Source organism: Hirsutella rhossiliensis, assembly GCF_020360975.1.
Source record: "Hirsutella rhossiliensis strain HR02 chromosome Unknown scaffold00010, whole genome shotgun sequence".
In the NCBI taxonomy this organism is placed as follows: Eukaryota; Fungi; Ascomycota; class Sordariomycetes; order Hypocreales; family Ophiocordycipitaceae; genus Hirsutella; species Hirsutella rhossiliensis.
The window spans coordinates 1689931-1812796 of NW_025408676.1; the positions used below are offsets into that span (position 1 = coordinate 1689931).

The window sequence follows — 122866 nt, forward strand, 5'->3', positions numbered from 1 at the left end:
AATATTTAGTTACCGGGCTAGGCGCTAATATAGGTTGCTCTTAGGTAGGGCTAGCTAATTAAAATTCGGTTAGCTAGCTCTACTAATTAAAAATCGGTTCTTATCTAGCTACGCGACTTCCTAATTAAGGGCGCGGCGGCCTATATTTATAATTTATTTTATAGTTACTAATTACGCGCGCTTAGCTCGCGTATATATATATATCCGCCTATATAAAAAAGAAGCTTACTTTAATATAAGTTATAATTAATAACTCCTTACTTATCGCTACTCTTATAGATAAGGGCTATTAATACTATATTATAGTTAATAAAGCGCTTATATAAGAGATATAAGTACTAGTAAAGAAGATTACTTTAAGGTAAGTAAAGGGCGCCTTAAGCGTAATAGAAAGTATAGTAATTAAGGGTATTATATAGCTAGCTATAGAGGTTAATAGTTATTATAAGCTTATTATAGCTTATATAATCCCTTAACTAAAGTTTCCCTTAATCTTTAAGAAACCTTAGTTATTATATATAAAGTTATAATTAGTTTTATATTAAAAGAAGCTATAGCTTAGGCCTATATAATAGTAAGTATATTATAATAATAGTTTTATAAGTATTAAACTAAGTATATAAGCTTTATACTTAGCTTAAGAAGTCCTTACCTTTATCTTTATAAGAACTATATAATAAGTAAAGTAAAAAGAAGGCTAGGTAGCGGCTAATATAGCGGTTTATATAATTAGCCTAGCGGATATTAATAAGGCCTTTTAAATAAAGAAGCTAAAGTTACCCTTTAAGCTATAATAATAGATACTAAAGCGCTTTTATAACCTCTTACTACTATTTAAGTCCTAAAAAGTAAATAAGCTTAACTTATATAAGCTAAAGGTAGACTATAAGATCGTACTTTATATTAATAAAAAGGGGTAAGAACTACCTATATTATTTAGACTACTATATAATATATTATACGTAGAGCTATTAATATTAAAGAAGATACTAAGGGACCTCTTAAATAAGGGTTTTATTTAAGTAAGTAGCTTTAAGGTAAGAGCGCTAGTTTTATTTATATATAAACTAAAGGGTAGGATATAGTTTTATTATAACTATAAGGCTTTAAATATAATTATAAGGCTAAACTACTACCTCTTACTTTTAATCTTAAATATACTTTATAACCTCTTAAAAGTAAAGTAGTTTATAAAGCTAGATATAAAATAAGCGTTTTATAAGGTATATATCTTAGAAGGTAATAAGTAAAAGATAGCGTTCTATATATACTATAGCTTATTTAAGTAGCTTATAACGCCTTTTAGCCTCTTAAGAGCGCCTACTACCTTCTAGTATTATATTAATAATATACTTTAAGACTTCCTTAATAAGTTCGCCTTTATATATATAGATAATATCCTTATTTATATAAGCGGCTTTTATAAGGACTATGAAAAGAAAGTATAAAGGGTCTTAAAGTGCCTTTAACTTTATAAGCTTTACCTTAACTTAGATAAGTATAAATTTAAGGTTAAGAGGGTTAAGTACTTAGGCTTTATTATCTATATAAGTATAGGTATATAAGCGGATATTATAAAAATCTAAGCGATTTAAGACTAAGCGGCCTTAACTATATAAATAAGTATATAGAGCTTCTTAAAGTTTATAAACTATTATAAGACATTTATTAAGGGCTTCTCTTATATTATAATACCCTTAAACGAGATTACTAAAAAGTAAACTACTTTTTATTAAGGGCCTATATAAGAAGGAGCGTTTTATACGCTTAAGGACTTATTCTTATAAGCTTTAATACTACTTTAGTAAGACTTTAACTAGTTTATATTAGTTAAAGTAAATTATAATAGCTAGGTACTTAAAGGAATACTCTTTTAAAAGGTAAATAAGTAAAAGTAACTAATAGTATTTTACTCTTATAAGCTAACCTTAGTAAAGCGGAATTATACTATTTACGATAAGGAGATACTAGCGATTATTAGCTACTTTAAGTAATAGTAAGTAAAGCTTTAAAGCTATAAGAGCTTTAAGGTTCTTATAGACTATAAGAACCTTAAGTACTTTATAACCTATTAATACTTCTTAGAGTAGTAAACCCGCTAAGTAAAGTATCTCTTATACTTTAACTTCTTAATTAAGTACTAGCTAAGGTAAGACTTTATAGTCCTAAATATACTTTCTTAAAAAGATTAAGACTAGCTAATAAGAGCGGATATTAAGGCCTAGGATCTATAGCTTATCCTATAAAACGCGCTATAGACTTATATAAGAGCTTCCTTAGTAAAGGAAGGCGTAGTACTAATAAATAAGCTTTCTTTTATACCTTTACCTTAGCTTAGTAAGGAGGGATAAACTAGCTTAAGACCGTATATAGTATAGGTATTCTAAGATAAGGTCCTTTAACGCTTATAGGATAGGATATTATCTTTAAACTATACTTATAAGAGCGTATACTATACTATTAAGTCTAGCGCTTAATACCTTAATTTAAAGCTAAAGCTAAAAGTATAAGTAGCTAACTATTATATTAACTTATAAGAGTATTTACATTAGTAAGGGAGATTATAGGTACTAGGCGCGCTATATACTATAAAAGCTAAGGAGAAGGATAGACTACTAAAGCTAAATAAATAAAATAAGCTCTAAGAGAAGCTAGTTTAGCTCGTTTATAACTCTAGTATTATAAGCTACCTAAGTTAATAAGGTATAATAATAGGCCTTATAAGGGATTTTTACTAGCCCTACTTATAGTACTATATTTACTACTTTCTTTATAACTATAATATCTATAGCTATACTAAGATTTAAAAGGTATAGCTTAAAGGGCTACTTAAGTAGCTTTTAGTACCTAACTAGTTCTATATATATATATAGATAGACTTTATAATAGACCTTTTACTTATAAAAGGTAGTAACTACTATATATAAGTAATTAAGGACTAGCTTAGTAAATTAATAATATTAAAGCTAATACTATTTATAAATATAAAAGCTTATATAAAGCGCTTCTTATAATACTAAGCCCGCTTATATAGCTAGCTAACCTTTATTATAAGTAATAAAGGATTAAACTAAACTAGCTACTTTTAATAATACCCATACTAGCTACTTTAAATTATATAGCTACTTAGTATAGCTTATTACCTATAAACTAATAAAGGACCTAAGAGGGTTAACTAAGAAGTATAGGTATATTTATAGGTAGTAGTAGCTTATAACTATAAGGAACGGTGTTCCTACTATAAATAAAGCAGCTATAATATACTCTCCCGATTATATAAGCTAATAAGTAGTATATTAATTCTAGATAAAATCTTATCCTATAGAGTAAGAATCGCTCGTTATTTTATATATTATTATATATTAAATAGGTTGCCGGTTATTATATAATCGGGAATCGAAGGAATAGAGCTAGCTTAGAATGCTAGCTAAGACCTCTTAAAAATACCGGCACGACTAACCTCCTTTAAACACGAATATTAGTAAAACTAAGACACTTCTAGATTTACTTAAGGTATCACGGAATTCCCTAGTCTTAGGGCTATACGGCAGCCTAAATCTAGTCCTAAAAGGTTCTTCCGTTTAGCTATAATTATCTATATAAGATAGTATGTCTACTAGTAGATAGATAGAGAATAATTAACTTTAATACCTCTTTTATATACTAATATACTACTAATAAATTCCGTTAAAAATCCTACCTTATACTCCTTCTTCCCTTCTATTACGTAGTCTTACGTTATTCCTTAATTTCCTAAAATTCCGCTTTTACTTATATACCTTTAAAATAACTAAGTAAACTAAGACCGCTAGCTCCTTATAGCTTAGCTTACGTTAAATAGTAAACTATAAGCCTTTATTAAGATAGCCCCCTTCTTTACTATATATAGCTTTAAGCCGCCCTTCTTAATCTTATTTATTATAGATATAATAGTAAAGTAATATAGTAGTTTATCCTTAGAAAGCCGCGCCTTTATATTTATATAAAAGCTATAAGAAACTATAAAATACTATTAATCCGCGATAGCTACCTTAGTATAAGATTAAGAGCGGTATATTAATAAGACTAAGGCCTTAATAAATAGGTTTATAGTAAGAGATAAGGTATAGCTTAACCTCTATAACTATAAGTTAGCGTAGCCGAAGAAAAAGCTAGATTAACTATATATAAGTTTAAAATATAAAGGGTTATTAGCCTATAAGTAGTAGAGCTTAATAATCTTTTAATAAGGGTCTATAATAAGATTAATATTAACTTCCTTTACTAAGCTTCCTTTAACTTACTACTTAAATAGGAAGTAGTAAACGCTTAACTACTTACTATTAAAGTAGAGGGGGATAATAAATTTAAGGTTAAAGAGATATAAGCTATATATTAAAAGAAGGTTAGCTAAGAAAAACGCTAAGAAGTTCTTATAAAGTAGCATAGGTACCTTAACTTAATATAAGAACCTATATATAAGTTTATAAGAGCTATAGCCTTTAATAAGTTTAAGGCCCTATATAGACTAATAAATAAGAATAATAAACTAATAAACTATTAATAGTAGCTTAAGCTAAGACTATAAAGTAAGTAAAGTAAAAGAGGTAGTTATAGTAATATAAGTATAATAATATAAGTAGAGATAAAAATAGAATTTATTATAAGGTAAAGCCCTTATACTACCTAAGCTTATTCCTTATTATTATTATTACCCTTATTATTATTATCGTTATCTTTATCCTTATTAGCTTCCTCTTTTTTATTAATAGTAGCGGCCCTTTTTAAGGCGCTAAAGCAGCCCTCTAAGCTTATAAGCTAGTTAGTAGCGGTAGCGGCTTTAAGGGTAAAAGGGTAGCGGCTAGTATTAATAGCGGCGGTAAGGGTAGTAGTAGTAGTAAAGGCGGGCACGGCTAAAAGGACCGCTAATAAGGCAATAAAGGTAGTATCTCTAGTACTAAGTATATTAAAGGCGGAAGTAAGAGAGTAAAGGAGTAAGGACTTACTTAAGTATAAGGCCCTATCGTATAAGGGCGCAAAGGTTATAGTATATAATAGCGGCGGCGGTAAGGCGCTTCTTAGTAGCCCCCTATGCCTACCTATATAAGCTAGCCTTCTAAGCTAACGCCGTAGTAAGTAAGATAGGAGGCGCCGCCTTATAGGCGCGGCCGGCGCGCGCGTACTAATAATAGCTACCGCCGCGGCGGCACCTAACTTAATTAAAGTAATTAAGCTCCTATAACGTATAATATATATAAAGGGCTAAGTAAGTAGCGCTAGCTTATACTTAGCGCTTATACTATAAGAGGTTAGCGGAAAACGCTTATTATATATACTTAACTATAGACTTATAAAGGTAGTAGAGATAGAGGTAAGGGCTAAAGGGCTAAGCGTTATAGGTAGTAGTAGGGATAGCGTTATTACCTTAAAGGGTAATATAAAGGTAGCTAGTATAGCGGAGGTAGTAGCGGCGGCGGTAGGCGCGGTAGTAAGGGTATAGATAGAAGTAGCGGTAGTAGCGGAGCTATTATTAGCTAGCTATACTTAGTATAGTATTAATAAATAACTTTATACGCTTTAAGAAAAAAGAAGTAAAAGAGAAGGAGGTAAATATATTTAGTATAAAAGTTAATATTATAGATTATAGCTTCCTACTCTATAAAGTAAAGAACTTACTAATTAAAGTTATTATTATTATTAAGGCTATTATTACTATTATAGCTATTACTATAAGTATATATTAATAGAGCGGCCTATATAGCTAGGAATAAACTAATACCTTAGGTAGAGTAAAACTTACTTATTATTACTATTATTATAGTTAAAGAAGGAAGAAAAGAAAAGGAAGAAGGAAGGGGGGATACTAGTTTATATACCCCTTAGTAAAGGAGGCTACTTAAGGCTAAGGGGATAGGTAACCTAAGGCTTATATAAGTCTAGGCCGGTCGCTAGCTACTTAAGGGCGTATATAATAAGTTATACCCTTATTTAAATAGCTAGCTAGCTAATAAGTATAAAGCTAGGTTATAGCTACTTAGGCTATAAGTATAAGGATAATAAAGCTAGTAGGGCTAGTATAATCTAAAGGTATATAAGTAAAAGCGGAATTTTAGGAAATTAAGGAATTATATAAGACTATATAATAAAGGGGAAGAAGGAGTATAAGGTAGGATTTTTAATAGAATTTATTAGTAATATATTAGTATATAAAAGAGGTGTTAAAGTTAATAATTCTCCCTTTATCTATTAGTAGACATACTATCTTATATAGATAATTATAGCTAAATAGAAGAACCTTTTAGGACTAGATTTAGGCTACTATATAGCCTTAAGACTAAGGAATTCCGTAATACCTTACGTAAATCTAGAAGTATCTTAGTTCTACTAATATTTATATTTAAAGGAGGTTAGTCGTACTAGTATTCTTAAGAGGTCTTAGCTAGTATTCTAAGCTAGCTCTATTCCTTCGATTCCTAATTATATAATAACCGGTAATCCGTTTAATATATAATAATATATAAAATAATAAGCGATTCTTACTTTATAAGATAGGATTTTATCTATAATTAATATACTACTTATTAGCTTATATAATCGGGAGAGTATATTATAGCTACTTTATTTATAGTAGGAATACTATTCCTTATAGTCTCCCTTAAAAAGTAGATTTATATACTCTTTACTAATTTATTTATAGTAGTATATATATAAGGTAAAAACCTAATTTAGGAAAACTATTCTTATACCTTAATAGGATATATAAAAACCTATTCTTTCTTAGGAAAAAAATCCTTAGGTATATACTAATAGAAAAACCTATAGTAGGAAAAATCTATAGTTATAATAATTATTTATAGGATAACCTTATATAAGGTAAAACCTATTATTACTAGGAAAATCTTAATAGATAAAAACCTAGTAAAAATTTCTCTAAGAAACCTAAAAAGGAAAAACCTAGTAAGGGAAAGATATAAAAAGTATAAGAAATATCTAAAAACCCCTTTTAATTGCTTAGGAACTTATACTAAGGATAGACTATCTTTAAATTTATAGAGTAATCTAGGTCTTAATTCTTTTATAAAAATATTAGCTATATTATCTTTTAATTTAATAAAAAAAACTTTAATTTCCCTTTCTCTTATATTAGTTTTAGTATAGTAATAAGCTAATCTTATATACTTAGACCTTTTATAAAATTCTAGATTTTCTACTAATTTAATAGTAATAGTATTATCTATTAAAATAAGAGGTATAGTATTAAAAATCTTAATAAATAGATCCTTAGTAATATTTTTAAAAAGTATATTTAAATAAATAGCTTCTTTATTTACCTCCTTAAGGCTAATATTATTACGAAAAAGATATAGCCGCCTATTAGATATAAGCGATAGCGTTAATTAATATATATAGTATACGCGATATACCCCCTTAGGGATATCGGGTTAATTCGTCCTAGGATACCTAGATATCCTAGACTATAGCGGGAATTTTTATATAGGCAGGCCCTATACTAAAACCGCGCTTAATTACGCTAGCGGGACTCGAACTACGGGCCTTTTAGGTAGTACGCGCTAGGCTAGCTAGAAGAAGTACGTGCGTAGTTACCGGGAAGTTCCTAGAGGGGTAACCCCTCTACCCGGGCTTATAACTATTACGAAAAAGATATAGCCGCTTATTAAATATAAGCGACAGCGTTAATTAACGTATATAGTATATACGATAAATATACTCTACTTTATAAGTAGAAAGGGTAATAGCTTTCTACTTAAAGTAAGCCTAGCTTATTATATTATTATATATATAAAAATAGTAACTAGAAAAGGATTTTCCGTCTATTAAATCCGACGCTTAGCTAGAGTCGGTAAAACCCTTTATATATAGATAGGTAAAAGGGATATTATAATTATATTTAATCTTTAGGCTAGGGAATTTATTTAAATATTTTTAAATTATATTTAAAGCCTTAAAATACGTTTAGTCGGGCTTAGCAGCGAATTTAATATAGGAAATTATAGAATATAAGATATCTAGCTTAGTAAGTAAGGCTAAGTATAATAAAGATCCTATTTCTTTCTAAAATTATAATATATCTTTCTTAAAAGGTAATTCCTTTACTTTTATAAGCTTAAAGCTTACTATAGCGGGTAAATTTAAAGTTCCTAAACCTTCTTTATTAAATTCCTTTAATTTATTTAAGGTATAAATTTCTTAGGATATATATAGCTCTTTATTTTCTCGGTTTATTTTAATATTTAAACCTAAGAAGTCTTTTATATTTCTTAAGATAGTAAAATCTAGGAATTTAGATAATTCTTTAAATAATCTTTCTTTTATTATAGATTTAAAGGGCCCTACTATAAGAAAGTCGTCGACGTAAATTACTAAGGCTATACTATAGTCCTTATTTATAAATACTCCTTTATCTATTAAAAGAAGAAGAAATCTAAGATTATTTAGTATAATTTTTAAGTAATTATACTAGAGCTTAGGACTTTATTTTAAGCTATATAATGCTTTCTTTAGCTTTGCTTTAATTTAACCGGTTTTATATAGGTCTAGGAATTTAGTTAATTTAATTCCTTTAGCTCTATAAGCTAATCTATATTTTAAATAATATTCTTTAAAAGCGTATTCTTCGTAGCCTATAAGAAGATTAATATATACTTCGCTATCTATATCGGTATATATAAAGGCATTTATTATATCTATCTATAAAGCTTCGAAATTATAGATAATAGCTAAAATAAGTAGAATTCTAATAGATTTAGGTCTAGCCGTAGTTAAGAAGGTATCTAGGAAATCTAAGCTATAGATTTACTTAAATCCCTATATTACGAAATAGGCTTTATATTTTATTATATTATTTTAACTATCTTTCTTAATAGTATAGACCTAGCGGCCTCTTATAGCCTCCTTATCCTTAAGGAGGTAGGAAAATTCCAAAGTTTTATATTTAATTAGCTAGATAATTTCCTTAATTATAGCTTCTTTCTAAAATACTACTTTAGGGCTATTTATTACCTATTTATAGGTCTTTAGAATTTTTAGATCCTAATTTTTTATACTAGCTAGAATTAACTCTATAAAATTATAGTTTAAAAATAAATTAACGTTAAGGTATTTAATATAGTTAGAATTAAACCCTTCTAGCTTCTTAGGTAATTCTACTACTATTTTACTAGTAGTAGGAATAAGATTATAATTTAAAGACTCTTTTTTTATAAAGGGTAAGGGACTTTTATTTTTAAGTTCTTTAGTAGCTTACTTTATAAGGATATAGCTTTCTAGCTTATCTTTATTTAAAATAAAATTAAAATTAAAGGTATTATTACTACTAGAAATTTCTAGATTTTTATAAATTTATTTTCTAGTATAGTAATATCTTTAAAGATAGTAATCTTTCTCTTAGTAAAATCCTAGATTTTATATATATTTTCGAAATAGCCTACTATTATTCCCTTAAAAGCTCTATTATCTAGCTTATCTTTAAGGTCTTTATTCTTATAATATATAAGGCTTCTAAAGGTCTTAATTTTATTTAAGGTCTTAAAGGGTAGTATTATATTATCCCTCTTTTTTATAAGACTTTTAAATCCTATCGCTAAATATAGTAATCTATTATATAAATAGGTAGCTATAAGAATACCTTATTAAATAAAGACTTTATACGAAATTAATATACGCCCGCGGTAAGTATATATTATAACTAAAATACTAACTAATACTAAGAATTAATTTAGCGGTATTAATTACCCTTAGTAATAATACTATACTAAGGCTAAAGGGTAGGTAGACGTAGTAGCGGCTATTAATATACTAGGCTTAATTAAAGTATATAGCGCGAAGAGATACTACTTAAATTTATATACCTTAATAAGGTAAGTTAATAAACTTAAAGCAGCGATATAATACTAGCTTAAGCGCTAAGCGACCTTATAGAAAAAGCGGTATATAATAAACCTATAGGCTTTATCTTAAGTATATAGTTTAATAGGGTATAGGTAGTAGTCGAACGGCTTTCTAAGGTAAAGAGCCGCGCTAGTAGCGCGTTATCGGCGGTACTTTATATAGATAAAAGCTTTAAGATAATAATCTAAAAAGTAATTAAAAAGGTAGTTAAGGAAGAACTTTACTTATATATCGCTTTAAGCTTAGGGGGCCTTAAGTAAACCTAGGCTATAGTTATAGCTAAGACTAAAGGACTAACTTAATATAAAGCTATAGTAAAATAGGTCCTACCGCGCTATAAATATAAGATTATTATAGTTATTACTAGGGCGCCGCTTAAAATCCTAAGCCGCGAACTAAAGGATATAGTAAAGGTAGTAAATATAGCCTTAAAAGCTATAAGCGCTATAGTAGTAAAGCGCTTTTAAAGTAGAAATATTATAGTTATATTTAATACCGCGGTAAGAGCCTATTAAAAGGACTAAGGCTAGGTTAAAGCTATATTTAGACTAAAGGCTATAATTACCTACTACGCGTATATAGTAGTTACTAAGAATATCCTTTTAAGGGTAGCGATAGTAAATAAGGAGCGATTACTTTATAAGATTATAAAAGTAAATAAAGTTAAAGTCTTCTAGGCCTAAGCGCTATACTTTTAATCTAAGATATTAACGGTAACGACTATACTTATTAAGGTTAGTAGCTTAAAAAAGGTTAATAGGCTTTATAACCTAGGCTTAGTCCTTAAAGTATAAATCTTTTAATATAAACCCTATAATAAGTCGGTCTAACTATAAAGGTACTATAATTACTATAAGTATAGTTATATTACTAAACGGTATATATTAATATAACTTTATAGTTAATATAAGAGTATAGTATATAATAAAGGTAAGGATAAATATAAAGCTAAGAAAGGTAAAATCCCTTATAACTATATCTTATATTAAGGGGATTACTTATTATAGACCTAGACTTACCCTATAGTAAATAAAGCCTAGGAAAAGGTAAGGGAAAACTACTTATAACGACCTTAATAGTTTATAAATACTTAGATATACGCTAAGTAATAGGTACTCCTTACTATCGAAACTTAGGGCGTTCTTAAATTAACTATAGTTTAGAAGTAAGGACTAAGTAGACCGCGCTAAGATATAAGGTCGAGCTTAAGATACCCGCCGGCTAGTAAGGCTAAGGAGGCTAAACTAACTATAAATAATATCTATAAGTATAGTAGATAAAGAAGCGCTAAGAGATAAAGCGCCTCCCTTCTTATATAAACGACCCCTTTTACCTTAACCCTACTTATATATAACTAAAAGTATTATTTTAGAATATATAAAAGAGATATAAGTTAGCTTAGTTAGCGCTTTACTACTAAGCTAGCTTTAACTTAATAGTATTATAGGAAGTAAAAGCTATACTAAGAGGCGGCCCCCCCCCCTTTAAAGTAGCGCCTTATAGCTTAGTTTATAAAGAGAGAAGGTATACGCTATATATATATAAAAGGCTTAGGCTAAGGACTTAGTCGCCTTAGTTTAAACTAAATTAAAGTAAAGTAATTTTTAAGGATAGTATTAAACTATATATAGTTTACTTACTACTAAGGGCTATAAGGGCTAAAGTATTATATAACCTAAGTATAATTAAACTAAAGTACCTTATAGTAATAGTAAAGGACTTTAATATCTATTACTTACTTTAAGATAAATATAATAGAACCTTAGATAGTATAATATAACTTATATAAGAGGCGATAAGACTATAACTTAAACTTACTACTTTAAGAAGGAAGTATATAAGATTTTTCTATAGCTAAAGGGATAGTATTATTAACCTAGCTTAGGTAACGCTAAAGACTAAGATATAGTATACTAAGCTTAACCTAGACCTAACTAGGTTAGACTATATCCCTTAGACTATTATATTATAGGTTAATACTTAAGCCTAAGTACTTAAACTAGCCTTAAAGTAGAAAGACGTAAAGGTAAAGCTAGTTAAAGCTAAGACTATATCCTAGCTAGGACTATACTAGCTAATACTTTAAACGCCTTAAGATATCGACTAAGACCTAAACTATATCTTTACTACTTTAGCGTAGATCGCGATAGCTATAGTTTCGCGCTAAGGGTAAGTATTACTTAAGGGCAACGTATAGTTTACCTTAAAGGTAAGAAGGGTAATAAGGGAGGCTAAGAAAGTAAGAAAGAAGTATAGGTAGGAAAGAAGTAAGGTAAACTAAGTAGACTTATATAAAGCGTTTATAGCCTAAAAGTAAACTATTTATAAAGTAAGGAAGGCTTACTAGCGCGAGTTCTTAAAGGAATTTAGCGCTAATAATACTAAGCTTTAAAATATAAAGAGGTAGGCTAGACTTTATAGTAAGCTACTACTAAAACCGACCTATATCCTACTACTAGTTAAAGAAGGTAAGGACTAATTAATAGAAACCTTTAAAAGGAAGGCTTAGATATTATAAGGGCTTTTGCCTTATATAGGCCTAGACTAAGGTCTAAGCTAAGTCTATATATAAGCGGCCTCCGCGCTTATATAAGCTAGGCTTATACTTTTCTTTCTTTTTCCTTTTATAGATTATTAACCTTCTTTTAACGGACTATACCTAAGCCTATACCTTTACTTACTCTATAATAGTATAATCTACCCTTTATTTTACCCTCTTTATATCCCTATATATAGAATAGCTATTTTTAGCTGCCTTTAAAGCTAACGTTTAATTACCTAGTTTAGTTAAACCGCCCGCGCTAATATATATATACGCGAAATATCTATACTCTTATAGTTATAAAATTAAGGCGAATATAATACTTAGTTCGCCTAGGTAATTAAGAGCCTCTTATAATAGTAGGGCTTTATACGACTAAGAGTAGTACTACTATACCTTAGTAAGTTTAATAGCTCCTTTATAGAGCTTAAGCTATAGCTACTTTATATAGAAGCGAAGCTCTATACTAATAGCGCTATAATAAGGGATATCTACGCTTAATTCGACTATCTTTACGAAAGCCTATCCCTACGCTTATAAAGGTATCTCTTACTATTTATACGTACTAGTATAAACGGACTAGCCGGCCTCCTCGCGAAGCTCTATACTAATTATAGCGAACCTAACGTAGCTAAGTTAGTAGGCTAAGAGCTTATAACGCTCTATTAAAAGCAGAGTAAAGCTATTTTAGCCTACCTTATATAGTTTAAAGAGGTGCTTTATTAAGTAAACGTATATAGCTAGCCTAATATAGTAAAGTATAATTACCTTATTATAAGCTTAAATTTAGATTAGCGTACCTATTTAAGCAAAAGGTCTATATTACTAAATACGTATACCGATCTTATCCGCCTTCTTCGCGAGCTTAGTAGTAATAAGTTTCTTTTTTTATCTTCTTTTATAGTATAAGAAGAGGATAATACTAGTAATACTATAGATATCTCTATCTCCGCCTTAAGGACTAAGGATAGAAAGAGGTAGCGATAGGAGGGTCGCTATATAGGCTATAGTAGTAAATCCTACTAGTTTTTAAAGTACCCGCGCTAAGAGGCGCGGGTAAACGTACTCTAAGTAGTAAAGGGGCGTACGCGCTAAGACGGAAAGGAGGTTAGGTTTAACGATAGCGACTCTAGCGACGAGTAATCTTAGTAATGCCTTTACGGGCTTTATTAGCGTCCCCTCGCGTACGGTAGTAGCTACTATATAAACGGGACGTATGCCTATAGCAACTAAAAGGGCGGCTAAGATATAGGAAGGCCGCTAATATAATATAACTATAGTAAAAGGGAGTACTTATATAGCCCTATATAAAAGGGAGCGGAGCCTTATATACTAAAGTACCGTCCCTTACGTTATAGTACTAAGAGCTACTACCGTGCGCCGATATAAGGGGGGCGGGATACTATAAGCTTACCGAAGCTAGCTATACGCTATTCTACGTGCCTTTACTTCTTAGCTAGAAGTACTAAAGCCCGACTCCTAGGGCGCGGCCCTTACTAATAATATAGTCTATCTAGGAAGCTCGCTTAAGAGGGTATTATATATTATTTACTAATGTTTTTTCCGCGACTAGGTATATATAGTCCGCGTAAGGGTTCTATCCCCTTAGGCGTAGTATCGGGTATTATTTAGAGGCGCGCCTCTTTAAAAGCTAGGTAGGGGTATAATATAAGGGCTTTTGCCCTATATAGGCCTAGACTAGGGTCTAGGCTAAGTCTATATATAAGCGGCCTCTACGCTTATATAAGCTAGGCCTATACTTCTCTTCCTTTTCCCTTTTATAGATTATTAACCTTCTTTTAATAGACCGTACCTAAGCCTATACCTTTATATACTCTATAATAGATATTAGCCGCTAAGTTCTTTTTATTAAAGGTAAGTATAACTTAAGAGCTACCTTAGCCTATAGCTAAAGCGACCTTTATAGTTAACTAATAGATCTAGCTAGCTAATATTATAATAGCGCTAAGTAAGATAGTAAGCTAGAAAGTAATAAGCTTAGATAGCGTCCTTTTAAGGTTTATTAAAAAGTATAAACTAGCCTTAGTTTAGTAACTAGCTATAATCTTTAATACTTATACTTAACTTTTATATTTCCTAGAATAGTTTTATAGCGCGAATATAATAGTAATTTAAAAGCTAGGTAAGAGGCTAGAAGCCTACTATATAGTAAGGGGATAGAGACTAATTTCCCTCCTACTTATAGTAGGGAAAATACTTAAATAGATACTAGCTTAAAAGATCGTAGGAGTAGTAGAGGCGAACGATATCCTACTAAATAGATAAATAAGGAATAAGAAGGAGCGCTTTATAAAAGCAGCGATCTTATTAGTAATAGAACCAATATACGCGACCTAAGCTTAAAGGGGCATTATATCGTTCTTATAGCTAAATATTAAGGGCGTATTTAATATAGTTAACTATAATAAGCTTATAAGGGAACTAAGGCTTTAAGGATACCTTAGATAGCTTATAAGCTTAATATAAAGCTTTATAAGTAATAGAAGATCGACCCTTTAATTTAATAAAAGGACCTTAAAGCTAACTTAAGTACTACTAAGAGTCCTTTAAGGCTCCCCCTTATCCTTAATCTTATTTCTATACTATATAACCCCCTTATATAAGAGGCTTAGTATAATATATAGTATTTATACTATTAGCTTCGCTAATAATATAAATATAGTTAGTATTAGACTTAATAAGGTAATAATAATAGTATACTTAAAGGAGGCTTAGAAGGTATATATAAAGTAAGCGGCTAAGTTTATAGTTACTTTTAAACTATTAAAGAGTAAGTTAATATACTTTATATAAAGAAGATAAGCGATAATAATACCGGTTTACCTTAAGACTAATATAGTAATACTAGTCTAAGAGGCCCGCTTACTAAGGGTTTAGGTTATAATAACTAGTATTATTTTTAAGGGATAAACCTATTAAGGGGTTTATATTAATAGATATAATAGGGCGTGGTCTAAGTAATAATAAGTATATTATATTAGTAATAAGTTAAAGGTTATAGACTATAAACTATAACTAAGTAATTAAAATTAAAGATAGAATCGTAATAAAGATCTATATTAAAAGCTAGAGAGCTATCTATTTAAAAGAGTAAAAGTAGGTAGCTATATATACTTATAAAGACTATCCTTAGATTACGGTCCTAGCTATAATCCCCTTTATAGCTTACTATAGCTTACTTATAAGCTATACTCCTAAGTAGTAATTTATTTATATAAGGCTTACTTAGCTTATATATACTTTAGGTAAGCTAAGCTTAAGTAACTTCTTATCTTAACTATTATTCTAAGCTGCCTTATTATATAAATATAGCTAGCTCTCTTATAGCCCGCTAACTATAGTTATAATATAATATCTCCCTTCCTTTTAGTCTTATCCGTAATACCTACTACTACCTTAGCCGTTATATATAAATATACCCTTATCGCGTATATATATATTCCTTATTTCGTCCTTTCTATCCTTTAAGATATACTACTAATAGTATATCTAGTCGCGTATTAAAAGATCGTTTATATAAGACCCTTAAGCGTATTTATTTAGCTAAGTCTATTAATTATCTTAGTTGTAACGTTATACTATATTCTTTTTATTTATTATACGGCTTCTATTATAAAATACTAGAGAAATCTTTTAAGTATATTAAATATATATAGTAGGGTTATTCCTATAATACGTTAAGTATACCGATTAGCTCCTATATATAACTTTATTATCCTACTTATTATTTATAGCTAATATATTTCCTAGTATCTTAAATAAATCTAAAGTCCGATCGATTAAATAAAAAAGAAGAAATTACTAAGGAGTAAATATTAAAAGCTTAAGCTAACCTAAATAAAGCCTTAGCTCGTTTAGCACGGCTTCTCTATTAAAAGCGCTAGCTAAAGATAAAGGGTACTAAGATAGTTTATTAGGGCCTTTATTCTTTAAATAACCTTAATAAGGCTAAGCGCTAAGAATTTAAAGTAGTAGTTAATATTTAGTTTATAGGTAGATTTAATATAATTAATTAAAATACTATTAGTTTATTAAGCGATTTTACGATACTTAAGGTAGATTTTACTAGTAAAACTATTAAAGTAAAGAACTATAGTAAGTTAAGTGCTTAAGTAGTTCCTAGGTATTTTCCTTTAATTTATATCCCTTTTACTTAATAAAGTATTCTTATTACTAACCTTATTTTCTTATATTTAGTATTTATTTTACTTTATATTCTTAATTATCGTTAACTTTAATTTTTTCCTATAGTTTAGCGTTTTATAGCGCTAGTTTTAATAATAAGATATAAAATATTAGGTATGTCTATATTATTATTAGTAGCGAAAGTTTATAGTTAACTTTTAAAATAATTTTCTTAACCTTAAACGGGCTAAGTTTCTTAAAATCTAATTTATTACTTAGTTATTTTATTTTAATATTTCGTTATATAAGGTAGACTATATCCCTTTCTTAAAAGATTAGTCCCTATAATCTTTTTTAATTATAGTAAGTAGATATTTATTCTTTAATAAATTAAAGTTCTTATTATATTTCTTTATATAATTTTTATAACTAATCTACTTATAGTATTACTTATTCCGCTTATAGTCCTTATTAAGTAACCTTAAATACTTCTAGGTTATATCTATAATTAGTATATACTAATAAGAGCTTAGTTATTTCTATAACTAAGCTATTATAAGCTAGTTATATTATTAGTAGCTATTTAACTTAATCGTTTTATTTATAGCTAATATAGTATCGTAAATATTATTTAAGCGTTTAGTTAAGTCGTTTTATTTATCTATCTATTTATAGGTAATAAGCTATACTAAGCTTATATTTCGTCCTTAATTATACTATAAGAGCTTACTAAAACTTAGCTATAAACGTACTTCCTTTATTAAAGATAATCTTATTTAATAGTCTATAATTACTAATAATTATTTATAGGAATATATATACTAGCTCTTTTATATTACTTACTTCTTTATATAGTAAAAAGTATTTATACTTTATTAATCTATTAATAATAATAAATATACTATTATACTTAACGTTAATTATAGGTTCTTTAATAGTAATAGCTTTATAATATAGTTAAAAGCTATTAAATCCTATAGTTTCTCTAGTACTAGTAGCGGTTATAATTTTTTATATAGTTTATATTATTTAGCTTTACTTTATATATAAAGTTTATATTCTTTAATAACTTATTATATTATTTCTTTAAGCTATAAAAAGTTATATTATCGTTTAATCTATTTTATTATTCTTTAGATTCCCTAGTATCTATATATTAAAGATTTATATATATCTTATATAACTTTATCTTATAATTCTAGTAGTATCTAGATTTTATTTTTATATATTAAAACTTTTAAATATCCTATATTATATCTATTTAGTACTTTATATTCTTATATTTATTTTAGGATCTTTTAATAAGTTAAGTTATTAGGTTATACCTTAAATATTATATTTAGCTATTATTACTAGTAGTTTCCGTTTTCGTTAATTTCTAAGAGCTATCCTTTTATTATAGGTGCCCTTATATTATAGTTACTTTATTAACTAAGGGTATTAGCTTAACCGTTTTCTGTTCCTTTTCTATAAATTATTTTATAGTTAAATTCTAATAAGTATTTAGCTTATTAAATCTATCGTCTATTTAACTATTATATTATTATAAAGTATAAGATATTCTTATAATCTATATAGACCTTAACTTTATATTTACTTTTAAGAAAGTAGTATTAAAATTCATTAAAAGCTTAAATAATTATATAGAATTCTTTATTATAGATAAGGTAATTAAGTTCTATACTATATAGCTTCTTTAAGTAAAATATAATTAGTTATAGTCTTTCTTTATTATTTTTTTATTTAATTTATACTTTTAAAGTAAAGTTTAATATATCGGTTTTAAGTTTAATTTATTATTTTAGATTAAAGGTAGTTAAGACTAGTTCTTATATAATTATAGTTTTAATATATTTAAAAGCTTTATTAGCTTTATCGTCCTATATAAATTCTTTTTCCTTTTTTATTAAGTTATATAATAGTATTATAATCTTTTTAAAATCTTTAATAAATCGTTAGTAGTAATTTATAAATCCTAGGAAACTTTATATATCCTTAACGTTCTTTAGTATTAGCTATTCTTTAATTAAGTTAATCTTATCTTATTATATTTATATCTTTCTTAGTAAGATCGTATATCTAAGGAAGTTTACTTTTTATATATAAAACTTACTTTTCTTTAGTTTAACTAGTAACTTTATATTTTAAAGTATATAGAGTACCTTATAAATATATTCTTTATATTCTTCTAGGGTATCTAAGAAAATTAGGATATTATCTAAGTATACTACTATAAAGATATCTAAGTATTTATATAGGATATTATTAATTATCCGTTAAAAGGTAGCTAGTATATTTATAAGTTTAAATAGTATTACTAGATATTTAAATAGTTTAAATTTCGTTTTAAAGGCTATTATCTATTTATATCCCTTTTTTATATATATTAAGTTATAAGCGCCTTTAAGGTTAAGGGCTATAAACTATTTTTTACTATATAGTCGATCTTATAGTTCTAATATAAGTAGTAATAGTATTTAGTCCTTTATTATAATATTATTTAAGCGTCTATAGTTAATAATTAGTTATAGCTTACTATTTTTCTTTAAAATAAATATAATTAAGTAGCTTACTTTAAATATTAACGTTTATATATATCCCTTTTATAGATTCTTATAAAGGTAGTTATATAGCGTTTATAGTTACTTTTTATTTAAGTTATAGATCTTATAGAATATTAGCGTTATTCTATCCTTAAAATAAATTTTATAGTCTTATTAGCTATATTTAAATAGCCCTATCTTAAGTTCTTCCTTAAAGAGTTTATTATATTTTTAGTATTCTTAAGGGATATTCTTTATTCTATCTTATAAGCTTTATTCTTTCTTTTAAAAGCTAGTTTCTCTTAACTTAAGCTCTTTATTAATTTATTTAAGGTCTTTCCTTAAAGTAGTAATAACTCTTTAAATCTTTATATTATATCCTTTATTCTATTTATATTAGATACTAAGTTATATAGCTATATTAGTTAGTATATAAGTCTTATTAATCGATTTTATATCTATTAGTTTAGTTACTATTTTTATTTATATCGCTAAAGCCTATAATAATTTACTCTAATAAACTATGAGACGGCGGATTTACCACCCGTTTGGACGGTCTCTGCCACCAAAGGTGGCGGCCAATTTGCCAGGAATCCAGAGCGAGAACGGACAAATGTATCGCCGGGCTCATCCCTCCAAGTATCTCCGATGTACTTGGCATGTCACCCATCATGCTCAGCCCGCAGAGCCACGCCGGGACGCCTCCGCGGCCCGTTTAAGCTGTGTGCCTTTCCGACACCTCTTTCTAGCCTCAAAAGAAGGAGCCACAAAGCGCTCAGAACGGTGGCGTCGCATAGGTCATACTTAAGAAGCTCTTACTCCGCCTCAAATTTTGGTAGCATCTTACCTATTACACAACCAAGCATTACTGTGGAAACTCTTTCCTCTTGCCAGCTCACGGAAAGCCGCATCCCGCTGACTTATACGATCCATTGTCAACCATGACGCGCCGAGCACGCCATTCCGCCATCTCTTACGACTCGGACGCGTCTTACTCCCCCGAGAACGAATTTGACGATGGTGGTCTCTTTGACAAAGTTGAGCCCTTCACTCGGATACGTATGCGGAGGCAACGGATGTAGAGGACTTGAACTTCGATGACGCAGACGGATTCGTCGACGCTGACGTTGAAGACCAAGTCCAGCTCTTCGGTGGCAACGTTCATCCACCTGAGTACTACCGGGAAGCCGTTGAGAAATTCAACGAGACCGCCTACGAAGCTCAAGACTATAGCGACGGTAGTCTACTGCTCCTCGATGCCTGCGACGCACAATGGCGCCAGTACGTCACCAACGACATCATGTCCCTTATGACTCCCAGCCTCTAACATGTAATGGTCCTACCTCAGGTACTGCGAGGTGCTGGGTTGTGACCCCCAAAAATGTTTGGAGTCTGTCTCCGAGTCCAGCTCCCTGCGGCTTTTGTATAACTTTTTTGACTGGTCCCTCAACCAGAAGGTCGGTAAGGATGGCAGGAAAAGGCGAGGAACGAGGAAGAGCAGCTCTTTGAGCACATACTGGAAAGTCTTCCGACTCGTCTTCGAGAGAGCCACTGGAGACAAACTCGACCAGAAACTAAATCGGCGTATGCACAAGGTACAGCCCGATCCCTCCGAATAATAGGTCAAAAGGTAACCCTGCAGGTTCTCCGAGACCTCTCCAAAAAACATGACTTGAGCGACCAGAGGCGAGCGAATCGATGCATGACGATCGAAGATCTCAAGGAGCAAATCGAAACGACAATTAGCACGACAAAAAAATCGTTCAGGCTTGGGGAACTTCGGATCCTTGCTGTTCTCTTTCTCCTTCTTCTTGCACCCGCTGGAGCTCGCCCCACATCCATCCTGCGTCTCCGGTTTGGAGACATCCGGCTCGCACTGGTGAAAGACCCAGAAGGTGGACCGCATAATATTTTGATTCGCTTCACCTTAGCCTTCACGAAAACGTACCTCGGTGTCAAAGATGCGTAAGGACGCCAGAAACGCCGTGCTTCATCTGCTCGTAGGATATGGCACTGACGCGAATCTAGGAAAACATTTCCTCTTCCAGAGACCTTGGCCGACCCTTCCTTGCTACTCAATCCTCACATCTTCCTGCTAGGCATTCTTTTCCGCCATCGCGCGTTCCGAGCAACAAGTCTCAATTCACCCGCACAGCTTGCCAATCTTGATATCCACCCTGAGGAGCGGGAGCTACCTCTGCCGCTCAAGGACGATCTAAAGACACATATATATTCCGACGGGCTATGAAAACCTTTACCGGCTATGAGCTATCCCAGGACAAGCCTCTTTCTTACCAGATGATTGCACAATGGATCAGAAGGGTTGGCGAAATATTGGGGTTGGAATACCCCACCATCCCCTACAACTTGCGTTATAATGCGGCCAATGAGTTCGATCGAAGTGGTTCGTCAAGTCCTCCAATCACGATAGCCTTGTTGCTTACTCCAGCTTCAGCCGATATCAGCGAGTCGCTGCGAAATCTTGCTCTAGATCACGCCAATTCGAATCCCTTTCAGAAGCACTACCTGGGACGGGAGGTTTGCGCGGATACTTGGGGTATTCTCCGGCGACAAAAACCACAGCAGGCGCTCATAAGGCAGGCCTGCAGCGTCGGCCACTCTATCAGCAAGCGGAGACCCACGGATCTCACAGCTGAACAAATAGCATCCGTGTCTACTGATCCTATCATCAAGCGACTAGAGCAAGACCTTCGGCATCATCGCCCAGGTTCAAAGAAGCACATGGAACTCCGCCGTCGACTGAGGAACGAGAAGCAAAGATTGAAGAGGGTGCTTAAGCAGAAGATTCGAGATGAATGGACTGCCAGACAGGCGGTGGACGACATTGAGGGGCAATTGCAAGGTATTGGGTTTGTCAAACAAGCGACTGTGAACACTCCCATTTGTCCTCAGCGACCGGCTCAAAAGCGATTGGTTGAGGCCCTCGCCGCTCCACTTGGCAACACGCTCGAAGGTCAATATCGACGGAGAGACAATGCTATCGCCGCCATCGTAGCTTATTGTATGGTCGAGGAAGGGCAGACGATCCGCGGCGCTCGAGCGTCGGTCGACTCAACTAGGCCTACTCTCATGAACGAACCGCCTATCAACAGCCCTCAACACACGGCTCTGATGTCCACCTTCATTAAGACAGTCACGGACAGGCCTCGAAGATGCTTCATCTGTGTCGGCAAGGCCCTTGATTTGACATCAGATGATGGGGCCGTGGAGGTTCTCATTCGCGAGTTTTACACTCCTGGAGACCTGTCCAAGCACTTCCGACGCAAGCACTTGTCGAATTTACGCGAGGGCGATGAGATTAGATGTTCGATCTGCGATTTGCCACTGGACCATATGGAGCATCTGCGGAACCATGCTCTACGAATACACGGAACAGTGTCCTAAGCTATGCCTTTTGACCAATCGAAGTTGTTGGTCTGCAAGGTAGCAAATCGAATGTATCGCTTGGTATCTCCACGGTCAACCTGCATCGCGCGAAATCTATGTGTGTGGCTAAAGCAGTCACCTTGTTCTCAACCAGACTTCCCTAATCAGGAGAATATCTTTTCTTTTAGTATGAGACAAGGAGAACTTACGTTCCTCGAGCTTCAGCCTTCTAGTTGACGTCCATTTTCGCGCGGTGGTGATAGAGGAACTTTGCGGTGGAAGTGTTCCAATCGTTCTTACGAGGAATGTCGGAGTGTTAGGCTATTAGGTGTTATCAAGGACCACCTGAAAGATCATTATAAGGCCATGTATCAGGACCTATAGTGACCTCACGTGTATGGCTAATTTGGTGCCCATGGAAGTTACCCAACGGCATAAATAGGACCGTTGGGCCGCACCTTCTAGATCTTCATAACAACTTGTGTACTTGGCTCCTACCTCTTCCAATGTGTATTGGCGTAATCGTCGTTAAACATTAATTCTGTCTTTCGCTTGAACGGCCGTCGGGCCACCTAAAAATCCACACCTAGATAAAAGACGTGCATGATCGAGCGTCCAGCGTCCTTTGCAACAAACCAATTGTCAAGGACAACCACGTGGGCGGCATCGTATCGGCTCTCAGTCGCGGGAAGTGCATCGATCGTCAATGTGACTAGAACACAACGTAACTAAGGAACGAGCATTCTTGAAAACGTCAATTTGCTCCTCGAATGTTTGCCTGCTCATTACTTCTTACGGCATGATGGAGGTCAATTGGGCTATCGTGGTGCCTTTAACAGTTACCTAGGGGAGGCACGCAGCTATCTTACCTTTTCCCAGCAAGCTAGCGAGCAACCAGTCTGCCATGAAGGGCTGGCCGCGAGAATCCTCCCGAAGCTTCAGGATACACGCTCCTCAGATCTATTCCAGCCGCGCGACAAAGCAATCATGGTCTACCCTTGAAAGTTCACACTCTATTGTATTTCCATTAACACCACCTGATCCACCTTGAGTAAGTACGTGCCGAACCTGAGCAGGGACTGAGCTACCCTGAGCAGGGGCTGAGCTACCCTGATCTGCCCTGAGCTGCCTGAGCCGCCTGAGCCTGTCCTGAGCTGCCCTGAGCTGCCCTGGGTTGCCCGCTCCGGCGTGTGGAGCATCGAATAAGCCACTGCCAAGCGGTTGAACGAACATTGTACAGCCGCTGCATTTTTCGCTGCCGCAATACTTGTGATATCCTGGCTTACACGCGTCGCCAAGTTGTAGCGTATTTAGGAATCTGGTGTACCAGTCTACGCTTCACAGTCTTCGATGCTGCGCGAAATACATATCGTGTAATTTTTCCGGCCCTTCCATAATCTGCAGATACTCCTCTCATGCTCTTTGAACTCTTCAAATAACAAAATTCGAGATGCGAAATTACAGTATCACGCATCGAGGAGAAAATTAACTTACCAGTTGGCAGTTGCTTGCCGTAGGTACATCTCAAGGCTTTGACCGTACCGTACTTGCGTTCTGGCGAAAGGTTTCTACCGCCCTGTCAAGATCAAGACGCTCATTCACGGTGCTGCCTAAAAGGCAGCAAGCAGTTCGTAATGCCATATTAGTGATGGATTCGAACCTTCTAGGTGACATCGTCATCTATGCTGTGTGATGGGTTCTAATAGTGTAAATTACAGCTATGTAGTCCTCGTGCGTTCTACATTCGAGCTGAGGAAAGAAGAAGGAAAGGAAAATAGAAGGACAGAAATCCTCCAACAAAATAGACTAAGCCGTTACTGGAGCAACAGTGCTTAGACCGACAAGGCACTGCCTTGTCCAGCAGGGCCTAGCCTGTTACATGCTGCCTAGGTGGCGACATCGCCACTCAGCCCAAAATTCCAAGTATAAGAAGCCAACTTTTCACCATCACTTAGATAGAGAATCAAGAGTCTTTCGTTGCCCGATACACAGGGGATCTTCTTCCCGATCGTTGTTCAGTCATCCACACCAACCGTGCCCCTTGTTGTGTGACCCTGTCTCTTACGATCTGTGACTGACTGACTCACTCTGTTCCGTCCCGCAGGTCCTAACGGCCATCAGGTGCACAGCCTCTGATGCAGCTTGGCGTCACTTGACCAATCATACGCGCAGCCCAGAGTTATTGATGTTCTAAGCTCCAGTTCTCATTGGTCAAAATCGCTTCTACTAAGAGGACAAGATGACGCCATCCAGACGTGCGCCGTCTCTCGAAACATGCATGAAGTTTGTGCAAAGCCCTCCCTGCCCGGCTGAATTCTGCCTCCTCCTGGTAAAAGACCAGCTCAAACGGAAATAGTACTGTAGTGTACACTATGTTACATAGTAAGCCAGTCAGGACAATAAAGGAGCACTTCGGCGCTCATTAGCTCCACAGGAGTATGAACTACTCGCGCATGTCCACGACCGTTGCCCACCAGACTTACCTGAGCCTGCTTTTGCCCAATCTAGACGCTATATTCTTGGCTCGGCGGGCGGAGAGCCGGAAAAGCCTATGTCGCAGAAGAAACGAAAAATGTCTTAACCTTCTTCTGGGCGTAGTTCACAAGCACGTTTCAGATCAACAGACAGTGTTGGAGCCGCCAAAAGCGGCAATTCTGGAGGTTGGGGTAGGTAAATAGCCCCTTGCCGCACCTCGAACGTCATCGCGGTTTGTGCCGTAGTGTCGCTGAAATGCGCCCAAAAAGGACGCGGTTTGGTGACGCAAGTTGTGGCCCCTGACCATTCTCTCGCATACGTCTCCGAGACCCCACATCTCCCACCCTCGCCTTCACTCCTCTTCTCTCTAGCTCTACTTTAAAGTACTTCTGCACTATCCCGCTTCATCGCGCTCCAACCGAGCTGCTGCCACGAGACCCTCCACTACGCCCACCTTCGGGTTTCTCCATATGCCTCTAAACGCAGCCATCTCAAGAAGAGGGCGTAGTGCCTGGTACAACGCAAAAATCTGGCAGAAAAAGTGCTAAGAGGTGGAAGCACACTGTGGCTGCGGCATAGCAGCTCGTAGAACGAAGACGTCAGGTCATTGCTGTGTACATATTGCAACCATCTCGAGAATGTCGGGTGAAGCAGAAGCGCGATTCGGCCGGCAGTGCAATTTCATGGTTAACTAATCCTTTCTGGGCTGTGGCGGCAGCCATCCGAGAACAGGTGGTATGGAATGGTATGGATTTATTCCGCCCGGAGGGTCCCTATAGGGCCTAGACGCTCTGGCTATTGACGGTTCGATACACTGATGCATGACACCCCAAGCCCCACATATCATCTTACGCTGCGCCAACCATTCCACTGTTCGCTTCATGACAGACCTGCTTGAAGGTCAATTTCTCCAAGTGTTCAGCATCCTATTCCCAGCAACTGAAGCGCGATGTGTCGAAGTTGAAGCGTGGTTGTGTTAGTCATTGATGGTGGTTGGTACGCCGATTGTGTTCTCTCATGACGCTGTTCCCTGTTGACGGGCGGGAACCCGGGTGTACCCTGTTCGCTCAGGGGTGCCTCCAGCCGGCTTCGAACCGACCCCTCTGCGACGCAGAGGCTCCAGACGTGTCACCACTACGCCATGGAGGCAGAACAGGTGGTAGGATTGATGACCTGCAGCAAAAGATGCAGGACGCTGCTGACCAACGATCCCCATGTGCAGGGCACCCTTCTTAAACGAATCATCACCTATGCATGGCCCTAAACCAGGACCCCCTTAATCGTTCTATGCGCGATATTTATCTTCCATGTGTCTAGCCGTATTAGGCAAGGGCGCCTCACACCTAGCGGTAACTTAGCATGCGCGTTTCCCTCTGGAAATGGCGCTGTCGTAAGTCACGATTGGTGAGGCGCACTTACACTATCGACAAACATGTCTGACATAACATAGAGGTGTCGCGAAGCCAGATACTTAGTGTCATCTGAATCATTAGACAGTAGCTCCAACTTTTCGTAACATAAAGTATCCTGAGTATCCGTACCTGGGGTTGCCTCGAGCTAGTGGCGGTGTGTCACACACAATACGAGTCAGGGGTAAGCTTACAAGTGGGGGTCTAAAGACCCCCCGCCCTTGGGCTAATGATCGGCTGCAGTGAGATCGTGCTCGAACTACCCCTGCCAATTAGTTTGGGCCGCCACGACATGACGGGGGGACAAAGACGAGACAAGGCAAGACAAAATGTAAAGCGACCCACCTGCGCGCCATCGAGGTCGGCATGACGTCTGCGATGTTGTGTTGCAGCACGTCGGTGCTGTAGTGACCCAAACACCAAACCTTGTTCCCCTCTACTCCGAGCTCATGCAGACCAGGGCAACCATATGTACATACATATATACATACATAAATACAAGATATATATGCATGTACGTATGCACAAACATGCCTCGGGGCCGGCACGTTAAACCTTGCCATGGACAGCACGTGGCGATCGCGGCCCTGACCACCATCTCGCCGTGACGCCTAAGCCATGTTGTCTTGATACCTCAGGGTCTGACCTCGACTGGCCCCGGGCACGATAGGCGTACCTTACATAAGGAGGCGGTTCCTTTCCACGGGCCCCTACTGCACTTGGCAGCAAAGACAATGCCCCGTCGAATGCTGATACGAATGGCTTGTCAGAGGTGCCGCAAGAAACGAGCAAAGGTCAGTCGATAGCCCACACGAAGCCAAAGCCCAAAGAGCCCCAGTCGTCTGTCTCATCCCATATCCTGCCTAGCTGGATACTTTCACTGATTGGTTTCTCGCTCTCTAGTGTGATGATGGCCAGGCACCGTGCAAAAGATGCGACGAGGCCGGAGAAGGACGCGTATACGACCACCCGCGACGCAAGTCCAAAGACGATCTACGGGCCGAGATCGATAGTCTACGGCGGTACAACGAGGAGCATGACCGACTACTCCGCGCAATATGTTCAATCAACGACGTCGAAGTCAGCAATGCCTTTATACAATACTTGGTCGAGGGGACCAAGTCTCACCAAGCCATTCTGCAGGAGCTGGCGCACCTGAACGGTGAAAACGGGCGTGGCTCGTCAGATGGAGGTGAACAGGAATCATCGGCGGGCTCTTCCAGCTCCATTCTCGACGAAGCCGTCTGCCCGCACTGCCTGAGCCGACTGCCGTCGCCCACCATGCACCGTTCTGCCTCGGGCTCGAGCGACCTCAGCACACTGACCGAGGCTCCCAAGGCGACTTCGACACCGGCCCTGGCGGCTCCTGTTTCCCCGTCATTGCCCTTTGACGATGCATCACACGCGCAAACCGACAGGTGGACGTGCGCCGGGTGTACGGTGGCTTCGGTTCGGCAGATCCTCGACGCCCTCCTCACCTGGGACTACCTCCCTTCTGCCTCATGTGCAAGGACCCTTCTTCCGAGACTATTGCAGCGGCTCGAGCCGGTACTGCTCCTCTGCCCTGGTAAACGCGCTCATCGCGCTGGCAACCCGGGTGGTCCACGAGATCAGCGACGAAGCGGAGAGCCCGGGGCCTGGCTTCAAGTGCGGAAGCAAACCACTTTCGACAAGGCCGAGGCCATTATCCGCAGAACCGGCCCTCGGCCAACCTCCCAGATATACAGGCCATCGGGATTCTCTCGCTCTACCAGATTACCTGCGGGCGCGAGGCCGAAGCTCAAGCGCTTGCCGACTCCTTTGCCGCTAGGATAGTCAATCTTTGTCCTCAAGAGCCCCTGATGGGCTCCGAGGCCGAGAAGTATGCCAAAGTTTGGGCTACTTCGTACCGCGGCGCCGTGTCCCTGATTCGGTCTGTAAACCGCTTGCAGCCCCTGTTCCCGACTCCTCCGAAGCATAAACTGATGGGATTCCGCACACAGCATACTTCGTCTCACGACGGGCCAAGTCTTCACCATGTCTACGAGTTGCAAGCTACAAGACGACTCAATATTTCTAGACCAATCCGCCTGCAGTGCCGAGTACCTGTTTGGCGGCCAGTGCGGCAGCGGAACTACACCAGGTGAATGCATCAAGTTAGGTATACCCAGGAATTGTATCCAATCAGGAGTCGCACCGTAACACGGCTGCAGACCCTGCCCTGAAAGCACGCGGCTCGCAACTGCGCAGTCTACAGCTCATTCCAGCAAGAGTCTTCCAGCTCACGGAATGGGTGTACAAGCTCCTCTCATCAGCAACCCATACCCCAAACGGACGATTCGACACAGCCGAGGTCATGGCAGTGTATACCGAGTGTCTCGATTGGTACGAAGGATTCTTCTCCTACCCAAAACCGGCGGCAGTGACACCCTTTGTACTCTTTATCCAGTGTTGACTTGGTATGAGACATGGACCAAGACATGTTTAGGCAGCACTTACAAGTGGTGAGTCACTGGATAGTGGCACGGACGTGCCACTATGTATATATGTTGAGAGCTGTCAGACAGAATTGAATAGAAGCAAGTTCAATCGCAACAAGTATGTACACAGACACAAGAACCCGGCTCACAGGACTCGGGAGGGCCGAGAGACACAGAGGGAGAAGAGACAGCATTATCCGGCTGACTGCCCGCATGTAGCATGTACTATCAGTTCTGCCTACTCTGCCTGTTCCGCCCTCTCGCCAACCTTGTCCTGGCTGATTCCGACGTCCGACCCCGCGAAATCTGTCTCCAGGCTGCGGACTCTATCCTCACCCTGTCGCAGTCCTACAGCAGGCTCTTCACCCTTAGACGCGTCTCCCATTCGTCCCCTATTTTGTTTGTGCCTCTGCCCTTGCATGGCTTACAATTGAGTCAACATGCAACTCTGTGGCCTTGGCTGGCTCGCAACCTTTCCAACCAAGAAAGTTGTCCTTGGCGACCATCTCGGATGTTTCAAGCGTGGACGGGTTTAGCACCTATCAAGACGTGTCCCCCTCCCCGACTGCCGCCAAAGTGCCCATAATGGCCCACGCGAGCCAATTGCTGGCAGAGATGAGCTCCAACCGTCGAATGGCCTCATCCATAGAGAAGATGCTTCGAGGATATCTTACCGAGTTATGGTGATGCAGAGTAGACTCGACAGAGTCTTGTTGTAACTTAACGGGTTCTCGCATCGGCCGGGGTCTTTTGCGGGCGCGCTTCAGTACGGTACAAGTAGCAAGGCAATCGCCTCACCGGGTTCGAACGCCGTTGGACAAGGCAGCCACAGTGCTTTTGCTCTCTTGCCAAACGCCGAATCTTGATAATTACCCACCCATTGCGTAAGTCTTCAATATGCATACACATATTTTCTAGTCCTGTTTTACGCGTTTGACTGTACTATGCCATGCACTGTCCGAATCCACCCTTCTCTTCGATGAATCGACGGAAATATTATCAGGGCTCGGAGCTCAACCGCTTCCCCGTTTTCCTGTTGCCTCTGATCTGGGCTGGTGGCTTGAATGTCCAAAGAAACTGAATCGACGCTAGGAGATCGCCTTGATGTCCCAAGGCTTGATGACCCAAGCCAGTGCCTGTGACCTCGCAACCTCCTTAGCCAAGAATTTTCTTCCCCTCGCAATTGTCAGGTATCTCTGAGCATTTTTGAGCCATTCCTGCAGTTCGTCGAAGCTAGTGGTAGCAGTGAACGAGCGATCGCCATGTATCTTCAACACTCGTGGAAACCGTAGAGTATAGTACCGTGCATTTGCGGGCTTGTCGAGGCCAGATCCCACGAGTTCTACTATAAATGGATGCTGAAATAACGCCTTTGGGCGTAGTCCACGGTCGGGGTCCAAGACCACGTCAAAATTTGGCGTGGACTCAATGAAGGGTATTTGTGTGAAATATCCATGTCGGTTGAGATATTGCATATGGTCTTTCGGGATGCCATGTTTGTCGATGATGTCGATGATGCGAAGTCTTGGCTTAGAATTATAACGGCAGACCTCATCTTTATTTTCCATGCATCCGATAAAAAACGACGTCCACCAGAGCTTGCCAATTCCAATCTCTTGTTCGTCCTCCGCGCTATGGTTGCCACCGACAATAGTGAAGTCGGCAGAGTCACCGAGGCCTGGAATGTAGTCTTTCTTGAGTTTGATGGATGACTTGTCGCAATCGGAGGTGAAGTAAGGGTCGTTGCAACCTTTCAGCACCAGTCCCTCCCACCGTTGTGTAATGGCTCGTGCGAATAGTTCAGTGAGCCGCTCAGCAGCATTGGCTGAGGAGAATGCAACCACTTCGCGGAACCCGACCTCGGCAAGACCAGGGATCCGGCGAACCAGAGACCGAAGTAGTCGTCGCCGCTTAGCATGGCTTTTTCTAGCGCAGACCGTGTCGTCCAGCAACAGAAGATCGTAGAACATAATCATGAGATGTTCATTCATATTGAATGGGGGGTCTTGGGCCGCTCCAAGGAGCCGTCCTGATCGTCTGACGTGTTTACGAATTTTGTGGAAGGGCTCGATTACCCTACTGTCGTCGTTCCATACCAGCAGCTCGCCCTCCAGTATGCATTGTTTCTTGATCCTGCAGCCTGCCGTGCCAAGGTCGAGGCTTTCTCGTAACGCGCGATGAAGGCCAATGCGGTCGATGGTAGAGTCCCTCCCACTCTTGGAGAATATTTTGATGCAGGCTCCGGGTTTGCTTAAGTCAACATGAAGTTGACAGTATTCTCCATCGTATTTACGCTCCACGCTCATTAGTCTTGAGCCAGCCAAGTGGCAGCAATGCTTGATGCTCCTTGCTTTCGCATAAGCTGGCCGTTCAATCATGACTCAACCTGCGGCTGTAGGACTTTCCTCAACTCTTCCCAGGGATTTACCACGGCCTGTAGGGGTGTATTCCGGATCTCAAGTCCCCCTAGGATACTTACGGCAACTTGGATTGAATTCTGAAAACGGAGGAGATTCCACAAAAACGGATGAAATCTGCCCATCGCCAGTCTTTCTGGGACAGAGGCCGGATTGTAGTTTTGGATAGCATGCGAACCAGCCATTTGGCCTCAAAGCTGTTCAATCTTCGGAACAAACTGATGAGCAGATCGTCCGAGCTGCTGCAGGGTTGACGGTATTTCCGCTCAGTTTCTTCTCGCAGATCAGCGGACGAGAAAGGTGAGAAGGCTGCAATCCGATCGAGCACATCGTCAAGTTCTTGCAGAGTCACTTTCGGACCCATCCTTGGTTCGCAGTCCGTTATAGCCATAACGCGCTCAACACAAGTTGCGAAGTCCGGGCCGTTCCTGGTTTGCCATATCTGTAGCTCCTTCATTCGGGACGATCCAAGACATTGTGCTTGTTGGACAATCCTTTCGAGCTGAATTTTTGACAAGCCGAAAACTCGGTCCGGCCTGCGTTCGGGAAAGAGGCATGACAAGAATGCCACGGCTTCTGACCCTAGACGTGGGATGGCTGTATCATGTTTGTCGAACCAGCCAACAAGACTGCGCACATCGAAGTCCTGGGTCTTCTGAATACTGAAAGACCTCGTGTGATTTCTTTCGAGTTCACTGAGGAGTTCACATAAGAGATGCAACGGAAATGGCATATTGGCTGAATATTTGTAGTCCAGGGCTGTTCAACCAGAGGATGGCGAATGTATGACGGAATGAGTCTTAGCACAAGCTCTGGGATGAGCGGAGGGAGTCGTAATCCAACTTATAAACGATGTCCTCCCTGCTCCATTTCCACTGCATCTATGGCCCTCGAGGCGAACTCAGACTTGTAGCATGCGGGTGGGTTGCTCCGTCTAATGACGACGTCGTGAATCTCGTCGCTGCGGCTGACAGCCCTTGCGACATAAGTACCCATTCTGCCTTACCAAGTTATTTGTCGTGACTGGATTCGGCACCTCTAGTTCGAAGGTTAGGGTGGGACTACTGGCCTCGCAACGCAATAGCCATGAACGGCAAAACATGTTCACGGCTGGACGCTCGAATGCGACCTCCTTAGCATCCTGTGCCAACCCAAAACGGCTTCACGGCAACCGGCGCATGTATATTGTCACTTGATCTCTGCCCCAGCGCTATTTCCAGAAAGTAGTATCCCACTCGTATCTGCAACAAATGCTGCGTCTCGTTGCAAACCGTACAGTACGACTAGGCTCTAGCAGACTATTGTGATCCGTTGTACTCATACTTGACAAACCCGCCAATCCCTACACGCCTGATAGGGGTTGCAGAGCATCTCAAACATCTCGTCGTAACCGATGAGGATCCCTCTGGGCAAGTCTTCCGATGCCTTCCACCGCTTCGGCGACGCGCGCGTGGTTCGTCATCCAGCGCCTGCTCTGCGGGCCCATGAGGTGGCTGGTCTCGCTGCTGCTGCGGGTCCTGTTTGGCATGCCGTTTGCGATCCTTGGTGCTGTGGCACTCCTGACAGACGGGTTTGCTATTGGCAAGTTGAGCTTCTAAGGCGCCGAGACGGAGCTGATGTCGGCCAGCTGATTTCGAATTTCGCAGTGCTCGTTGTAGCAAAGGTCTCTGATCTTGCGGTCCGTCACAGCAAAGAGGCTGCCACATGTACAAGTAGTGCTCGCAGCGGCAGTTTCATTACAGCCGACATGATCGATTCCACTGTCTGCTGGCATGTGGCAGGATTTAAGTGCCTCGTTCACATAGGTAAGTTCTTCCAATTCGATGTGACCTTCGAAAACGGGATCACAACTGGAGTCGTCGACATTGTATTCGCGAATATATTTCGGCCCGGATTGACCCTCTCCACCCCGGGCTGACCAGCCGGTGAGTTTGTCGCTATTTGCTTCTTTACTTGCCATGGCGCTGTGGACGGGGAGAGAGTGGAGAAGGATGGAAATACGTGACGAGGATAGTGTAGAGGTAGGATGAGGAGACGAAGACACATGGAGTCGGAATGTATGGTCTTTATAGGCAAACCCTCGCCTAAGGACATCTCGTGATCTTCTCCTACACGGATGTCGTTCCTGTGATGTCGGCGCAATGGAACTTCGCCATGTATGTGGTTAGGGCACCTCCGCCTATTTTCGTTCTCCTGCGGGTATGCGAGTCGCTGTGGGCAGCCCGGAAATGGTGTGATACGAGACGCAAATCCAGAAGCCCAAGCCATTCTCCGTCCGGCGTATCTGGCTACCATCTAGAGGCTAGCTCTAGACCGCGCCGTCACGTCGCAATTCATCGCCGAGCAGACCTTTGAGCTGGCAGCCCTCCACCCGCCGCACTGACTGCTGTCCACGACTGGCTCGCCGCCATACCGCCGTAGGCTCCGCCTAGCAAGCCTCCGGGCCGAGAGATGTACGATGAGGTGACAATGTGCTCCAATCAGAAGCGTCTGCGGCTTTGTGAAGCGGTATCAATCTGACTGATGATGGATCAGTGGATGAAGTCGTTTCCCAGACGTGGCGGCCGGTCTATGGTCCAATGGCCTGCGTGCTCCTCTGCACCCATGCCAGTATCGAGAGATACTTGCCCCGTTAGGGCCAACAGGCGTAATGAAGAGGCGATCATTCAGTGCGAGATAGCACGTATAATGGAACTTGTAAAGGCAAATATTGCTCCCGCTGATCGGTTGGAAAGCTCTATAGCCCCGCCAGGCAGTCATTGTAACGCCTCCCATGTCTCCGCTTGTAGTGGAAACGCAGCTGGGCTCGCGCGAGGTGTCATCGTCGTTCGCCGGTGAATACAACTGCCTGACGCTTGCTGGTTTGTGCGAGGCTGTCGTCCTGTGAGAGCTTTCAAGCTTAGATGGGGCCGTGCCCTCGGGTTGTCAGCCTGAGTATCGACACCGCTTTCGAAGTCGTCGTTATTGTCGTTGTCATTGCCTCATTTTCTGGGAAGCGATACTTCTGGCAGGGGTCGGCCAGGCAGGGGGACTCTGCTCGCAGGGACTTGGCTGGCCGCGGTTGTGATTGTGCCGCCGGTATGAGCCTTTGAACATGTGCCTTTGGACATCTAGTAGCGGCTCTATCCTATGGCGGAATAATGGTGAACTCAAGTGAGTGGTTGGCGGATGATTGGTACTGTAGGACAAAATTACCAGCTGTCGCAAAAGAGAAGTTCGGGGGAGAAGGCTGGGTACAGAAAACGCGGGGTGTCGCTCCTAGACCCTTCCGCTCATCATGGGTGCCTGGATTCCCGTTACCGTACCTGCGGCCGATTCTGGCTTCACAACAGTGCAGCAAGTCCTCGTCTTGGGCGATTGACAGCATCCTAGCTTCTGGCTGCTTGGTAGTACTGAGCTGTAAGGACTGCAACCCTTCTTGGTAAGCAAAATCGACTTCACTGCAGCCAGAAAGTGAGCTGGCGCCGAGCACCAGGCAGCAGCGGAAGGGTCTAGGAGCGACACCCGAGTTTCCTCGACCAACCCGTTCCCGCCACTCGCCTCTACAACAGTTGGTGATCTAGTCATGCCAGTCCTCCGCCAACCTCTTGACTTCACCATCACTCTACCACGGCGTTGCAACAATTCTCCGCTCATAGATCAGCGTCCCGGTATAACATGGAAATATGTTCTGACGAAGATGGCGCATGGTATGACCAGTGCGTCTTTCTCCCGCCAATCCATCCGAGACTGGCCATGGACGAGCCGGTCCGCTTGGTTGGCAGTCACACCTCGACAAGATCTCTGGCCGTGTTCGCGGCCGCCCCTTAGTCTTTGGAGAACCCGCAGGTGGAAGTGGATCGTGATACTGTTGATGAGCGCTGCGGCAGTCCCTGATGTCGCCGTGATCAGCAGGCGATTCGAAAGGCTCCTCCTACTGAACAACTCGACGAATGCCTCGATGATTCGCGACTTGCCAGTCCTGCCCTCGCCACCGACGAACTGGCAGAGTTGGCCGACTTCGCCTCCGTCGTTTTGTCGCATCAAATCGAGCTGGCAGCATATGATTGGGAAAGCGATCGACTGCGTTTTGTTCAGCGTCGGCCGTGTTGCCAACTCTCTGCCCGCCAAGCCTGCATTCCCGCCTCTACGTCGTCTGCGGTCTCGTCGAAGTCGGCCATCGCCATTTCGACATCGACCTCCTCGAAGCCAGCTAAGCCGACCATGACCCTCCGCAACGCAGCACGGCAGTCGCTTTCTCGGACCACGGTTATACTTTGTATGCCTTGGATCATCCTCTCCTCTCTTTCGAGGCACTCATCTGCTGCGACTTGGTGGCCCTGACCTGATCCTACGGTGGCAGTGCGACCCCGGAAAATACCCGCCCCTACATGCTTATCCGTCTCGCCCTTGTTCGGGTACTGTACCACGGCGGCCTGCAGCTCGGCCGTCGAGGAAAGCGCTGCTGTTGCATCATCGCCATTGCTCCGGCGACGTGGCCGTCACCTGATTCGAGTCCAGTGCACCTCGGACGACGTCGATCAGCTGCGTTGCGTTTCCGATGCTGTTTGGACTGATACGTCGCTGTTGATTCTGCGCCCGCCTCGTCCGTCCCGCCCTTCCACGTGTGCGACCGTCGGATAGGCATCTCCGGATGAGGATGCCCATTGCTTAGCGTCGCGTTTTGCGTCTTCGGCTGATCGTCGAACCAGCCGCACGATATCGGCACGATGTCGTCGAGACATGATATTCTCGGAGCCAGCGCCTCTAGCGCCCGCGCCCAGATGCTGTTGATGTCGCCCATTTCTTCGCACATGAAAGACTCCCATGGTACAAATAGCACAAAGTGCTGCACGGTTGCCCTTTCAAAGGTGGAAAAAAATTAGCGTCTCCCATATCCTCCGGCGAATCGGTTTCGCGCAAACCTCCGATGACACGAGTCCTCGTCGTGGGCAAAGTCTTGCTCAGGTAGCCGTCAAGGCAAACGGTGGCCTGCTTTCCCGGCCGCCTGAGCACCTGAACCCAGCGTCTTCCTGGTGCCAGCCCATCATCGAAAGGCACCTCCCCCCTAGCCCCACAGCTCCCGTTGTTGCTGTTGCGTTTGAGTCTGACCAGCGATACGTAGTCGTACAGGCATAGGCCTCCCAGAAGATCTCCACGGTGCTGATATGCCTTGACGCGGGAGATCCTGGGGCCTGCTTCTTCGACGACGACCGACTCATCCAGGGGATCATCTGTGACCCATGCGCTACTTGTCGCAGATGCCGCAATCGTCGAAAGACGTGCCAGTACAGCTAGTACCGGTATGTGTTTAGGTACGCCTAGGCGCTGCCATTGGAAAATTCGGCTGGATATCCTAGAAGATGAGCGACGACCTCGACCTGCGACAGGGGACGCTCCGTGAACATACGGTTCGTCACCCTCATCAAGAACTGTATGGTCCGATCCGTGCTCCATGGGGTGTATATTGCATGTCACCATCTCGTCTGCCGGTTCGGTTCGGCCGACGCAAGCACTAGATCAATCGTGCTTTCCGGTCTTGGCCCTGCCACGTCTTGGTGCCTCGCGGCAGGCTGCAGAGCCCACAGTCATTCATCAGGTCGATGATCGGCTGCGCTTCCCTTGTTTTCTTGTTGCTACCTCATCGCCTCCCAGAGCAGATCGTGGCGATTAAAGTCCCCGCGACGACGTCCAGTTCCACCACGGAAGCCCACCACTAATCCATGCAGTTCTCTTACCGCTCTCGATAGCACCTCGCTCTTCTACTCTACGTATACCGACACTACCATCAGATCTCGGTCCGGTAGCCGAAGGATTACCGCCGTCAAATCCGCTGACTGCGTTACCGCTTGCTCCGCCTCGAGGTCACTCCGCACCCAGAGCATGCTCCGGATCGGCCAGCCGGTCTCGTGTATCGTCGTCAGTATCATTGTCACCCAACTGCTGTGGCTTATTGAGCTCGTAATTACCCTGTCGTTTATCCTCCTTGCGTACGGAATCCTGCGCGGCACCATGAACGGCAGTATGAGCGACAGTAACGGCAGTATGAGCGACAGTAACGGCAGTATGAGCGACAGTATGAGCGACTCTACCGCCGGTGACGGCATCTTGTGCTCGATGTCGGACCAAAAGGGATAAATATCATCAGTAAAGACGGCGGTATAGTGCTGGAGATCTTAACATTAGATCTCAACTACCGTGGCTTCAAGGTCACGCGTCATTTTCACTGGGTCTAACCAGACAGAGAAATATGGTTTTGGATGCTATACGCCAAGCTAGACCTACGAGGGAGCACGAGCCGACAACTCCACAGGCTAAAAATCTCGAAGCTAGTAGCCTCGAGAAGACTTTGAGAAAGATATCTAGAGTGTTTGAGCGCAAGGAGCAGAGTTGGTGTTGAAGGATCAGAGATTTCAGGCCTCGGCGGCTACGCTGCATCGCATGAGGCCAAGGAAGGAAAGAATGATCCCCAATCCTAATACTATGTTCATAAACCTCCGATATATATTAGGAATGTCTATATGCTTCCACAGGGCGATGAAGAGGTGCTATATGCGATTGAAGGTGCATTTGGTCAGGTTGAAGAGGAGGAGGGGGGAGGGTAAAGCCACCTGATTCGTCGCCTTCTTACACATGGGCGGAGACAGACCAGAAACCCAACAGTCCACGGCAATTAAACATTGAAAGCACTACAGAGTAGTATTTCTTTTATAATTTATTATGGGCTAAGAGCTTCAATTCAATTGATATAGTTTGTATGGTAACAGGCGATGGGTGGGGCATGGTAGGCCCGGTCGCCCTCGCTAAGCAGGCGCCGAGGGTGGGTCCGAGTACTCTTCGGCTACACGAAGAATATATATCGAGCACGAATCTGTCATTGGGAAGATGCCACGTGATCACGGCGTAACAGTCACATCCACAGTCGACGAGAGTGCGTATTCAGTAGCCTCTGTTGACGGGTCGACCGTTCATTGGTGGCTTGAACGCTTCCTAGTCGACCATGCCGGTCACAGCCCGTGACAGATGGCCAGCTTAGGATGGTAGCTTAATACTACAAAGGAACCCCAAACGAGCGGCAACACTCTGGGCACAGGGAGCAAGACGTATCAGCAGATTGAACAACTGGACGCACGTATACAGGCACGCCGCCATGAACAGCAACACTGCATGCCTGCCTAACCAACAACCGCCTGTCAAGAAGAGATAGTCCCTTGCGTGGTCCAAATCGACAATGATGCGGCTGGCCACGGCCTGCCCCCATAACCTCGTCCGCAAAAGTCAGTTTACTTTCCCGAATAAGATCCAGGAGATTTGGGTGTATCAGAAGACTTGGGCGATAGCATGAAGCCTCGCCCGTACCTTGCCCCAAATTGGGACCTGGCCTCTGTTTTGGCACCGACATCAGGTCCAGGATATGCATTGTCTTGCGATTGAGATTCCTCCTCCTTGGGCCTTTGGATATTAAGTGTGATCATGTCCCGTGATATCTGCCGGACCGTTTCATCACGAAGGTGACCCCCTACTTGCCTGCTCCTCCATCCAAGTCCCTTGTTTTGTCCGTGAATCGTCTTTCCGTCAGTCGAAACCATGAACTGCATGGCGTCGCCTGTAGCGTAGTTGTCAATAACGCTAATGTTTTCCTTTAAGCGCTTGTTTGCTTCAGAACAAATGCTCAAGCTTTGGCGCGCGTTTTCCCATTCTTCACGCAGCCTCGCAATCTCGGAAGTATCCCCCTCAGAAGCAGGCACTTTCTTTATTTTCCCCATCAAGCGATCGAACAAATCCTTCTCGTGTTGTCCCAGTTTCACGACTGTGTTGTCAAGGGTCTTCCTGCACCCATTCAGACCCTCATTGACGACCTTTTCGGGGAACGTAGCTGGCTCTTCATTTTCGGACGAGCTTCCACTGCGTTTGGTGGCCAGCTGAAATTCATCGATATGCTTCGACAGTTGGTCACAAATTTCAAGGCATCGCTGCGTGCTCAATCGCTCTTCCTGCATGGTTTGCAATTCTGGCGCGCCTGAGCCGGTCTCCGATATGGCGTCTGCGAGAAAGACACCTATTTTCTCGTCGATACTTTCGAGGTGAGCCCGGAGGTCACTGTGCGCTGTCTCGACAAGGTCTTTGTAGCTTCGAATGGTCTCGGCGGTGGCAGAGCATACGCGGCTACATTCACAGCATAAGCATTAGAGTTGTTACTGAATGGTTTATTTTATGGAGGGTGGTGGCTTGCAGACCGTGAAACGTACAGATTGGCGTCAGTGAGGGCAATAGTGATTGTCGACTTGTAGCCGGATAACAACCGCCTAAATCCGTCGATATCATCACCCATGTACTTGAGTTTAGCCCACCCCCGAAAGGTCGTCTGAGTCCCCGGACTGCGACACGCATTTCATGAGTTCCTGATTGAACTCTGCACAGGCATGGCCGCATCGCAGCAACGGTCGATCGAGCGCTGAGAGGTCGACAGTATGGACGGCACTGACCGTCTCCGTAAGTGGGCCTAAGACTCCGCTCAAAGCTTCAAGCTCGTCAATGAGATCGCGCACACGTTTGGGATGGTCTCGAAAACTCTGGACAGTGCTGTAAAGCGTAATGCTGGATTGGAAGGCGAACGTAGCCAGGGCCAATAGCCCGGAAGCCAGTCCTACCGGCTCGGCCATCGCGGTGGACGGCCTCAGGCATGAAGAGCGTGTAGGAAGATCGCAGGAAGGTGTAACAAATAGTTGTGGGGTGATCGCTCGTTTTATGATCTGCGAGGCGGTGCCTAGAGCTTCTTTGCCATACTTGATTGGTTCATCTCAGCCGAATGCCCCACGTGACCTGGCAGGTGACCTACTCCGCCCTTCCTGCTCGCGTTCCAACAACATGCTATATTACCGAGATTCTGCCTTTACGACAATAAGCGGGAACGCCAGTGCGCCAATCAGTGGAGTTCGTGCGCCAGGGGGGTACCATGATTTGCCGCTTCTTGACTGGCTCAGCACAGAACAAGGCGAATACGTGCAAAAAACAATTCTTTGACTTTCTGGCCAAATTTTCGAAACGGCCACTGAAATCCGAAACACCCATACCATGAAAATCGCCTCGACCGCCGTCCCCTGCCTACGGAAGTGCAGCCGCGCGCACGTTGTTGCGGGTGCGCTACGTGGCTGCAAAGATGGCGAGAACAGGCGGAAAATTCGCTCTGCTTGCGCTGGAGCCCCCAACGGGAACCTTGGTCGGCGGGTTGACCGGGGTAATTAGCGTCATGCGCCAACCCGACGTGACTTAATTCAGGGCTGCAGATATAATCGTAGGCTTTAACCGTGCCGTACCTTCCTCTCTCCACATTCTGCTCCACTTTCTTTCGTCCCATGCAGAAACCTGATTCCCCTATAAGTGCAAAATATGGTCAAGGACGAGGAAGGCAGCGGCAACAAAGAGTGAACCCGTGCCGCTTTGGTTATTCATGACTCGTGATTGGTGAGCACTATCGTTGTGTTGTTGGTCTGCTGTGCTGCTAATGCATCATCGCAGTTCGTTGTTGGGCTCCACTTTAACCTACTAGGATGCACCAGCGTACCACAGAGCGTAAGGAACGTCATCTGGACTACTCGGGGGTTCCCCTGCTAGTCAACCCCCCGAGTATGGAGGCTTCGTGCGATCGATAAGAGCTAGCGTAGGATTTTGAGAGTGACAGGTCAGTCTGCAGGTCCAGGCAGCATCCAAAACACATTGTCTGTAGATTAGTTGGTTCCCATCGACTGGAGTAACCCTACATACATTCGATGTGTAACACGTGAATGCGGCTCGCTGTGCGACTGCGGCAAAGTCGCCTCCTTTCCTCGCTCCACCTCTTATTGCGAAGCGGCAGTTGGGGCAGTATTACTCGTCCTCGCTTATCGATATGGAAGCCAAATAGCTCACGACTGTCGCCCGGTTCTAGTTCAAAATACGACATGCTCCCATGTAGACGCAGTCTTCGCCGAACAGGGAACCATGCGCCTCGTGTATGCGTATGACTCCGTTACAGTACTAGTTACAGGGCTACAACAAACCCAAGAACCAACAACCGACCTCTAAGGCCAATCGGAGGTGTCCCGCCCCTGTAGGGCATTCACTGCCCACCTAACTATCATCCTTCAGCACGAGCGTGCATCATGAAAAGGATGTGGGGCCTGGCTGCAGCGCAATGTCTTGCAGAACAAGTGCTATTGGAAGTGGAAGCACAATGTGGCTGCAGCGTGGCAGCTCGCAGAGCGATGACATCAAAGTTGTTACGAGCCCAATAAGCCACAGCGACGAGGTGAAAATGTTACCGCCGACGACGCACGAGACAGGCTGGCCGATCCGGAGCATGCTCTGGATGCGATGTGACCTTCAGGCGGAGCAGGTGGCAACGCATTCAGCGGATTTGACGGCGCCACTCCTGCGGCTGCCGGATCGAGACCTGATGGCAGTATCGGTGTACGCAGTGGGGAAGAGTGGGGGAGGCAATGTAGATATGATCGTATCGAGGTACTATGAAGTACAACAGGAGAGAGGAGGAGGGAAGGAAGCTGGGCGACGCGGGGTCTCGGAGTCGTTGGTGATAAAGTGACCGGGAGCCAGAATCTACATTGCCAGACAGCGTCCGCTTCGAGATGCATTTCAGCAGCTCTACTTTTGGGTACATGTACATAATCACCCATAGTTCGTGTTGCTCCTAATACTGCAGTTGGTTCTCAATGCGAGGTGGTGACCGCAAGGTGGATGTGCGTTGCTGCAAGTGGGTGCTTCTGACTGTCCCCGGCACGGGTGGTGTGAGTCATTTGGACGGCATTGCAGCTGCAGATCGTAGCCCCGTCACATCCTCTCCCTGTGCATTAGCGGATGTTTGCCTGCATCGAACTGCAGCCACCATTGCGATGGATGCCAGTCTTTCTGCATGAACCCCGGTATGTACATACAGTACAGTACGAGCCTTTTAACGTGTCAAATTACCAGCTGTCGCACAAGAGAAGTTCGGGGAGAAGGTTGGGCACAAAACGCGGGGTGTCGCTCCTAGACCCTTCGCCCATGGTGCCTGGGTTCCCGTTACGTACCTGCGGCCGATTCTGGCTTCACAACAGTCCTGCAAGTCCTCGTCTTGGGCGACTGACAGCACCTTCACTTCTCGCTGCTTGGTAGTACTGAGCTGTAAGGACTGCAACCCCTTCTTAATAAGCAATATCGTCTTCACTGCAGCCAGAAAGTGAGCTGGCGCCGAGTAGTATTGCTGCCCCCAACCAGGCAGCAGCGGAAGGGTCTAGGAGCGACACCCCGAGTCTCCTCGCTCAACCCGTTCCCCCGCAACTTGTCTCTACAACAGTTGGTAATCTGGTCATGCCAGCCCTCCACGAACGTCTTGACTTCACCATCACTCTACCGCGGGGTTGCAACGTTTCCCCGCTCACAGACCAGCGCACCGGTATGACATGGAAACACGTTCTGACGAAGATAGCGCATGGTATAACCAGCGCGTCTTTCTTCTGCCAATTCATCCGAAACTGGCCATGGACGAACCGATCCGCTTGCTTGGCAGTCGCACCTCGTCGGGATCTCTCGCCGTGTTCGCGGCCGCCCCTTGGTCTTTGGAGAACCCGCATGTGGGGTGGATCGTGATACTGTTGATCCGGACTGCGGCAATCCCTGACGTCGCCATGATCAGCGGCGATTCGAAAGGCTCCTCCTACTGAACAACTCGACGAGTGCCTCGATGATTCGCGACTTGCCGGTCCCGCCCTCGCCGCCGATGAACTGGCAGAGCTGGCCGACGTCGCCTCCGTCGTTTTGTCGTATCAAATCGAGCTGGCGGCATATGATTGAGAAAGCGATAGACTGCGTTTTGTTCAGCGTCAGCCGTGTCGCCAACTCTCTGCCCGCCGCTGAGAAAGAGGTTCCCGCCATTGTTGTTGCATTCGAGCCTGACGAGCGATACATAGTCGTACAGGCATAGGCCTCGCAGGCGCTCTCCACGGTGCTGATACGCCTCGACGTGGGAGATCCTGGGGCCTGCTTCTTCGACGACAACCGACTCACCCAGGGGATCATCTGTGACCCTACGCCACTTTCCTGTCGAAAGACGTGCCAGTACAACAGGTATGTGTTTAGGTACGCCCAGGCGCTGCTGTTGGTAAATTCGGCTGGAGATCCTAGAAGAGCGACGACCTCGGCCTGCAACAGGGACGCTCCGTCAACACACGGTTCGCCACCCTCGTCAAAAACTATATGGTCTGATCCGTGCTCCATGGGGTGTATGTTGCATATCACCATCTCGTCTGCCAGTTCGGCCAACGCAAGCACTAGATCAAGCGTGCTTTCCGAGTCTCGGCCCTGCCACGTTTTGGTGCCTCGCGGTAGCAGGCTGCAGAGCCCACAGTCATTAATCAGGTCGATGATCGACTGCGCTTCCCCTTCTCTTCTCGCCGTTACCTCGTCGCCTCCCCAGAGTAGATCGTGGCGATTAAAGTCACCAGCGACGACGAAGTCTGCTCGCCGTCCAGTTCACCGCGGAAGCCCGCCACTAATCCATGCATCTCTCTTACCGCTCTCGACAGCGCCTCCTCGCTCTTCCCTACGTACACCGACGATACCATTAGATATCAGTCTGGTAGCCGAAGGATTGCCGCTGTCAAATCCGCTGACTGCGTTGCCGCTTGCTCCGCCTCGAGGTCACTCCGACCCAGAGCATGGTCCTGATCGGTATCATTCTCACCAGCTGCTGTGGCTTATTGGGCTCGTAATTATCCTGCTGTTTTATCCTCCTCGCTTACGGTTCAGAGATGGCCAATGCACGGTAGCCCTTGAGATCTTCGTCGTTCATCAGGCTCAGCTGCACCGCGTGTTGCTTTCTAATGTTAAGCCGCAGCATGCGAAAGCTCGTGCACTGTTACGTGATGACCGTTTCGGCCAATTCGGGCTGAATGAGGAAGGCAAATCATCCAGGCTTTTTGAGATCTAGTGGCAAATGTCGTCTAAATCTGACCCACGAGAAGGCAATTATCGGCCAGATTTGAGATGTCTGCCTAGAAAACCGGCAGGAGACTAGGTAATACCGCGCCGTGCACCCTGCTGCTCAAAAGCGATCGCATCCTCCACAGCTTTCCCCGCCAAAAATTTGTACTCTTCATCTAGTCTCTCCGTCGCGACAATAACTGCATTCTCCTTGTTTTGTAGCTCCGTTCTCTGGGCTGCTATTTCCCGAAGAGCTTCTTTTGACCTTGACCGCAAAACGTGCTTGTTACGCTCCAGTTCCTTCATAGTCGCTTGCGTCTTCTGTCGGAGCATAGCAATCTCCATACTGCGCCCGAAATCTCTTAAGAGCGTTGCCAATGCCTCAGCATCCAGCAAGAACTTTTCCATGCCCTTCGTGTTAACTTGACGCCGATGAACAGCGCTATGCCGAATGTTGGCAACAGAGCGGAAGAGGCTGTCCAACTGCTTTCCATTGCTCTCCATATCCGAGAAGCCTTTCTGGCGCTTTGAAAGTTCACCAATCCAGCGATTTAGCTCAACTGACTCCGCGCAATCCCATCCACGTTGGTGAAGAGTATCAGGCATCACTCGTTTTCCAAACTCGAAGCAAGTCTCTTCCAAAACATGTTGCAAGTGCACCAAAAGCTGGTGCTGAGTCTTGGAAGGGAGATAGGTCGGCGTCGCAGTCTCGTAGGGTCGATGAGTGACGTCTCCATGGGCAGGCGGCAGCGGGACCAAGCCTGCACCGGTTTGCAAGATCATATAATCGTGTTTCAGGGTACGTTCCGTATGGGAAATATCTGACGCAGAATACCGCGCCCGGAGCTCGGTCGGCTCGACCGCCAATTTGAGCTGTGTGACCTGCGTCTCGACGGAAACATCATGCGAATCCCCATTCACCTCCCGAAGGTTATTGCCATTTTCAACCAACCTTGATACATCTCTAGTGAGGGCATATGGGGCTCGGGCAAATAGGTCCAACGTCCTAGGCGTGTTGCTGTTGGTATGGTTCGTTTGTGTGGAATCGTCGTTTTCGCACCCTTCGTCATTGAGCGGCGGTCGTGCACCTTGGTTCCTGCTTCGTACAGGAGTCGTTTCGAGTGCGGCCACTTGCTCCTCTGTCGTGCACAGTTCCATTGTCGATGCTTCTGACTGATAGTTGTTGCCGTGCTTGCTCGACGACTCAACCGACTGTACGTACCGAATATGTCAGTTTTCATCATGTGAGACCTTCAACTTGGCAGCATACCTACAGAAAGCTGTAAGGTGTGACAGTCAAGAGCTTGTCGCCAGTGAAGCGCATCCGGAATTCGATCATCGCCCGACCCCATCCAATGGTGGACAGTTGCTCGCATAGCAACACTGACAACGTTAATGACATCCACTAGGGCATCTGTAAGTCCTAGTAATCACTGAGAATACCCATGTTAGGACAGTCTCAACTCACTGTGGTTCGAAGCTATCAACTCATTGTGGCTGTAATGAGGCGACAACTCTGATACCAGCTTCTCGTGATCGACAATATTCGCAGGAAGTTCATCCGGGGAGTACATCCAGCAGACGCGCGCATAGACGTGAGACTCGTCCGATGCCCTGATCTCGAGGATCTTGGCCACCCAACAGTCGGCGAGGCCCAGCACGCGTTGATGTTGAGGATCCTCGCTAGCAGCCTCTTGTCGTTCAACACTTTTGTCATTGGCAATGTACACGAAATCGTCGCTGTGGTACTTGACATTGTCTACTGTTGGGAAGACTTCAATACCGAACTTTTTTCCTGTGAAGCAGTGAGAAGTTCTGGGATCGCACTCACAAACAAAACTTCTGTAGCGGGTCATACCGGACCATCGCTTGTACGGCTTGACGGTATACAACGTGTCCAACGACTGACACGTCTTGAACTTCCCAATGGGCTCGAATGGCGACACCTGGACGAGATATAACCTGCTTTTGTTTGGAACGCCACGCTTACGCTTTTTGGAAGCTTGGTCCAGCTCCTCACAGGACCGCGCCGCGATTGTGGCCACAGTGAAGGGGCATTCTGCGCGGTTGTTTTCGATGGCGCGATGTCTCTTTCTTCCCGAGCTCATGACCGACACTACTGTCGTGCGATGGAAATTCCGGGCGATTGCACGCGTGCGTTGCCGATTGCAGGCAACAGGCAACTGTCAAGTTGTCTGCTGCGGTGGTGTTGTTTAAGGTTAGGGGCTGAGCTGGATGAGATTTGCTAGAGATCCGGCCACTTCTGCCTCAACAAGACCAGGCCGCTGCCAGGTTCTTCCGAGCCTCCTGCTGGATAACCCGATCACGTGCCATGTACCTTTTGGGTTGCCTAGGAGGTAATCCGTACAACACATTTTGGTAAACGCATAACAGAATGTGGGGCAAATGTGGCGCCACATTTTTCTATGGGTGCAGTTATATACACACAGGAGACCGAACTATTAGAACTCGCAAGCTCCTACCTAAATTTAGGAACTCGACAAGAAGCATGAAGCGAACGCCAGCTAGGCATTGAGGGGCCTCATCATGGAGACGCCGGCTGAGGCCGTGAATATGGTGGGGCGAAGCGCGTCGCCTGCGTCGACACCCGCGAAAAGATCGACACGCGTCGTGAGGCCAAGCACCAAAATTCGAGAAGCCGCGCGACAGCCCGACGATCTGGCGGAGAAGACAACACGCGCAACTAGGCTTGCAACGCGCATTGCCTCGGACGATGTCGCCATCAGTGACGCGACTGAGCGGCGCAAAGTTGCCAGCAGCAGCGGTGGCGCGAACGAAGGCCGAGCCATGCTCCAGAAAGTTCTCGAACTCTTGAGCGAGTCACGTCAAGAAACGCAGAAGCTCAGCCGAGCGATAGATGCGCAAAACGAGATCATATCCAAGCAACAGCAGATGATCCAGGAAATGGATCAACAAGGGAAAGAGATGAGAGATGAGCTTCGTCACATCCGAGCGCAGTTAGAGACCCTGGCTACGCCCGCATCTTCTCTGCAGAGCAGTCCGCAGATGTCGTATGCGAGCGCTGCAGGGTCATCGCCGACGATCCAGACAATGAACCGGGGTACCGTACCAGCAGCTAAATCGGCACGAACAGCCGTCAGCGATAGTCTCTACTGTACGGTGGACACATCACGAGTCGAAGAAGCACATCACGAGTCGAAGAAGCGAACAGGTGCCAGACGCAGATCGGCAACATCCGAAAGGCCATAGAGAGCGACATGAGAAAGAGTCAGAGGCAGGAGACTTGGAAATGCGCAGCGGTCGTGACAGACGCTCGAAACCCCGACCGGATCAAAATTTTATGCAGAGACCAAACCGAGTTGAAGCAGGTCAAGGAAGCAGCGCAGAAGACGGTAACTTCGGGAGCCAGGGTACTGAGAGATCAGCTTTACCCTGTCAAAGTCGACAACACCAAGCGTACCGCAGTGCTGGACGCCGAAGGCAACGTTCTGCCTGGCGCAGCTGAGGCGCTCGGAGCCGAGAATTACGTCACGATTGCCAAGATCACCTGGCTTAGCAACAGAGAGAAAGCCAAAGCGTACGGGTCAATGGTGATCTATGTCACTAAAGAGAGTGACGCGCAAAGACTTCTGGACGGCGTGTGGTTCGATGTTGCGGGAGAGTCCGCCTGCACCAATGTTTTTGAACGCCGCGTAGGACCGATTCAGTGCTTCAACTGTCAAGAGATGGGACACAAGGCGTTTTCATGCAAGAAGCCGCAAAGATGTGGCAGATGCGCGAAAGCAGAACATCACCACAGAGAATGCAAGGAGACAGTGCCAAAGTGCGTGCCCTGTGGTGGACCACACGAATCGTACAGCCGGAACTGTCGGGCGCGGAACGCTGGGGATGAGACGCAGGCAGCGTCTGGCCCTTCGGGCTAAGCAGCGGAAGTGAGAATCCACTTAGGATCGATTATAGCACTAACCTTCAACAACTGACCAGCTCCATAAGCACGTGGGGCGAGTGCTGAAATCGAGGCTCCCCGACGTTCTACTATAGTTCTTCATATTTCTTTACTCTGGGGTAGGTGTGGCTCTTGATTGCCATCATGGCAGAGCCTGAAGTGGCGCCTCCGGCCGACGTGGGGGCGGGGCTGGATCCAACTAGCCCGTCGCCATTGACGCGTCCGACGCGAGTGAGGACGCCCAGCGCACGAGTGCAGGATACGTTACGATCGTTGGAAAGTGCGACCGCGAGAGCTCCCAAGCGTGTCTCGACCCGAACGACGCGAGTCATATCGGTGGGCAACGAAAGCGAAAGAGGCGACGAGGTGAAGTCACGCAGCAATGTGGAGACCGCCAAATCGATGATGCAAAGGGTTCTAGAGATGCTGGCGAAGATGGGAAGCGAGATGGTGGAGCTGAAACATCGAGTATCCGAGCAAAGCGACACGATCAGGAAGCTGAGCGCCACGGTGTACAAGCAAAGCACCACCATCCAGGGACAGGAAGATCTGATCCGAGGCTTGGAAGCCCAGGTCCAGGAATCCAAGGAAGAGTTTCGACGTAAGAGCGAAGAACACGACAAGCAAATGAAACAGGAGCACCGGGATCTTAAGAGAGAATTGGTCGGAATGAAAGAGCAACTAGATCAGCTGATGCAAAAGCTGGATGTATCGGGCGAGGTGGCTTTGCCAAGCGGCCCTCGAGCAACGTTTGCGGACGTCGCGCGCGCCCTGCCAAACAGCCCGCCCTCCAGTACACGCAGCATACCTGGTCCAACCAAACAGCAGACAGCCAACGATTCTGTCCATTGTACCATTGACACGTCTCGTGTAAGTGAGCCGAACAGGAACAAAGCGCAAATCGGGCAGATACGACAGGCCATCGAGGTTGAGATGAGAGCGAAGAACGGACATGAGACCTGGAGGTGCGCAGCAGTTGTGAGAGAATCCCGGAATGCCGACCGAATCAAGATCGTCTGCAGAGATGAAGCCGAGCTTCAGCTGGTCAAAGAGGCGGCGCAGAAGACAGCCGTGGAGGGAGCGCGAATCATGAGAGACCAGCTGTATCCGGCCCGGGTCGACAACGCCAACCGGACAGCAATCCTCGACACGGAGGGCAATATCCTACCCGGAGCGATCGAAGCCTTGAGTGCCGAAAACAGAGTGACCATTGGCAAGATTTCCTGGCTGAGCAAACGAGAGTCTGGTAAAGCCTACGGATCCATGGTAGTATATGTCACCAAGAAAAGCGATGCAGAAAGGCTTCTGGACGGTGACTACTTTGACCTAGCGGGAGAGTCGGCCACCACTTATAAGTTCGAGCCAAGAACGGGACCGATCCAATGCTTCAATTGCCAGGAGATCGGTCACAAAGCATATTCATGCTAGAAGCAGCGGACATGCGGCAAGTGCGCAAACGCTGGGCATCACCACCGAGAGTGCACAGCGATTGAGCCAAAATGCGTCCCGTGCGGCGGACCGCATGAGTCGTTTAGCTGGAAGTGCAGGATGAGGAACCCGAGCAGCGATGCTTGAGTCCCTCCGCATCCTACAGCTGAATGCACACAAGAGTGATGTGGTGCAGCAGAGTCTGATGAACGACGAAGACCTGAAGGATTTTGCCGCACTGGCTATATCTGAGCCACATGCGCGCAATATCGACGGAAAGGTGGTGACGAGTCCTATGGGACACCATAACTGGACAAAGATGATTCCGACGTGTGTTCGTGACGCCCTATGGCCGATCCGCAGCATGCTCTGGATCCGAAGTGACCTTGAGGCGGAGCAAGTGCCTGTGCCGTCGGCCGATCTCACAGCAGCGGTACTCCGACTTGAGGGAAGGGAGGTGATGGTGGTGTCAGTGTATGTGCAAGGAAAGAACGACGAGGCGCTGACGAACGCGATGGAACTATTGCGCGACGTGATCGATCACTTCCGCAATGGGACAGGAGACGCACCGATGTGGTTTTGGCGGGGACTTCAACCGCCACGACCTCCTCTGGGGCGGAGATGAAGTGTCAGCGAGCAGACAAGGGAGGGCGAACCCATCATTGACCTGATGGACGACTTTGGTCTTAGCAGCCTTCTCCGAGAGGGACGAAAACGTGGCAGAGGTCGGACGAGGAGAGCACCATCGACTTGGTGTTGGCATCGGCGGAACTGGCGGACGAGTTGACATCCTGCGTGATTCATCCAACAGAGCACGGATCAGACCATAGAGCGATCCAGACGACCTTCGACATTCGAGTGCCGGAACGTACCTTTCCGCAGCGCCTGATGCTCAAGAACGCGCCGTGGATCGCCATCGCAACCAGGGTCGAGGACGAGCTTCGGCCTCTTCCGTGGACTGTGGGGGTGCAGACGCAGGCGGATCAGCTCATGCGGGTGGTCACCAAGGCGCTTCGAGATCTGACCCTCGAGCCCAGCCGCCGCCATACGCGAAGCGATGGTGGACAAAGGACCTGACGCAACTCCGTCGGACGTACACGTATTGGCGCAATCAAGCAAGGGCGCAGCGAAGAGCCGGTCAATCGCGGCCGGATCTGGAGCAGCGCGCCAAGGAGGCTGCGAAGGAGTACCACGACAATTTGCGGAGACAAAAGAAGGCCCATTGGGATGACTTCGTCATCGAAGGAGCAACATATGGAGGGCTGCCAAGTATCTGAAGCCTGGTACGGAGATGACGGATGACAAGGTGCCCCGCTGAAGAGAGCCGACGGCTCGATCACTGAAAGCAAGGGCGAGCAAGCCGAGGAACTCCTGAGCACCTTCTTTCCGCCTCTGCCAACGAGGATCGAGCCGGAGGGTGAACGTCCGCAGAGACAAGAAATAGCCATGCCAGACCTCACCTTGCAAGAGATTGAGGAGAAGGTGATGGCGGCGAAGCCCTGGAAAGCGCCTGGTGAGGATGGCCTTCCTGCGATCGTGTGGAAGAAGCTCTGGCACGTGGTCAAGCACCGGGTGTGGACGCTCTTCAGCTCATCGCTCCGAGAGGGCGTCGTGCCTCATCAATGGCGAACGGCTAAGATCATTCCCCTGAGGAAACCAGATAAAGGGGATTACACCTTGGCCAAGGCGTGGCGACCGATTTCTCTCCTGTCAACGCTTGGCAAAATCCTGGAAGCAGTCGTTGCGGAACGTATCAGCTATGCAGCAGAGGCTCAAGGGCTTTTGCCCGCGAACCACTTTGGTGCACGGAAGCGCAGGTCCGCAGATCAAGCACTTGTGCTTCTACAGGAGCGGATCTACAAGGCCTGGAGAACGGGCAGAGTGCTCAGCCTCATCAGCTTTGACGTCAAAGGCGCATACAACGGAGTGTGCAAAGAGCGAATGCTCGAAAGGATGAAAGCCCGAGGCATCCCGAGTCGTCTGGTCAAGTGGATAGACGCATTCTGCTCGGGACGGACCGCGTCGGTGGTTGTCAACGGGCACACATCCGAGCAACAAACCCTGCTGCAGGCCGGCCTACCCCAGGGATCCCCTCTGTCGCCAGTGGCTTTTCTTTTCTTCAACGCAGACCTGGTGCAAAGACGGATCAGTAACAATGGCGGCTCCATCGCCTTCGTGGACGATTACTCTGCCTGGGTCACGGGGCCAACGGCAGAGTCAAACAGAGATGGTATTCAATCGATTATCGATGAGGCGCTTGATTGGGAGAAGCGCAGCGGCGCCACATTTGAAGCAGAAGACATCCGTCATCCACTTCACACGCATCGCGGAGCGCGACAGCGACCTGCCTCTCATCATCAAAGGAAACGATGTCAAGCCGAAGAGCAACGTGAAGCTGTTGGGAGTCATCATGGACAAGGCGCTTCGCTTCAAAGAGCACATCGCCAGAGCAGCCGCCAAGGGGCTGGCCGCGGCCATGTGCTTGAAACGACTGAAGATGGCTTCGCCACGGATGGCGAGGCAACTGTTCGTAGCGACGGTGGCGCCAGCCATGGACTATGCCTCAAACGTGTGGTCGCACGCGTGCGGGGTGAAAGAAGCGGCGTGGATTGGCAGGGCCCAGCGAATCGGAGCCCAGGCTGTCACGGGAGGCTTTCGCACAGTGGCAACGGCAGTGGCCGAGGCCGAGGCCGGCGTGCAATCGTTCCGAGAACGGCATGCTCAAGCGGCAGCGAAATTCTGGATAAGGATGCGGACGCTCCCGAAGACGCATCCTCTGACATCGTTGAGGCTCAAGCTGAACAGGAGGTATGCGTCGCCAATGCAGAAGCTCGCCTCGGCGATGGGAAGACTAGATACCAAACGCCTGGAAGTCATCCACGAGTTCGCACTGGCGCCGTGGGACGAACGAGTGCAGGCAACGTATGAGGCAGACCGAGCGGAGGTGCTGAAGTCGGATGACCCGGAGGACATCACTATCGCGACGTCCAGCTCGCAAAGGAAAGGCAAGGTCGGGTTGGGAGGCGTCGTTCGGGATGCGTCCCGTGACAGCGCAGACGAGGTGCTGGCCAGCTACTCCGTCACCCTTGGCTCCAGTGATGAGCAGAATGCCTACACAGCAGGACTCGAGGCAATCGCCATGGCCCTGAGGTGTGTACCTCTAGGTCTTCATGACCGACAGCTCACAGTTGTGACAAGCAACCGCTCTGTCCTGCAAGTCATCGGGCGACCGCGGCAGCAGTCTGGTCAGTGCACGATACGGGCGATATACGGATCTGTTGAGTATCTTGCGAAAAGAGGCTGCAGAGTCAGACTTCGTTGGGTGCCTGCAAAGAATGAGGAGTTCACCCTTGGGCCACTGGCCAAAATGCAGGCGAAAAGAGCGACGCGAGATGAATGCATCGCTGAACCAGCAACGTTTCAGGCAAGAGCAACGACGTTACGACTGCTGCTCAACGAACACACTCGCGTTCGTCAGATCCCAGAAAGGGTTGGAAAGCACTCAAAGCGCATCGATAAAGCATTGCCGGGCAAGCACACCCGCAAGATGTACGACGAGCTAACTAGAAAGGAATCTGAAGTGTTGATACAACTTCGAACTGGCAAATCACGACTGAATGGCTACCTCTGCAAAATCGGGGCAGAGGAATCGGATGAGTGCACCTGCGGACAGTCGGCGGAAACGGTGGAACATTTCCTCTTTCGATGCAGAAGATGGACGGTACAACGAGAAATCATGCTTCGATATGCTCGCGGAAAGATGGGAAACCTGTCTTTCTTCCTAGGAGGCAAGGCAGAGTCAGACGACGACAAGTGGCAGCCCGATATGGGGGCTGTACGGGCGACAATACAGTTCGCATTGGCAACGAAACGCTTCAGTATGGACCGACGAGGGACCATGTACTGATCAAGGGATAATCATACTAACACAACAGCCTTCAACTTGGCAGACCGCGCTTCAGTCGCTGAAGGTAGGACGCTGAACACTTGGAGAAACTGACCTTCAAGTAGGCCTGTCATGTCACAGCGAACGAGGCTGGAAACAGATGAAAAGAAGCGTGGGGCTTCAGGTGCGATGGAACCATGTACAGTAGGTACGTAGCTTAGCGTAGTGGCTCTATGGGGGAACCCTCCGGGCGCAATACAAAATAATAATAATAATAATAAAATAATAATAATAAAAGCTGGTGCTGACGGGCCACTTAACCAGACTGGCCACCTAGCCACTTTTTCACACCTTCTACATTTCAGCCAGAACACCACCACCAAAATGCGTCGCGAAGAGGCCAGGCTTCTGGAGGCTCGTGTGCAAAAGGCCAAGAAGTATCTTGATCAAAATCCCACTGCAAAGGTGACCACGGTTGCTCGTCAATTCGAAGTGCCGCGTGGCCGACTCCGAAGCCGCCTGGACGGCCGAACCAGCTTGACTGACCGCCAACCAACAAATACGAAATTGAGCAAGCCAGAAGAAGATGCACTATGCCGCTACATCGATCGCCTTGACGCTGTGAATTTAGCCGTACGCAGAGAGTTCATTGTGGATGCTGCAAACCGCATTCTCAAGGAGCGGTCAGGCAAGGCTAGCCAGAGCAACCCGCCCACCGTGGGCATACATTGGATCGACCGCTTCGTCAAGCGTCATAAATATCTACTAATGAGCCAAAAGCAGCTGGAATCGAACCGCCAAGCCGCCGAGGATATCCCTACAGTCATTGAGTGGTACAAGAAACTCCACGCTGTAATGCAATCCGAAGGCATTGTGGAAGACGACATCTGGAACATGGACGAAACAGGGTTTCGTATCGGGGTTGGAAAAGACCAATTGGTCGTCACAAAGCGCAAGAAAGCCCATTACTTCGGCACTCCTGGTAACAGGGAGTCAGCTACGGCCATTGAGTGCATCTCGGCCGGTGGGCGAGTCTTACCAGCCTTCTTGGTGCTCTGTGGTATCCAACATCAAGCTCGATGGTACGAAGTCATGAAGCACTACCCAGACACACGCATTGCGATGTCACCAACTGGGTATAGTAACGACGAGATCTGCTTGGAGTGGATCTATCATTTCGACGAGCACACGAAAAACAAGACCAAAGGCAACAAGCGGCTACTTCTACTCGATGGATTCGGTTCACACCATACATACCCGTTTATCGAGTACTGTGGGCGCCGCGGTATTATACCCTTCTCTTTACCTCCTCATTTAACACACCTTCTTCAACCACTGGATGTGGTAGTCTTTCAGCCGCTCAAGCATTATCACGCAAAGGCGGTAGACCTAGTGGTTCGTGACGGCTGCACAGATATCACCAAATTGGAGTTCTTGGACTTCATTCAGGACGTCCGGAAGCAAGCCTTTCGTCAATTGACCATCATTTCTGCGTTTCGGAAGACTGGAATAGTGCCATTCAACCAAGAGGTGGTCCTGGCCGTCATGAAAGCACGCAAAGCTCGTACACCTACCCCTGAATTGGATCCGGCCCTCCTGTCTTCACCGTTCGGCACGCCAGTCACCCTCCGGCAAATGCACAAGGCGGCAACGCAATTGGAGGACCAGTTTACTATTGCCGAGGAATGCAACGATGGTTCTATACTTCTCGAGGAGGACTTCCTTGTGTCCGTAGGCCAATTCATCCGTGGAGCGATTTCCACTAGTACTGAGCTCCTTCAAACGAAGAAGGACCTCAGCCGCACACAACAGGCTGAGAAAACTAGACGACTCCGCAGGGCCATGAAAAATATACCACTACAATCAGGAGGGTGCTTACGGTAGCCCAGGGCCGTCAAATGGCCGCACGGAAGGCGGAGGCAGAGTTTCAGAAGGCCCAGCGCAAAGTCGACGCCACCCGGATTCGGTACGATAACGCACTCAAAAGATGGTATTTGGCGGCCGCAAAAAAAGCCAGATCTATGCGAATGACTGGTAAACTGGGCGAAATGCTTGTATATAGCGGAACTGGTGGTTGTAGGGCCATACGAAGGGCTGGAAAGTAGAAGGTGTGAAAAAGTGGCTAGGTGGCCAGTCTGGTTAAGTGGCCCGTCAGCACCAGCTTGGCTGGTGAAGGTGAATCGGAATCCAGAAAAGTGGGGCGTGGCACGAGTAGAAAAAGCTCGTTGACCTGAAAAAAAAAGAAGTACATAAGAGCCCCGTCATTTTGCTAGAACTTAAAAGTACCTCTCTTCCCGCGATAAGTGCAACACATGTTCGCTTTATTGCAAGCTAGTCATAGCAATGCAAATGCATCACCATACTGCCTTTGGGGTGTTTTTGGTGTTTTGGCATCGAATTGAGCTCTATTCGATTTCTTCTTCCTTCCCAGCCTCGAGCGCGTCTTATGATTCCTCTTCATCGCATCTCGATGCCGTCAGCTTCCAAGGAAAGCGTCTGACGGCAAATAGCACGCTTATTTGCCTCCATCACCACTAATTCGGCTGCTTCCTTTACAATCTCGCGATCATAGTACTCCGGCCACATGATCGCCTTGCTTTGCCCTACGCCGCGGTTGTGTAGCTCGCGGAGAATCCTGTAGCTTGCGCACATCCACTCATTGCAATTGAGGTGTGCGCGCTTGTCGCCCTTGGCCCAGAGACCTCTGATGTCTCGAATCCTCGCCTCTGTGATGCTAATCCTGACGTTGAAGCGTACCTTGCGAAGCCAGCGGCGTATATAGCCAGCTTCGTCGCGAACCTCCTTATTCCTGACTCTCTGTGCCTCCTCTTCTTGCCGCTTGTCTATTGTATTCGTCTCGGGCGACTCGAATTCTAGCGTCACCGACGCTTAATGGGCCGTATCTCGCTACAATAGTTGTCTGTTGCTGGAGACTGGAGCGCTTGGCTTGTTTCTCTTTTATCTTCGTCATCTCGGCCGTTGCGGTGATGCCGTTGAGAGCGAGGTTTTGTCGGCTTTCCGCGCCTTCTCATAGACGTATGTGACGGAGGAGTCAACGGCATGTGGGAGTCAACTGATGTGGCTAGACGAAGCTGTACGTAGGCGTGATACCTCTGAATCGTAGAGAGGTTGAGTCTCGGCGTTGAAACATTGTTCCAGTTGAATCGTTGAATCGAGGGCGGCGTGTGTGGCGATGGTGTTGATGGTCTTGCTGCCTGAGGCCCGCCCTGAGGCTCGCTTTCGATCGAGCCCGGCAGGTCCTTAATAGCCACTTCTTCTGTGAGCGACGAGAGCGTGTCTTGAAGCTGAGAGAGCACGATCTCGGGATTGAATGGGAAGAGGCCACATTTCTGCCAAGATGAGAGAATTGTGTGCTTTTTGAAGGTGCGAGTGCGGACCTCTTGAAGATGATATAGAAAATCGGACTTGTTAAAGTCATATGCCCCGTCAGCAATCTCACGATGTAGAACTTGTTGATGCCAGTGTTTGTATGACCTAAAAACGCCGACATCAAGAGGTTGAAGCTGATGTGTAAGATGGGGAGGCATTGGGAAGACCTTAATGTTGTGATCGAAGCAGAAGTGAACCATCTCTTCTGTATAGTGATTATCACAGCTATCCATAAGTAGAAGCCGCTTCTGAAGTGGATCAACTGGTCTCGTGTGTTTCTCGAAGTGTCTGATCCATTCAATCGCGATGACATCGTTAATATACCCCTTTTGGCTGGTTGAAATGATGGTATCGTCGTCAAGGCTGTTGCTAACCCAACGGGCAGGAATTTGGACCCCAGGGAGTATCACAAACGAAGGAATGCAACTCCCAGCTGCATAAATAGCCTCAATCGCTGTGACCGACACTGTATCGTGAGCGTCAGATAAAATAGGGGTATCAATCTCGCGGAAGGTCCAAATAAATGTGCCTTTATGTAGATATCCCACCATGAAGCCCGTCTCGTCGAAATTCCAGGTGTTCTTAGGGAGAATCTCGTCTTTCTCGATCGTTTGAGACCAGCCGCGAAAAAAAGCCTCAACGTGGATGCGATCTTGCATAGCCTTCCGTTTGATGTCTCGCGCTGCTGCTCTTCGACGGTGGAAGAGTTCTCTATGCCGCTGTATAAAGCGCTTGGCCCAGGCTCGCGATGCTGTAGCTCCCACGCCCTTTGCCTTGAGAATGGCGTTGGCGTGTTGTTGGAGCGCACGACCCTGGATGTGGTGCCCCTGTGTGATGCGGCGATGTGCCCAGCAAAATACCTCCTCTTCATCCGAGGGATCAAGCAGGGTACGGTTGCCCCCATTCTCGGCCGTTGAGTGATGCCCATTGACTCGATAATAGAGGCGCTTGTAGGGTACGCCAAGCGCCTTCGCCGCGGCCACAATTGAGCCGTAGAAGCCCTCGTAGTAGAGCTCTGCTCCTGCAATAGTTCGCGTCTCGAGGTTTGCGGTTGTATGGCGCGAAAAGTTGGGTAAGCCGGTGGCAGAATCGATCCATTTTTGGACAGCAGACTCTTTAGCTTTTGAAGAAGCCATAGTCAAAGAATTGGCCTTCCCTCGATGACTATTGAGATAGTGACGTGGCGATAAAAATGTAGTGTTATGACGCCATCGTGAAATGGGTTCTGAATTATTGCCATAGGGGGGTATATGCGGGGTCGAATTGTAACTATGGTAGATATGATCTTAAACATGTCTACTATTTATTGTATGATGCGTGCACACTAATTGAAGTACCCTGTTTTTTTCCAGGTCAACAAGCTTTTTCTAGGTCAACCGCCCCCGTGACTGTGGAGCTGTCACGGGATTGGCTGACTTTGAGGCCCCCTAGTAGGTTGACTGGAAGACAAAATGAGTCTTGGCTGAGTATACGGCCGAATATGCCTCGGCTGAGGAATGGTGAATAAGCCTTGCAAAAGAAAGGTTGATGAGGCTTGTAGATATTGATGTGCCAGTGTAACAGTGCAACAGGTCGAGAACACTCCTCGCAGAGCGGGACGGACTCGCCCTCGGGGAAGCAACTCCGGCACGCAAACGGCGATCCGCGACCGCCCCTAATGGTGGGACTCGACATCCACTGGTCCCATGCCATCTCCCTCAGCTCTCTTGCCGTGCGCTTCCGGTGGCATAGCATGCACATCCGTATCGGCAGCTTGTCTACGTCGTGGAAGGCCCGATAGAAACCTCGCACCGTCGACACCTTCCTCTCGTGCGGTACGGGCGTGCACCGGTTTTGCATTGGACAGCCTTTCCTTTACGGCGAATTCCTCTTCAAGGTAACGTAGGACGCTGGCCAAATCCTCCTCCTGCAACTCCCTTCTCCTCTGCCTCCAAAGGCCGCCTCGAGTACGTTTCGCCGGGGGCCGGTCTCGGTCGGGCTGGCCCATTCTCTTTCTCTGTTCTACGGGCTGCGACGGTCTCGCTGCCGCCTTGTCTCGTCTCGGCCGATCTTGTTCCTCCGCTGCGACCTCGCATAATGGTCGCGGTGGCGAACGTCGGAAGACTGCAGATTCGCTGTTCTGTTTTCCGTCTCTCTAGGTTGGACTGGCCGAACGAAGGGCTCCTTACCGACGTGCAACCCGTCTTCACCCGAGCGAGGCACTTGTCCGGCCGCGTTCGTAGCCTCTCTGGGCTGAACGGGTTGGGGTTTTCTCGGTCTCCCCTCGCGCGTTTCCCCCCAGCGCCGGTTGTACGTGTCACGACCCTGCGCGCCAGCGCAGAGCCTCACCAGTGTCACGTGCACAAGCAGCATCACGTGCCCACGTGCGACCTCGTGCATATGCACATAAGGGCCATTACCTCAGCAGAGCTCAGGCCATTGGTCGTGACTACGCCACCGGAGCGGACTATACCTAATCGGTAAGTCACATGCGCTCCTCCTTTTACTGGAGGAGTAGTCCAAGTAACGTGACTTTGACCTAAAACGGTTAGACTCCTCTTGAAATGGCCTGAGCACTGCTGAGGTAAAGGGCCAGCTCGATCGTGCAGTCTAGTCTTTCTTTGCTCCTTAGCTTTGAGTCTTCGTTCATAGTGCCAATACACCTTTATAGCTGTCGTGGCTCGTGTGCACCTGGCCGTAACAGTACGCTCGATGAGACCCTTCAGAGTTACCCGGGCGCCATCGCCGGACTGCCTAGGCCTAGCCGTCTCAAGACCACCTCTGGCCGCGGCAGACGATTCCCCTATGCCTGCGCCTTCGTTTCGCCCAACTAACACGGCCTCTGGCCCATCACGAGCGTTTATCGATGCTGACCGTGGCGCTTGCCCTCCCTCTAAAGTAGCGCCATCGATGTACCTCGTCCGTTTTCGCTGCTATGTACCTCGCCGTATTCCTACGGGCAACGCTCTTTTGAGTGTTTTCGCTCGTTCCCTTCGCAAGGCCTCCTCGAACGCCGGCGCCTGCTTGGCCTCGATAGGCCGGACTTGGATGCCGCGTCCGCTTGACTTTCGTGGTGTGACACCTGCTTCGGCCCTTGTCCGTCGCGCTAACTGTCCCCTCCGCGATACTCCTTGTCGCAGCGGCGACCGCAGCCACCGTCCCCATTTGACCTTCTCCGGCCACTAACCTAACCTCGCGGCTATCCAGTCAGAACTCCTGATGAGTCCTTCGTCAAGGGTTGGCCACTTCTCTTCCTATATGTATGACGTCAGCATTGAGGAGACGGTAATAGCACTGATGCGAGGCACATGCGTTTGCGTCTTATCCGAAGAAGACCGCTTCAGTAGACTGACCCGAGCGTTCAAGTACAACGAAACTGGCGCGAATCAAGGCAGCCCTAAAGTCAAGAGCAGCGCAAAATAGCAACAGTCGGGGGAGCCAGGAGCCGCCGGGTCACGTTAAAGCTGCGGCGTCTCCGGCACAGTTATATCATCAAAGAGCAGCAGTTTGTCCCTGATGGAGCAATCCTGCATCGCAAATTAGTGCCAAACGACAGCGGCCGCTCCGTAAATACTCGGTTCGCCGCCTTGAGCAGGAACGTTCTCGTCTTGTTCCCCCCTATGGGGTCCGCCGCCGTCGCCACCCCTTCGGCCCCGCCCCCTCGGCCGGCGTCGCGGTCGGCGCCACTTCCGTTGCCCTCTCCCGTCGGCTCTAGCGCGGGAAGGAACTCGGCCGCGGCGGCCACACGCTTCCACACGGGGTCCTCTACCTTCGTCGCATAGTTGGTCATGTAGTAGATTAGGGCCATGGTCTTGCGCTGCGTCGCGATGAACGAGATGTCGTGGTTGTGCCGTAGTCCTACTGCCATCGCCCGGTTCCACCGGTTCACAGGTTTGTAATGGGGGGTAGTTATCCGTACAACACATTTTGCTGAACGTACAACAAAATGTGGCGCAGATCGCGGGGCAGCGCCGATACCGCATTTTTGTGTGCACATTCCCCACTACGAACTGCAAGCGGGCGCAAGCAACGTCCATGGCGCAATTGAAGTCGCAATTGAAGCCGGCCGTGATACCCCTTTACCTATGGAAGGGAGTCGATTTTAGAGTCATACGAAGCGCACCACCGTCAATTTAAACACAATCGCAAAGGAAGTAGCTACAGCGGGTCATCTGTATCCAAAACTCGCCGCGCACGAGCTTCTTCATCCACCCGCCGTTCCATCGCCCCAGCAAGCGCCAGCAGCAAAACCCACCCCGCCGCCCACGCATGCCTCCCCGCCGATGGGTACTGTTGTCCGCACCTGCGGATTGGAAAGGATGAGTGAGCAATCTATTGATGCTTGTCTATCTAGCTACAGATGTGATGATGATCCGAGTCTATATAGACTCAGGCGACGGAGTCGCCATATCCATGGAACCTTCCAGATCCCACTGGAGTCCTCCAACACCCCCCCGTAGCCAGACATGGCTAGATGAAAACAAGATCGAATGCCTGAAGTTGGAATGCAGGATCAGGTGTTTGCAAGACAGGTAAGTCCAAGTTGTCGAACAAACGCAACGTGACGGTCCTGGGTGAGTGGCTTTGTCAGTCCGTCAGCTGTCATGTCCTGTGTTGAGACATGTTGGATGTCAAAGTCTCCTCGAGTTACTCGGTCAATGATCCATTTGTAACGGACGTCGATGTGGCGGGTTCGTGCCGATTTCATTGGGTTGAGTACCGTGAGCTGGGCGTTGCGCGAGTCTGTAAATATGATTGTCGGTTTTGCAGATTGAATCCCAAGATTTTGAACAATGCGGTTTATCCATAGCAAAGCTTGCCCAGTTGGTGTGAGATTCATGAACTCAGCTTCCGTTGTAGATAGCGCTACGATTGTCTGCCTGCTAGATTTCCACAAGATTGGACAACCTGCAAGAAGAACGACATAGCCAGCAGTCGAGTGGCGTGTCGGTATTCGGTCGGCGAACGCCGCGTCCGCGAAGGCGAGAAGTGGTAGATTGGCAATGGAGTATTTTCCACCCAAGCACAGAGATAAGTTCTTGGTACCAATGAGATACCTGAAAAGGTGTTTAAGTAACTGCATATGCTGTTCAGACGGCCCAGCCAGTGATCGGAATGGTCCGGTATGAGTTGGTATTGGTATGGTAAATACCGCCAAGACCTGGTATGGTTTGACAAAAACTTGATACCATGGTATTACCGGTATACCGAATCATACCAGTAACGCTAAAAATAAGCTCAGGTAAGAGGCTCACTGCGGAGAATGACCAGGCAGAATCCGAGCGGCGATGATTCCAGTGTCATCTGTAGGGCTTATTGACCAGTTTTCTGCCAGTTTATCTACTCCATTCAATCATGAATACCATCATCCTCACAATATCGACCTGGCTACCTTGGTCAGGTCGATCCGGCACCGAACGGATGCTTTTCGTCTTTGCTGCCGGGTAGCTATCCCAGGAAGGCCCGAAGGTAAGGCGAGTGTTAGTGCGTATTAGAAAGTACTTCTCATTGCACCCAGTTTTATGAGTTCTTCCATGTAGGACGGAGCATGACCTAACGTATCACTGGCCAGACTTGTCAATCGCGTCGTCGGAGGGACAGGAAAAGCTTAAATGATCCTTTCAATCGAATTACTTCCGTGATGTTGGAGCCCGAAAATTTTTACGTTAGGCTAGTTGGACGATGGACCAAGATCGAATGATCGAAAGCCACCATACCTTAATTGGTGTATGTCATGATCATGGAATCTCCAGCGCCAACCTCGCCATCTTCGTTTACGACAAGTTCAGCATCAATCCGCTCCAGATCTCCTGCATCGTGTCCCGCGCCACACTTTTCCGCTACGACGCCATCGTCTAATTCTGTCCGTTATCCTGAGCCTCCGGACGAATTCGTACAAGACCATGTCACGTACCTGCGTCGCGCGAAGACGACGAAGAAGGCAGCTCGTCTCGGCTCGTCGCATGTGTGGAAGTACGGTCTTCATTACATCCGAGACAGTGACAAGAAAGAGGTATACTACTGTCACGAATGTGCGATCGGAAAGTATAAGCAAGAGTTATTTGTGATCAATGGCACGTGGGGAGTGAGAAATCATCTCGAACAGAGGCACCAGATTGATCCACAAAGCGGCGTGAGGAAACGCGGTGCGACACGGGCGTCTGTATTGGAGCAACAGAAAGCGCAGCTGCTAGTAGCAATTTTTCTGGAAAGATACCGTTGAGAGGTTCAAAGAGCTTTTGATTCGTTGGGTTGTGTACTGCCATATTGCTTTCTTCCAGTTGGAGAACCAGTACTTCCGAGAGCTACTCTTCTTTCTGAACCCTGCTCTACTTAATCACCTCCCAAAGGCTGCGAAAACAATTCGAGGTTGGGTTATGGATGCGTTCCTGTCGAAGAAGCAACAGCTGAAAGAGGACCTCCAGCGGTCGCGGAGTAGAATCTCCATCTCCTTCGACCTCTGGACCTCGCCAAACCCGTACGCAATCCTGGGTGTCGTCGCCATGTGGATTGACGCCACCGGCAAGCGACGAAGTACCGTCCTGGGCATGCGACGCGTTCATGGCGAGCACAGTGGCGAGAATCTTGGGTCGACCGTTCTCGAATTATTGACGGAATATGACATTGGCGGAGATCAGATTGGATACTTCATGCTGGACAATGCTTCATCCAATGATACCGCTGTTGAGTTTATACTCAAGGAGCTCTGCCCATGGATGAAGCCGCAACAGCGTCGCCATCGCCGACTGCGCTGCTTGGGTCACATTGTCAACCTCTGCTGCCAGGCGTTTCTCATGGGTCGAAATTGTGAGAAGCATTTGGCGAAGCTTGAAAGCACCACCAGCGCGGAGATTACGTGAAGGTAGAGGAGCTGTGGAAGAAGTTTGGATGTTTAGGCCGGCTCCATAACCTTGTGCGGTACATCCGGCTTACTCCTCAAAGGCGGGAGGAGTTTGCAGCAATTATTATCGGCGGCCATCTCTCCGAATTCGATGGGCTCGAGCTTATCCAGAACAACTCCACACGCTGGAATTCGTGGTTTCATTCGATCACACGAGCGTTAAATGTTCGAGAACGTTTGGAAATCTTCTCAGCTCGTCATGTACCAGGGAGAGGGTCTCAAGGGATTTCGAACTTCAAACTAGATGGACAGCACTGGTTCGAGCTTGAAAAGATCGAGCTCGCACTAAAAGACTTCTTCGCGGCAACTATGCTTGCTGAAGGAAACAAGACATCCCTCGCTGACTGGTTTTCGACTTTGGACTGTCTTCTCCGCGAGATCAACGAGACGAAGGATCACTACCATGACATTCACGAGGAAGACGACGACGACAACTTCACGTGGAGGTATCTCCAGGTTGTGCAGATGCTGCGTGGTCAAAGTGCGAGGAGTATTACAGCAACCGACAACGGAATTGGCAACATCGATTTCCTGAAGATACTGATCTTCCGCCAGCGTATTACGCAGCTCAAGTACTCAATCCGTATCGAAAGTGGGCATGGTTCAGGCAAGAATGGGTTCTTCAGGGCGACGAAGGAAGACAGAAGTGGTATGAAAGCGCACAGCTGGCGGTGAAGCAGCTCTGGGAGACAGAGTATAAGGAAAGTACCCTGTTGAGGCGCTACCACCTCCAGTCAGGAAGGACAAGGATCCAGACCCAGCATTCGATCGGCAGAGGGAACATAAGCGCATTCGCATAGACGGCCCGGCTGCTGCCACCGATCTGTATGAGCAGTATATTTCGACCGACCGGCTGCATGACGAGGAGGCAGGTTGCGATGAGGCCATCGCCTATTGGCTATCCCGTTATGACTCGCAAAGAGACCTCGCCCGCTTCGCTCTGGATCTATTTGCGGTTTCCCCAATGTCAGATGAGTGCGAACGGCTGTTTAGTAGCGCAAAGCTTGGTATAGTTGATCGTCGAGGTAGGCTTAAGGCAGATATCATAGAGGCTTGTGAGTGTCTACGTGCCTGGTATGGGAAGCCTCGGGCTGAGGATAGCGAAGATAGCGGGGATAGCGAGAATGAAAGCGAATAAGCGATCAAGTTGACAGCTAGTAGCCAATACATTTCCCTATTTTTGCAACCCGCCTCATTCTGAGCGGTCTTGGCGGTATTACTGGTATTACCGGTAAGCCATACCGGTAAGGATATCAGCAGGTGGTATGGTATGGTATAGAGGTCATACCATACCATACCGGACCATTCCGATCACTGGGCCCAGCATTAGCTTCGCAAAGACGGTTTGTTGTGTACGTAATGTCGGGTCTTGTCCCAGTTGAAAGAAAGTTTAGTGAGCCAGTCTGTTTGATGTAGGATTTCTGGAGAGATTTGTCGGACGCCCAAGTAGACGGAAGCTCAAATCCTCGGGGCCATGGTGTTGTTGCTGCATTGAGCGTCTGATATCCATACTTGGATATGATTTTCTCGGTAAACTTCTCCTGTGATAGATGTACGCGCCTGTTCGGCCTATCTCTGATGACCGTAAATCCGAGGAAGTCGTTCACTTCACCAAGGTCTTTCAGCTCAAAGAACGATTGGAGCTGCTCCTTGACGTGGAAGACTGTCTCTTTTGTTGGTGCAGCGACTAGCATATCGTCCACATAGAGGATCAGAATGCAGCCTCGCTTTTCGTCCTTGAATAGACAGAGATCCGCGTCAAGGGGCTCGAATCCAAGGGTCTTCAAAATGGGCGTGATTGTGAGAAACCACCAAAGTGGGCTCTTTCGCAGGCCGTATAGAGCTTTCTTCAAAAGACAAACTCTACTTGTACCGTCCTCGTAGCCTTCTGGCTGCATAACATAGATATTCGTGCCCTCAGGTATGTCCGCATTCAAAAAGGCTGTAGCGATGTCGAACTGATAACATTCGAGGTCGAGAATTGCTGTCCATATTAAGAATAAGTCCCTGCACATAGAAATGGGCACCCCCCTGTTTTGGGCACCCCAAAAAAATCACGACCATTTTCAACACCATTAATTCAATCCCTTCTCACTGCCCACCACCGTGCACTACGATACAATCGTCACCTATTTCTGAAACCTCAGCTTCGGTTTCATCAGATTCTTCATTCTCAGCTGCGTTCACCTCCTCCTGCGCCCGTCGTATTGCCTCAATATTGGCGAACCTCGAATTCGGGCTCGTGACCACCCTCTTCCTTTTTTTCGGCTTGACGGCCGCCAATTGTGTTTCCAGTGCCTGAATCTGCAATTGAGCTTTTGCTAAAAGGCCATCCTTCTCGTCAAACCCTTTGTGATCTTCCTGAACAGCAATCTCTTCGTGGGCACGTCGTCGTCTAGCTGGTTGAATTGAACTACCTGAACCTTCAGATCTTGCGAGCGCCTCGGGGTCGACCACGCAATCTGGGATGTGTCTGATTGCCAGTCACTGGTGGGTAAGTGGCTATTGAATGCATTGGCCACATTTTTCGCGTTCTTTTTGCGTCTGTTGCTGTTCTCCAGCAGAAGAGGGCTCAAAGTGGCTTCGCCATCGACACCGGCCACAAACCCGTCGCTTTCCAGCCACCCTTGATGTTTGACACAGTGAGCGCTTGCTCGCGTGCTTTCTGGTAGCAGGAAAGAAAGTTTTGCTTGCCGACTGGGCTTGAATCGGTCAGGAGGCTGAGAAATCCGACCTGTTTGCGGTAGTAGTGCTTAAGAGCGGAGAAGACAGACAAATCGAGCGGTTGCAGCACATGAGAGGTATGGGGAGGTAAGAAAAGAAGGTGAATCTGATGCTGGTAGCATAGATACATGAAGTCAACCGTCTCGTGACTTCCGTGGCCGTCCAATACTAGCAGTCTTCGCTCCGAAGGGTCGGGTGGCTGGGTTCTTGGAATGAACACCTTTCGAGCCACTCCACCGCAGTTTGGTCCGAAGTCCAGCCGTTCTTTGTCGCAGTGAATTGCCAGTCACTAAAAGTACTGAGATCTTCTGGGAACCACTGTTGCTGGACCGATTTGCCCTTGAAAATGACGGGTGGAGGGAGGAAGGTGCCGGCAGCGGACACGCACTCGATGAACGACGTCCAGACCCGAGAACCAGGCGTCTTCTTTTGTACAGATCGTTTTTCAGCACTGCCAACGACCAGGCCATTCTCCCCAAGTCCTTCCATGATGCCTGCTTCATCCATGTTGTACCTGTTCTCCGGCTTAATAGCCAGAATCTCGGGAAGGAAGAAATTGTTGAACCAAGGCCGAATTACCTCGGTAGAAGCGCCGTTGACACGCGCAGAGTCTCTGTGATGGCACTTCTGGGTCCGAACTGCAGGATTTCGTCTTAAAAATGCTTGCATCCAGTGTTTTCCGAGCGGTGTGTGGTCTCCTTTGACGGCGAGCATGCGCTGCGCGAACTGCCTGATCTGCGAGTGAGTGGGAGGAAGGCCCAAGGCGTCCTGAATGAGAATCCATTCGGTAAGTTGCTTTTCCTGTGTCTGAGAAAGCCTCTGAAGAGCAGAAAATGCATCCTTTCTGCATTCGTGACCATGCATGCGATTGTAAAGAGTTGCCCTCGGACGCCCCAATCGCGAGCAGCCTTCTTGGCGGATCCGCCATTTTTTTTAGCAGATTGGATGCGTTTCCGCGGTGAAATTTGCTGTTGAAGTTGACGCAGCCGTTTAGGTTGGGCACCCATCTTGGGTGCCCAAAACAGGGGGGTGCCCATTTCTATGTGCAGGGACTTATTTTGACTGATGTCGTGCTTGCAACGGCAGCATACACATCCTGGACTGCCCAGCTGTCGTGTTCCTCAAAATTCCCACAGACAACCCAGCGGGCTCTGCCGACCAGTTCTCCTGTCGGAAGTTTCTTCTCGTCGAGAACCCATTTTCCGGGAAGTAGTTTTGCATCGTGGGGTAATTCTTCTAGTGTCCATGCACTTCGATCTTGGAGGTACTTGTACTGCTTGTCAAATGCTGGTTTCCACTTCGTCTCCCAATCTGGGGACACTCGAGCCTTTCTGTATGACTTAGGAACGGGTAGCCTTTGCAGCGAGATTGCAAGGCTTTCCGCCTTCATTGCTGTCAAACAAAGTGTTTCTAGACGGTTTATCGGAGAGACTACGTCTGGGGGTAACAAAGCTAAAGCCTGATCTCCCGAATTGCCGCGATGAAGCTTTTGATAGTACCCTGCGGGTCGCTGCGCGTTTTGACGACTCGGTCGAGGTAAACTCACGACCGACGTGGTGTAAGTCTCGCTTGTTTCTGGAGGGATTGGCCGTTCATCAGCCAGTCCGTCAATTTCCTGGCTGTCTTCGGAGTCTGACAGAGTATTCACAGAAGAATCGTGGGATTCATCCAGCTCTTGCGTTATCTCCGGCGTTGGCAGATGATGGTCTTGCGTTTCTTCGATGGACGGACCCTTATCAGTCGTCCTTCCTCCCGGTTCGATGGTTGACAGCGAATCAGATATTCGCTCAACGATGGTTGCTCCAGCTTCTTCTTCTTGAACTTCGTCGAGAAGCGTAGCTTCGTACTCAATTGTATCGACTTCTTCGGCGCTTGCCGACTTTTGTGGTTCCTGGAGGAGTTTCTCGTAAAAGCGAACATCACATGCCCGGACGATTCGATTCCGAGCTGGCACGTAAATGTGGTAAATTTTGCCATGAATGCCTTCCCAGCCAACTAACTTTCCTTCTTCAGCTCTTGGAGCCATCTTCCTGGCCTGTACGCGCCGTTCTTTCTTGATGTGTACGTATGCAACACAACCAAACGTGCGTAGGTGGCGAATGTAGGGTTTGTGAAGTTCCTCGTTAACTCGGAGAAAACTGGCAAAGACCTCATGAGGTGAGAGTCCTTGGTTAGATTTGCACGGAAGCAGGTTAAGAACTTTGACGACGGATTCTTGAGCATAGGGCCACAAGAATTCCGGAAGCTTGGAGTGAATCATGATGCATCGAGCGAGCTGTGTGATCTTCGATCCAGCCCTCTCTGTCAATCCATTCTGTCTGGGTGTACCAGGCACGGTCGGTTTGAGACTGATTCCGTTTGCTTGGGCCCAGGGTATCAACTCTGTTGTCCAGTTGAAAGACACATCATTGTCCATGCCATATTCTTGGACCTGATATCCAGTTGTTCGTTGAATGTAAGCATCAAAATCTTTCGTAGCTTGAAAGAGCTCGTCTTTGTGTCGAAGAAATCGAACCCAATGGTATCCACAATGGGCATCTACTGCGTGCCATGTATAGCGAAATTGGCGATGACCTAGTGGCTTGTTCTCGATGAGGTCGATCCGAACGAGACTCAGCGGTCGGGCTGGTCGCACAGGCGGCGTACGACTGACGATTAGGCAGACTTTGCGAGGTGGCATGTCCTGCAATGGTGTTCCTTTGCTTCCTGTTTGAGATTTTGATCCCTGCCTGTTCACAGGCCTTGAGAACGATTTCTGGCGATGCATGCATCAATCGCTCGTGCATGACTTGATAAGATACTGCCAGGAGCATGTTGCCCTGGTTTTGTTGTCGAGTCGTCGGCATTTCCGATCGGATGACTGCCACATTGTTGATCCAATCGATCATGGCCATCTCCGTCTTGGAGTCCTTGTGGATGATGCAGTCTTTGAAGCCGTCGCGAATCGCTGAAGTTCGAGCCGTCGTCGACAACCACGATGATCCAAACACCCCCGTCTCCACGATCCGCGCCTGGACCCTGGGATGCCTCTTTAGTGTATTTCTCTCCTTCGTTAATCAGCTATTCTCTATCCGACAACCAGCCATTCGATTCGATACGAATATTGCCCAGCTCCTAGCCTTCCCACTCGGCAAAGCTTGGGAGAGGTGGATGCCGAAGTACGAGTTTACCATGCCATTTACCGGCCAGAAGGTCAACCTGAACCCAGGTCGCTTCAACAAGAAGGAACACATGCTTATTGCCATCATGGCCAACACTTCGAGGAGCTTACCTTACACGAACTACATCATTTGGACACAGGTGCTTCCGCAGTACTTCAATCAGCAGTACGCGCGCAACTTTGGGTACATGTTTCTCAACGCCTTCGCGACGAACTTTATTGGCTATGGCCTTGCTGGCCTGACGAGAAGATTCCTCGTCTACCCTTCGTATTGCGTGTGGCCCATGTCCCTCGTCACAATTGCCCTTAACACTGCCCTTCACAACGAAGAAAACCAGTCCGTAATGGGTCCGTTCAAGAAGAAGTGGTCAATGTCGCGCTATCGGTTTTTCTTGTACACCTTTGCGGCCATGTTTGTCTATTTCTGGTTCCCAAACTATCTTTTCCAAGTTCTGTCGTACTTTACCTGGATGACCTGGATCGCACCGGAAAATCTCAACCTGAATATCCTTACAGGCATGCACAACGGCCTTGGAGTAAGCAATGCCTCTAGTCGAGGGACTTTGGACAGTGTTAACGCATATGCAGCTGTTTAACCCGATCCCGACATTTGACTGGAACGTCATCTGCTTTAGCACAGACCCTCTGGTCAGTCTGTTTCGAGCCCCGAAAGCCAATGCCTGTTCTGATCATGTCTCTAGATGATCCCTTCCTTTGCAACCTTCAACGCTGTAGCTGGAATGTTCATTACAGGGCTCTTTGTCCTCGGTGTGTGGTACACCGTACACGAATACTTGGAACACGGGCTTCCTACCCATTAACACCAATCGGGTCTATGACCACTTCGGCAAGCTCTATAACGTCTCTCGAACCCTCGACGATCGCGGCATGTTCGATCTGACCAAGTACATGGACTACTCGGCTCCGCAGGGTGGCGATCTGTTGAAGGCTGTGTAGCGATTGAAGTATTCATTGAAGGTTTTTAAGAAATCAGTGACTAAATACAGAGAAATGCCACCTTAATATATCACTTCCAAGCCACTGTCAGGGGCTCCTCAGAGAGCATTTCAGGGGTTCAGGGGTTCTGATGACCCACTTCAACACTCCCACTCGCTCTGAGGACGGCTCCGACAGACAGGCGAAGCCGCGAAGGTGCTGTGCAGCAGTGTGCTGTTTCCTAGGGCCCTCGCAAAACCCCAAAAAACACCCCCTTTATGGGTGAAAAAGATCGGGAAAGAGTGCGCCAGTTTTTAGGTATCCAACTGACTGCAACTCGTGATAAGTGGCGAGATATAGTACCTTTAGGTAACGTGAAATAGTAATGACCCTTAATGGGGGTAACCTCCTTAATATGCCACTTCCAAGCGGCTGACAGAACCCCCTGGGGGCGCCTTTCGGGGGTCCGGATGACCGACCTCAAACTCGCTCGAAGGGCGGCTCTGTCAGACAGTCAAGGTGCCGTGCAGCGGCGATGATAGTCCCGTCTAGGCCCTCGCTAAAACCCAAAAGCACCTTCGAGGGTAAGAAACACAGGGAAATAGCGCGCCTACGGGTTCGTTGCTTGCAACGCGTGGACTGCGGAGGGATGACCAGATTGATCTCGCGGAGTGGCCATCAGAGCTCCGTCAGTGTGGCTGCCTTCTTGCAGAAGGGTCTTCGCCAAGGGAGGGCCAGATTGATCTCGCGGAGTGGCCTCAGAGCTCCGTCAGTGTGTAGAGGCTTGAGTGCCTAAGGAGGGCTGAAGAAGCCTGTGACACTCCCACTCGATTAGAGGCTGAGCAGTGTGGTGCTTCTAATCGGACTTCTTGACACATAGAGAGTCCGGAAACGGAGGAAGGCATCTCGTGGCAGGGCCTTGGTGAGTCCATCAGCAGGCTGCTTGGTGCCTTCGATCTTGATAAGGCTGACGGTCCCTTCTGCAACCTTCTCTCGGATGAAGTGCCACTTAAGAGAGATATGCTTAGTGCGAGAGTGGTGGTGAGGTTGTTGGCCAGATCTATAGCGCCCTTGTTGTCCTCGTGTATGGCTGTTGGCCCAGCCTGTGTGGGTGGCATAGGTCCTTCATTAGGGAACGCAGCCAGATGGCCTCCTGGGCTGACTGGGTCAGGGCCACATATTCGGCTTCTGTGGATGAGAGCGTGACGCAGGGCTGCCTCTTGGAGGTCCAGCTGATGGCTGCGGAGCCGAGGCTGTAGAAGAAGCCTGACGTGGATCGTCGGGTGTGCAGGTCCGCCGCGAAGTCCGCGTCAGTGTAGCCTTGGATCGGCTGCAGTGGTCCTCGAGGACTAGCACGGAGTCAATGGTGCCCTTGAGATATCTCATGATGCGTTTCACAGCTGTCTGGTGCTGGGGCGTTGGGTTGGCAAGGTGTCTGCAGCAGGCGCCAACGGAGAAGCAGATATCGCTCCTAGTGCCGAGCATCGCATACATCAGTGAGCCTACCCTCTTGGCATAGGCGGCCTGATACTTGGGAGGGGCGTGCCAGCCTTCTGCGGGAGGCTGGAGCGGATCTGCGGCCATAGGGGTGTTCGCTGGGTTGCAGTCTGACATGTTGTAGGTTCTAAGGATCTTTTCGATGTAGGCTCGCTGGGACAGTTCGATCCGACGCCTGGCCCTATCTCTAGTGACCTTAATGCCTAGGTAATGGGAGCAGGGACCTAGGTCAGTCATCTGGAAGCGTTTGCTGAGGGCATCCTTGATCCGTTGGACCTCCGAGGACAGGCTCCAGTGAGAAGTAGGTCGTCGACGTAGATTGCGATGATGCTCTTGCCGCGGACGAAGACGCTGACGTCTGCCGCAATGGGCCTGTAGCCTAGTGTCTCAAGAAACTTGGCGATGGTCTGGAACCAGATGCGAGGCGCCTGCTTGAGCCCATAGATGGCCTTCTTGAGCCTGCAGACGCGGCCAGTGCCGTCTTCGAAGCCCTCTGGCTGCTCGAGGTAGACTTCTTCGTCGATATCCCCGTAGAGGAAAGCGGTCTTGACATCCATTTGCTCGATCTCTAGGTCTTCAGCGGCGGCTATGGCAAAAATTGTTCTGTAGCTTTCTGGCCTGACCACTGAGGCGAAGGTTTCGCTATAGTCGATGCCTTCCAGTTGCTCGTAGCCCATTGCAACGAATCTGGCCTTATGGCGGACAATTTTGCCGTCAGTCCCTCCTTTCAGCCTATAAACCCACTTCCCTCGCAGGGCCTTCCTGCCTGGCGGAAGGTCAGTGAGCTCTCAGGTCTCATTGACCTGCAGGGACTTGATTTCGTCAGCCATAGCGGCGTGCCAGTGCTTGGCGCTGTCTGACTGCATGGCCTGTTTGAAGGTAAGGGGCTCGTGGTCTTCCCATTGCTGTGAGATGGCCATAGCCATTGCGTAGGCGTGATCGAAATTATAGCCGTAGCGCAGAGGGGGAGCTCTTGGTCTGGTGGACCTTCTGACCGACGGCCTGATCGGGTCAGCGGCGGCATGGATGGTTGAGTAAACAGATGGTTCGGGGCTTGTGTCTTCCAGCAGGTCTAGCAGGACACTGTCGTCTCCATACGACACCATGTTGTCTTCAGAGCCGTCAGACAGGTCTAGCGTGGAATCTGGGGTTTGACTATCTTCAGGCTCGGGCGAGAGCGCTGTGGAGGTTGCTGGTGTGTAAATCGGCGTTGTCTCGGCCGTTGTATCGTTGCCGTTGCGGAGTGTCCGAGGCGGGCGTTCGGCTTGCTGGCCTTCCTCCTGGATCAGCTGGTCAAGGCTTTGACCAGTCTTGGACCTCTTGGGTTGTCTCTCGGAGACCGCAGGCTTGGCGATGTGTTCGACAAAGATAACGTTGGGAGACACGAAGACCCTGTTGTTGCTATCAAGCAGGACGTAGTTACAGTGCCCCTGGTACCCTAGCATTCTGCACGGGATACCCTTAGGCTGTAGCTTCCTGCGTTTGGCCGCTGGTAGTAGTGCCCAGGCCTTTGATCCGATGACTCGAAGATGGGTAACATCAGGTTCCTCGCCGTGCCAGGCTTCGTACGGTGTGATAGGTGACTTGGCCGCAGGGGACATATTGCGGACGTAGGTGATGCTCTGGAGCACGTAGGGCCACCATTTGCGCTCGAGGCCCGACCGAATTAGCGTAGGATTGAGCTTCACTTAGGACCCTATGGAAGACCTCGATAGCGCCGTTTTGCTGGTGCTGTTCCGTGGCGGCGTAGATGACCTCGATCGCCTTGTCGGTGCAGAAGGCGTCTAGCAGCTTGGAGCGATTCTCACCTCCCAGGTCCATCCGCACGTAGAGGCACCGCCTGGTAGGCGTCTCATGCTTCTGAAGGAACGCCTAGAGGATTAGGAAGAGGCTGTCTTTGGTTGCCACGCTAAAGGTCCATCCGTACTGAGTGTAATCTAGGATGGCCACCCAGTATCTGCTGCCGTCGTATCCAATGTCTGGAAACGGCCCACAGATGTCAATGTGCAGGCTTTCTAGCGGCCGGGTTCCCTTTCGAATAGAGTGCCTATGCGGTCCTTCCTTGATCTTGCCAATAGCGCAGGCCTCGCACGGGTCTTGTGGCGCTTGGGGTCGCAGTCCAGTGGACATCCCTTGCAGCCTCTTGATGTTGCGCTCGCTGAGGTGGGCCAGTCTCTCATGCCAGATGCGTAGATTAGGATCTTGGACCTGCGAGGTGATCAGGGCAGCTGGATCGCTGCTGACGGCAGAAGGGTTGCTATGACGCCTGATTTCATCAGTAGCTTCGTTCCAGAGGGTCAGGTCAGGATCCTGGGTGCGCAGGCTAGCCAGTGCAGCGTTGATGTCTCTGTTTGGCTCGTCAATCACATAGACACCATTAGCCACAGTGGCCGTCAGCACGATCTGGCCGCCTTTAACGATGGCGGCGTGCTCGCCGTTGCCAGGATCCAGCACTCCTTGCCAAGGGCTGCGACGGACACCAGATTGACGCCTGCGTCAGGGGCACAGAGGGCGTCTTGGAAGGTAAGCAGGTGGTCTTTTCCACAGACCTTCACTGGCAGGTCATATGTGCCGGTGCCCAGGGGAAGGAACTGGGCTCCCTTGGCCCCTGTGTAGGGAAGACCAGTGTAGGGAACAAGGGACCCGAATTTGCTTCGGCGGCAGAAGATGTGCTGTGAGGCGCCTGTGTCGAGGATGTGGATCTGTGAGAGCAGCGTATGCTGAGCCGCCAGTGCTGCCGGATCCAGATCATCACACACTCCCACTGGATTGGCAGCACCAGGAGGGGCGAAGTGTATAGTGCATGAGAAGGTGAAACGGGCATAGCGACGTTGGCAAGAGCCTGTGACTGTGACTGTGGTTGGTCATTGGCTTGGCCTTAACCTAAGAGAAGAAGAAGACAAATTAATAAGGGAATTACTAGGGAGCCCGTCTCTTAAAACTCTTGCTCGTCAAAAGCTTTAAAATTGAGTAGATTCTGTATAAGTGAAGTTGGTCCAATTTGTATGGAGCGGCAACATTTTTGCGGAGCATAAGGGGGGGGTGAGCAGAAGGGGGGGTAAGCATGGTACTTGGGGGATACCGATTTCGATGTAGTGGAAAAGAAGGCCCGAAGAGACGGGACGATGTGGGATGCGGTGCTCCATTTAGTGCAGTTAGACAATATTACTTGCAAATTTCATGCATCTTGTCGAGTGGTGGGTGCTAGCACGGCTAAACAGGGTCGTCGGTGGGTATTGAAAACGGACCGGAGCCTATGACAGCGGTAGCCGCGCCCAGGGTGCTGATCCAGAATCCAGACGTCTCAACAAGCAGTCAGTTTTCAAGCAGTACTGATTACTGATTGATAAGGTTAGGCATACCGGTAGGAGCTAAGCGTTTTCGTGACCAGCACGAGGCAGTCTTTCTCAACAGCCTATAATAGAAGCCCCAATATGTCAATGCACCATGGCCCGATGGACTGAGATCCCTCGCCCTCTAGCTCTCTATGGCCAGGCCCCGTTGGCTTGCTGAAGCCAACACTGCTGGCATTAAGTTCAGCCCCCGATGAGGGGGTTCTGTCACCCTGTCTTTGTCAAAAAGGAGGTACATATTCTCGTCACCTCGTAGATACAAACAGTCTCGCTTGGAGCACAGAGGGGGACCTGGCTGCAGTGTGGCACGAGTCCTGTATCCCAACAGCCGGATGATGGATCCATCTTGTTGCTTTTGAATCCATTTGTAGCCTCACCCATGACACTGCGACCTCGGACATGAGAGAAAAAGACAGTCGGCCGGAATTCCCCACCCCTTCCCTGCGCGTATGTACGGGTGGCCATGACGGCGCCGTTTCATCGTCGTCATTCCGCAACCGTCGTCGACTCGGCCTTTGACGTCTTTTTCCTTCCTCTTCCCCTCCTCTGTACTTCTCCTCTCTCACACTCGATTCCCACCCTCTCTCTTCCCCATAACTTGAGCTTGCCGGTTCGCGGACCGCCCTGGGCCGCCTTTTCCATCTTGACCCGTGCGATCCGCCGCCGCCGAGTCCTTTTTGCTAGTTTGGCGGGACGGTCTGCCGCGGTCCGTTTGGTTTCCGGAGTCCCGTTTCGTGTTTCCGTCGGCCTATTCGCAGTCTCTTGGGCCTCGTCACGGACCTCGTTGTGGTGAATATCTTACCTCTCACCCCCCCTTTCTCCCCGAGAAGGAGGCTCCCACGACGTCGGCCTTGATTCACCATTTGCCTCTGTCTTATATACGTCGTCGGCACGTGTGTGTGAGACAGTGTGTGTGTGAGCGAGCAGGACCATGGCGGCAGCCGAGTTGCCGACCACGGGCGTGCGGCGTTCCACCTTCGAGGAGGACACGACCGACGTCGAGCGAGAAGACGGCTCCGCCAAGCCCCATGATGAAAAGACTGCGGCGAAGACCGGCCCCCGGGACCAAGAGGATCGGGCCGGACCCGACCAAGACCCGGCGTCAACGGCCCGGCCACCGGCAGCGGCAGCGGCAGAGGCCGGGACAGACTCGCCGAGAGCGGGCGCAAGGGCATCGAGACGTTCCTCGTCATGTTCGCCCTCTGCCTGGCCCTCTTCTAGCGGCGCTCGACATGACCATCCTGGCAACCGCAATCCCCACCATCTCGAGCCACTTCGACTCGAGCCTCGGCTATGTGACGGCCCAGCACCGTCACACCCCCTTGCATACATGACCCACATGTTGTTGAGCCAACGGCCCACACGTACGGAAGGCATATTTAGGGAGAGGACACCCAGTTGTGTTGTTCTGTTCTCCTTTCTATTCTTCAGAGCAGAATCTTCGTAATAGAGTCCACAGCCTTCTGGCTCAGTCCGTGACCGTCACACTATTCTGCTCTCTCACAACCATGCCATCGCTGACGAGCGATTCATAAATACGCCACGACCAAACCACGCCATCGCTGCCGAGCGATTCAAAAATACGTCACGACCGAACCATGTTATCGCTGCCGAGCGATTCATAAATACGCCCAAGATCGAACCATGCCATCGCTGACGAGCGATTCATAAATACGCCACGACCAAACCACGCCATCGCTGCCGAGCGATTCAAAAATACGTCACGACCGAACCATGTTATCGCTGCCGAGCGATTCATAAATACGCCCAAGATCGAACCATGCCATCGCTGCCGAGCGATTGATAAATACGCCCACGACCGAACCACGCCATCGCTGCCGAGCGATTCATAAATACGCCCAAGATCGAACCATGCCATCGCTGCCGAGCGATTGATAAATACGCCATGAACAAGACCACGACCAAGACTAAGACAAGGAAGCAGCCAAGAGATCAGGTTCAAGAATTGTGCGGCAGCTTTACGGCGGTTCCACGACGAATATCCCGAGGCACCAGGACCGCCTGTACGATTGGGCAATTGGCAGAATGGCTGCTAGCAGCAGCGGAAGACAGGTGGGCAGAGAGTCACGACGATGACAACAAGGCTGTCAGCCGTGGGTATGAGCGACGCCGACGGCGACGACACTCGTGAGGAGCCATCTCCACCGTTGGTGTTCGACGGCTTTAAGGGGGGGGTAGTGTGACGGCCCAGCACCGTCACACCCCCTTGCATACATGACCCACATGTTGTTGAGCCAACGGCCCAAATGCCAGAGGTGGTGCCCCTGGCGGATGTGAGGGCGGGTCCAGATCCAGCTAGCCCGTCGCCATCGACGCGTCCGACGCGAGGGATGACGCCCAGCGGACGAGTGCAAGATACGTTGCAATCACTGGAAAATGCGTCCGCAAGGGCTTCGAAGCGAATCACGACGCGAACGACGCGAGTCACGTCAGTGGGCAATGATGGCGAAAGAAGCGACGAAGTGAAGTCACGCAGCAATGTGGAGACCGCCAAATCGATGATGCAGAGAGTCCTGGAGACGCTGGGGAAGATGGGCAGTGAAATGGTGGAGCTGAAACATCGGGTATCCGAGCAAAACGACATGATCAGGAAGTTGAACGCCACTGTCTACAAGCAAAGCACCATCATTCAAGGACAGGAAGATCTCATCCGAGGCTTGGAGGTCCAAGTCCAGGAATCAAGGAAGAGTTTCAACGCAAGAGCGATGAGCACGACGCGGAATTAAAACGGGGACATCGGGATCTTCAGAGAGAGTTGCCGCTGTGAAAGAGCAATTGGCCCAGCTCACGCAGAACCTGAATGCTTCGGGAGGTGACTCTGTCGAGCGGCACTCGAGCAACGTTTGCCGACATTGCGCGTACACTGCCAGCGAGCCCGCCGACCAGTCTATCCAGCGTAGCTGTCCCAAGAAAGCAGCAGACAGCCAGCGATCCTCTCCACTGTACCATCGACACATCTCGCGTCAGCGAGTCGAAGAAGAACAACGCGCAAATCGGATCAATTCGCCAGGCCATCGAGACTGAGATGAGAGCGATGAACGGACAAGAGACCTGGAGGTGCGCAGCAGTCGTGAGAGAGTCCCGGAATGCCGACCGAGTCAAGATCGTCTGCAGAGACGAAGCCGAGCTTCAGATGGTCAAAGAGGCTGCGCAGAAGACAGCCGTGGAAGGTTCGCGAGTTATGCGAGACCAGCTGTATCCGGTCCGAGTCGACAACGCCAACCGCACAGCAATCCTTGACGCGGAAGGCAACGTTCTGCCTGGAGCGATCGAGGCCTTGAGTGCCGAAAACAGAGTGACCATTGGCAAGATTTCCTGGTTGAGCAAACGAGAGTCTGGCAAAGCGTACGGATCCATGGTGGTGTATGTCACCAAGAAACGCGACGCAGAAAGGCTTCTGGAAGGGTACTAATTTGACCTAGCGGGAGAGTCAGCCACCACCTATGTATTCGAGCCAAGAACGGGACCAATCCAATGCTTCAACTGCCAGGAGATCGGTCACAAAGCATATTCATGCAAGAAACAGCGGACATGCGGCAAGTGCGCAAACGTTGGGCATCACCACCGGGAATGCACCGCGATTGAACCAAAATGTGTCCCGTGTGGCGGACCGCACGAGTCATTCAGCTGGAAGTGCAGGATGAGGAATCCGAGCAGTGATGCTTGAGTCCCTCCGCATCCTACAGCTGAATGCACACAAGAGTGATGTGGTGCAGCAGAGTCTGATGAACGACGAAGACCTAAAGGATTTTGCCGCACTGGCTATATCTGAGCCACATGCGCGCAATATCGACGGAAAGGTGGTGACGAGTCCTACGGGACACCATAACTGGACAAAGATGATACCGACGTGTGTTCGTGATGGCCTATGGCCGATTCGCAGCATGCTCTGGATCCGAAGTGACCTTGAGGCGGAGCAAGTGCCTGTGCCGTCGGCCGATCTCACAGCAGCGGTACTCCGACTTGAGGGAAGGGAGGTGATGGTGGTGTCAGTGTATGTGCAAGGAAAGAACGACGAGGCGCTGACGAACGCGATGGAACTATTGCGCGACGTGATCGATCGCTTCCGCAATGGGACAGGGAGACGTACCGATGTGGTTTGGCGGGGACTTCAACCGCCACGACCTCCTCTGGGGCGGAGATGAAGTGTCAGCGAGCAGACAAGGGGAGGGCCAGCCCATCATTGACCTGATGGACGACTTTGGTCTTAGCAGCCTTCTCCCGAGAGGAACGAAAACGTGGCAAAGGTCGGACGAGGAGAGCACCATCGACTTGGTGCTGGCATCGGCGGAACTGGCGGACGAGTTGACATCCTGCGTGATTCATCCAACAGAGCACGGATCAGACCATAGAGCGATCCAGACGACCTTCGACATTCGAGTGCCGGAGCGTACCTTTCCGCAGCGCCTGATGCTCAAGAACGCGCCGTGGATCGCCATCGCAACCAGGGTCGAGGACGAGCTTCGGCCTCTTCCGTGGACTGTGGGGGTGCAGACGCAGGCGGATCAGCTCATGCGGGTGGTCACCAAGGCGCTTCGAGATCTGACTCCTCGAGCCCAGCCGCCGCCATACGCGAAGCGATGGTGGACAAAGGACCTGACGCGACTCCGTCGGACGTACACGTATTGGCGCAATCAAGCAAGGGCGCAGCGAAGAGCCGGTCAATCGCGTCCGGATCTGGAGCAGCGCGCCAAGGAGGCTGCGAAGGAGTACCACGACAATTTGCGGAGACAAAAGAAGGCCCATTGGGATGACTTCGTCATCGAAGGAGCAACATCTGGAGGGCTGCCAAGTATCTGAAGCCTGGTACGGAGATGACGGATGACAAGGTGCCCCCGCTGAAGAGAGCCGACGGTTCGATCACCGAAAGCAAGGGCGAGCAAGCCGAGGAACTCCTGAGCACCTTCTTTCCGCCTCTGCCAACGAGGATCGAGCCGGAGGGTGAACGTCCGCAGAGAGAAGAAATAGCCATGCCAGACCTCACCTTGCAAGAGATTGAGGAGAAGGTGATGGCGGCGAAGCCCTGGAAAGCGCCTGGTGAGGATGGCCTTCCTGCGATCGTGTGGAAGAAGCTCTGGCACGTGGTCAAGCACCGGGTGTGGACGCTCTTCAGCTCATCGTTCCGAGAGGGCGTCGTGCCTCATCAATGGCGAACGGCCAAGATCATCCCTCTGAGGAAACCAGATAAAGGAGACTACACCCTGGCCAAGGCGTGGCGACCGATTTCTCTCCTGTCGACGCTTGGCAAGATTCTGGAGGCAGTCGTCGCGGAACGTATCAGCTATGCAGTCGAGGCTCAAGGGCTTTTGCCCGCGAACCACTTTGGTGCACGGAAGCGCAGGTCCGCAGATCAAGCACTCGTGCTTCTGCAGGAGCGAATCTACAAGGCCTGGAGAACGGGCAGAGTGCTCAGCCTCATCAGCTTTGACGTCAAAGGCGCATACAACGGAGTGTGCAAAGAGCGAATGCTCGAAAGGATGAAAGCCCGAGGCATCCCGAGTCGACTGGTCAATTGGATAGACGCATTCTGCTCGGGACGGACCGCGTCGGTGGTTGTCAACGGGCACACATCCGAGCAACAAACCCTGCCGCAGGCCGGCCTACCCCAGGGATCTCCTCTGTCGCCAGTGGCTTATCTTTCTTCAACGCAGACCTGGTGCAAAGACGGATCAGTAATAACGGTGGCTCCATCGCCTTCGTGGACGATTACTCTGCCTGGGTCACGGGGCCAACGGCAGAGTCAAACAGAGATGGTATCCAGTCGATTATCGATGATGCGCTTGATTGGGAGAAGCGCAGCGGCGCCACATTTGAAGCAGAGAAGACATCCTTCATCCACTTCACACGCATCGCGGAGCGTGACAGCGACCTGCCTCTCATCATCAAAGGAAACGATGTCAAGCCGAAGAGCAACGTGAAGCTGTTGGGAGTCATCATGGACAAAGCGCTTCGCTTCAAGGAACACATCGCCAGAGCGGCCGCCAAGGGGCTGGCCGCGGCCATGTGCTTGAAACGACTGAAGATGGCTTCGCCACGGATGGCGAGGCAACTGTTCGTCGCGACCGTGGCGCCAGCCATGGACTATGCCTCAAACGTGGTCGCACGCGTGCGGGGTGAAAGAAGCGGTGTGGATTGGCAGGGCCCAGCGAATCGGAGCCCAGGCTGTCACGGGAGGCTTCCGCACGGTGGCAACGGCAGTGGCCGAGGCCGAGGCCGGCGTGCAATCGTTCCGAGAACGGCATGCTCAAGCGGCAGCGAAATTCTGGATAAGGATGCGGACGCTCCCGAAGACGCATCCTCTGACATCGTTGAGGCTCAAACTGAACAGGAGGTATGCGTCGCCAATGCAGAAGCTCGCCTCGGCGATGGGAAGAATAGATACCAAGCGCCTGGAAGTCATCCACGAGTTCGCACTGGCGCCGTGGGACGAACGAGTGCAGGCAACGGATGAGACAGACCGAGTGGAGGTGCTGAAGTCGGATGACCCGGAGGACATCACTATTGCGACGTCCAGCTCGCAAAGGAAAGGCAAGGTCGGGTTGGGAGGCGTCGTTCGGGATGCTTCCCGCGACAGCGTAGACGAAGTGCTGGCCAGCTACTCCGTCACCTCGGCTCCAGTGATGAGCAGAATGCCTACACAGCAGGACTCGAGGCAATCGCCACGGCTCTGAGGTGTGTACCTCTCGGTCTTCATGACCGAGATCTCACGGTTGTGACGAGCAACCGCTCTGTCCTGCAAGTCATCGGGCGGCCACGGCAACAGTCTGGTCAGTGCACGATACGGGCGATATACGGATCTGTTGAGTATCTGGCGAAAAGAGGCTGCAGAGTCAGACTTCGTTGGGTGCCTGCAAAGAATGAGGAGTTCACCCTTGGGCCACAGGCCAAAATGCAAGCGAAAAGAGCGACGCGAGACGAGTGCATCGCCGAACCAGCAACGTTTCAAGCAAGATCAACGACGTTACGACTGCTGCTCAACGAAAACGCTCGCGTTCGTCAGATCCCGGAAGGGGTTGGAAAGCACTCAAAGCGCATCGATAAGGCATTGCCGGGCAAGCACACCCGCAAGTTGTACGACGAGCTAACAAGAAAGGAATCCGAAGTGTTGATACAACTTCGAACTGGCAAATCGCGGCTGAATAGCTACCTCTGCAAAATCGGGGCGGTGGAATCGGATGAGTGCACTTGTGGGCAGTCTGCAGAAACAGTGGAGCATTTCCTCTTTCGATGCAGAAGATGGACGGTACAACGAGAGACCATGCTGCGATATGCGCGCGGAAAGGTGGGAGACTTGTCTTTCTTCCTAGGAGGCAAGGCAGAGTCAGACGACGACAAGTGGCAACCTGATATTGGGGCTGTGCGTGCGACGATACAGTTCGCATTGGCGACAAAACGCTTCAGTATGGACCGTTAACGGGCCATGTACTGATCAAGAACAACCATACTAACACAACAGCCTTCAACTTGGCAGACCGCGCTTCAGTCGCTGAAGGTAGGACGCTGAACACTTGGAGAAACTGACCTTCAAGCAGGCCTGTCATGTCACAGCGAACGAGGCTGGAAACAGATGGAAAGAAGCGTTGGGCTTTAGGTGAGGAGAAACCATGTATAGTAGGTACGTAGCTTAGCGTAGTGGCTCTATGGGGGAACCCTTCGGGCGTAATACAACCAAAAAAAAAAAAAAAGGCACACGTACGGAAGGCATATTTAGATAGGGATCGAAAGGAGGAACAATGCCGCGGAAGAGCAAGAACAGCACCAAGCGCAACTCGAACCAATTCGAGTTGCTCGATGACGAGGAAGACGGTACGAACGACAATGTGGCCTGTAGCATCGTGGCCAATTCGACAAGCGCGGCCGACGCGACAAGGACCAGCGCCCGCGGTCGCCCTCTGAAACCGACGCTGCAATTCGACCCTGAACCGCGCCCATCACGAAAGAAATCCGCCGTCCCGAAAGCGAAACCGACGAATGCCGACCCCAATGCCAACGAGGATTCATTGGCGCGAATCGAAGCTCTCCTGAAACGCGTCGAGGAGCGGGCCGAAAGGGCGGAGAAACGCGTCGAGTCTCTGGAAGAGTTCATTCGAAACGAGCTCTTCCCACGCGTCGCTAGCCCTCCGGAGTCCGCCACCCAAAGGGCGCCTCATCAGCAACAGCAACAGCACCTGCCACTTTCGCCACCACCTCTCCAGTCCCAGGGCCACTGCCTGGCATTGGCTTAGACGTGAGTCGGGTCCTAGACAGCGACATAAAGGAAGGCAACGCCGGCACTATTCGTCGGCGCGCGAACGCTGCCCTCGAGAAGTTGGGTGTGACCTGTCTGGGCGTCAATTCTAAGGAAAAGGGCGTTTTCGGCTTCTCTTTCGAGAGACGGACGTCGATAAAGTACGGCAGAACGACACCTGGATAAAGACACACTTCGACAAGGGAACGCTATATGGGGAACAGTGGTACCTCTACGGGTTGATAGAGCCCATCGTGGGGTTGCGACGGATGATATCGGATGCGCCGTGTTTGAGCGGATGAACGGGGTGAAAGTGCACAAGATGCGATGGCTCGGGACAGCGTCTGTCGACAAGGAATACCGCTCTCTGGTGGTACACCTGGATAAGAAAGAGGAGGTGGACAGGTTGCTTGCACAACGAACGGTTGAGATGGCGAATGGCGAGTGTGCATACACGCGACCATTTGTTCAGGGACTTCAACCAGCGAGATGCTACCGTTGCCACCTCTACGGACACTTGCATTATCGCTGCAAGGCGCCAGCTCCGATCTGTGGACAGTGCGCCCAACCGGGCCATTCTGCGTCGACTTGCACCTCGGACGTTTTTAAGTGTGCAGCGTGCGGTGGAAAAGGAGCACACAAGGCTACAGATCCTGGGTGCCCGGTATATCGCCGGGAACTCGCCAAGTTACGACCGTCGCCCTACTAACATACATCCTCTGTCTTAACCTTTTCTTTTCAGCACAAACCTCTACCTATACCTGTGGTTGCCCCACAGCTGGTAGGTTAGCTACACCGGACGGCTAAAGGCAGGTGGACTCTTCGTCAAATGCGGCGGAGGAGAGTGGTCTGTACCTCATCAGACAGGCTCCAGAATTGGAAAGGGACAGGTCAAGTGAGCAAGAGACGGATTGAAGGATGTAAGAGAAATTCAGGATTAGATCGGGACGAATTCCTTGGGCTCGGAACCGAGTATTGGACAGCTCTAGATTAGGCTTAGCGAGTCTGACGCAGTGCCTCTGACTATTGTCAATGGCGGAATATATTAAAAAAAAAAGGCATATTTAGGGAGAGGACACCCAGTTGTGTTGTTCTGTTCTCCTTTCTATTCTTCAGAGCAGAATCTTCGTAATAGAGTCCACAGCCTTCTGGCTCAGTCCGTGACCGTCACAGGCTATGTCTGGATCGGCAGCGCGTACCTGCTCGGGAACGCCACCTTCGTGCCGGCCTGGGGCAAGATCTCGGACATATTCGGCCGCAAACTCGTCCTCATTAGCGCCGTCGTTATCTTCTGGATCGGCAGCCTGCTGTGCGCTGTCAGCAATAGCATAGGCATGCTCATCGCCGCGCGCGCCGTCCAGGGCGTCGGCGGCGGCGGCACCATTGTTTTTTGAATTGCGCTACCCAAAGGGGGTGTTACCCAAAGGGGGGTGGGGAATGGTATTTTGTAAACAGCTTCGATCGAATAGAAAGGCACAAATTGTACGGCCGAAGAAGTAGAAATACACCAATTTGGTTCTTCCCCTTGTAACTTGACGAGCTCGTCGAGCCATAAGAGAGCCTCCAAGCAGCGGCATTCCGGATGGTCGGCCGGACGCCCGACCGTGAACATCCTATTGATATAGTTGACCGTTCTGAAAGGTTCCCCGCAAGAGTTCCCATATCCCGCAAACAGGGGTACATATGGCGGTGTCACTGGATCGCATAGCCGAGCACCATCTCTCTGACATAAGGTCCCTCGCAGTCAGCTCGGGACGATACGAAGTGGTCGCCGTTGGCCGGGACTCTGCAACGGTAGAGAGGGACGGATCCCGGTTTCTGTCTGGTGTAGATGTAGCCGACGGGTCCCAGGGGAAACTGGCCCTCGCATCCAGATTGCTGTGTCAGGAGGGAGTGACCGCCCACCTTACACTCGTAAAGCATGACCGTGTCCGGCTGCTCATCACGGAACAGACGCCAAGTCGACTCGGAGGTGAATCCGGGGGGCAGCATCCTCGAGGAGGCGACGTGGCCCCGTTTGGGGTTGTAGCCTCTGCGCAGCACGGTATGGGGCAGGTCCTCGAAGCCGCAGGCGAGCCGGGCAGGGGAGATGTCGTTGCGGTTCGCAAGCGCCCAGGTTGCCCACGCGGACTTGGCCGAGCCGTCGGCCTTGCGGAGACCGAGCTTGAGGCCGCCCTCGTTGGCATTGTCCTGCATGCGGTGATATATATAACTTTCAATGCCAGGTGTGCCGAGCACGTTGCGGAATGTCTGGCACACCGAAGTGTCCTGGGCCGCCTCGCTGGACTGGTCGCCAGAGTTGATTCCGTTCTCGGTGAGCTGGACGGTCCAGGCATGCGGGTTGCTTGGGTATCTTTGCCTCAACCAACCCAGCAGGATGCCGATGTTACCGAAAGAGACCTTGGGATAATCATCTGCGGAAAAGACGGGACTGAATAGGTTCGGGGGGTAGGCGTGATAGGCAACCCGCCATTGGCGGTTCCCAGCTCGGGCGGCTAAGCCGTCAAGTACTGTCATGCCGGACAGACGGCCGTGAGCCGCGTCGTCGAGTTCCTTGCCAAAGAAGTTGTCCAACGAGGTCAGAACCTTGGCAGTCGGCTGCTCGACGACGATGCGGTCGTAGGCGGCGTTGTAGTTGGACCCGATCTGGTCGAGCCATTGATTCGTGTCACATGGTACGCCCCGGCCGCAGCCAATATTGAACCAGTCGTTGCTGTTGACTTCGTTGTTGATGACAAAGTCGGCAATACGCCCATGCCCGTGAAGTCCGTCGTAGCGCTGGGCCAGCATGCCGGCGAAGCGTCCAAAGTCGTCGGGATTGTTGGGCACGCAGAAGATGTCCATTCCCGGCGCCGCTGGTGAGCAGGGACGGCCCTGGCGTGCCCATTCCGGAGTGCCGTAGAGTATAGCGGTCACGACGAGTCCACGATCGGTCCAGTCTTTGATGGTCGAGTCCACCTGGGTCGGAATAGTGAAGCAGCGACTGTCGTATTCTTGCTCGTTGGCGGCGCAAGGTAGACTTGATACTCGGCTCCCATGACAACCAGAGCAGGTTCATCGACACACCACCAGCGTTGTTGCCGGAAAGTTCATCCTTGTTAGGCCAGAAGTCAGGCTGTATTCCCTTGACGTGATAGTTGGACCTGGTTGGGTACGGCAGCGGAGACAATCTTGTAACGAGAGCCAAGGCGACGGAAGGGAGCATAAGAGTAAATATCGCTGCCGTGAGGCATTGCAGCGACCTTGCCATAATGCCTAGTAGTCGAAGATGATGCTATTTCGTACAAACAATGATGTCCGCGTAGATGTGCAAGTTAAGAGTAATTAAGAGTAAGGCGCTGCTGAGAAGCGGGGGGGCCAGCCATCGTAGTGAAAATACGACCCTGCTTATTACTCCGTACCCCGTAAGATACCTGGGTTGCCGCCGAATACGCCGTCACAGGAGTAAGCAAAGCTGTAAATTTATGTGCTACAAAGGCTGTGCTTGGAGAGGATTGCAAGCAAGCCAGCAATTCCCCTTATTGAATCGTCATCCAAAACGCTCCTGTCCGCTCCTGTGCATATGATCAAATGGCTCAGTTAGAGAAAACCCCATCCCCGTTGTTGCTGACCCATAAGAGAGCCAAATTGTCACATTGAGAGTTGCTGCAAGCAGGCGAATGTATGACCAGTCAATTCAATACTTCCTGGGCAGTCACAACCTGGCCAGCAAGCCGGGCAGCGTCAGCAGCCCGAGCAGCCATAGAGCCATCCGTGCGACGCCGGATATCATTGAGATCAAAGGACGCATCAAACATGATGCCATTCAACGTCTTGGCGCGCGAGACGGCGACGTAGGTGAGGCCAGACTGGAAATCGCGATGGGATATATCGGCAACAACCCATTCAAGCGTAGCACCCGTGCCTTGTGCACAGTGATGCTATATGCGATTGTCAAGGGAAACTGAGTGCGAGAGCAGGGCATACTACCCTTGATGAAGTCCCGCCAGGAGCGAAAGATGGGCTGGACGTTGGCTAGCTCAGGGTCGTCGAAATAAGGGGGGCCGGTATAGCGATCGAAGCGGACCATAATGACAAAGGGATGATGAGCTTGAGGATCCTGTACGTGATCCTCATAGGCAAAGTGTCGGATCTCACCACGAGGCACGCACGAGGGACAAGTCGGATGTGAAAGCTGATCCCGCAGAGAAGGGGTAAAAGAGGTCTCTGTTACAAAAGAGAGTAAAGAACGTTGGGTGTCCACTGACCCAGCTTAAATAGCTGTCAGGAGGGACCCTGATATCTGCATACACGGGAACCAAGCATCCTCCTTCCAAACAGGGTCCGCTCGATGCGACACAAAGTCATATATGGTCCCCAGTGCACCATTAACAAGGCCAACATCAGTCCAGACGTTCTCAGTCAACATAACTCTTGCCCCAATGCAAATGGGTAACTGGTTATGTAAGTTGCCAGCAGTCATAGAGTCAGCTTCGGCGGCTTTTGGACCGACATTTGTTGCCCGAACCTGTCTGCAAGGCACAGCTAGGCGTTCCTTATGATCCCTGTTGAACTCGCGGACCTGGGCATTCGTTGTGTAGATGCGTACTGCCCCGTCAAAGCACGTAACCTCAGCTAAGGTCAGATTGGCCTGGACGCGGGTGCAGAGCAGCTCCCAGTCTAGGACAGGAGGAGCATCTATACGTAGGCTCTGAAGAGCAGTGCGAAAAGGAGCCTGCTCTTCGCCCTGCTGACGCAACACTTGTCGTAACACAACTGTCTTGTCAAATGCCAGGTAGGCATTGCGGCCATTCTATACCGTCTCGTTGAGACCTATAGTAACAACGCAGCTAATAAGCGGAAGGATATTGCCGAGGCTACCCAACGTGACCATCCTGAGGTCCTAATCAACGATCGTGATGTAGGATGCATTCAGCGCCAGCTTCGTCTTCAACACTACGGCGCTACTACATCTACACAAGCATTCCTCGACGTACTCCTCGCTGCAAAGGCCGACGGGGAAGTCGCCTTCTTTGCAGTTGACCGTAGCCCTAATGGCAAGATCTGGAGGATATTCTGGATATATTCTGACGGTCTTGCTGACTGGAAGCGTAACCCGGAACTCCTTATTATGGATAATACGTACCTTGTCAACCGTTTCAACATGCCACTCCTGCAAATCATTGGGACTACGGGACTGCACAAGAGCTATAGTGTAGCCTTTGGTATTGCCGCTAAGGAAGACGAAGGCGCCTTCAACTGGATTCTCTCACAACTCTACGATACCGGCCGACGGGCTAGTATTCCTCCTCCAGGCGTTATCATTACTGATTTTGATATGGCCCTCAAGAACGCCCTTTCCTCTGTTTTCCCCTATTCACAGCAACAACTCTGCGTCTGGCACATGATGAAAAACGTGATCCTACATATCAAGAAGAAGTGGGTTGGTAGCCTCGAAGGTACCGAGATTATAGGAGATAGGGCAGATGAAGCAGACACTCGCCTCGGCGCCGAGGCTGCCCTCGCAAACGACCGAACGAACGCCAATGCTATCGAGGACCGACCGATCGATCATACCGCCGAGGCACAGATACAACCTGCCTCCCAGCTAGCGGACCAATATCTCGATGAGGAACGGGATGAAGAGGGGAACCCAATCCCGCCGCCGCTGCCCCAACGGACCTTCAAGCATACAGCTGACGGTATCCGTGATGCCTGGGCTTCAGTCGTTAGGGCACGCACGCCTGAGGAATGTAGTGGGCAGTGTGAGGGAACGATCATGTGACTTTCATACTTTATGAAATGTCTCACTTGTATTCAATGTAAATAGCGAAAGTCAGAGTCTTCCTTAGGAACCTCTTTCTCTCTTTGTAGACAATCACTTTATCCAAGTCGCACTCGACCTTGTTCGTGCACTTGTACCGTCACAAGCAGTGGAATATCCTATGTATAGAGTTTTCCGACCAGCCAGGTAACCCTAGCCCTATTTACCGTTATATTAATATTTATTGCTAATTACTTAGCCCTCGTTGACTACTTCCATACAGCCTACTATCCGTGGCGTGCCCAGTTTTGTAGGTATGCCATCCAACAGCACCGTAATTACGATATCACGGTAACTTCTCGTGTTGAAAGCACACATCACGAGCTCAAGAGTATCTTACGCCATCGTTTTATCGATCTCTGGCAGCTACAGGTCTCTATCCGTCAACTTGTTGACCAACGGCAGAAAACGCATCTCGAAGCGCTTCAAGACGAGTTCACGAAGGTCCAGGTCGAATGGACTAAATATCCTATCCTCAAGTCACTATACCGGAAAATTGGTTGGCATCCAATAAAGCAGATCTTCAAGCAAGTGAAGTTAGCTACAGAAGAGTTATCCGATAAACGGGGCCAGCGGCCAACGGATTGTACGGGTGCCTTCACGACCCAATGGGGTCTGCCTTGCCGGCATACAATCCGTGATATCCTTCAAGCTGATGGCGAGGCTGCTGAAATTTCCTCGATCTTATTGATACCCACTGGCTATTGTATGGTCCTACTGTAAGTAATACTACTAAGCCCCTATCTAGCTATATACTAATTTACAGGCAGCATGAACTACGGCAGTATATCGAATCACGACATGAGCCCGATCCCGATATTGTCCAGCCTCGCCGGCGTGCGAACAATAGGCCCGAGACATCCTCCACTAGAGCCATCGACTGGCCGGATCCTTAGTGCTTGGGAGCAAGAGGAGCATAGGGCTACAATACAGCTCGGGTCACAGCCAGCAGGGGCGCAGAAGAAGAAGAGGAAGGGCACAGGCACTACTGTCGTGACCAAGAGGTCGAATACGCTTGCTTCCGTGAGCAGCCGGGTTGACGATCTTGCCCAGCAGATCGGTGATTTCATCAAGTCGCAAGCAGCCGCAACGCCGGCGCCGTTATCACAGGTACCCTCACTTCCACAGGCGCCGCCGGCATCACAAGATCCTATGTGATGCCACCGCCTCCTCGGCACAGGCACATCACCACGGCTTCATGTGGGCACAGCCGCCGGCACAGTCTCACGGGACGGTAAGGGAGCATTTCCAGCAGCAAGGGGATCAGGCGGACACGGCACCATGCAATTCTAGCGGGCGGGCGGTCCCCAAATTCGTTCCCTATGTGCCTCGCCCTCCGCCGCGTCGGACGGATCCTTCCTCACAGTCACAGTCACAGTCACAGAGGTAGGCAAAGGCGGCCAAAAATGCACCTTCCGCTGCTGTGTGCATATTACATACACATCGGAAGATCGGTCGGGCCGGGCTTAGTAATAGTTTCAATTGAACGACTCCAAGGGACGCATCTTCCGGCGTTGGTGATCTTTGCAGATTGAATGCATCCTTCGTACTCCGTACGCTGTCGTGTAATCGGGGCGGGCGACGCGCGCGCCAAATTGTGGTGGCGGGTCCCCCTTCCTAATGGGGTTTAAGTCTCCGTGCATGATTTGAAATCGTCCGTGCATGATTCACTACTCAACACGCACGGCGACTTTGGCGGGTCCTTTTCCAAATGGGGCTTAAGTCGCCGTGCGTGTTTAAGTACTCGTTTAAGTAGGTACTCAAAAAGCTGGTGGGTAGTCAAGGCGCGATGGCTTTTGATCCTTGCTTAGCGCGATAATCCCTGTTAGTTTACTGCGAAACCAGCTAGCTCATCCGTGGCTGCATTGCTGACACCCAGTTCTAGACCTTTTTATGAGACAGCTTTTTGCTTGGCGTGGCTGCAGGGACTCCGCGCCATCCACGAAGCGGTTCCAACATTCGCGCAAGCTTCGGTTGTAAGTATGATAACGAATCCCTGTAGTTGGCCCGCTATTACAGAACGCGGATGTAGAAGTCCCTGCAGCCATGTGATGTTAGATCATCCGTCTGCAGAACAAAGAATACGTCCTCAGACCATCAACCCCGGCGACCTGGAGGTCATCAATATTCTAGCTCCCGGAGCCACTCGCAACACATTGAACCTCGCTCGACGGAGTAGGCACACTATAACTCGGTTCACCTCAAGCCAGGACAATATTCACGATGGCTCATCAGTTCGATCAGGCAACTATGGATTGGTTGAAACTCTGGCATCTCCGCATGGGTCATGCCAGCTTCGAGGCAATTGTGACCCTAGGGTCTGGGCAGGCAACAGGAATGAATCCGCCTGAAAACCTCCCCTCGCGATCTGAACTCGGTCCATACCTGGAGCGCCATCACTGCGCCGCTTGTTTACAGGTTTACGGGTCAGCATCGGGACCACGTCCAGATCAGCAATAGAAGAAGAGGGGGGAAATTCGAAGAATGGCGACTGCCAGACGAGGCCCTACGAGCAGTCTATCTGCGGTGTAATTGTTGTTTGCAGAATCACTTTTCACATTTCCACGACGCGGCGGGGTGTGATTCGCCCTCATCAGGCGGCGGGCGCCCTTGCTTGGTCCATCGCCGAAGAACAAGATGAGTCGAGGACCGGAGGGACAGGGAACAAGTGCAAACTTAAGAAGGGGAGTGGCAAGAGGATAGCGGGAGTGCGAGCGCAAGCAGAGCCACCGAGTGACAGAATTCATGCCTACAGTACGGATGGATGGATTTTATTTCGCCCGGAGAGAAGTCCCTATAGGGCCTTTATGTGACGGTTCTAGTGCTTGAATGAATGGCGGAGGCATGTTAATAATCTTGATTCCATACTTGTCGTTCCACCGAATCATCTTGATAATGTCGGCGGCGTTAGCGATGCCAATGTCCTCCATAAAGGTGGGGCCTCGCTTGACGTCGCCCGGCTTCGTCTTGTCCGGACGGTTCTTGGTGGCGTGCTCGGGCTGGGACGGGCCCTCAAAGGTACCTATGGTCGTGAATCGAATTCAGGCGACAGGTCCTTGAGGAGAACACCGGCGAGTTTGCGGCCCTCAGATACATGTTGAGACAAGCCTAGCCGCAAAGTCAGCTCTTGAGCGGCGGGTAGCGTACCAAACGGGCAGCGAGGCCACGATTCCGCACTCCAGGCGTTCTCACATAACCCAGCCGACCGCACCAGGGCAGAGGCAGTTGCTCACTGTTAACGGGAAGTAGCCTCCTGGCATCCTTCTCTTGGCCATCTTCGTCGAGCGGCGTTAGCCAAGTTCTTGTCGGCATCTGGGCCGCCCCCAGCAGTGCGTGCTGCGGCTGCTTCATGCTTGCCATCGGCATTGTCGGTACGGTGATCTTCCACCCCCGTTTTCGTGGACGCGGCTCCCGAGGGTTGACCGGCCAAGGCAGCCTCGGCCAGGACGCTACAGTCGGAGCTCTCGACGGCAAGGCGCTATTTCTTGGCCTCGTCCTGCAGCTTTTGCTCTATCTGGCTGAGGTCGTGCATGGCGCGCTGTACGGACTCTCGCGCGCGCGCGCCGCTCGTTATCCTGGTCGTATTGTCCCGGAGCGGAGCGGTGCTCCTTACCTTCCAGCTATTCGTACTGGGCATGTCGGACTGGGGCACCTCGGGCTCGAGTAAAGCGGCGGTGGGGGCGGACGTGGCCCGGTTCTTTTCTGCTTCAGTGGCATGATTATTGTCGTTGTTATTGCTTCACTTTCTGGGAAGCGATACTTCTGGCAGGGGTCGGCCAGGCAGGGGACTCTGCTCGCAGGGGCTTGGCTGGCCGCGGTTGTGATTGTGCCGCCGGTATGAGCCTTTGAACATGTGCCTTTGGACATATAGTAGCGGTTCTAGCCTATGGCGGAATAATGGTGAACTCAAGTGAGTGGTTGGCGGATGATTGGTACTGTAGGACAAAATTACCAGCTGTCGCACAAGAGAAGTTCGGGGGAGAAGGTTGGGTACAGAAAACGCGGGGTGTCGCTCCTAGACCCTTCCGCCGATCATGGGTGCCTGGGTTCCCGTTACCGTACCGATTCTGGCTTCACAACAGTGCAGCAGGTCCTCGTCTTGGGCGACTGACAGCACCCTCGCTTCTGGCTGCTTGGTAGTACTGAGCTGCAAGGGCTGCAACCCCTTCAACATAAGCAAAATCGTCTTCACTGCGGCCAGAAAGTGAGCTGGCGTCGAGTAGCATTGCTGCCCCCACCAGGCAGCAGCGGAAGGGTCTAGGAGCGACACCCCGAGTTTCCTCGCCCAACCCGTTCCCCGCAACTCGTCTCTACAACAGTTGGTAATCTGGTCATGCCAGCCCTCCGCCAACCACTGGACTTCACCATCACTCTACCGCGGGGTTGCAACAATTCTCCTCTCACAGACCAGCGTACCGGTATAACATGGAAACACGTTCTGACGAAGATAGCGCATGGTATGACCAGCGCGTCTTTCTCCTGCCAATCTATCCGAAATTGGTCATGGACGAACCGATCCGCTTGCTTGCAGTCCTCGTCGAGATCTCTGGCCGTGTTCGCGGCCGCCCCTTGGTCTTTGGAGACCCTGCAGGTGGAGTGGATCGTGCTACTATTGATCCGCGCTGCGGCAGTCCCCGACGTCGCCGTGATCAGCAGGCGATTCGAAAGGCTCCTCCTACTGAACAACTCGACGAGTGCCTCGATGATTTGCGACTTGCCGGTCCCGCCCTCGCCGCGGACGAACTGGCAGAGCTGGCCGACATCGCCTCCGTCGTTTTGTCGCATCAAATCGAGCTGGCGGCATATGATTGAGAAAGCGATCGACTGCGTTTTGTTCAGCGTCAGCCGTGTTGCCAACTCTCTGCCCGTCGCAGAGCAAGAGGTTGATAGGCCAAATTGGACATGCATTCCCGCCTCTGCGTCGCCTGCGGTCTCGTCGAAGTCGGCCGTCGCCATTTCGACATTGTCCTCCCCGAAGCCGGCCATGACCCTCCGCAACGCAGCGCGGCGGTCGCTTTCCCGGACCACGGTTATACTTTGTATGCCCTGGATCATCCTCTCCTCTCCTTCGAGGCACTCATCTGCTGCGACTTGGTGGCCCTGACCTGATTCTGCTGTGGCAGTGCGGCCCCGGAAAATACCCTACATGCTTATCCATCTCGCCCTCGTTCGGGTACCACGGCGGCCTCCGGCTCGGCCGTCGAGCACAGCGCTGATTGTTGGAACTGATAGAGCTGTTGCATCATCTCCATGAGCTCCGGCGACTTGGCCGTTACCTGGTTCGGGTCCCATGCACCTCGGACATCGATCAGCCGCGTTGCGTTTCCGATGCTATTAGACTGATACGTCGCTGTAGATTCTGCGCCCGCCTCGTCCGCCCCATCCTCCTCCACGTGTGCGACAGTCCGATGGCCATTTCCAGATGAGGATGCCCATTGCCTGGCGTCCCGTTTTGCGTCTTCGGCTGATCGTCGAAGCAGCTGCACGTTATCGACGAGACATGAAATTCTCGGAGACAGCGCCTCTCTCGTGTCAATCGATTTTGGTGAGCCGCACGAGTTGGCAACTGGACCGAAAACGACGCCAAAGGTTGGTCTCTTAAGCTCTGATCCAATGACACCAAGCACGAGCCGACAACTCCACAGGCTACAAAATATCGAACCTAGTAGTCTCGAGAGGACTTTGAGAAAGATACCTAGAGTGTTTGAGCGCAATGAAGCAGAGTTGGTGCTGAAGGATCAGAGATTCCAGGCCTCAGCGGCTACGCTGGATCGTATGAGGCCAAGGAAGGAAATAATGATCCCCAATCCTAATAATATGTCCATAAAACTCTGATATATGTAAGGTAGTGTCTAGATGCTTCGACAGGGAGAAGAAGAGGTGCCAGATACGATTAATGGTGCATTTAATCAGGTTGAAGAGGAGAAGGGGAGGAGGGTAAAGTCACCTGATTCGTCGCCTACTTACACACGGGCGCGGCGACAAACCAAAAACCCAACAACCCATGGCGATTAAGCATTGAACGCACTACAGAGTAGTATTTCTTCTATAATTTAGTATGGGCTAATGGCTTCAATTCAATTGATATAGTTTGTATGGTCATGGCGCCTTTTTGCTGTACCGGTTGTGGGGGTGTACCGGTTCTGGGTGGGGCATGGTACCATTTGACCCCGATGTCGTTTTGTCGCAGATCATGGAGAAAGCGGAAGACGATTCCGAGTCTGGCGATAGCTCCGCAGACTCACTCGCCCTTCAGCAGCCCACTGCTCGGGATTTGCGCCGACTGGTCGACAAAGGAGTCGACAGATCCTCGGTAAATGCTGACCGAGACAGTCGGAAGCTGAAAAGTACCCTCGAAAGCCTCCAATCTCAGAACGAATTGCTGAGAACCAGGAGTAATCAAACATGCACTCCGACCTAAACCCCATTTGGAAGAGAGCCCCACCACCAAAATTTGGCGCGGCGCCCGAGGCCACCTCTGCACACAGTTTTGAAGCCATCGTTTTGAAGCTATCACCAACGTCGCCACCGCCGCCGCCGCCTACCGCACAACCGTCACGATGAATTCGACCGATCGCAACATGAATACAAACAGCGACATTGAGGCTATCGAGGAGATGTCTTTCGATACGTATGACGAGGCGTTAGAGACGCTGAAGGCCACGCACGAGCTCCTTGGCTACGTTGTAGTCGTCAGAAACAGCAAGACTGCCGGCAAGCCAAGGCGCAAGGAAGCTAATATCCGCTGCGAATACAGTGGTCAATATAGGTGCTGGGATGCCAAGGAGGGCATATACAAGACCTCGACCAAGAAGTCGGGATGTGACTTTCGCTGTTATATCGGCAAGGGAGCCTGCCCGACAGCCAGGGGATCAGAGGGACACGGCGCCATACAATTTTGGTAGGCAGGCCGGGCATACGTTCGTCCCTTACGTGCCTCGTCCTCCGCCGCGTCAGACGGATCAGACGGATCCTATGGATCCTCCGGCACCGTCACAGTCATAGTCACGGCGTTGATTGATCTCACGGGCGGTAGTCAAAGGTGTGCACATTGTATATATATCGGAAAATCGGTCGGGCCGGGCGTATTGATATATTTGAACGACTCCAAGGAACGCAGCTTCCAGCGTTGGTGATAATTAAATGCTGATTGAATGCGTGCTGATTGAATGCGACCGGGCGGCAGCCGCCGCGGCCACGGCGTTGGGAACGCGCGCGCCAAATTTTGGTGGTGGGGCTCTTCCAAATGGGGTTTAAGTCGGAGTGCATGTTTGATTACTCACCGGAAACAACTACCGGTATGTGCTTACCTTCGGGTAGAGCATGAAGACACATGGGGCTCTATTGTTTCAAATGGGTTTGCTACCCATCGTACTCACGTACTCGAGTATTCCTGAAATTTATTCGCGGCTTGCCACTGGTGGGAATCCATCCATCGCAGCCGCGTGCCTGGAGAAGTTGCCCAAATTTTGAATCCGTGCCGCCGACTTCCCAAAGGGGACGCCGCCAGCATCCTAATTGGCCCGCGCCTCGAGCCCCACCCCTGCCTCGGCTGCTTGCTCCTGCGAGCTTCGCCTTCGCGCCCCGCTTTCGTCCTCGCGTCTGTCTATTTGTCGCGAAGACCGTCGCGCCATGCAGGCAAAAGTGGAACGCGCTCCACTTTTGCCTGCATCGCCGGCGCAATGGTCTTCGCGACAAGTTATGAGCCCGGGAGGATGGCTAACCACCCTGTAACTTCCGGTAGCTGCGCGCGGTGCGGGGTACCCGCATATGGCTGTTATCCTTCCTTCTTAGGTATCCTTGGTCCCTTACCCGGATGCGGTGCATGGTGTTCGACTCCGCGCCTGGTTTCCAGGAATCCCGGCGGAGCCTGATCCCTGAGGGTGTGTCGGGAGCAGTCATTGGATATGTGTCAATTGCAGCGCACCTGTAGGAGCGCGTTCCACTTTTGCCTGCATGGCGCGACGGTCTTCGCGACACCAGACCGCCTGTTGTCATCTAACGTAATCCACCCCCTTCCCGGTCACACCCCCTACCCGCTCAAAAATTCCCCACCGACGCGACCCGCACCTCACGTCACGACCAACCGAACACAACAGACGGCAATTGAGTCCAAGAGACAAACAAGCAAGTCAATTCAGAACTGTCTAGCTATTACACGTCCGGGCATTGTGTTCAAAGACCTGCATTTACTACACCGTTGTGGTGCACGCTGTCTTGGGACGCATAGCTCTTCTTCTCTCTGCCGTCGGGCCTGCTCCTCCTCGACAAGTTGTTGCCGTGCATCATGGTTGCTATTCCTGTCAACCTGAACGCGTAACCGTGACAGAACCCGGGGTCGGATTGAATGGAGAAAGGCCTGTGGCCATGAATCCACATCGGATGTTCGACGGGGAGAGTGCTTGTCCGCGGGCCTCGACGTATAGAGGCAGGAAGTCCTCTTTCTCAATGTGGTTGACCCCTGCGAGCATCTTCTCTTGAACCTTCTGCCCATATATCGTTTTCAAGGGCGAAAAGCACCCGACATCCAGAGGCTGTAAGAGATGTGAGGAATTAGCTGGCATTTGGAGTACCACAATGGCATTATCCGTACAGTACTTGTCAAATTCCGGCGTAACATGGCTGCCGTGCCCGTCGAGAATGAGAAGTCGACGTGTTCCAACCGTACGGCGCCGTGTGTATGGGTCGAAAACTGCCTTTAACCAATGCAATCCAAGGTCGTCGGAAGTCCATTTGTCGCTCACGGCAATCTGCCAGTCCTTGGGCACACCTGCTTTGTACCAGCTTGCTTGGTGCACCTTGCCCTGGAAGATGACCATCGCCGGCAAAACCCAACCTAGGCAATTGATAGACTCAATCACCGTAACCCCATTCTCGATTTCCTGGCTGCATGACCATAGGCCGACCTCGCCGGTCAGACCGAGTAAGGACTCTTGCCGTCGCAATGACTCCCATTTGAACCCCCCCCCGTCTTATCGAAGTTGTAGACATCCTCGTCAAGAATCCCCCATTTCTGCTTCGCCATTGCCACTCGATCGTACCATTCTTGGATCGTCTTCGGACCTTCGCATTTGGCACGTTGGTAATCATATCGACGAGTATTTCGCCTTGATTTCGTCGTGGCGGCCAACGAACTTCCGCACCCAATTCTCGCCGACAGTTTCTTGGCCGCGCTCAGAGAGCAACAAGTTGGCCATGCGGCGAGTGTAGACCACTGTCGGCGGCATCCCTCGCTCGTCCATCGACAAGACCCATTGTACGAGGGCAGTCTCTTCCGTCGCCGTCAACTTCCGGTTGTTCATCTGCGCATCGCGTCGGGGGCGGGCACCGCGCAGTCGACCAGATACTGTCGAGTGAGGGATATCATATGCCGTTGCGGCCTTGTGGGTACTGTCGAATTGGCCTTGCTGATAGGCCTTGACGGCGAGCAGGACCCGTTCTTCGCGTGGAATCGATTGGTCTCGAATTTCCGTCATCGTGCTCGGCTTGTCTCGCCATGAAGTGCGGGTCGTGTCGGTGGGGAATTTTTGAGCGGGTAGGGGGTGTGACCGGGAAGGGGGTGGATTACGTTAACTTAAAGGCGCGGGGGTCCGCGCCTCTATTGGCTCCCCACTCACCTAGCTAGCATACGTACACAGTCACGTGTACGGCTGAGTACGGCTGAGGCCACAAAGCTAGCTTCGTGACTTCCTCTCCCTTGGAGATAGACAATCCTCATAGCATAATACGACACACCGGTTGAACGACGTTCCCAGTTTGTCTCATGCTCGAGCCCTGCCAACACTTACCCTGCATTTTAACATTCTGCGAGAGGAAAGAACAAGACTCCTGGCACCCGGAGACGATACGCCGTGATAGCTAGAGGCTTTGAAGCCCAAGAACAGACGCTTGCCGAGCACAGCAACAGAATCGCGAAGCTAGAGGAAGAAGTGGCCCGGCTGCAGAGAGGCAAGAAGAGGAGAGCAATTCCGAACCCGAACAGACGGTTCATGACTCTCAGTGAAGCTTTGGTGGCTGAGGAAGCCATTCCCAAATTAAAAGCCAAGAGATAGCCGTTGTGCTGAATTCTGACACAGAGGAGGAGGCGGTCTCAGAGGTGGAGACAGCTTCAGTGATCGAAGTCAAGGTGGCACCGAAGCCCTTCCAGTCACCACCAGATCCGGGCGAATGGTAAAAAGCGCCGGGACATATAAGAGCGTCCATTTCTCTACGGAATGATATTTTTTTGTGTTTATAATGTTAAGTTCTGATCATATTTCATGTAGTTCAAATGGTAGACTTTTGGTGGAGAATTTTTCAATTGCGCTACCGAAAGGTGGGTGTTACCGAAAGGGGGGTGGGGCATGGTAATGCCCTTGGCCCGGCTGCTGGGAAGAAAAGGAAGAGGGCCATAGGCACAGCAGAGGGCAGCATTTCTCTCAACCCGACCCAGAGCGTCGTTGTTGCCCTAGTCAAGCAACTACCAGAACAGACATACCATGTCTTCTTTGATAACCTCTTTTCCTCGCCGAACCTCCTCAACGCTCTTCGTCAGCTAGAGATTGGGGCCACAGGCACAGCCCGAATCAACTGTGGCTTCTACAAACCCTTCGTGGAGGCGAAGAAAGCTGACACAAAGGGGGACTGTTGGCCGTGGGGCACACTGAAGACTGCGCCAACCCCTGACGGTCAGGTACGAGTACTAGAAGACAGGCTCTCTAGTAATTCCCCTACTAATTCGTCTTCTTCTTCTAGGTCAACCAATTCGCTTGGAAAGATAACGCTCTTGTGCTATTCCTCTCAACAGTCTATTCCGGCGAGGAATTCGAAGAGCGAATTCGGCGCCGGCCGACAACAACGCAGCCTCGAGCACGCCCAATACAGCAAAAATTCGGTGCCGAGCCTGTATTACGTCTTCCTGTGCCGTCTATCTCTGCAGACTACATTGATCAAATGGGCGGCGTTGATATTGGTGACCAACTAAGAGCAGGAGAGGGACTAGACCACCGTGTTTGTAGGGGAAATTGGCGGGCACTTGCGTGGACCTTCCTGCTTGAGACTGCCCTTGTTAACAGCTACCTTCTTCAGCTTTGGGGCCAGCCAAGCTGGCCGCGAATAACCTCACAGCGCGAGTGGCGGCAACGCATTGTGAGAGATCTTTGCGAGGCTTACGGTATAGCAAAGACGGTAGCTCAAGACAACTATTTCGAGCTGGAGACATATTTACGCCTATAACACAGCATAAACATGTCAATCGCGGCAAAAGCTCTCGCTGCCTTCCTTGTCAAGGCTTTAAAGCTGGGGAAATAAGATCACGAAGTCGGCGCAAGCCGTTAGGCACAGCTAGCAGCAATGCACGCAAGAAGCCGGGCACGAAGACTCGTAAGGGATGTAACCAGTGTGATGTAGCTATATGTACTAAGCAGGATTGCTGGGACTTCTACCATAGCCAAATTTGCTAGTAAAACAATGTACCCCTAATCGCCTAGTGGTCTTATTGGCTGAGATCCCTGTTCGTGACCCCCCTTGCTCCTCCTCGACACTCAAAGGGATGGGCCATTCCACGAGCATGAAAAGTGGGCTTTCATGAGTGATGCATGGGGTCAATGTGACTTTACGCACGTGCACTTGACACAAATTTATCGGCAGAACGATAAACATTTTTTAAAGATGCTGTCGGATCTCACCACGAGGCACGCACGAGGGACAAGTCGGATGTGAAAGCTGATCCCGCAGAGAAGGGGTAAAAGAGGTCTCTGTTTGTTGCGAAGCCGCTCGTAGGACCTCTAGAGGTTCCCTGCTTGCTGATGCTCCTGCTGAGACAGTCAGCCAGGACGTCAGGCCTGCTTTCTGATGCGTCGGCTGAGACAGTCAGCCCGGCCGTCAGGGACGGTGTCCTAGGAAAAGTGGGGCGCAGCCACCGACGATTGACGGAGGTGTGAGGCAGACGGAGAAGATCGAGATTGTGGCCAGGAATAAAGGGCGAGGAAGGAAGGAACAGACACAGAGAACAGAAGGAAAATGGAGCAGCACCGGACGATTCTGAAATACTAACTTTATGCCTATTTGGCCCTACTTTTCGTGACAGTCATGAGCCCGGAGGAACTACGTTCCTGTAACTTCCATTCCGACCGAAAACCACTCTCAAATCAACGAGATGTCGAAGTCTTCTGCCGCCCCTGCACGAGCGATCCTCTCAGGACCAAGCAACTGGGACAAATGGAGAAGGGAGCTCAGGAATCGAACTGACAAGACGATCCATAGCCTGATCTTTACCAACGAGGACCCCCTCGAACCTCCTGAGCGACCTGAATTCCGCCACTACGCCCCTGATGCTGTTAGACTCGCTGACCTCTCTGCCGTTCAGAAGAGAGATTATAACGACGCGATGCGGGACTATGATATCAGGAGGAAAGAGTATAAAGATGAGACTAAACTGGTTACCAACGCTCGCATAGCGATGCAGGAATCAGTGGTATCCTCGAAGCAGAACGCCTTCGACGAAGACCTTCCAATTCGTCAGTGGTTTAAACGTCTAGAAGCGTCGACGGCCCCTGAAGCGGGATATATGATGAATCTCACAAGGACCAAGTATTCGACCCACCTAAAGAGATTTAACGCAAAGGATCTAGACTCCTGGATCGACAAATGGGAAGACATAATGTCTGACGCCGATAAGTATAAGCTAATGGAGGCCCAAACGGGCCAGTGGCTTAGAGACGTTGCCACATTGATTAGGCCTCTGGATAACTCCCTAGGCTACCAGTACGAACAAGGAAGCAGGATACTCGACGCAAAATCAGAGGCTACCCAGGGAAACTGTTCGACTTCGACCGATATGGTCCTCCTGCTGCTGCTCCTGTTAACCCCGTTGTTCACAATCCGGCAGCAGCTGCAGTAGCCGCGATGGCCGCTGCAGCAACGGCCGCAGTCGCCGCCGTTCTTGCAGCCCAAGCTCCGACGGAGAGTCAATGGACTGTTGAGAGAGTCGTGCGAGATGTGAAGCATCTGGCCGAAAGCAGAGAAGCAGAAAAACCCGAGGTGCTATCAAAGAGGAGGCGCATTTCATGCGGACAAAGCAGCAGCAGACGCAGACGATGCGGACGAAGTACCGCCAGCGAAGAAGAAGAAGCTGGACAGAGAGCCCTTGGAAGGGAGCCATATTCCAAAGAGATCCCTGCCTTGCCTGCAGACGCAAGGGACACGAGCTCGAGGTTGCTGGCAGGTTATCGAAGAAGCCAGACCAGAGGGCTATAATCCGCCCCCTGAAAGGTATCTCAAGATGACACGAGAGAGAGTCGCTGACGATCCTGTCCTGAAAAGGAGAATTGAAGATATTCGAAAGAAAATGCAGAAATAGCAACCAAGGATGAGGGGAAGGCTTGTGGGCTCAGCAAACCCAGCTTTCGTGTTCTCAGCTGAGTCCCTGGCCTAAGGATCGGAATATCCGCTTAAGAATTCAACCCTCCTTGATTGCGGCGCATCTCTTCATATCAACAACAAGCTCAGTCGGTTCCGATCGTTTAAAAGGCCAAGAATGACTTTATCGTCGCCGGTGACTCTCTCGTTCGAATCGAAGGATTCGGGCGAGTCAATGTCGCAACGACGATGCCTGACGGCTCCCACCGAACACTCCGATTAAAGAAGGTTGCCTACTGTCCCGGTTTCTCATCGAGCCTGGTTTCTTTGCAGACTCTTATCGACGACGATCAGATCTTTTGGGATACGCTGTCTGAGCCTATGAGGCTAGTCCGAAAGGGCCAGACTATCGGGATCACCGAGAGGAAATATCAGCAGTTTGTTGTTGAATACCAGCCCGTGGAAACCGAATTCCCGGATTTCAACAGTGCGTTCCAGGCATCGAAGAAGGAGACAAGGAAAGCTCGAAGAGCCGGCTCAAGAGATCCTCGACCTGCCTCTCAAGGAGACGGCAAGCTTTGGCACGCCCGTCTTGGTCACCCTGGTCCAATGGCTTTGCACAAGCTAGGCCTACAAAGGGGTCCGGATTAAGGGCCGAAAACCGTCGAATGCGAGTACTGTGCTCAGGGAAGGTCAGAAGGCAAGTCTCCGCCGTCCACCTGACGAGGAAAGAGACAAGCCGTGCTACGAGATCTGGATAGACTGGACCGACCTTGCGAGAGACCACGAGAACTACGTCCGTGTGATGTTTATCACAGACGCCTTCTCTGGAATGGTCTTTCCCTACTTCATGAAGACCTACAAGGCAAAGGAACACGGAGCTGTCTTGAAAGACTTTTCCTCCTTTATGCTCGCTCGCTTTGGATTTAAGACGAATGTCGTGCGCTCTGACGGCGAGCTCTTCACGAAGAAAATCTCAGCCTGGATGAGGAAGAAAGGGATGACAAAGGCGATGTCAGCTTCCAACACTCAGGACCAGAATGGTGGAGCCGAGAGGTCAGGAGGATCTCTACCGAGAGAGCGAGAGTCATGAGGATTGCCTCTCGACTACCGCATTCACTATGGAAAGAGATCATCGAAGCAGCCTGCTACCTCCGAAACCGAACGCCAAGAGAGCCTCGATTCGCCGCTGAAAACGCTAACGAAGGAGAAGCCGACTGGAAGTCTCCCATTGACTTGTTCACAGGGAAGAAAAATCAGCTCTCACATCTTCGTGCGTACGGCTGCCGAGCCTACGCAATGACAGCAAATGCACAGCTTGGATTGAGGAAGAGGTGGAAGCTCGACCCGAGAGCTCACATCGGATACCTCATCGGTTATAAGTCTACAAATATCTTCCTAATTTGGATCCCTCTCTTGAAGAAGGTCATTGCAACGAGAGATGTTGTCTTTGACGAGTATACGTTCTTCGAAGGAGGAGGCGAGCGGATGCCGCTGCCTGCGAGCATCGGAGAGATGATCCAACAGATTGAAATCCCGGAAGACCAGACGGCGAATCAGGCCATCCTTGACGAAGAGACCGATGAAGACACTGATATCGAGGACCTCGAGGATGATGACATCAGAATGGCTGAAGATAACGAAGTCGAGGAGCAGGGACAACAACAAAGCGAAGAGCAGGAAAAAGAAGACTACGGGAGAGCGCGGGAGCTGGAAGATGCATACCTAACGCCACCAGCTTCTGACCCGGAGGAAGAAGAACCACATGGAGTCTTTTCGGTTCACTTTCCATACGCTGACCCTAATGGGGTGGTGGTAAAAGCCCCTTTCCAAGTCGATCTGGAGCCGTTGCAAGCTCAGAAGAGAGTCCGTGTTCAGGATGATCCTGAAGAGGAGGCTCACCCTGAGGGGGTGGGTTGCTCTCTTGGAGGAGCGGCATTTCAAGCCGACCTTGAAGGCCTGATGAAAGAATCGCGTTTGAAAGCTCTGGAACCATTTGATCAACCAGAGCTGGATCAGTCATACATCGACCGTTTTGCCGACTTCGTCCCGGTGCCAATTGAGGACGGGGTGCACGGAGCCTTCACAGCAGGAAGGTTGTTCAGACCGAAAAGCGCAAAAGTCCACAAGAGAGACCTACCCGAGCCTCCACAGACGCAGAAGCAACTAGAAAAACACCCGTATAGAGAGGAATTCACCCAGGCTCAGAGAGACCACCTGGCCTCACATGCGGAAATGGGCTCGTTTGACGAGGTCTTCTGGACGAAGGCTGCTGGAAAGCAGGTCCTCGGTTGCAAGTGGGTATTCATCTATAAGACTGATAAGCACGGCAATCTCCAAAGTGCAAAGCTCGCCTCGTTGTCTGTGGCAATCAGCAAGAAAAGGGGGACCTGCCTACTCGAGCGACTACCCTCGCAGGAATGTCGTTTCGTACGCTAATGGCCATTGCCGCGAAACACGACCTCGAATTGGAACAGATGGATGCAGTCAATGCTTTTGTTCATGCCCCCCTCGACGACGAAGAAGTTATCTTCATGAGGATGCCACCGGGGTTCCAGAAGAGGGGGAAAGTCCTACGCCTGAGAAAAGCTCTCTACGGACTACGCCGCTCGCCGCTCCTCTGGCAACAGATGCTTACGTCGTCTCTAGAGGAACTGGGATTCAGAAAAGTTCCCCAGGAGCCGTGTGTCATGATGAAGGGAGCGGTGACCGTCTTCTTCTACGTTGATGACATCATCTGGGCATTCCGGAAGGAGGACGAAGGGGTCGTCGAAGAAGCTACTCGGGGACTACAGAAAAAGATCAACCTAACTCGGCTTGAGAACCTCGCTGGTTCTTGGGATTCGTATCCTCCGCGATCGTCAAAGGAAGACGCTTTGGCTGACGCAAGACGCCTATATCGACAAGATCGCGTATAAGTTCCTGTTAAACAACGACAACGCCCCTGAGTCTCTCAAGCTCCCAGACACGCCAATGATCTCTGACGAAGAGCTCCTGCCAGCTACAAGCCAAGCAAATGAAAGGGAAAAACATCAGTATCTCCAGAAGGTTGGTTCCGTGCTCTTCTCAGCAATTTCAACGCGACCAGATATTGCGTTTGCCGTATCCCGACTGGCAAGACATAACCACAATCCCGATGAGAAGCACCAGAAAGCAGCAGACAGAGTTATCCTCTTCCTCTTTGCAACGAGATCGTACGCGTTACGTCTCGGAGGAGGATCGAAGGAAGCGGAGCTGTTCCTCTGTTCGAGTGACGCATCGTTCGCAGACAATTCAGTCGACAGGAAGAGCTCACAAGGCTACGTCATGACCCTATTTGGAGGATCAGTGGCGTGGAGAGCGTCAAAGCAAGCGACAGTCACGACGTCAAGCACGGAGGCTGAGTTGCTTGCTCTCTCAGAGGCGTCAAAGGAGGCGATCTTCCTGAGCCGTCTGTTGAATTCCTGGACATCCGAATTCCCTCTCCGTTGGTAGTGGAATGCGACAATGCCCAGACGATCAGACTTCTCAAAGAGGAGAGTACGAAGCTCTCGACGAGACTGAGGCACGTAGACATTCATCAGCATTGGCTACGACAAGAGGTTCAAGATGCTCGAATTCGGTCAATTGGGTGCCTACGACACATATGCGAGCAGATGGCTTGACGAAGGCATTGCCGAGGCAGAAGCTCCTCGAGTTCCAACGAATGGTTGGGCTTGAGGAGATAAAGGAACGATTGAGTAGAGAGGCCAAGCTTGAAGAATTACGAGATGTGATACATCCCGTGATAGCCATAAAGAGGCCCAGGGCGAGAGATGAGTCGTGCACGACATTCCCGCATCTCTAGCAACGTCCTGGTTGGCCGTCACTAAGGGGGTGTGTTGCGAAGCCGCTCGTAGGACCTCTAGAGGTTCCCTGCTTGCTGATGCTCCTGCTGAGACAGTCAGCCAGGACGTCAGGCCTGCTTTCTGATGCGTCGGCTGAGACAGTCAGCCCGGCCGTCAGGACGGTGTCCTAGGAAAAGTGGGGCGCAGCCACCCCCGACGATTGACGGAGGTGTGAGGCAGACGGAGAAGATCGAGATTGTGGCCAGGAATAAAAGGGCGAGGAAGGAAGGAACAGACACAGAGAACAGAAGGAAAAATGGAGCAGCACCGGACGATTCTGAAATACTAACTTTATGCCTATTTGGCCCTACTTTTCGTGACACTGTTACTGTTACAAAAGAGAGAGTAAAGAGCGTTGGGTGTCCACTGACCGAGCTTAAATAGCTGTCAGGAGGGACCCCGATATCTGCATACACAGGAAACAAGTATCCTCCTTCCAAACAGGGTCAGCTCGATGCGACACCTTTTTCTTCCACCACACATATCGTTGCGGCGCATCTTTACCAGCCCCACGTCCGGCTCCAGGCTGTAAACACTGGCGGCTTCCACTGTATCCTGGCCGGGTCGAGAGATCTTTTTTGCTTCTGCTTCTGTTTCTCCCTTTGCTTGATGAGCTTGTCGGGGATGACGATCTTGTGGTCGCTCTTGTGATAGACTTGCATATTCATTGCTTGCAGGGTGTGTTCGACATCCTGAGTCATCATGGCTAGAGTTTTGGAAATCACCTCTATCGTCACTCTGTCGTCTCGCTCGTTGTAGCCTAGCAGCAGATCGAGTATGTTTTCGGACCAGTACTGGCGATAACTCAAGAGGCCCAGATCTGAAAGCGGCTTTTCCGGTGATCCTAGCTTGCCTTCGATCTTGGATAGCTCGTATGAGAACTGAATCAGCAACCTTCCGTATCCCTTCCTCTGGTGCTGCGGCAGAGTCATGATACAAGCCACGTTGTATCCGTCCGCACTCTCCTTCTCTTTGGAGAAGTATCCTACGATATGGCAGCCCTTGTCGCTCCGGGTCGACATGACGTAAAAGAGAAGGGTCGACGTCGTAGTACAGTGTCTTGTGATCGAGAAACATTTTAGACAGTAGGCAGAGATTCCGACACCATGTGCGTTGACGACGGCCATCGATTTCGAAAAAGGACACGTAGTCGTCTCTGTATATTTCATTACCCGGTGGGTGTTGCAGCGTGCACTTTCTGCGATGTCGCAGGAATGCCTTCTCGTCACCATAGTAACTCAAGCAGAATTCGCAGATGAAGATGACGTCATCCTGGCTGAACACTTCTGGATAGGGGGAAAAGTACCACGGAAACAAGTCGTTCTTCCCGAATTGGACTCTCGAGATATTTCGTACTCGCGAAATTTCGGCGGGGTTTTGACTCATAGAACCTGAGGTTCTCAACTTCTCGATTTCCTCTTCGCGACTGAACCCGCTTTCTTCATAATTCCTTACTTCCTCCTCGTCCGCGTCCAGCTCGTCGGTGGCGGCCGGCGTAGCACTAGCCCCGACGCTGGTGAATGTCTGGGGATCGCCATCGGGTCCAATCGACGATGATTTTCGGGTTTGAGACTCCACGAATTCTGGGTGTGACGGAGTCAGCAGATGGATCTGTCGTCGCTTTCCAAAAACATTGTGATGGTGGGCACACCTGTCCAAGGATGAGGAGTTGTGGCCTCAGAGTGAACCGACTGCTCCCCTCTTTCCGGGGCGTTTTTTGTGCCTTCGTCGAAACTGGGGCCTTTTTCGTTTGTACTGACGGCGCTTTCTTGGATTTTGAATCGTTCAGGTTGCCCTTTTCTGGATTCGGCCATTCTACATCCTGGCTGAAGTCGATTCTGGCCACAGGAACCCACTCATCCAGTCGCTTGTTAAAGTTGTCGAAGTTGCAATAGAAATGCTTGCCACTCTTCGTTTCTTTGATACTGAGGATCTCGGCTCGCCGCGGTTGGCCTTCCTTCTCCACCCAGGCAATGCAGCCCGTCCTCAGAGTTTCGGGAGACGCCTTGCCCTTTTCTCGCGGTGCGTCCGACCCGACAGCCGCCTCACCACTCGGCGTATCAACCCTCATGATACGGAAGGGAGGGTGCCGGAGAAGGGTGCGTGGGCGACTTTTGGATGGACTCGTAGCTGATGCTGGAAACTCGATGCCGAGGGCAGGTGGGTGCTGGTAAATTATTCATCGCTAGGCGGTCAAGACAGGAAATCTTATCAGCCCCTGTTAGAAGCATAATGAATGAACCATGGCTTTGCTGCATGCATACCTAGGTTAGGTTCCTGCCTGCAAGGGAAAGGGATTTGAATAACGAAACATACACCCCCAATTTCGAAACATGCACCCCCGAGCTAAACCCCATTCGGAAGAGCACCAAATTTTGGAAGTAACGAAACATGCACGGACGATTTCGAATCATGCACGGAGACTTAAACCCCATTTGGAAGAGGACCCGCCCACAACAATTTGGCGCGCGCGTTCCCAACGCGATGGCTGCCGCGGCCACTGTAGCCAACGCCGCCGCCGCCGCCGCGCCACGATGACTACGATCGAGGGCTCAGGCCTGAGCCTATATCTATCCAGGACACACTTTTTGCACATATTCCGAGGCTCTTGAGGCACTTCGGAATGATCAGCAAGATCAAGGCTACGTCGTTAACGTTGCAAACAGCAAGACTTCCGGGAAGGCTAAGCGTAAAGCAGCCACTATTCGGTGCCAGTGGTAGGCGCGACGAGGCGGCCACGGCGTTGGGAGGCGCGCGCCAAATTGTTGTGGGCGGGTCCCTCTTCCAAATTCGAAATCGTCCGTGCATGTTTCGTTACTCAGACGGGACCACACCGACCTACGCCGCTATGGCCCAGAAGGGGATGGTGCAGGCAGGGGGCCCCCTGCCGGTCCGCCTCGACCCACGGCCCCGGAAACGCCTCCGGTCCAGCCGCCTAAGGATGACCTGTCCGTGGGGCTTAAGGTGTTACGCATTAATGTATTGAAATGTCAGTAGCTTTTACGTCTAGGCCCTATAGGAGAAATCCTCCGGGTGAAATACACTACATACATACATACAAGGATGACCTGCGTGTCTTCATGCGGCTCGACGACAAGTCCCCAGCATGGGGCTACCAGGACATGCCATCAGAGCTCACGTAGCTAAGACTCTCAACCTAGGGATAGAACGCATGCCACAGATCGCCCGGGTGAAGACTGGATGGGCTATTCGGGCCTCAGACCGGGAGGCGAGGACCTGCTTGTGGAACGGCAGGACGACTGGGCGGCCCGGCCCGCCTCGGAGCGGTTGAAGGCTTCCAGAAGTGGCACACTTACGCTGTGGCTGACTGCCCGAGGCAGCTCACGGATATCTGGGGGGCCGCCGTGGACTGGCCAAGCTATCAAAGAAGGGATCAAGCCCCAGACAGGCGCCGAACCAATTGATGCTCCATGTTGCTAAGAGACACTCCGAACGCTCCGTCGCGACCAGCCTACTGTGACGATGACTGTGTCCTTCGAGGCGGCGATACAGAGGAGGTGGCGGCTCTTGGGCACCAGCCGACTAGCCCGACTGATCGCCAAGATTGGGATCACCACTCCCGCTACGCCTGCGACCGAAAGCAGGCCCGCCGACGATGTGGCGGGAAAGACCACCGTGATAACGACTGCAAGCACCCGCAGAGGTGCGCGAACTGCGCCGAACCCTTTCCGACAGACCGACCATAAGGAGTACCCTGCCAGACCCAGGCGCTCACACGGCCAACTCGTGCGGCTCACCAAGATCGAAAAGTACGCCGTAAGGAATATCGGTTCTCAGCAATATCAGCAAGTCAATATGGTTCTGGAAGGCGCCGAGAGATGATGTATGTATGCAATATCATGCGGTGGCCGAGAAGGCGAGTCCGTTCAGGCCGCCTATACAAGTAGGCGAAACGTGTGACGGCTTTCGTTGAGCACCGTCACACCCCGTTTGCGTACATGACCCACATGTTGTTAAGCCACGGCCCACACGTACGGAAGACATATTTAGGGAGAGGACACCCGGCTGTATTGTTCTGTTCTCCTTTCTCTTCTTCAGAGTAGAATCTTCGTAATAGAGTCCACAGCCTTCTGGCTCAGTCCGTGACCGTCACAAAACGTTCTATGAGACCCAGACGGAGAAGGCAAACGTGCTTCGGACAGAGATCCTGGAGAGGCGCGTGACTGCAGACGACATCACGGACCCCTAGGCGCCGGAGGTCCGGCAGAGGACCCTCGACTGCAGCGTCGTGCTCGCCGACGCGGCTCACTCGTGCACTTCCACTGGAAACATCTCCCCGGGAGTCGACGGCATCACAGTTCGGATGTTGCGTCGGATCTGGAGCCACATTCGGCGAAGCGGTGAGGGAATTGTATAAGGGCTGCATACACCAGGGCCACCACCCGGTCTGCTACCGCCTGGCGGAGGTAGTGATGATCCCCAAACCGGGCAGGAGGGACTTATCTGCCCAAGAGGCTGGAGGCCCATCTCCTCCTGGCCTGCCTCGGCAAGGACTCGAGCGTCTGATAGCCCGCCGTCTGGCCTGGGTCGCGATCACGCAAAGGGCCATCCACAGCCAGCACGCGGTGGCCTGCCCAAATGCTCAGCGCTCGACCTAGCGTTAGCATTGCTTCACGACCAGGGCGATATTGCCACGTTGATCATGATGGACATACAGGGCGCCTTCGACAGGTGGTGCGGAATAGGCTCCTCCTGCGACTGCGGGAAGCCATGCCTTCCGACCTTGCACCTAAGCAAGATTCGCTTCTCAAGTCATCGTCCTTCACGACATTGATAAAAAGCATAGCCGGCCCAATGCTTGTTACACGCCGCTATAGGCTTTTAAACTCGTCCGAATCCTTTAGACGACTGGGCAACTTATGACAGTAGTCCCGGTTCTTCATGGCGCTGACCTTGCGAAGGTTAGCGATGCCGTTGCCCGTTGGCCATATCATCAAACATCGCCAAATCCCCCACCCTCTCCTCCACCGCATCAAAATGCATACACCTATCGTAGTGGTTCAATATAACGTGCGGTTCAGTCCAAGCAGTTCCGAAATCAACAAGCTTCCCATCTCTATAGTTATCTTCCTTTATATCACGGACAAATATCCCCATCGAGTGTAAAGATCGCAGATCTCGTAGGTTGCGCGGCAAGCTTTTGACACTGACCCCGGAACCTGCACTTGCAAGATCTTCAACAATGGCATAGATCGGACGGATTGGTGTTTCTAGGGCGTTGTCCTGTTCAACACTGAAATCAAGGTTCCACTCATCCTCCAGTTTTCGGATGTCTTTTTCCTCCAAGTGGAAATAAAGCCGTGGCATGGAACTGCAACTTGATGCGGCAGTAATCGCCTGTCTTGCGCCTGCTTGATTCGACCGTATGCGCGGCATTCTGAGTAAAAGGGCATAACATGCCATTCCAACTCTTCTTCAGTGCAGCGGATACCCGCAGTGTAAAATTGGTGGTAGTCATACGAAATATCGTACGGCATAAACTAAGGCATAGTTAACCTCTCGAGCTGCCACAGCTCCTCACCACTACTTACCACCTTCAAAGCGTAGTGCTTAGACTCGATCTCAACCTTGAAAACATGTGCCATGATCTCAGAGTGGCCCGAATATGGTTCAAGTGGTCATCGAGCATATCTTTCCAGGTGATCGATGCGTTGGCGAGTGCAGAGGGATGCAACTTCGGACCATGGCAAGGCGGAAGTCCGTCTTGAACGTCCATGTCCTCGTCGAATAGACCATCAGCACATCTAGAGGTGGCTGTAGTCTTCCCGGGGGCCCTAATTCGAGAAGATTTGCTCCGCGTCCGCTTTGGCTTTCTTCCGTCGTTTTGTTGTCGCCGTCCTTGTCGTGCCATGTTGTCATATTTTGCTCAAAAAATAGAGCACATAGTAGAGTGAAATTTGGAAATAATGGAGGCGGGAAATGAAGCCTGTGATTGATGGCGAGTGGATGAGAACAGAGCTGGCGAGGCAAAGCTTCCCTGACTTGGAGAGAACCACGGTTGTATTGCAGTGCGCGCGTCACGGTCGTCAGGGGCTGGCTGGATGATTGGAGGTAACCAAAAACTCCAACCATTACGCCCAGTTCTTGTCCCAAATGCAACGCATGTCTCATTGAGGTACTACTTCTTACTCCCGTTGTGCCGATATGGGCATCGCGGTTCCCGTCGCACCCATCCTTCCTGTCAATTTCGCCTTCCCAGCCTCTTTGCACGTCTCTTTTCATTCAGCCGTGCAGGATACAGTATATCTCGCTGATGCTACAGGCTAGAGCAACAAGGCAATATGAGGTGCATCAAGTGGCCAGAATCCGGCCTCATCGTCGTCTTGCACCTCTCCCACGCCCCCTCCATTGCAAACTTTCCCCCTACACCCCCTTCTCCCCGGCGTTAAATATCCCAGCCAACGACACCACGGAGCGGGTAGCTACGCCGGCTCTAGCCAGATCGAGACCGCCCCTCAGACCGCCCTCTGGTCATACCGGCTTCCCGGGCACGATCCTGGGGCCGACCTTCCTTCCTACGAATCCTCTCCGAGATGCGACCGACCATGCCTTGCAGATTGGAGACGCAATGTGACCATCACGTCGTGCAACCACCTGTTCACCAACTTGACCCGCTCCTTGAAGCTGTTAATCCCGACGTGAGCATCCTGCCCCTTGCCACGCAGGCAGCCTCCCTGCAAGCCTCGCCACTTTCCGTTACTTCAATATGTATTGCCCTGCTTCGGACTAAGCTGAGGGAGTAGAGATCAGGGGGTGAACCTGCCTCAGGTCCACCCCCTGACCCTCACTACGGGGGATCCTGTGGGCTAGTCTGGCCTAAGACCACCTAATCACTTTGGAAGTCTGTCCCTACTCTTGCTTGGTAGTTGGCTTGCTGATGACGTTAGAGAGGGATGAGTCGGATGACCGGCGCATAGATGCAGAATCTGACGGTGTTCCAGCCAAGGATGAGCATTATCTGATGGAAGGGTGGCCAAAGAGTAAGGCCAATTGCTAGGCATTCTCTCTTAGGGGCGGCTTGCAGGCATCAGCCAAGCACTAGTAGATCACAGTTCCGACAGAGGAGGAAGGCGCATGAGTAAACCGGGCAGATAGATGCCACTAGACGGCTAGAGTCGCATTGCTGTGACTCACGAGATGATTTGCTGGAGCTCACATCAGGGGCTACAATGAAGCTCGACAGGGAATCGGGAAGTCTGTTCTACTCTTATATGACGGTGTTGGTGAAATGTTGTGTCAATACACATCGGAAAAAGGGGGTCACCACAGCTAGATTCAAGATGCATGTTCTATCTCTAAAGGGGCAGTCTGAAGGGGCTATTTATACAGGAGGCCTTAGGGAGTTCTGGAGACCTCCTGAGTATGGGGCTCTACCCGTGCATACTTGGCTGTGCCCACGCATAAAGGGGTAGCTTTCCTTACTCAGGAAGTCCTGATGCGTTACTGCTACAGAGGCCAGGAATCCCTTTTCCAGGTCCTCCTAACGGGGCTGCCCTGGTCCACAGACAGAAGGATATCAAAAGCTTTAGTGAATCGGTAAGGGCATGGCCAACAGTGCCAATCTTCAATATATATTTAAAACAACCAATGGAATCGGCGATACGCCCTGCAGGCCCTCGTCGACGCGTGTCAGCAGGTGCTCCTAGGGAATCATAATGCGGTACCACTGCGTTTGGATAAGTCGGCACAGAATAATGCAAGTGCATTACCGTACGGCCGCCAGTAGACGTAGGCTGTGTTGTTACCATGGCTTGGCCGGGACTGTCGTGCATCGACGGGGACGGTTGCCCGCCATAGACGCAGCCTTGTCGCGTGGTGCTCGCGCGACTCAATGGGGTTGTCGGTGGATACGGAGAATGAACAGCCGATTCCATGACTGCAGTAGCCATGCCCATGTGATGTTGATAGCCGTACGAGGACGTCACGAGCTGCGACGGCTCCCAGACGGACGAACTTGTCGTCGACCCCTCGGTGGTGGAGGGGTTCCGAATCGACTGTCCCGACAAATATAGGAGAAGTCTTCATCTAGACTGGCCAGTTGTCGCGGCATCAGGAGCCGTTGTAGCGACTGGACAGCGGCACTAGGGTCTTCGGCGTGAAAGGGTTGGCCTTGGTTGGAATCAAGTGGCAAGGTGCCCGACTGCAAGAAACGGGTTATTTGGTCGTCGCTAATGCCATGCCTGTTGAGGAGCTCCTGGAGCTGCTTGTTCTCCTCGGCTACTCTTCTCGCGGCCATCTGGACCTCGGTAGAGGCCTCGATGCCCTGAGTCTCGTATTCTCTGAGTCGCCGTTTGAGGTCCTGGACATATTCTCTCCGTCGGGCGCGCGATCTCCTCTGGTTGTCTCGAATTCGGGCTAATTTGTTCTCGCGCTAGAGCAGAGAAAGAGAAAGGGACTCTGCTGTTAGTTAAGGCCGTTCCAGTCTACGGTATCACCTGGGTTGATGTCACTTACCGCGAGGGTTGACATTTGGCTTGCAAGCTTGTTTGGGGCCGCCCTCCTTGACTAATGAACGGGGAAAGGATTGTAAAAATAAGCGTCTCCAAGTAGAATATCTGTGAGCGTGTAAGAGAACGAGAAATGCGAAATTAACAAGTCATAGAGAGTTGGGGGGGGAAGAGCTGGAAGAATTGCTCCAGCGGCTCCGATCACTCGAGACGCATGCAAACCATGGCGCAGCCCTTGCAGCCTTCACGGATATTTGGACAGGTGACGGTTGGATATGCATTTCGGCGTCTCAAATAACTACACGTCCTCATGCGCACGTCCTCATGCGCCTCGCTGACTGTCCACCCCAGCCGATCGAGGGGCAGCGACTTACGAAGTACAATGGAGAGTGTGACATTGTCTGGCGCGGAATGCTTAGTAGTTCAGGATTCCTCGCGAATTCCGCAAAAAAGAGGTCATAGACAGGCGACCTCCAACTTTAATTTCAATGATCTATTTTGTAGTGTTCTCTACTGCGACGGCGTACAGCAATGTAGCTACGGCGCAACGCAAGGTAGCAGTAGCCAGTGTTAGAAGACGAGTTTATATTATTACATGCTCGTTCTCGCCGTGGCATCTTCGTCCATTTCTCTCAAGCTTTCACTCGCATATCTCTTTAGTTTTATAAGGTCCATTCCTTAGCTGTCTTCTCAACAGCTTGAAAAAGCCGTCGCTGCTCGGGTTAGTTCCCAATCCGGGTTGCTTCTGGGACAACTTACAAATGCGTTCTCCGTCCCCTCGCGATCAAAACAGCCGTCTTCGTAGAGGACATTCCGACGAGAAATCTCCATGTTCTCGGCCACAGGGTATGGAGGGTCTCCCCCGAGTGTGTTTGGGGATCCAAGCTGTCCCTGAAACTGTGCAATCGCCTGGAGATCCCGAGGTGATAGTGTTGATGAGCACTCTTGCGCAAATACGCGTGCTCTCTCGAATTCTCTTCAATCTCTTTGAAAAGTTGCCGCATGATACCAAAGATAATTGTTTGGAAGGTGACGGTAGGGACCTCCGTATGCGTGCTGGGTAAGCGACTGGATGTCTGACGGAGGCCCTCGGATTGAGATTTCATGGCCTCTTCGATTTGTGCCATCTGGGGCTTGTGCTGAGTCGCATTGTTCGACTCGCCCGCGGCGTTGCCTGATTCCCTATACCATTCACGTCAGTAAATGTTCGCTGCCGCCATGACATATCACGAAGCCGTTCTTACTATCGTCCTGGCGCTCGGGCTTTGGAGCGGCTGTCGTGGCTTCGGCGTGTAGGTTGGGTTTTTGCTGGGCGGGAGAGCCTTTCGCACTTGCGTAGGAGTCGAAAAGAGGACGCCGAGGTTGTGACATTGTCTCGTTTAGATTCGCTACCACGAGCTCTCGCATGTGCTCTTAGTAGCGCGTGTAAGCCGTAAGTGCCGCAAGATACTCACGACCTAGAAGTCAAGCGTTGAGTCAAGGAATGAATGGAAGACGTAGTTGGTAGCAGAGCTGGGAAACACGACGTGAAAGCCGGACAGGTAATCATACAAACCAGCAGTCTATGGTGGCGTCTAGCAAGCGGAGCGTGTAAATATCGCCATGTCTCGTTTTCCCACCCTAAGGGTGTCCCTGACGGCTCTCTAGAGTCGCTCCATTGGAGCTGCGGCTAATTTTCATGCATTGTGAAGTATTGCTATCTCGTTAGATGCAAATGTAGGTATCGCGAAGGTCGCCGTCATCTTCCCGAAGTTGATGCCGACGTGGGCAGCCCTCCCTTGTCGCGAGGCTCCTCCGCTGCAAGCTTCGCCACCCCGACACTTCCCAGGCATGTACATGTACATTGTCATATATTGGGTCAACGACGAGGGAAGAGGAATTAACGGACAAGTCCTGCCTCGCGTTCCCTCCCTGAACCCCGGCGCAGGGAGGCTGCGGACTAGTCTGCACGATTCGGTTCGCCCCTGCGCCTACGGAGAAGTTGGCTACTCGTAATTTTGCAGCATTAGCGGATGCGATCGGTGCATTGATGCAGAAGCTGAACCTGGTCAAAGACGCATAAACCATCTCAGGGTGGCCGGCAGGCGTCAGCGAAGCAACAACGGACCACAGCCCGGAAGTGGAGGAAGGCGCATGATCCCACCCGACAATATGTGCAATGAGATGGCCAAAGCTGCGCCTTGGGATTCTCGGGATGATTCGCTGGCGCTCTCGTCCCGGCCAAGGCAGCCCGTCTCATACTCGTGTAGAAAGTAAAGGAGGTAGGCACCACCCCCCTTTGTCCCGGTTTCCATATCTCCCATTTTCTTGCAATTCTCCGAAAGCCAACGAGGCCCTCCTTCCCGCCATGTCGACTGACACTACCTCGACTATGCAGGGGAATATGAGTTCCACTGAATCGATTGCCTGTGGACAAACTGGTCATCTTCGTGCTCTCGATATGCTTCTTTGTCCTACCTCGCCCACATCAGAATTCTCGGATACCGAAAGCCAATTCAACGGCACAAACTGTCGAGACAAATATCCGCAAGACGAGATTGCAGTGTCACCTACACAAAATATTCAGCCCTTGTTTGCACCTAGCGATCTTGAAGAGAGTGGTTACTCTTCCTTTTGCGACGATGACAAGGAGAATCGTCCTCCTACTGGGCTCGTTTTTCGAGTCACTGTATCCGATACTTGCCATCGAGTAGAGGCCAGAGGTACAGTCGAGAACGAACAAGGCAAACAGGTTGAGATGGAACTTGACCTCCCTCTCTGCAAGCCTGTTAGAATTACTATCAGCCTTTCTCAGTCTTCTCCTTCGGACTCGTCACGACACACCAGGCAATGCGAGCGGAGAGACCACGGCGGGATATCCGGGGGTGTAAGTACAGAATGTCGAGCGCCTAAAAGAAGATGGCAAAGCCATGGGCAAGGGCATAAGCGACAGCGGATTCACAATATCCGGAGGAGCAAGCAACCAGCCGTGGAGGAGTGTTGAATTGTTATATTTTCACCAGCCCTTAGAATGGTAGTAACCTAGTCCTTAAATATCTCGTCTAAGAAATGCTGGTTCCACAAGCTGGCATTTGCATCCTCGCTAGCCTTCATGCGAGACTTGTCGGGAATTGCCCTCGGGTCACCGAATTATGTGAGGCGTATCGATGATCCAAGACGGCGTCGGGTGTGAGTGCCCCCTGCTGCCTTTCCAACACGAGTCCAAGTCTAAGTGAGTCGGTCAACTCGGTCATGAGCATACTGCGGCGAGTCGTTCGTGGCGATAGAACTGCCCGGGTTTTCCGGGGTCGCATGTGACTTGAGCATGCAGAAAATTGAATCGAGGCTCCTCGCTAAATCCCTTGTCTGAGGTTGACTGTTGCTTTCTTACTCTCCACCATAAGCGTGATGAGTGATTGCCGCTGCCTTTCCCTATGTTAAGGTGTCGTACGCCGGAACAGCCCCCACTTCATGCTTGGCGAGCCGCTTTCACTGCCATCAGAACTGTAGTCGTTCACGGCGAGCTCGTCGCCCCCCAGAACTTGGACTTCGATTGACACTTCATTTGCGGAGGTAAGTTAAGCATATTTGGACGTCTGGACACTGTCTACAGCGTGAATATTAGGGCGAGACGAGCCGGTTGTCCTTAGCGAGCTCTTCTGCGAGTCCGATGAAGTCCTTTAGAATATGTCTTTCAGACGACTGGTGGACATTTGCGTGAACTAACGTGGGTATTTCCGTCGAGGAGAGTGTAACTGAACTAAAGAAAAGATCATGATTGACGTGGAAAGCAGGGCTTCCATATATGCTTCGGAAGGCACCTTTGCGTCGCGCATCCAACTTGGAAGGATTACTTGGAGCGTTTGCACGACCTGAATGCAGCATATTCCTGTGGCCCAAACTTGGGACGCTTAAATATAAGGAATTGGCCGTAGACGGAGGGCGTACAGTGATGGAATTACCGTCTGTCTGATTCAGTGCCCTCAGGATAATACAAGGTGCTCCGTCGACCGTTCAGTACCGGGGTCTGTCACCACAGACAGCTGCACCTCTCTGTCTACCCGTTTCCTCTGGTGTTCTCTCATCATACTGTCCAGAGGTACTGCTGGCACAACTAAAATCGCCAGACAAAGTCCACACTGACCTCCAAACTGGTGTCTCACCCAACCAGTCACAGAACATATCAGGAGCACAGATGATGCTAGGAACACCAATCCGCTCACTGCTCCAAGCCACGGCATCCCCTGGTTTGACGTCGGCTGCTCTGGCTGAGGCTGGTTAGAGTGCCGGTCAAAACGACGGAAAGACTGTGTCTTCCTCCATATCGCCATAACCATAATAACGGTAACCAAGTGAGACACCATTGGAGCAGCGCACCAGTATTCGACGCCGGATAGCGGGAATTGCCAGACGGTCGCCCCAATAAAGGGAAGGTGAAAGACTAATGCTAGTCCAAAAATGATGATTCTCGCCTTGGAGGGGGTCAGGCACAACAGCGCTACAAAAATAGGCGTAAATCAAGGGATCGACAATTTGAATAAGCTGTAAACCATGAGTATATCGGGGAGATAACCAGACGGGCCTGAGTGGAGAGTACCTCGATGATGTCGACGCATAATATTGTGACTCCTTTCCAGGCTGTGAAAAAAGGGGTAGGCAAGGACGCCTGGTAGGAGTGCATTTCTCGCACTGCCAAACAAAGCGGCGAATATTAGTCCGGAACCCAAGAGGAGACATGCTGTGGGAATCAACGCCCATGTTCGCCTACGCACAGCTTCTCCTGGCTTGACTCTGATCAAATTTTCTTGTGGCTTGACTCTGATCGAAGCTTCTCGCGGCTTGGCTCTGATCATCCAGTACAGGTAAAGCGCCAGAAAGACCATGGTCACGGCAAACACGACACCGGCCTCGGTGACCTCCCTGACGGTAATCTCGTCCCGCATGTCGAAATGTGGCAACCTTGAACGGTGGAGAGCGTAATTTAGACTTAGAGTAATGAGAAATGAGCACCGGGCTTGCCCGAACAAGACGTGCTTTATATAATGTTAAGTCGTAACAGCGAATTTTGGTACTTGGAAAGTAGCGCTTGGATGAAGAGAGCCACAGGACGTTGTCTAGTCGTTTGGCGAATGGGCAGACATGCCTAGGGTGAGGTTGTAATGGGTGCTTCGTGCATAGTGAGGTTACACCGTCATTGCCCTGAGAAGAGGCTCTAGTTAATATGATGATTTACGTATATGAGGCGGGTGAGCTTCCCCCCCATTAAAACGGCCCTGGTCAGAGTAGAGTGGCTGGAATGGCACGTCTTCAACTGGTCAATGCGGTTGGCTCACAGTTACGAGGCCATCCAGTATCTCGGCATCACCAGCAGTGCATACAACCTGGTTCATGCACTCTAGCTTGCAAGTGTCTAAGCACTCCTTGACTAGGGGTCGGAACGCCATGGACCGGCACAGAGGGCAACTAGCCCAGGGGCCGTGACGACACATGAGCTCTCTGGTGGAGATGGACCAAACAAGGATGGCCAAAGACACGGCAAAAGGTGTCGTTGATATGTGACAATTCCGCAAGATGGGTTTCGTACTGGCGCGCAGAGCCAAGAACTTGGCTCTCTCCTGGTCGGCCTTACAGGGGCCATTGGTCGTGAGCGTCAAGAAAAGGCAGGATTGTCAGGCGGCAAGGGAAGGAACAGAGAATAGATCTCTGAGATGGGAAAAGATAATTAGATACTGGGCAATTTCTTCGGCTTTTTTCGTCTCTTCAAGAATCATCTCCATCGCCCTTTCTAAAAGTGCTCTACCCTTATCGCTGTCCAACTCATCAACAGAACACGGTTCTTGACCATCCATAAAAACCGCGCTCGCACCGCAACTCGCCAATTTGACAAATCTTCTGGACTCTTCATGCCATGCTTCGCGCATACTTATTTCCATTTCGGCGCTGATGCTCTTGAAAACTGGAATGCCCACTCCCTCACCCAGCCTGGACGGCCCCCAAAAATATCTATCCTCACTGAACTTTCGACAATACCAGTAACGGAGAAGAGATGATTTATCTTTGAGGCCGTGGAAATTGTGGTGGAGTCTTTTGTGAGGGTCCTGCATACACCTCTTGCAATTTTCGGTGATGATTTCAAAGGGTTGAACTCCAAGTCGGCACGGCTGGTCATGGCTGCACTTCTTTTGATCAACATCATCGAGGTGACCGCACCTAATCGAGCCCGGAGTGATAATATGTGATGCCATTATTTTATTGAAGGTAGCTTGACAGCGCTTGTTCGAGTAGCAGAAGTTACCGGTTTGTCTATGCATGCGCCATTCGATGCCTTTTTATGTCAGAATTCAGCTCCGCAGCTGCCAACACTCCCGCTGTGCCTTGAAAGTGAGGAATAGCTGAAACTTCACCCAGATGCTGTCGTATGATTTGATGTCTCTATGGTCATGTCCTTGGTCGTATCATCTGCGGCGTGCATGCAGGGTGCAAGCTCAATACAAGATCAATCAGGTAAGACGTACGGCTCCCGCAGAGAACTACTGCATCCACACCGAATGGCTTTAATAACTCGAACCCAGCCTTCTTTTCAACCAGACGAGGCCGCTAGGCGCGTAGGCGGAACACAGCATGCTAAACAGACATTTATCACAGCGGTTTTGCTCGACGTGGGGGTGGTGCACTTGCTGTCGGCTCTTACCATCAGCCACATCTAAACAAGGCATCTTGGGCCAGCTCAGTGCACTCACTCACTCTCATCAAAGTCCCAATCTCCAGAAGCTAGTACTCCTATTCTAGTATCACCAAAATAATTCGAACTTTGTCCCTGAGTTAGGGCCCATCCAGCAGGATGTGTCCAAAACGTCTAATGTCATTAATCACCTCGCTACAAGAAATGTACTATTTTCTCAGCGCGTCCGGCAAAATCACGTTTATTATTACTGGACTGAGGTTTATGAGTACGATGGAAGGAAGATGAAGGGCAGGCACACATAAAGCAGTGGGGTAACGGTACTGGCGACAGGAGTTCCTTGGGGGCTATGCATATGGCCATTTGCCAAACCCTCCTGTCATGCCGTTGGCCGGGCCAACTGCGGCGTACAGGCAGGATGAAAGGCTGGTTGTGGGATTAATCGGACAAGAGGTACCCTGGGGTTGCCGCCGAACCTCTTCGGTCATAAAACGACCCGTGGTGAGGCAGCTCAGGCTCGTCGCATCAGCTGTACGTGCCCCAGCTTAGTAACAATTAAGTATACGAGGCCGGAGCCGCCCTGGCTTCGTTTTGTCCATGCAGCCTGCAGGCCCCGGCCTTGCATGGGACTGGGCTGGGCCATGCCATGGCCATCCTTGCCATCCTTGCCATCCTTATCGTACGATCGTCTCGCAATTACACAATTCAACAATCCAACAATCACAATGTCATTGGATCGTACAATTCCACAACCCGACGATTAGGCGACGTGCCGTTAGTCCCAAGTGAGTCCCCGCAGAAGAAAATGCGCTGATTGGTCTTCTCTACGTCATATTCCACACCGCGTCGTAACATGTGACATTGCGTTCCACTAAATCACGAGCCGGCCACCTGGCATCTTCCAACGCACAAGGCATTCATGCCCAACAGGTAGTGCGCCATTCCCAAGTCCGACTTCGTCCTTGACTAACCTCCGGTTGAACACGCGAGTGAAGTGTCAGGTCGCTTACTGGGATTCAAGGTGCACGACAAACTCATCGATCGGCGAGGCTGAATCTTCCATTGTATGTCCAAACACAAAACTCGGCAGGTGACACC

The 122866-nt window shown here is 49.6% G+C and overlaps 24 protein-coding genes across 24 annotated transcripts; 12 read left to right on the forward strand and 12 right to left on the reverse strand.

Moving 5' to 3' along the window:
• Positions 1-20060: 20060 nt before the first annotated feature.
• HRG_08507 (C2H2 finger domain-containing protein) lies at positions 20061-21367 on the forward strand (the record flags this gene model as incomplete). The annotated part of the gene is made up of 5 exons (XM_044866978.1): positions 20061-20178; positions 20259-20400; positions 20468-20714; positions 20762-21084; positions 21148-21367. 5 exons carry the CDS (start codon positions 20061-20063, stop codon positions 21365-21367), a joined length of 1050 nt encoding a protein of 349 aa, XP_044717865.1.
• Positions 21368-27671: 6304 nt separating this feature from the next.
• HRG_08508 (putative nitrate assimilation regulatory protein nirA) lies at positions 27672-29536 on the forward strand (the record flags this gene model as incomplete). Its single annotated transcript, XM_044866979.1, has 6 exons — positions 27672-27938; positions 28085-28302; positions 28373-28512; positions 28583-28817; positions 29069-29248; positions 29335-29536. The coding sequence occupies 6 exons, from the start codon at positions 27672-27674 to the stop codon at positions 29534-29536; spliced, it is 1242 nt and encodes a 413-aa protein (XP_044717866.1).
• A 658-nt stretch (positions 29537-30194) lies between these two features.
• Positions 30195-30840, reverse strand: HRG_08509 (ATP dependent DNA ligase domain-containing protein; the record flags this gene model as incomplete). The annotated part of the gene is made up of 2 exons (XM_044866980.1): positions 30195-30329; positions 30400-30840. The coding sequence occupies 2 exons, from the start codon at positions 30838-30840 to the stop codon at positions 30195-30197; spliced, it is 576 nt and encodes a 191-aa protein (XP_044717867.1).
• Positions 30841-39049: 8209 nt separating this feature from the next.
• HRG_08510 (uncharacterized protein) lies at positions 39050-39908 on the reverse strand (the record flags this gene model as incomplete). The annotated part of the gene is made up of 4 exons (XM_044866981.1): positions 39050-39055; positions 39105-39411; positions 39495-39610; positions 39732-39908. The coding sequence occupies 4 exons, from the start codon at positions 39906-39908 to the stop codon at positions 39050-39052; spliced, it is 606 nt and encodes a 201-aa protein (XP_044717868.1).
• A 5300-nt stretch (positions 39909-45208) lies between these two features.
• Positions 45209-46310, reverse strand: HRG_08511 (BAH domain-containing protein; the record flags this gene model as incomplete). The annotated part of the gene is made up of 6 exons (XM_044866982.1): positions 45209-45220; positions 45310-45414; positions 45477-45482; positions 45591-45607; positions 45671-45964; positions 46034-46310. 6 exons carry the CDS (start codon positions 46308-46310, stop codon positions 45209-45211), a joined length of 711 nt encoding a protein of 236 aa, XP_044717869.1.
• A 439-nt stretch (positions 46311-46749) lies between these two features.
• On the forward strand, positions 46750-52954 carry HRG_08512 (reverse transcriptase (RNA-dependent DNA polymerase) domain-containing protein; the record flags this gene model as incomplete). The annotated part of the gene is made up of 15 exons (XM_044866983.1): positions 46750-47284; positions 47380-47783; positions 48254-48731; positions 48807-49095; positions 49153-49376; positions 49696-49991; positions 50282-50518; positions 50596-50744; positions 50804-50841; positions 50919-51130; positions 51197-51754; positions 51855-52084; positions 52175-52708; positions 52757-52803; positions 52932-52954. 15 exons carry the CDS (start codon positions 46750-46752, stop codon positions 52952-52954), a joined length of 4254 nt encoding a protein of 1417 aa, XP_044717870.1.
• Positions 52955-53828: 874 nt separating this feature from the next.
• Positions 53829-55482, forward strand: HRG_08513 (tc5 transposase DNA-binding domain-containing protein; the record flags this gene model as incomplete). The annotated part of the gene is made up of 5 exons (XM_044866984.1): positions 53829-54468; positions 54520-54729; positions 54793-55175; positions 55271-55410; positions 55458-55482. 5 exons carry the CDS (start codon positions 53829-53831, stop codon positions 55480-55482), a joined length of 1398 nt encoding a protein of 465 aa, XP_044717871.1.
• A 419-nt stretch (positions 55483-55901) lies between these two features.
• HRG_08514 (DDE superfamily endonuclease domain-containing protein) lies at positions 55902-57970 on the reverse strand (the record flags this gene model as incomplete). The annotated part of the gene is made up of 3 exons (XM_044866985.1): positions 55902-56309; positions 56356-56471; positions 56533-57970. The coding sequence occupies 3 exons, from the start codon at positions 57968-57970 to the stop codon at positions 55902-55904; spliced, it is 1962 nt and encodes a 653-aa protein (XP_044717872.1).
• Positions 57971-60271: 2301 nt separating this feature from the next.
• HRG_08515 (uncharacterized protein) lies at positions 60272-60621 on the reverse strand (the record flags this gene model as incomplete). The annotated part of the gene is made up of 2 exons (XM_044866986.1): positions 60272-60340; positions 60388-60621. 2 exons carry the CDS (start codon positions 60619-60621, stop codon positions 60272-60274), a joined length of 303 nt encoding a protein of 100 aa, XP_044717873.1.
• A 2569-nt stretch (positions 60622-63190) lies between these two features.
• HRG_08516 (restless-like transposase) lies at positions 63191-63673 on the forward strand (the record flags this gene model as incomplete). Its single annotated transcript, XM_044866987.1, has 1 exon — positions 63191-63673. The coding sequence occupies one exon, from the start codon at positions 63191-63193 to the stop codon at positions 63671-63673; it is 483 nt and encodes a 160-aa protein (XP_044717874.1).
• Positions 63674-69324: 5651 nt separating this feature from the next.
• Positions 69325-70555, forward strand: HRG_08517 (OPT oligopeptide transporter protein; the record flags this gene model as incomplete). The annotated part of the gene is made up of 4 exons (XM_044866988.1): positions 69325-70134; positions 70187-70246; positions 70300-70380; positions 70451-70555. 4 exons carry the CDS (start codon positions 69325-69327, stop codon positions 70553-70555), a joined length of 1056 nt encoding a protein of 351 aa, XP_044717875.1.
• Positions 70556-72264: 1709 nt separating this feature from the next.
• Positions 72265-72708, reverse strand: HRG_08518 (reverse transcriptase (RNA-dependent DNA polymerase) domain-containing protein; the record flags this gene model as incomplete). The annotated part of the gene is made up of 1 exon (XM_044866989.1): positions 72265-72708. The coding sequence occupies one exon, from the start codon at positions 72706-72708 to the stop codon at positions 72265-72267; it is 444 nt and encodes a 147-aa protein (XP_044717876.1).
• A 111-nt stretch (positions 72709-72819) lies between these two features.
• Positions 72820-74855, reverse strand: HRG_08519 (GAG-pre-integrase domain-containing protein; the record flags this gene model as incomplete). The annotated part of the gene is made up of 4 exons (XM_044866990.1): positions 72820-73653; positions 73727-73891; positions 73937-74498; positions 74791-74855. The coding sequence occupies 4 exons, from the start codon at positions 74853-74855 to the stop codon at positions 72820-72822; spliced, it is 1626 nt and encodes a 541-aa protein (XP_044717877.1).
• Positions 74856-78205: 3350 nt separating this feature from the next.
• HRG_08520 (reverse transcriptase) lies at positions 78206-78817 on the forward strand (the record flags this gene model as incomplete). The annotated part of the gene is made up of 1 exon (XM_044866991.1): positions 78206-78817. One exon carries the CDS (start codon positions 78206-78208, stop codon positions 78815-78817), a length of 612 nt encoding a protein of 203 aa, XP_044717878.1.
• A 659-nt stretch (positions 78818-79476) lies between these two features.
• HRG_08521 (endonuclease-reverse transcriptase domain-containing protein) lies at positions 79477-82076 on the forward strand (the record flags this gene model as incomplete). The annotated part of the gene is made up of 6 exons (XM_044866992.1): positions 79477-80114; positions 80174-80501; positions 80568-80904; positions 81057-81158; positions 81225-81499; positions 81567-82076. The coding sequence occupies 6 exons, from the start codon at positions 79477-79479 to the stop codon at positions 82074-82076; spliced, it is 2190 nt and encodes a 729-aa protein (XP_044717879.1).
• A 1062-nt stretch (positions 82077-83138) lies between these two features.
• HRG_08522 (uncharacterized protein) lies at positions 83139-83630 on the forward strand (the record flags this gene model as incomplete). Its single annotated transcript, XM_044866993.1, has 1 exon — positions 83139-83630. One exon carries the CDS (start codon positions 83139-83141, stop codon positions 83628-83630), a length of 492 nt encoding a protein of 163 aa, XP_044717880.1.
• A 324-nt stretch (positions 83631-83954) lies between these two features.
• HRG_08523 (major facilitator superfamily domain-containing protein) lies at positions 83955-85026 on the forward strand (the record flags this gene model as incomplete). Its single annotated transcript, XM_044866994.1, has 3 exons — positions 83955-84037; positions 84105-84319; positions 84806-85026. The coding sequence occupies 3 exons, from the start codon at positions 83955-83957 to the stop codon at positions 85024-85026; spliced, it is 519 nt and encodes a 172-aa protein (XP_044717881.1).
• A 298-nt stretch (positions 85027-85324) lies between these two features.
• Positions 85325-86149, reverse strand: HRG_08524 (subtilisin-like serine protease; the record flags this gene model as incomplete). The annotated part of the gene is made up of 1 exon (XM_044866995.1): positions 85325-86149. The coding sequence occupies one exon, from the start codon at positions 86147-86149 to the stop codon at positions 85325-85327; it is 825 nt and encodes a 274-aa protein (XP_044717882.1).
• A 1154-nt stretch (positions 86150-87303) lies between these two features.
• HRG_08525 (uncharacterized protein) lies at positions 87304-87701 on the reverse strand (the record flags this gene model as incomplete). Its single annotated transcript, XM_044866996.1, has 2 exons — positions 87304-87536; positions 87599-87701. The coding sequence occupies 2 exons, from the start codon at positions 87699-87701 to the stop codon at positions 87304-87306; spliced, it is 336 nt and encodes a 111-aa protein (XP_044717883.1).
• An 8294-nt stretch (positions 87702-95995) lies between these two features.
• Positions 95996-96340, forward strand: HRG_08526 (uncharacterized protein; the record flags this gene model as incomplete). Its single annotated transcript, XM_044866997.1, has 1 exon — positions 95996-96340. The coding sequence occupies one exon, from the start codon at positions 95996-95998 to the stop codon at positions 96338-96340; it is 345 nt and encodes a 114-aa protein (XP_044717884.1).
• A 2181-nt stretch (positions 96341-98521) lies between these two features.
• HRG_08527 (tc5 transposase DNA-binding domain-containing protein) lies at positions 98522-98911 on the reverse strand (the record flags this gene model as incomplete). The annotated part of the gene is made up of 1 exon (XM_044866998.1): positions 98522-98911. The coding sequence occupies one exon, from the start codon at positions 98909-98911 to the stop codon at positions 98522-98524; it is 390 nt and encodes a 129-aa protein (XP_044717885.1).
• Positions 98912-104288: 5377 nt separating this feature from the next.
• HRG_08528 (reverse transcriptase (RNA-dependent DNA polymerase) domain-containing protein) lies at positions 104289-105691 on the forward strand (the record flags this gene model as incomplete). The annotated part of the gene is made up of 3 exons (XM_044866999.1): positions 104289-104588; positions 104784-105056; positions 105116-105691. The coding sequence occupies 3 exons, from the start codon at positions 104289-104291 to the stop codon at positions 105689-105691; spliced, it is 1149 nt and encodes a 382-aa protein (XP_044717886.1).
• Positions 105692-107139: 1448 nt separating this feature from the next.
• Positions 107140-108710, reverse strand: HRG_08529 (MOZ/SAS family domain-containing protein; the record flags this gene model as incomplete). The annotated part of the gene is made up of 4 exons (XM_044867000.1): positions 107140-107624; positions 107812-108222; positions 108291-108439; positions 108496-108710. The coding sequence occupies 4 exons, from the start codon at positions 108708-108710 to the stop codon at positions 107140-107142; spliced, it is 1260 nt and encodes a 419-aa protein (XP_044717887.1).
• A 5600-nt stretch (positions 108711-114310) lies between these two features.
• HRG_08530 (uncharacterized protein) lies at positions 114311-116478 on the reverse strand (the record flags this gene model as incomplete). The annotated part of the gene is made up of 5 exons (XM_044867001.1): positions 114311-114627; positions 114665-115031; positions 115867-116051; positions 116117-116281; positions 116352-116478. The coding sequence occupies 5 exons, from the start codon at positions 116476-116478 to the stop codon at positions 114311-114313; spliced, it is 1161 nt and encodes a 386-aa protein (XP_044717888.1).
• Between the last annotated feature and the right edge of the window lie 6388 nt (positions 116479-122866).